Source organism: Rhipicephalus sanguineus, chromosome 6, assembly GCF_013339695.2.
Source record: "Rhipicephalus sanguineus isolate Rsan-2018 chromosome 6, BIME_Rsan_1.4, whole genome shotgun sequence".
NCBI lineage: Eukaryota > Metazoa > Arthropoda > Arachnida > Ixodida > Ixodidae > Rhipicephalus > Rhipicephalus sanguineus.
The window spans coordinates 173,848,943-173,993,121 of NC_051181.1; the positions used below are offsets into that span (position 1 = coordinate 173,848,943).

General features: G+C 46.6%; 1 protein-coding gene across 5 annotated transcripts; it reads right to left on the bottom strand.

Moving 5' to 3' along the window:
• Positions 1 to 17,560: 17,560 nt before the first annotated feature.
• On the bottom strand, positions 17,561 to 77,309 carry LOC119397070 (F-box only protein 9). Of its 5 annotated transcripts, none has more exons than XM_037664507.2 (13): positions 77,185 to 77,309; positions 76,066 to 76,149; positions 71,405 to 71,462; positions 71,267 to 71,347; positions 71,180 to 71,207; positions 58,931 to 59,042; positions 58,643 to 58,744; positions 58,530 to 58,600; positions 56,967 to 57,052; positions 46,425 to 46,541; positions 27,609 to 27,829; positions 18,457 to 18,533; positions 17,561 to 17,876 (listed from the first exon to the last, which is right to left on the bottom strand). In XM_037664507.2, exons 1-13 carry the CDS (start codon positions 77,185 to 77,187, stop codon positions 17,768 to 17,770), a joined length of 1,149 nt encoding a protein of 382 aa, XP_037520435.1. In that variant the 5' UTR covers positions 77,188 to 77,309; the 3' UTR covers positions 17,561 to 17,767. The 5 variants fall into 5 exon arrangements, with proteins under 5 accessions (XP_037520435.1, XP_037520434.1, XP_037520433.1 ...); XM_037664506.2 differs by lacking the exon at positions 77,185 to 77,309 and adding an exon at positions 76,325 to 76,375 and having other exon boundaries at positions 58,530 to 58,591; XM_037664505.2 differs by lacking the exon at positions 77,185 to 77,309 and adding an exon at positions 76,325 to 76,375.
• Between the last annotated feature and the right edge of the window lie 66,870 nt (positions 77,310 to 144,179).

A 144,179-nucleotide genomic window follows, 5' to 3' on the forward strand; every position in this document is an offset into this window, starting at 1 on the left:
CAGTTGTGTGCAGCGGCTTCGAGGCAGGCGCCGCCGTTCGAGGGTCGTACGCCTGTTCTCCGCCATGCACGCCATACCCAAAGGGGCCAATAAACGGCACAGAGAAGAAGGGTTTCCGCACCGACGGATGCATGAAGCCTCATGCGACAGGCAAACGAATCGACAACGGGGCACGGTGGCTCACATTTGCCGAAAGCGTCGCCAAGGCGCGCATGAGGAAAATGATCGTCGGCAAACGCGGCGACGGTGTCGCCTATGCGAGCTGGCTCGCGGACGACACTGTCAACCCTTTACGCTCGTGACAACGACGGGCCAGCGAGCGTGTGAACGCCAGCACCATGCGGCCTAGGAAGGGACGTTCCGGTGCGGCGGTTTGGTCACTCAGCTGCGCTGCTAACAAAGGAAGGCCAGCGAGCGGAGACGACGCATTGGAGGGGCCCGAAAGCACGCACTCCGCGTGTGTCTCGAACAACTGAGAAAACCCGAAACTGGCTAGGCTAGGACTGTAGTCCACATTCGAGCGGTCATCACCAAGGAAGGCCCCAAGACGGGATCTCTCCCGGTGGCCGAAAGCCGAGGGCCGCTAAGGCGAGCTTACCTCGTGCTGCCGGCGTCGTCCGCATCGAACGAGATCAAGTCCGTCGCCACGGGATCGAGCAGGAACGAGCGCCTCGAGAGGGACTGCTCCGCTGCCATGCCGAAACCAAGTTGGGCGCCAGTTATGTGGAGATAGGTTTGCGAGACGCTTACCCTACGAGGCGACCGGCAAGGGACGCGACGTTCTCCACTGCCGCAGCGAACAAAGACGCTACGGCCGGGTTCGTCGACTCCGGCACGGCGCAGAAAAGGCACTCGAAGCAGGATGTCAACAAACAACACGGGTTTATTAACCCAAGATGCAGCACAGTACGACAGTCACGGGCTTGCAGGCCGTAAAGGGAACTCCGCAAGACCGATCGAGTACGCTTGCCAGCGGCGCTACGACTATCACACAAAGGGCAGCAGTCGAGCACACGAACGAGAAGCCGCCTGCTAGAGCAGCGCGTCAACCTGTCGCGCCAGCCTGAGAGCATCTGACGCGGGCGAGCCCGCGCCAGACAGAAGCGAGCTCAAGGGGAAAGGGGGTTGTCACTGGCGGCCAATGAGGAACGGCGTTGCTCAGTGACGTAAGCTAGCTTGGAGGCGTGAGCATGTGAGCATGTCGAGGCATGCCCGGACGCGTGCCCGCGCGGGGCCAGCACACGCGCTAGCTGGGGAACGAGGCGCCAAAGGGAAGGGCGCGCTCGATTCCCACAACACCAACTCGCCCAACTTTCTATTCTGGTGCAGGAATGCGCTGCGGAAAAGATCCCAGGTCTGCAGTGAGGACTCCCGATTCTCAAACCAGGTTCTGGCCGCGTCTTCGAGGTAGAAGTACACGTGACGCAGCTTCTCTTCATTGGTCCAGTTGTTAAAGGCGGCGACACGGTCGTATGTTTCAAGCCAGGTTTCCGGGTCTTCAAACGACGATCCGCGGAAGGTTGGCGGCTCCTTGGGATGCCGAAGAAGGATCGGCGCAGGCTGCACGGGGTCGGTCATTGTCGCTGCGGTCGATGTTGGGATCTGCGGCTGTCTGTCTTTTTCGGGAAGGAGCCCGTGCTCTGGCGGCAGTCCCTTCTGCCTGCGGCTTGTTCGACGATCCGGGTTCTCCCGTCGACCTCGTCGCGGCTTGGGCTTGGGTCAGCGCTTCGCGGGGGCGTCCGGATCATGGAAGAAGAAGCACCTCCACCAGATGTCACGTGGTCGTGACGTCGACGAAGACAGCAGTCAGCGTTTGCAGGATGAAACTGTTTATTTGGCCGAACTTGTGGCCGGGAAAATGAGAACTAGAACTACAGCAATACACGCTGTACAATGATAGCGGCGAACAGGGCGTCGTCCGTCGATCAACTGACAAGCGGTCAAGCGCGTCGGCTTTTATACAGGCGCTATGGAACTTTCCAGCAATATCGCTGGTGGCGGCGTTATCTCTCGACAAAGCTGGAACATTCGCGTGCGGCGCGCAATCTTAACAAAACGATCTACCAAAATCGTGAAGCTTCTCGAACACTGCTTCGGGGCCAGCGTCGAGCGTTGATAACCGTCCTTGCTGGTCAAACTCGAACACATCAAAATAAAAGGAGCGGGCATGGCAATATGTTACAAAAAAAGGGCACGTGGTGCAATTTTCCTCGCCGAAACAAAACAAAACGTATCCCCTTAACAGATCATGAAGGAAGTTCGAAGAAAACCGGACTAAAGAAAATTCGAACTGCGTGGGGAGGGGGGGGAGGAGAGGGGAGAGAGGAGGGCAGACAAGTTTAATGCAGTGTGTTGATAAAATATGAATATTCTGTCTCTGTTATGGCGATAGAAGGGTGGCTGACGCATCTATCCCCGCATCTCTTTATGTGAAAAGCTTCAATTAGTTCGCGCGTGGTTTTATCTCGATGCCTAGATAGAACCATCGCGTCAACGAGAAAAGGTGAGCATCCGCACGTGGTGCAGTGCTGGGACAAGTGGGCACCCTCCCTTGACGCCACGGCTCTGTTGTGCTCCTGGAGGCGAATATTTAAGCAACGGCCAGTTTGGCCAACGTATACACGGCCACATGACAGTGGTATGAGGTACACGACACATGTTGAGCATTGAACAAAAGGCGAGGTGTGTTTAACCTGGCACTTCTTATTTTCTATGCACTTCGCTTTTGCTGCTATCCTTCTGTCTATTTTACCGCATACTTTATTGAGTTTATTTGGAGCCGAAAAAACAACTTGTACATCGAAACGATTAGCCACGTTTTTTTTAACTATGGGACATTTTATGAATGTACGGGATCACTGCGGGTTTCGACGTGCGCAGCTTTCCATTTGCTTTTTCTCGTGCCTCCCAACCTGATTTCACGCATTTTAATAGCTTCTGGGTCACTTTGCGTGTGACTGTCTGCGGGAAACCAGCTTCTTTTAGCCTTTGTAGTTGGTGGCCGAAACTTATCGTTATCTTGTCGGGACACGTTTTGGTTAGCGCTGCTCGCAAGCAGGACGCTGAAATTCCCATTTTTCACAATTTTCGAATGTCCTGAATTAAAGTTCAGTATCGGCTTCTTTGAACGGGGAATTCATATTTCATATATTCATATTTGATCAACACACTGCATTAAACTTGTCTGCCCTCCTCTCTCCCCTCTCCTCCCCCCCCCCTCCCCACGCAGTTTGAATTTTCTTTAGTCCGGTTTTCTTCGAACTTCCTTGACGCATGCGCCTTCATGATCTGTTAAGGGGATACCCATCTCGTTTTGTTTTGTTTCGGCGAGGAAAATTGCACCACGTGCCCTTTTTCTGTAACGTATTTATGTGTACTCTTTCAATATTCAGTTGCGAGTGTGCGCTTTGTGCCGTCGGTTCCTCCCTTTTGTCCTTGTTCCCATAGTGCGCCTATTTGCTTTAAGATATGAACCGTTACCAACTAGCCCAAATGGCTGTTTTGCTACAATATATTTCGATTACATCGGGCCCTTTTCTCTGTGCTAATTACTACAACGTTACTAATCCAAGTGTCCTCGCCTCCTTGATCGCTGGTTGCACCTGCCGAGCAAGAATCCTGTCGTGGCACGCAAGGTATGGTCTCTGCCCCAGCGACGTCCAGGTGCTTTGTGGCTTCATGGAACCTTCCGCGGAACACAGCAAGAGGATTTGCAAAATCCTACGAGATGAAAGCTGGAGACAAGAGCGCCACTTTAGAGACTGTCTGCGTACGACCTGCGCTTCTCAATACAAAGACGGTTCATACAGAAATGCGTATCTCGAATGGTGCAAGGTTTCAAAACAACTCACCGAGTGGTTGTGGAACAGTGTACGCCCCACGTTGCCTACACGGAAGAAAGCCAAGGCCACGGAGGCGAATGTGGTCTTCCTCGGAAACAATGTTCCTGCCCAACACGAGAAAATTCTTCAACTAGGACCGAAGTTCTGCTGTGAGCCCGTGCTCAGTCCACCGGAGAAATTAGCCATGTCCAGGTCTGTGTCATGGCGCGTGTCGGAGGAGGACCGCCCAAGGTTCATCACAAAAGCTGTGGGCGTAGTCGCAAGGTCACAGGATACCCGAAGACGAACCCTAAATGTCAAAGGCCTAGTCAGCTATGCCGTAAACAATGATTTGCATTTGATGACTTCCGATAAAGAAGGCTTCTTCGTCGTGGCCCCTGAGACCGCCTTCTCACAAAAAGCGATGCAAGCCGTCACAAAAAACTTCGTTCCTGTGGACGCCAAGCCTCAGAAGGTAAAAAAGCGAGCATTGGCCCTGTTGCAAGAGCACAATCTGGAAAAACTTGCTACAGCAGTAAAAAAGTCGGAGAACCTCAACCTGCAGATCTTCTTCGTGGCAAAGACTCACAAGCCCGGGATCCCTTTCCGTGCAATTGTGACAGAAAGAAACACCTGGCAGCGTGAAGTTTCCGTTTTTCTACAAATGCATCTACAGGACTTGTCGGTGTGTGACCCCTTCAACATCCCGAACTCAGATGAACTTGTAAGTTTTTTAAAACTGTCCAACCCAGGCGCATGCCAGTTCTTCAGCATAGACGTAGAAGATCTTTACTACTCAATGCCTTTCGACGACCTGTTAAAAAGTGTCTGGTTATGCATTACTAATGAAAATGACGAGATCAAGTTCCGTAACTCCTGTGGTCTGTCGGTGAGCACCTTTTTGGAAATATTGTCCGTTTACTTACAATCCACCTTTGTGGAATGGAAAGGCAAATTCTACCGACAAAAAACAGGTGTTTGCATCGGATCTAAAGTTGCCCCTGTCCTCAGTAGCATTTATCTGGGCGGAATCGACAAAAAAATTAATGAAAATTTGGGAGCGGCAGCAACAAAGATTGTTAGATATGTAGATGATTTTCTCGTGTTCGTCAATCCTGGGTGTTTGAAGGTTTCTGATGTTTTGAAACTGTTTAAAGAATACGGTCGCGGGTTAAGTTTCACTGTAGAACTACCGAAAGACAAACAATTACAGTTTTTAGATTTAAGGCTGACGGCTGGGGGTAACCATGTATGCTGGTCGTACTTCCCCCGTTCAAAGAAGCCGATACTGAACTTTAATTCAGGACATTCGAAAATTGTGAAAATGGGAATTGCAGCGTCCTGCTTGCGAGCAGCGCTAACCAAAACGTGTCCCGACAAGATAACGATAAGTTTCGGGCGCCACCAACTACAAAGGCTAAAAGAAGCTGGTTTCCCGCAGACAGTCACACGCAAAGTGACCCAGAAGCTATTAAAATGCGTGAAATCAGGTTGGGAGGCACGAGAAAAAGCAAATGGAAAGCTGCGCACGTCGAAACCCGCAGTGATCCCGTACATTCATAAAATGTCCCATAGTTTAAAAAACGTGGCTAATCGTTTCGATGTACAAGTTGTTTTTTCGGCTCCAAATAAACTCAATAAAGTATGCGGTAAAATAGACAGAAGGATAGCAGCAAAAGCGAAGTGCATAGAAAATAAGAAGTGCCAGGTTAAACACACCTCGCCTTTTGTTCAATGCGCAACATGTGTCGTGTACCTCATACCACTGTCATGTGGCCGTGTATACGTTGGCCAAACTGGCCGTTGCTTAAATATTCGCCTCCAGGAGCACAACAGAGCCGTGGCGTCAAGGGAGGGTGCCCATTTGTCCCAGCACTGCACCACGTGCGGATGCTCACCTTTTCTCGTTGACGCGATGGTTCTATCTAGGCATCGAGATAAAACCACGCGCGAACTAATTGAAGCTTGTCACATAAAGAGATGCGGGGATAGATGCGTCAGCCACCCTTCTATCGCCATAACAGGGATAGAATATTCATATTTGATCAACACACTGCATTAAACTTAATTGTCTGCCCTCCTCTCTCCCCTCTCCTCCCCCCCCCCTCCCCACGCAGTTTGAATTTTCTTTAGTCCGGTTTTCTTCGAACTTCCTTTGTGTATAGACGCATGCGCCTTCATCGTCTGTTAAGGGGATACCCATCTCGTTTTGTTTTGTTTCGGCGAGGAAAATTGCACCACGTGCCCTTTTTTTGTAACGTATTTATGTGTACTCTTTCAATAAACCTTCAGTTGCGAGTGTGCGCTTTGTGTCGTCGGTTCCTCCATTTTGTCCTTGTTCCCATAGTGCGCCTATTTGCTTTAAGATACCAACGTTCAGCTCCCTAAATCAAGGGGAGAGTAACGACGGCCCTTCGTCATGGCTGCTTCGAGTATGTTGAAGGCCGCATGTGGTGGTGCGCCCTACGTGTTTACGTTTTCAGGGGAGAAGGCTGTGTCTTTCGCTACGACGGCGGCCGCTCAGCTTTTCTTTTTGTGTGGAGTGCTCAGGGCGAGAGCGGTTTCGCACCAAGGGGCGAACCGCGAGCTCGCAGAATGCCGAGAGGGGTTGGATTTCGAAGCGGGGACCGGTGCCGGACACCTCCCGCTGTGTTTGAAGTGCATTGCGGTCTGTTGCGCCGGCTGCGATGGCGCCACGCGGGCAGCTGCGCGCCGCCTCCCCTCTGGTGCGCCACCGCCGCGGTCTTGTTTTTTAACTCCGGGAAGACGCCGCTTCCGGCCAGGAAACAGACCACACTGCGTAGATCTGAAGCGCAGGCGGCGCTGTTTGATGACATCGGTCGGCGACGGGAACACGCGACAGAGGCGAAAGAAACCCCAGTAGCCTAGTTAGCGCCAAGTTCGAGGCGACGCTCCTTTTGCTGGCCGACGATGCCGCTGAAGCGTGGAATGTGGGAGCAATAAATTCCACACATGTGGCATCGGCTCCTGAAACCGTGCGTGACCACGTGTCGATGAGAAAGAAGGTAAACCGTTGTTTTTCGTAATATCTTGGTTTTCCGTTTAGGCCCTGCCCGTTGGGCTGTGGCTTACGAGTACTTACGCCAGGCACGTAGCCAGGATTTTTTTTCGGGGGGGGGCCCAAGGTCTAATTGTTCGAAAGAAAGTATTTCCATGGCAAAAATAAAACAAAAGTTGCCCGGGAATATAGAAGGCTGGACGAATTTCGGGGGGGGCCCGGGCCCCCCCGGGCCCCCCCCTTGCCTACGTGCCTGACTTACGCTCTGGTTGGCCGCCGTGGTCAAGGGAGGGATAAAGGGATGCCACCGCCCTTTTTCTTTGTTTGTTGCAGTAGATATTGACCTGCACGTGAGTGGTACGGATTTTTGCGAAGTGTCATTTCTCGAAAGCCCTTCTCTAGCAACCTCTCTACTCACGGCTACAATGTGTACCCGCCACGGTGAAAAAAATAGCCCAACAGAACAGAAAAAAATTCACAGCATATCCACGGGTGAATTGAAGAGCTTGGGCGAAGCTCCTGAAGCAATCATGGTTACACCGTGAAATCTTCAGTGGTTTCGCCCAGCAGTAATCAAAGCGATAGCCCAGTACATCATCAAAGACGTGACAAACACTGTATATATTTATACAAGAAATTTTATTAATCGTAAGTGGTAGCTAGACGTGGTTTCCATTCCCCCTTCATTATAACGGCTTTATGGTCGGTGAAGTAATGGATCGGTGATGGATCGTAGTGGGATGTTTGCAAAGACGAAGTAGCGGGCAGTTTGCAAAGGTGGTTACGCCGGACAACGGAGACGTGACAAGGTTAGTCTAAGAGGAGCTTCGCCCCTAAAAGTGCCGCTCCGCTAGGGAATCTCGCAGCTTGCCTGCGCCAAAGTGAGCGCGCGTCCGTGAGCGTCGTGGAGCTGTTGTACAGTGCCACCGCAACGCGAAAATGGACATCAGAAGTTTCTTTAAAAGGAAAGCTGATACTGACGTTGCGCCATGTTTGATGAAGAAGATACAACTTTCCGAGCTGGACCACGATCCCGAATCCGAAGATATTTCTACCACTTCCTCCGAACTCGAGGAGTCTCCAACATCAAGGCACCCTCTTGACATCGGCTGCGCCCTCAAATCATCTCTCGCAGGTAAGCTACGTCACAGCAAATAGTACGGCTCCAGTCTTTGCCATACGAAACTTTTGGGCACACCGACAGTTCGGGGAAAAAAGTCATTCGAAGTTGATTCATTGCCGATTTCTTTTTTTTCTTACTCTTTGAAGACAAGCACCTTGTTCTGCGTGGTCCCGGCTTTAACATGTCCCAATATGGTGGCCCGTTAACCTGCAGCATGCATGCCTTTTGTGTTAATCATTTAGCGTGCTCCTTGTTTTGACCCTTCAGTTGGTAAACCAGATTTAGGCTAGCTTCATAAAAGCTGGCCTAATAATTTTAACATTGCCTAGATGGGCCTGTCGGGCATCATACCGGGAAGCCAGATGTTGTACTGATGAAGATGTTGTACTCATCACAAGGAAACTGCAGCATGCACCGTCTTAGTTTAAAATAAAAGTTCCGTAGGAGTATGGCGTCCTTGTTCATGTAGGAAGGCTCATTCGTCACATTGCAGAAAAGTACACCGTCATTGGATGATGAGTTAACCGGGAATTCAAAGGGGTGCGACAAGTACCGCTATACTTAGTTTCGAAAATATGCGGGCAGTTTCTCATAATTAGACGTCATCTAAGAACTTTCCAATTGACTCTGCTTTTTGTTCCGGTCGACAAAGGACACCTTTTTTCGGTAACCTTAAAATTACCGACAATATTATTGACCATCTTTGTGGCCAAAATATAACAACGGGTCTCAAATCAGGCCAAACGATCTCCGCCCGGTCTCTGTCAATCACCCAAGATCGTGTCCGAAGGCTAAGATGGATAGAAGTTGCTGCGCCAGTTCTCAAAAAAGGGGCGTACAATTTTGTAACTTTAACTTATTTGCAAATCTATTGACAGGCGTAATGCTAAAAAATTTGACTATCGGTTTCAACAAGGCATATCTAGCATTGAATTTTGTAGTGATGATCACATAGGAAAAGCTGATAAAATATTTCCACAACTTCGGTTGAATGACGTTCGCTAAATTTATGGATGGTCCTCGGCTAATTGCGACATATCATGTGGGGCGCCACTAGCCTAGCAGTAAACATTTACCAACCGTATGTGTTTAAATGACGCTTTAATAGCGGCGCCACGTACGGATGTAAGCAGTTTATGTATACAGTAACAATTTTAAGTAAAACGTAGTAAATATTCTTGGGAGAATGATACGGCGATTACATACCGAGGCCAGCTAATGTACCATTTATTGTTCCCGTTTTCCTTGTTGCAGACAATGACTTAAAACGGAAACTTCTGACTAGCCCTTGGACGCCTCCAGATACGTACAATTTTGTAGGGATCCTGTCGACTGCGCCAAATATAAAGTTCCAACAGGACTGATTCTCCAGGATTGATTTATGTAAGGGTTACTGGCAAGTACCACTGAAAGAAGAAACCAAGATGTTCACCGCTTTTATCACGCCTTTCGACGTCTACGAGTACAACCGGCTTCCATTTGGGTGGAAAAATTCTGGCGCATGGTTCCAGAAAATGATGAACATGGTTCTGAAAGATTTTCTTGGAAAATTCTGCAACGTGTATGTTGACGATATACTGGTCTATTCGAGATCAAGAGAAGACCACATTGCCCACCTGTCAATGGTTTTAGGAGCACTAAGTAAAGCACAACTTAAAATAAACATTAAGAAGAGCGAACTTTTTTGTCGGACGGTTGCGTTCTTAGGCAGGTCCTTTGATGGAAAGACTAAAAGCACCAAGGAAGAGAGCATTCAGCGGATAAAAACACTAGTCAAGCCATTCGATTTGCACTCTCTTCGCGTCTTCTTGGGCCTTGCCGGACACTTCCGGGGTTTTATAAAGGATTATGCCACAAAGACTAAGTGTTTGACAGCCCTTACGCAAAAGGATACCCCATTCGTGTGGTCGGAAGATTGCGAGCGTTGCTACAACGAACTCGTCGAAATTATTTCGGCAGATCCTGTACTTACGCTGCCGGATTTTAACTTGCCGTTTGAGTTGTGCACAGATGCCTCTCATTATGGTACTGGAGCCGTTCTTTATCAAAGAGACACCAATAAGCCCGTCGCACAAATGCTACAAGTGATTGGATATTTCTCCTATACCTTTACGAAGGCTCAAGTAAATTATTCTACCACAGAAAAAGAAGCCTTGGCAGTTGTTATGGCACTCAAATATTTTAGGAGCTATCTTGAGGGAAGAAACTTTATACTATACACAGATAACCAAGCATTGACTTATATATTGCAACTGACACAACCAAAAGGCCGGCTTGCCAGATGGGTCAGTGAGATTCAGCAGTACACGTTTGAAGTGGCCCATCGCGTAGGACAAAAGCACCAGGACGCAGACGCTCTATCAAGACTCCGTGTACCCAGGGACAATAATCTTGAAGAAGTCAACCTAATCAAGTTGTGGGAAGGCTCCCAAGACCTCAAGATAGAAGATGGCAAGGTACTTGTGCCCGAAACGGCAGTACCTACAATACTACGACTATACCATGACAGCCCTGAGTCTGGAGGTCACGATGGGTTCAAAAGAACGTACAGAAAATTAACCCAAAGATTTGCTTGGAAGGGCATGAAGGACGACGTGGCTAAATATGTAAAGACATGCCACAACTGTCAAATTTGCAAAGCAAAGTTTAAGCCACGTGGAAACAAAATGGTAACTCCACAGTATTCTGACACACCATTTAAAATACTCCACCTTGATTTTGCAGAACTGAAAAAGAAGGGTGAGGGCGTCAAGAAGACCCAAGCTTTTCTAGTCGCAGTGGACGAATGCACACGGTTTGTGGCTGCCAAAGCTGGAAGGGAGGATGCGAACTGCGTCATCTCTTTTCTAGAGAGGGACATGTTCTGCAACGTCAAGGTTATTGTTGCAGACAACGGACCGGCGTTCCGAAGCGAGAAACTTCAGCATTGGGCTACCGCAAGAGGTATCGAGCTGCGTTTTCCTGCACCATATCACCCGGAAGCGAACTCTCTAGCTGAGAGAATTATTCGTGATGTGAAGATGTTCATAGCCCTGTACCCTAACTTGAAAGGCGGGTGGAAGTGCGCGTTGGAAGCTGCTGTCAACCATCATAACCGGTCGCACACTGCTGCCTTAGGATGTAGCCCCTATTTCGCCGTTTTCAAGAAACCACCTTGGCTTCCTGCGGACAAAGAACTGCGTATATTTGAGAAAATCACGCTGAAGGAAAAGCCTTTGGATGTGCAACAGAAAGAGAAATATAGGAAAACGATGAAGACGAACTTTGACAAACGTCACCAGTCAGCCATGCCCAAAATTGAACCTGGAGACATGGTACTGGTTCGAAAGGGTCTGGACTCAAAGTGTCCATTTGTAGGTCCTTACCTGGTCGTGAAAACAGCGAGGCAACAAGGAATTCTCAAGACTATATATTATCAAGGACCACGAAGCAAAGTTGAAGAGGCGTCGGTTGGGAATACACTGCTATACCATCCACGGAGGGATGAGAATAAAAGCCCGGGAGGATGTAGGGATCCTGCGGCTGAAGAACCGACGGAGGAGAGAAGAGGAAGATGAAGTCTGCAATGGCTGAAAACTGTGTCTATTAAACAGTAAACGTTCCTTTCTCCTGTTGGAACTCTATAAATTTCAAAGCGGATGCTGCAGAGCTGAAGCAAGCCAGGGCGTTTCGACCAGCGTAGCTATCGTAGTATCCGTGGCTGGCGTATTCCAGTGTGCTTAAAGGTGCGCTCTGCCGCCAATATGTGTCGTTTTCAAGCCCGTGACCGGGAAAGGACGACAAGGAGCTTTTATCGTCACTGCTTTCACCAAGTACAAAAAGTTTCACGAGTCGCCAAGGAGCATGAAAAGTGCGAATGGCACAAGGACGCAACCGAAAGGAGAGATAACCTCCTTCACCTCCTCAACAAGGCAACCGATGTCGCACTGCAGCTCGACACAGCCGCAAAGGAAGAAGCGGAATGCAATAAGCAGAAACTTGTCTCGATTACAGCGGCTGTGCTTTTCTGCGGCATGCATGATTTGCCTCTGCGAGGGAAACAAGCACAAAGCGGGATTTTTCAGGACCTTCTCAGGTTTCGCGTCGACGCTGGGGACCACGCGCTATAAGCACATCTCGACAATAGCGCCAAAAACGCAAAGTACACATCAGCAAGTATTCAAAACGAGCTGATAAAAATCAGTGAGGACCTCCTTCGGAGAGACATTGTAAGTGCGTGCAACAAATCCAGGCAGTATTCGCTGCTAGCAGATGAATTTGCGGACACTTCAGGCACAGAACAGCTCACGATTGGTACCCTGTTTGTAGACACAGGTCTCAAGGCTGTACGAGAATTTGTTGGCATGATTCCGTTGGAAAGCATGAACGCAGAAACCATTTCTGCCACAATTCTCAAAGCTGTTGATGACTTTGGCCTCAATCCTGATAACATCGTAGGCCAAGGGTACGATGGCTGCTCTTCAATGGCGGGCAACATATCTGGCGTACAGGCTAGAATCAAAGAAAAACGCCCTCGAGCCATGTACTTTCACTGTGCTTCGCATCGGCTAAACTTGGTTGTGAACAAGGCAAGCACGGTGGCGGACATCAGAAATGCGGTGGCATCCATCAAAGCGACAATCATGGTTCTTTCGAGAAAGCCCCCTCAGGAGGAAGAATGCGCCTTCGCTGCCCTTGCTTTGTGAAACCAGGTGGAGCTTCAAATATAAAAGCATTCGTCTCTTCGCCAACACTTCGTTGAAGTTATGGAGGCCCTGACAACACTGTCATCGTCTGCGAACAGGCAAACGCAAGAAACTGCACACCAACTATCGTGCAGTCTATGCTCGCCTTCATTTTTGGTTTGCCTGACCATTATCGCAAGATATTCTGCTCTCCTTGAACCGGTGACAAACATGCTACAAAGCCCCCAGATGGACATTTTAAAGGTGCAGCAGCATACGCGGCTCCTGTCTGAAACAATTGGTGAGCACAGGGCAAAAGCGGAAGAAGTGTTTAGGGACCTTTATTCTGCGACCGAGGAGACCGCAGAACAGCTTGGTGCAGAAGCCAGTGTGCCGCAAATGGTTGCGTGCCAAATGCACAGGCCGAACGCTCTGGGAACTCTGGAAGAATACTACCGCCGTAACATCTTCATTCCTAAAGGTAAACATTCGGCAGAAGTCTGCCTGGTTGGGTGAAAGACTAAAGACAAAAAGAGAAATCTCCAACCAGAAGGTTCATTTTAAAAAACCCGACGTTTCAAAGCCTGACCGGCTTCTTCTTCAGGGGTGAGATGGCCCGAGGTGCACGGCGCTTATATGCGCTTTCTTGCCGACAGTTGCCGCAACCCTTGACAATAGAGGGGGGGGGGGGCAAGGTCCCCGTGGTGCGGTTGATGTTTTCCGCTGTATTCTGTATGTGCCACGACTCGAGGAGAAGCCGCCGGCGCCAACAGCTTTCCTGTTCCAGGATCACCGCATCGTCAGGACTAATGCGGTGGTCACATTTTTCGCAGTCCGCTACTGCACTCCTTTCGTTGTTCAGCTGACGCAGATCGTTCTTATGCTGCCGCATCCTTTCGCGGAAGTTCTTTGTTTCCCCGACGTACGCGGCGGGGCAGTCTGAACACGAGATCCTATTCGCAATGCCCACGAACTATAGGTGGCGCGCCGTGCTTTTCAAGATGGCGCCAGGAGGAGGGTCAACCCGTTTGTTAGCATAGGAACAGATAGGACGTGCGGACGTACGGTCCGTGCCACTTTCACCGGATGAAGTCATGAGCCGCGCTGAATTGGATATGAGACTAAAATACTTTCCCAAACTATAGAAAGTGCAAAGTACCCCCCACCTAATTATTTGCTGCAGTGTGAAAGGTTATATTTCAGCTCCGTTACCGTGCATAACGATGCTTTGCGAAATCCTGTGCGTGCTACATAAAACTGCATGAACTAAAATTGACGTATGAGCTGAACGGCACACCGAGGTAGTACGTACGGAGCCTGCCTGACGGATTTGCCGCAGTAGTAGGCCGCCAGCGCGTAGCGTCATCGCTGCAGCACGGGACCGCACGTTTAACGTGGTTATGGTTTGCAAACATAATACGCCGTCGTCATTACTTGCGCAGTCTGGAACGCGGTATTACGTCTTCAACGGAACACGAGCATTTAACATCCCATTCAGTAGCGCTTGTGTCACAGCCATGCTGAGACTCTAGCCGTGTGCAATTCACTTCACTCGCATGTTGCAGATTCGATCAGCCCGATCCAAACAAGAATATCGAAAAGAATGCACACGTATGCTTTTCGCGACGTCGAAGAAGTTAGCCGAGAGGCGTGGATTGTGGCCGTGACTGCACGTTCCATCGCTCTAACCATTTCGCTTCGCTGGTCGAGCTCAAGCGTGTTGGCGATGCGGCGCTCCATAATATGCACAATGATTGTGATACATGCAATGCACAAGAGGAACTATGATTTTATTCTGATCTCGCTCATGGATATTATACGTTAAATACAATCAAAGTGACTTACGAGCGTGAAAGAACATTAACGCACGAGGGGACGTGAAGTGCAACTCGCTCCTCGTGAGTTCAGCTGATCGTTCATCGTCGCTGCCACAGCTGTCATTCTCGGTGCTTTCACAGTCTTCAATGTCCAGTGAAAAATCCTCGTCGTCAAGATGGTTTCTTTCAACATCACTGCTGAAAGCAATCCGAAGAAATTCCTCCGCCGAACGACTGCGACCACTCCGCGTCACCACGTTTACAATTAGAGAGACGTCTGGCCGCGAAGAATATTATGCTCTCAGATCGGTCAACGAGCAAATCGCTTGCAGTGTGCTGCCACCTATCAACAAACGTACAAAAACAAACGGCGCAGCGCTCGCTATGAAACAAACACCAACACACTGGCGAAGGACGGTGTGGAACATGGTGTGGAAAGCGTTCGCTCCACGAAAGGCGTGGAGCAGACGCGTCCTCGAATGGTTGAAACGTCGCTCGCACGATTAGTAACAGTGCTTTGCTTGCAAAGGATAGAGGCCCTATTTTAATGTAGCGACAATTTGAGATCGCTGAGTTTTACAAGAGCACATCGCGAGCCCGCGCGACCTCCCGCGTACAGTGTTATGGGATTCATGCTCTACAAGAAACACTGACCAATGCTATATGCAAGTAAAACAGGGTGAGATTCAACTGAATATGTCAGACGATAACATTTAACTAACCTACGTGGCTACAGAAAGCCTCGCGAAGCTGATAGCATGCGTACGCTGTGGGCTATAGCATTGAAAGCGCGAGTTGCCACGTATTTTCACGAAAACTTCGCGACTCGCAAGAACGAATCAGATTTCTCATGTCACGGAGGGCCCGGTTTGTTCACTGATGCAGGGAACATGCAAAGTCATAGAGTTCCTTCCTTGCCAATGCGTTAACACTGAGGTTAGCACAGCCGAACAAGGGAGCGACTGCGTAGTGCTGCCATTTTATCGTCTACTAACCCTCCTCGAGAGGACGCTCCTGAATTCCGCTTGGTGGCGCGACAGTCTATGGGCATTGCGAATACACGACGCCCTGCGCTTTTTCCGCAGGCGCGCGATCTTTGGGCAGGGGAAAAAACGGCCGATGGTGGTGGTTGGCTTGTGTGCCACGCCGACCCCCGCCTTTCCCAGAATGCGCGCTAATGTTTCGCTGGTTCCCGCGATGTAGGGAATCGGCACACGGCGTCGCTGAGGCGGCGCCGCTGGCTCTCTACCCCCACCGCCCTTATTCCTGCGCAGGGCCTTGCGAATGAACGTCTTTGTATAGCCGTTGTCGCCGAGATCACGGATTATTTTTCCTTTTTCTTCCTTCTGCCGTCGTGGAGACGAGCAGATTCTTTCGGCCCTTTTCACGAGGCTTTGTACAACGGAGAACTTGTGGCAGGCGGGGTGATTTGAGCTGAAGTGGAGGTAGCGTCCTGTGTGTATTGGCTTCCTGAAGACAGAGAAAGAGAGGCTCTGACGTTGTCTTCTCACCAACACATCCAGGAACGGGAGGGTTGAATGGATCTCCATTTCCGCTGTGAACTGAATGTGGGGATCCACGGAGTTCAAACGGGCGAGCAGGTTGCTGGCCTCGCCGGATTTCACCACGCAGAAGCAATCATCTACGTAGCGAACAAACAACTTGGGCTTGGGGTCACACACGGCAAGCGCTCGCTTTTCGATGTCCTCCATTACGAGAGCTGCCACTGTTGCCGATATCGAGGCCCCCATGGCTGTCCCACTGGTCTGTCTGTAGAACACGTTGTTGAAAGAGAAATAAGTGCTTGAGAGGCAAAATTCCAACAGCTGGCATATCTGGTCTACCGAAAGTGGAGTTCGGTCGTTCAGGGTGGGGTCGTCTTCGAGGGCCCGGCGCGTCACAGTCAGTGCGAGGGGCACGGGCACGCTGGTGAAAAGGGAGTCCTGACGATGCGGTGATCCTGGAACAGGAAAGCTGTTGGCGCCGGCGGCTTCTCCTCGAGTTGTGGCACATACAGAATACAGCGGAAAACATCAACCGCACCACGGGGACCTTGCCCCTCCTCTATTGTCAAGGGGTGCGGCAACTGTCGGCAAGAAAGCGCATATAAGCGCCGTGCACCTCGGGCCATCTCACCCCTGAAGAAGAAGCCGGTCAGGCTTTGAAACGTCGGGATTTTAAAATAAACTTTCTGGTTGGAGATTTCTCTTTTTGTCTTTAATCTTCATTCCTTGCTTGGACTCTCTGCTCTCAGCGCTGGATGAAAAATTTGGAGAGCGTAATACTCCCGCATTTGCGCTACTCTTATTACACCCAAACGCGTTGAGGAAGCTTTCCAATGAAGGTTTTAAGAAGCAGCTCTGCGAGCCTGTTAATAAATACTTCGACTTCGACAACTTCGACTGCGAAGTGGAACTGTGGCGTCGGTCATGGATGAACACAGACTTCAACGGAGACCTGATCGATCTTCTTGCATTTGCTGAGGGGATCTATCAGTCGTGCTCTTCAAACGGCCATAACTTTCCCCTCGACAACGTGTTGTCCCGAACGTTCTTTCAGCACGATGCGGCGTGTGAAGACGTGGCTTCGTTCGACGATGTCGGATGACCGCCTGTCTGGACTCTGCATGCTTTCGCTGCATCGTGAAAAAATTGAAAAGGAGGGACAAAGAGCTTTCGCGGAGAAAGTTGTAGACCACTGGAAAAATTTCGGGGGGGGGGGGGCGCCCCCCCCCCCGAAATTTTTCCAGCCTTCTATATTCCCAGGCAACTTTTTTTGTTTTTGCCATGGAAAGACTTTCTTTCGAACAATTAGGCCTTGGGCCCCCTCCGAAAAAAAATCCTGGCTACGTGCCTGGGCATGCCCTATAGTAGGGGTCTCTGAATTAGTTGTGGCTTCCTGGGGTTTTGCAATGCTTGCCCATTGAAGCGTGGCTGTCATGACCAGCCACCTTATTAGGCACCTAGCTACCACAGCACATTCATTAGCTTTCAGGAGAAGCATAGACTGCAGGACAAGCACAATAATGTTGGATTTTATTATGTGTCTACAAAATTCTATCTAAACTTGGCAGTGTATCGAAGAGACTGCCCTTAGTAAGACACCACCAGACAAAGTTGAACAACATCTGACAATTAGAATTTTATTATAACATGCAACAATCATTTTCTAACACCAATATGGTTTGTTTCTTGTCACCTAGCCTTCTTAAATTACGGAAAGAAAAAAATATTGTAAAATGACTGAGATGAGCATACTTTGACAACATGATAAGAAGCCTATGCATCTCCCATAATGCTTCACCCCTGTCCAATGTGTGCCGATCACAGTGAGGATTCTGCGACTAAAGTAAAACTCTTGACTCTTGAAAACCACAGTGGTGGAAAAGCATTGGTTGTCAAGTCAAACGTAGCCACCGTCTCCTGGCCCAGCCTAGGTCGAAAGGAAAGGAACGACAATGAAATGCCACAATTGTAATCTTGTAGAAGCTACCTATAGATGAAGCAGATGTCACAAGCTGCTTGCTTCCAACAGTTGTCAAATGTAATGCTAAAGTTTTACATATAACTCTACTTCTTATGCAAGCTGAACGTTTTTGTACACTTGTATGACAAATTTAGCTTAATATGGCATGTCAAGCACAATAATGGGGATAAGGCCTGATTGCAAGTCTTAAGAACAGTTAGGTACTTTCAGTTCGTTCATAGCACGCAACTTCAGGGACAAAAAATGAACTATACTGGTACATTTCACCACCATGGCCAAATGCTTACAAGTCCCACTGGTTTATCAGCCCAGTTTCTTGGAAGCGACAACCAGGACCATGCATCTAGACAACATGCTCACTAGAATGTTAACTTGTGCCGAGGTTGAAGCCCTCTGCCTACCAATCAACTTCTGGGACATACGTATGCTTCGGCACATGGGGCCTCTGGCGAGTAATGTCCAACTTTAATTTTGAACACCATGTTTTGGGAAGCCACCTAGCAGAGTTATGAAAGGTATTACAAACCAGTAGCTGTGGATGGCATAGCTCGTCCACACCAGCTGTGCATTTGCACGGCCTCGCACGCTTCTCAGCTCCATCTCCTGCATCAAAATCAAATGATTAAGTCTGGTGGATAGTGCAACAGCAGAGTGCTACAGCTGCGTGGTAATATAGGCGTTATACAGCGCGTTCAATTACTTTAGTCTTGGAAGTAACACTAAAGCAGTTGGCCACATCTCAGCAATAAGTACAGTAAAACTTGGCTTACACGCAGTGGCGCACCAACGGGGGGGCGATTTCAGGGGTTGTAACCTCCTCCTGAGGCCAACCTACCCCCCCCCCCCCCCCCTGTAGCTTCCCCGCTGTCCTTCTCACCGGGAGTCCAAAGTTCATTTCATATCCGGAGGTGTCTTGAGGTCGACTTTTCCTGACTGGCTCTAGAAATGTGTTGTATTCACTCATCTGCTCCTAATTTGAAAGAATGCAAACCGCATGCGCTATGGCTCTGCGTTCACTTTCAGGAAAGCAGCTTTCCAAGAAAAAAGATGCTTTCACGAGTAGTCAGTCTGGCCCCTTTTTATTTTCTTTCCCCTTTGATTATTACAATAGAGCATGCCATGGCAAATATAACAATAGAACACATCGAGGGACGAGCTCTCAGTTCACTCCAGTCGCAACCAAAAATCTTTCTCAGATACGTCTAAATGACTGCTTTTCGATTGTCAAGAGATCCTACGTCATAATCTTTCTCTCTCATATAAATTTCATCGAACGAGAATTCAGTTCGCCCTTGAAACGTAAGACTCTCAGCTGTGTTTGGATGTTGTCATAGCCTGAAAATAAAACTCTGCAAAAACACCTACACAAATCGATATCTTCAGTTTTGCTCAGACCCCCTCAAAATCCGGAAGGTATTAATAAATGCGAAGAGCTGGAACACACTGTAACGCACAACGTGAAAAAAAGAAAAGAAAAAAATACAATATATTCAACAAACTAGCCAGGAACGGCTACGAAAAGTGTTTTATACAGAAAGCAGTTCACTTCCAAAAACACGATGGAAGCTGATAAGTCCACCAACAACCCCCCCCCCCCTTCCCAATCAACACGACCACAGAAATGCATCAGTCTCTATTATCTGAGGCGTGAGCGAAACCATCGCTCCCAACGACCGGCCGCCGAAAGAGAAAATTCAAGGCATTGTCTACAAAACTGCTTGTGCTGGCTGCAATGCCAGCTGAACTGAGAACCTGAAAGAAAGATGGGAACGACGTCCCCAATTTTGCAAGAGATCGCAACCCCATAGCCGAACACTCCAAGGACACAGACCGCCGAATCAATTTTCCTGAAACTACTGTCCTCGCAGTTGAAACCAACTACCGGAAATTAATCCTGGCATATGCAAACGACCCTCTTGAAAAGAAGAAAAGAAAAGAAGCCCTCTTCATTACTGTCCCTTCTTCAAACTCTGAAGAAGGAACCGTGTGGTTTCTGAAACGTCGGGACAATGCTCACTGAAATTTTAAAGATGAGAAGGCGTCGGCAGCATCTGATCCATCCGCCAAGCTTCGACACGCGTTTTCTATTTTCTTCGGGGCTGCTGGTGAATGGTACCGTCTGTCTGTTGCTTAATGGCTGCAACGGAGTGGTCACGCATTTTTTCTGAACCTCGTTGACAGCGGACGAACGAGACGTGTTAGTGTGGTGAGAAGAAAGGCCACCTCGCAAGCGGCTCATTCATCAAAGCGACCGCAAAACCATGGAGGCTGCATAGCACGAGCCCACGACGATATTAGTTTAAGCTAGAGCTGTGCGAATAGCAAAATTTTGGGTGCGAAGCGAATTCGAATAATAAAGATTGAGTGCGAATCGAATCGAATAATTTTCGAATATTTCTCAAACATTTTTCGAATAATTCGAAGTGAAATTACAGAAAAAGTTGCAGAGAATCCCTAAGTATGTTCTTGTGAGATAACGACATGAAAGTGTTTCTTTTCGCTAGGTTGATGAAGCACTGGTGGGGTCATATTTCATAGTTGTCTTTCTTATCAAGAATGAGGCAATGTAGAGGCCGAATTCTATTTATGTACGTGATTTGGTGCAATCAAAGTGTTGCCGACAACACTTTACACGTGATAGGCAAAGATGCCATTTCCTCAGCCTCTCCTCCTCTTTCAACTTCTGTGGAAGGCCAACTGATGTGGGAGACAAGGGTGTGCTCCCTTCAAGTCCGGAGTTCCAAATCTGCCTCGTAGACGTCGATATGTAAGAACATCTGAAATTTTGGATGCTAAAAAGCTTCGGCGTCCGATTTTTCGGACTTCCTGCCCAAATTTCAGGTCCAAAACAGCATTAATTGAGCCCCCAACTCTGCCACATCTTTCATCTCCATGTTGGAACCTGCATTTTCTTGAGTTCATAAATTTGCGACCGTAGCGGAGCTTGAAAGACAGCTTTGCCGCAATACGGGGGTGTGAGGAGGTGAAGCATAGTGAAAATCTAGGGACCACTTCCAATCTGACATTGACTGTCTCTTGCCTAAGTTCGACGGTAACGGAGCTTGAAAGGCAGCTTTGCTGCAGTACGGGGATGTGATGAGGTGAAGCATATTGTAAATCTAGGGACCACTTCCAATCGGACTTTCACAGTCTCTTGGCTAAGTTCGACCGTAACGGAGCTTGAAAGGCAGCTTTGTCGCAATACGAAAGTGTAATGAGGTGAAGCATATGGAAAATCTGAAGGGGTCACTTTCAACCGGACGTTGACTGCATTTGTCTTTGGGAAGTTCGAATAGTAAAATTTCAGTGCGAATCGAATCGAATAGCAAACACTATTCGAAAAATATTCGAAATTTCGAATATTCGCACACCCCTAGTTTAAGCACATTCAGTGGTTCCTGCGTTTCTGAGCGAGCCTTGGAGCAACTAGAGTGCGCGTCGCCAGCCATTGTCGCACTATCGCATGCACACAGTGAGCCCAAGCATGCCATGTGTAGTCCATACGTTACGAAGTTGGGAGGAGCAAGAAGCTGTGGCAGAATGAGTAAATGTTTTTAACGACATCTGGCAAGAAAGTGCGGAAGGTCTGTCGGGACGGCACGTCTCCTTTTCTTTTTTTTCAGTAAACATCTCTCGCTCTCTTTTTTTACAACTTCTTTTTTGCATGTACATCGTAAGGAAACTACAAAGTCTGATGTGCACATATGCGCACGTTCAGTTTGCTTGCTAGAACTTGTTGCTGTGTTTACTGTGTGAATCTGCGTCGACAATGACCTACCTTGCCGAAGCCCTCTCGCTGAAGCGCCAGTCGAACACGATCCTCACCCACTACCCAAAAAAGATTCCACGTTCATATTCAAGCGACGCAGCAACAACACCGGAATGTCCGATTACGGCCATAGAGGAACCGGTGACTCAGCAGATATATCGTCGTCTCATGCGTCCATTGACCAGTCCATTGACCTTTACTAAAGATGGTTCAGTCGCCGAACCTATATGCGCCCGAGTGACCTGGGAATCTACGCTGGAAAGTCAGTAAGTGTGGCTATAATGCAGTTTATCCGTGAGCTGAGAATTGTAGTGTATGTGTGCTGCATTGAAGTGTACATACTGTTTATAATCAATACCACGTAGTTTATTAGCAATATTTAAGGTGCACTTCAAAATTTATAGCTTGGTGAGACTCAAAGGAAGCATAGAAAATTATCAGCTGCAGTGTTTTGTAAGAGCTAATGTTGTCATGCATGCGGGCTTATTCTTATGGCATTTTCTTATTACAGTGGTAGCGCAAATACATGGGACACAAGAAATGCACACGAAAACAAACACACGATGCTGGATCTCTTCGTGTGCCTTTCTTGCGTCTCGTTTGTATGCGCTATCAGAGTAATAAAATTTTCAACATCATTTCTCGACCGCCAGCCAGCCGACATGTCAGCACCCTTATCACTACAAGAAATTGCAAAATTACCAAAAATAAGCACCTGCCAAAGAACTTCATTGGTAACTATGTTACGCATTGGTTTATTCAATATGTAGTTTATTTTCTACGTGCACTGCTCCACTGAACGGTTTTTTCGCCTTGTCAAGTTATTTCAAGACCTTTCTGTGAAACGCTGGATAATCAACATCATAATTGAATTGACGTTATTTTTATTATTATTATTATTACTTGGTATTTTATTTGTTGTCGCATTACTCTAGCTGAAGCAAGGAAATGGCATATTATGCAATGTGATTGCCCCCCTCTGCATCTTGTCAGAATTTCAAACCCCCCCCCCCCCCCCCCGTGAGTGAAATCCTGGGTGCGCTAAATGCTTACACATTCCCGATTTGTACAGCTTCCCAGCACTATCCACAATTGGGAACGCAGAAAATGACCTGAGCTTCATTTTTACCCGTTAATATACAGTCTTTTAGGAGTTCAGCACCAGCAATCGGTACATCATAAAATACTTTTTTTGGATGCTATATCCCATGTGAAACAAAGAAGTTGCCAGGCACATATGACTGAGAGCAGTAACTGCCCAGTGCGGCAGCTTTCCTGTAGTATACTACTAGCCCGGCCATGTCACAAAGAAGTGCTGAAACACTCTCTCACAGTGCAAGCAAATCACTGGGCCATGCATCCAGTTTTCTTGCAACCTGCCCTAGAGACAAGAAAGCCTTGGACAGGAAGCACTGCTGCACCTCCCTAGAAATTGGAAATAAAAAAACTCAGCTGGGCGGTTGCACACAGCACTCTATTAACCTTGCAGCTGAGTGCATTCTGTTTCGATGCATGCTGCCTGGAAATGTGTGTGCTGCCTTGCTCTCTCGTTTGTCACGCCTTCACTCTCACAAGTAACTCGTGTGCTCTGTGGGTAGCATGCATGCTCTCCTTTGTTGCTTGTGGCGCATGTGCTTCCTCTCACGCTCTGCATGTGTGCTTTATTATCACAAGCCTTTGGAAGTGCTTGCCCTAATAATTGTATGCAGCTGTTGCTCAGAAGAGTATTGTTTCTCATTCTTTTAGAGCGAAAGCCCTACTACACCACATCTCACAAGGTCATTCATAACGTCACAATGACCTTGAGTTGCCGGCACACATGCCATGTGACTAGGCGAAGGCAAACAAACCACCAACAGACGCTTGCGTGCCCCCCTATCCCCAGCTGCTGTTGTGACGTCACCAGTCCAACAGACACTGTTGAGTGGGTGACCTGTTTGTCTTCTAGCGTGCCCCCTTCCTCTTTTTCCTCGTACTGTGAGCAGGGAGGGCATTTCCCTCATCAGATACGTGCACAACTGCAATGCAACAAATAAATTCTGACTTGTGGGTGGTTTCACCCATAGAGTTTCCTATAAATACACTAGAGGGAACTCTGGCACTAGTGTCTATGGGAGCTGCAATGCATGGCACTTCAGCCAGCATGGGAATGATGAGTAGTACATGGATTTGTCTAAACTTTGTTCTTGCCGCTTCGTTTGGATCCGTATGGCATGGAGCCACTTTGTCGCATGACGAAGTTCAGTAAACGTTGAGCAGTTTGTGGGAATCGAGCGCGCCCTCCCCTTTGGCACCTCGTTCCCCAGCTAGCACGCGTGCTGGCCCCGCGCGGCTCGAGCGCCGGGAATCGCCGTTAATCGGCGACATGGCTACCGTGGCTACGCCGCCAGGCCTTTTTCCTCGGTGTGAGCCATGCGTTGGTCTTCCCCACACGAGCCACGCGTCCGAACTTGCCTGAGCATGCTCGCGCCACCACGTGACCACGCTAGCCTACGTCACTGCGCTGCGCCTGTCCTCATTGGCCGCCAGTGACAACCCCCTTCCCCCATGAGCTCGCTCCTGTCCGGCGCGGGCTTGCCCGCGGGAGATGCTCTCAGGCCAGCACGTGAGGTTGACGCGCTGCTCTAGCAGGTGGCTTCTCAATCGTGTGCTCGACTGCGCCCTTTGTGTGACTGTGTTTTCAATTTCCGCCAAAGACTGATACTTTCTATGAGCTGCGATTGCTAGCTGTTGCATCTTTTTTTTTATGATAGTCGTAGCGCCGCTGGCAAGCGTACTCGATCGGTCTTGCAGAGTTCCCCTTACGGCCTGCAAGCCAGTGACTGTCGTACTGTGCTGCATCTTGGGTTAATAAACCCGTGCTGTTTGTTGACATCCTGCCTCAAGTGCCTTTTCTACGCCGTGCTGGAGAGTCGACGAACCCGGCCGTAGTGTCTTTGTTCGCTGCAGCAGTGGAGAACGTCGCGTTCCTTCCCGGTCGCCTCGTAGGGCAAGCTTTGTGCTAAACCTATCTCCACAAGTTTCACTTCACCACGTTAACCTTTTTAGGCTCACCAATTCAAATTGGCACACGAAGTTCACAACGATCCATTCTTTTATCCGAAACAAAACCAAAACACAACAATAAACAAAGCCACAAGTGCGTTTGAAGCCCGCAAGCCCGAAGACTAGGCAAATCCATGTACTCGCAGTGCCAGAGTTTCCTCTAGTTAATTGTAGGAAACTCTATGGTTTCACCATCACGTCTGCAATAAAGCCGAACATTAATGAAACAATGTGTGCATAGTCTTTGCAAAACCAAGCCAAACATACCTTTCACCCGTGATAAATAGGTTTACAAGAGTTAAATCTCAACCAATTTTTACATACATTGTCCATCTACAAAGCAATGCTGAACATTCTGGACCTATGCAAAATGGGAGGTCGAGCTACTCAATACTTTCTTTTCAGAAGTGCAACGTCGTTATGCTCTCACAACATCAATTTCAGTGGTCCGTTTTTCAAGGCTGTTGTGATTGTGGCCTAGGGCACCGTGACAAACAAATGCCACAGAGATGGAGTTTGCACCCCTTTAAAGCTAATCTCTTCGTATGACAGATCGTGTTGTCATAGTTGCTGATGTTTGTTCTTACGCCGTGATAGCTTGGGGGATGGGGAAAAGCCAAATAGGTTGCTTATTCGTGGAAAGCTTTCTAAGCCCCTCAGGCATTGACATTTTCCTGGATTTCCCGTACGATGCCCTTCCTGTAGTGACCATCGACGCTGCTGACAGTTTTCACACATAATTTTTCATGCAGAGTTCTACCTGCTAGGAAAAAACAAACTTGATCCTTTCAAGGGTGGCCACATGAAGTGGCAATTGCACGATCGCACAATGTGATGTGCCTCGCAGCCTTGTATCAATCGGCAATCACCAATGACAGGAGACAACAGGGGTTCTAAGGCCGGATGATCCAAAACAACTTTGTCATGTTTGTTTTACTTTTCCGAATGTAAAAAGTATTACAAATACTATATTAAGTGTTCAAAAAAGGTCCTGAATGCACTCAGCACGCCAGGAATGTTGTTAGCTGCGTGCTTCGTATAGACGAGAAATAAGCAGTGTAATCATCTTTCTGTCACACAATTCTAAGCACTAGGGAGACCTCCAGCTGTTAGTACAGCTCTTTCATTAATCATTGTTTACTTATCTCACACTAACATCCGTAAGCATGCAATCTTTTATGTTTATACGGCACATCCCTTTAGCTGAGCGTTGTAAAACATCTCATCGTTTATAGGCAACACAAATTTAGTGCTAGTGTATGCGAGTTGCTTAATAACAGGCCGGGTAGGTTTATTTAAAAATATTTCCTCGCTTCTCTGGGTATTGCTGCCACCGAAACGGTGTTCTTTATCGGGCAATCTCTTGACAAAGGCACTGTATACACAGGTCCAATGAGCCCTTAGGGGCCCTGCAACACTTTTCAAAGTAGCCATGGAATGGCTTCACTAAAGGAGCTTATTTCCTCACAAACTGACCACTTGTGAAGGAAAAAACAGCGCTACAAATGGACGAGGACTAAGAAGAAAACACGACACAGGCGCTTCACAATGTTGAATCACCAACTAGCCCACGTTTCTCTTTTAGAACTGACCACTGCAAAATTTTTTAGAATTGGACCAGTACGAGCGGAGTTACAAAGATCTGTTGCACGCCGTAATTGCTTTCTCTCTTCTCTCGTCCTGATGAAAGTGGTGGAAGCTAAGCAGGAAGGGGTGGCAAGGGGGAAGAAGGTGCGTCACGCGTGCCTCGTGACCTTGAGCACTTTTTCTTTTTTTTTTCTTCGAACAGGCAACGTAATTTCAGTGTGATCGCATGCACGGGCAAGTGACGGCCTCCCGCGGCGGGCACAATAACTACCAAGCGTGCCATGTTCAAATCAGCCAATGACGTGGAACTTGTGTCAGTGAGGCAGTGATTTTGAGTCAATAGCATCATTTGTTGAGAGAAGAGGAAGCGATTTTTAGCTGTCTGAGAATTTATTGTAAATCCCAGGCCACGTGCTGCACTATGTTTGGCTCATGTGTTCTTGGGAGCCTCGACTACTGATCGGCAGCATTTTCTGACCATGCTGAAAAGTGTTGCAGGGCCCCTTTAAGCTGCAACGCCCTCGGCGGAATTAGTGCGTGTGGCCGGCCTGCATGATGTGTATTGAAGACCATGCGCGGCACACTTTGGGCAAGACAAGAAAAGTGGCAGCTTTAATGCATGCCCTGGAGTTTAAATATTGAAGCGTGGGACAGTATGCACACTTTTAGCTCCCGGCGCTGCACCAGCACTGCGATGGCTAGTGCTTGTGGCCAGTAAGTCAACACTGTTATGTCTTCTGGCACATCAAGCTTTTGTTAGTAGGCTGATGCACTTTACACAGTCCATAAAACCACGAGCTAAAAGCTTTTTACAATAGCATCTAAAATTTTCGCTTTTAAAGCAAAACTGCGCCTTATTTCAGTGACTTTGGATCTTACGTTCTCACGGATAGCACATTTCTTGCAGAGTTTTTTTTTCTCCTGAAAACTATGAACGAGGTTCTACTGTATTATAGTAGAAAGCTCCATAAGTAGAAAGTGACATGAATGTCATTGTTCGTGGGCACAACCTTCACAAAGTGAAGGTTGGAACGGGCTGCCACTAACTTATTGCAAGAACACTTCACCCAGATGCAGAGAGATGTCGAGTGTTAGCTTGAATTTATATTATGCATATTATCAGAATCTGCAGGTTGAATAATTTCTTGACAAAGAATTCTGTGGTTGAGACTCGCAGTTACAGCTGTAGCCGTGTTCCGAGAGTGCCTGCAACAGGTAGTGTACGAGTTGCAATAGATGATGCATCTTCGATGTTTGCAAAAGCTGCTAGGACCCACCAGATGAAAGACTTGGTCTGGCTCATTGTTGTGCCTGCCACCTCGTCGGCAGCCAGCATTTCGCAATGTCTTCATAGCAGGCTTTTTCAGCACTGCCTTCACCCGGGTTCCTTCCAGCCAGAAGCTTCCTCGTAGGACCGAGGCATAGGCTGGTCGACGAGAGCGCAGCTTCCCCAGGGAGACGTATGGGTTGTCGGGTGTGGTCAGCATTAGCACCACTCCTGCACAAGGCACACATTCTAAAACCACTTCTGAAGTGCTAGAAAAATGAGCAGCCTGGCTCTTCTATCAGCTTGAGCTCCACCTTGACCATTCACTTCATCATAACACAATGAAAAGCAGAATACTGTGAAAACCCACATGTAATGTGAGGTTTCTTTTATAAGTTTTATCATGTGAGATTTCTGCCTTGTATCACATGCGCATGCCAATGTTTTCAGCCCAAAATTTGCATTTGCAGTATCGTTGTTGCTCAGTTTTACCATCATCAAGACTCGTAGCAAAACGAGCGTCATCTTGCAGTGGTGTCACTAGGCCGCTTCTTGCATAGACCTAGAACAGACTCTAGAGGAAAAGTTTCCCATGGGGCCCAGCATAAGACCTCCAATTTCAAGAGCACCGCCGTTATGGTATGCTCTGATTAGAACTGATTACTTCTCTCAAGTATAGCAGGTGTCCAAGGCCCTGGCAACCAGCGTGTCGGAACGGAACGAAAAAAAAAACGATATTTTTTATAGGGACGAAAACATAACCGAAACGTTATCTATTATTTCGTTCCAGAGTCAAACCGAAATTTTTTAAACCGTTTTTTGGTTCACGAGAAAACTTGGCAATCCGGAACAACTGAGGTCATGCAACGTGAGCAAATTTGCATATCTCAGTGTACAGTATTAGCACGTACCTCAGGTAGGAATTCCAAAGCAAAAATATGTTGAAATTGTGCCAAAAACGAAAACAGTGGCAACCAGAGATGTTTATATTAACGCAAGTGGACTTTTGCACGCCTGTCACGCAGGCTAGCTTTGAGAGGGCATTGTCGGCGCTGAAGTTTGTTACAGTGAAAGCTGTTATGAGATCACAACAACCAACTTTGGCGCCATAGTTGTCCGTCACCGCCAGTGTCCGTAACTGCTATCGTGTGAAATAAGAAAAAAATTCGGCAGATCCCACGCCTTGTGGGAATCGGTTTCATGCGAGCAAATCAGTGAGTAGTTGTCTATGCTGCATTTTTTGGCTTTGATCCAAGCCTTCCAAGGTGTATCGACGTGCTTTTGTAAGCGTAGTAGTTGTGTGCACATTGTGGCCTTACCAGGCACGTCAACTACACTGGCGTTTAAAGGGTAACTTAAGGAACACAGACGTGAGTATCATCGAGACGAAGGGCACTTTACAGTGTGAGTATGTGAATATCATACTTAACTATTGTTAGTGTATCCCTCCGGGGTCGAGCAACGCTTGAATATAGCTTGCTGAATCATAGGAATGCAAATGTAATGTTTATTAGACGTCTATGAAAGCGGAGCCAACACTGGAACCACAGATGTTAACCTGACATGATGTCTGCATCGTAGCAGTGCATATGTAACGTTTATTGCTTTTTTTATAAAATTAGATAGCCAGCACTGCAATCAGAATTGACGCTGCTCTGACATTATGCATGCATAGGGTCTTTTTTCCAAAGCAGTTTCAAGACGTGGCGTGGCTCTGTGGTGAAATACCTGACTGCCACTCAAAATGCTTGGGTTCGATTCCTGCTGGGATCCTGATTTTTCTTCTTTGCATTCGTCAAGTGAACACTGCCGACGTCGGTTCTTTTTTTACGCTCTCGCATTTAAATTAACGATTTCTGTTCTCACTGTTCCTGGGAAAATATAAAGTGCCAATCACCTGTGGCGCATACCCGCTCACTGTTGCCCGTGGTATACGGGAATGTGCCACACGTGTCTGGAAGAAAGGATTTGATGACGTACGCGACAGGATTTTTACGTTATTCATGTCATGACCAGGCAGTCATATTCGCCAAACCCTCTTTCTCTCCCATGCTAATTTTGGTCTGCACCAAGCTAAGAAGGTGATCACGATCGAGAGCAGCCAGACGTAGGTGGCTAGATATATAGATAGATAGATACGTAGATGGAAACGCTCAAACTGCCTTGGGTTCGCTAAGAAATGCTCTGCAGTTAAAATGAATTAGAAATAAATTTCTAGGATCGGATGGGATTTTAACCCGTGCCCTCCGCGTGGCAGTTGAGTATTCCACCACAGTGCCACGGTGGTGCTTGTAACTCCTTCGCAAAAATAGTCTATACAGGCGTCATGTGGGGAAAGGAATCGTGTTAACATATGTAATATAGTGTGGCAGAAGAGTAACATGACAACCTGGCGTCACACAATGTGAATTGCGCAACGAATCGGTCGCTGAATGCTTCCAACCCGTTACAAAGGGCTCAGCCATAATTCATCGTCATCAGCCACAGCACAAAGTGCACATCATGCCTTACAGATGTGTAGCAATTCTCCGAAGAATGACGAAAAATGGCATAGCGGATGCTTCGCTACTTCAGAAAAGTTACGGTGATTTAGGGCGTAGTGGGTACCTTGAATATGTACTAGCATTGGCCTCGAGATCTTTGAGTGGCACCCTCTCGCGTGTGACATCAGAGAGGGGACTCGGGTGCCGCTCTTCGTGCGCGCGCTCGCTGCGTGAAGGCTACCCGATGCTACCGGCCAGTCTGTCCTGCTCGAGTTATTGAAACATGAATGGGCAAGTTCATAAAGCAATTTGTACTGAATGTTCAAGCAAAATGCCCAGCGAACTCGAGCGGAGCTGCTGTCAGGAGCACGTTCAGTGTCGATTGCTCCTGGTGTCGTCTGCTAGCCATCAATGTGTACATCTGCATGTATGGTGACGATTTCTTTTCGCTACTGTTCTATGGCCGTGGCGCACTCAAAATGACTTTCCGGCCCGTTTTCAATCACTAATTTTAGCGTTCGGGCTTCGGCTACCGTGTCTGCATTAAAGTGCAGTATATGTATACCGCGTGCTGCACGTGTGTTCGGTTGCCAAGCCTGCTCCTTCGATTCAATTCTTTTGTTCAGAGTTTTAAACGCGCGACAAGCGATGTGTGATGTCATTCAAATCAAATAAATGGTCGTTACAGGCAACAACTTCTGATTAAATCCAAGTTTTCAGCAGCTTCCGTGTAAGCGTGTAGTAAGTAGTTGAAGTTTAAACAAGAAATAAAAAGGGTGAGAGCACGTGTCAAAAGGGGATGCACGACGGTGATATAAAATATATCGTAGGTTGTGCGGAGTTGTCTTTTCTTTATTTTTGCAGCATATTTTATTCACTACGTTAATAAATCAACGTTTCCTGACTCGTTCCCGGCCGTTTGAAAGCATGCTGAACAGAATTAGTGTAGTCATACTAACGTAGATAAATACAAAGCTTTTGCATCGAAAATTCTAGTAAGATGTACTTGCTATAAAATAGTGTAATTCACTCTCAACAGTCGACTCCTGATAGGGCGTGATGCAGTCACTCTACCAAAAAGACTCGCAGGGTCCCTTATGCATTTGCCTAAGACGATTGGAAGGCGAAAGCCATCTTCTTGTTTTTGTTCAGTCGATGTATTCTTCCTTCCCCGCCTCCTTCCGAATGCCTTTTGGATTTAACGTGATTTCGCACTGCCTCCAGGATCGGAGGCATTGCAAGCTTTCTATACATCACCTGGTTTTGCATTGCCTCCGTGTTCGACACACCGATCACGGAGGCAATGCAAACCGAAGATGTCATGTGATGACGTAATCATGTGACGGGACGTTATGACGTCACAAATTTTGGCGGTCTGTGATGTCATGAGGACGTCATAAGGTAACGTCATCGTGTGAGGATTTTTGCATCACTCGTGTTGACGCTTCCGACTAGGGTCGCCGACGGTGCATTTTCGCGTTTGTTCAGGAATCCAAAGCTTCCATCGTAAAATATTTAACCTTGTTACGCGCGGTAAAGAATAGCAATAACCAGCCGAAGGGGCCAAAAGAATGACTGCCAGTTGGGCGTGTTGGTATAGGTTCATGATGAAACGAAGCGCTCCGTCCTGTGTCCTTTCTGAGTCTTCGTATATTTTGCGCTTGTTTCATCATGAGCCAAAAGAATGATGAGAAAGAGCTCCCTTGCTCCTCTTCCTAGACATATTCGCCAATTTTTCGTACTGTTTATCAAGCTGTATTGGTGGCAAATGAAACACGAACAGCGGAGCGCGTTCCCGAAGCATCAGGAACTGTATAATGCGCGCCGTCCTGTCATCACCATTTACAGGCACGCACACCCGATTAGGCAGCACTGTGCAATCGAAAGCATGAATCTGGCTCACGAGCGGCAAACCGCATGAGTGTATCTATATCTAGTCATAAGGGTGCGAACTGTACCACACGCACCACTGCTGGCGTTTTATTCGGGCGCGATAGTACGTGTAACAAGTTTTAATGTGCATCCAACTCGCCCAATCTATGCTAGTTGTCCGCAATAACCCGCTGATTGATGAAGTTATCAATTTTATTTTGTCGGCAAACGTTTTGTGTACTTACTGCAATTGGGAGTGGAGCATGAACTTTCGTTAAAGTCTGTTTACGTAACGTTAACTTTTGCGAATAAGCCGTGAAGTTGATCATGCTTCGCTCCAAAGCAGGGTAGACTCTCTTTAACTCGATTGGCGGGACGTTCGCGCTTTCACGTAAGCTATTTCAACGCCATCCAGCGCAGTGAGTGACGCTAAGAACTCGGTGGCATGATCCTGACCGCGATGGCTCTGTGTATATAGAAGATATGTTAAATGTTAACGTTTCTTAACCTCCAGTAATGCTAGCAGCCATCCAACGAACTATCATTACACGAAAATACAGATAGTAGTCGAGGAACGCCGTGCGACGCGAGTGAAAATGCTGCTGTTCTAGCCTCAGCCTAGCAGACGACAAAAGCTGAATCCTCGCCTTTGTGTCACCGGAGCGCCGTTCGCAGCGCCGCAATCGGTGGCCCACCAGGCCAATAGACCTTATGCAAAATCTGCTGCCGTCTAGCGGCTGCCGTGCGCGTTTCCGCCATGTTGAAGGCTAAGCGTGCTCTGCATGTGCACACACGGAGCGTCTGAACACACGTGTGGCGGCTGATAGGAACGGCAATGCCGACATATTTTCGTGTGCTGTGTTGCTCAGACTGAGGAAATGGGGGTGCTGAAAAAAGGTTTACAGGAAACTAACCTCCATGTTAAGAAAGGGAAAATAGACATGTTAACCTCCATGTTATCAGATTTCCTCGCCACCATCGAGAAGCGCCAGATCGTTCGGTTGCTACTTCTACTGCTCACGACTAACGCCGTGTTTACGTTCGCCGTTCTTAATAGATGAGGTATGTGACAGCATCGGCACTCATCAGAGAACACTCTTTCGTGTCAACCAGACAGTTTTCGTGCCGTGTGCTTGCAGGCACAAACTAACCAGCTTCGAAGCTCGTAGCCACGAGCTTCAATGCTGCATCGTGGCGACTCGCGCATGCTTGGGCTGCTGTTGACACTATTACTTTGTTTATTACATTGCAATAACAATTACATGCTAGACAGGTAGCTCGCGCGTGTGCTTCACTATGCATATTTTAGAAACATTTCATGTGCTATCACTGCCAAACTCAGAGGGGCAGCCCGGATGGCCTGACCACCCTGCTTACTTCTTTTTTTAATTTATACCTCAAGAAGAGCACATATCAGGCTCTCCCAGAAGCTGCTCCCCCTTCGGAAAAATCCTGTATCCACCCCTGTGCTATGAAATATTAACATATCGATGCTTGTGTGTGGCACTTTTCATATGAAATTAAAAAAAATGCTGTTCTGGCAAATGTGTTGTGTTGTTACACTTGACCGTGGCTGCGCTACCGTTGGTTACGGGCTGAGGTGGTTTCGCAAGCGTTCAGTCGGCGGCGCGAAATTGCCTTGTGGAAACGGGTTGAAATAGTAAGGCGCCATATAGGCCCCGAGAGCGACGATGTGAACGCGAATATTTTTGGCGTATTGTGTTATTTACTGGCACATGGCGGGAGGGTATTCAATAAAATACCAGCTAACCGGCACCTACATTTTGGAGCAACTAACACTTTTTATGTTCACTTTTCACGTGCATGCGAAGCTGAAATTCTTTTACATTTGAATCACGCGTTAATTCTATACATAACATACGTCGGTGACTACAGCAGCGAAATATTTTTTGCTTCAAAAATAAAACGAGGACAACGTTTTATTTAAAATTAAATGCACAATACGTCTGGTCGACGTAGGCTGTCCATTATGAAATAAGTTTTGAAATGGGTCAACAGCAATTTCCTACCGTCATCGCTGTGCCGTGACACGCACTGAAGCTAACGCTTTATTCACTACACTGAAAACAGACAAAATTTATAACCTAGCGCAAAACTTCATTCTCAACGATGACAGGCTTATATGTGACTCGGTGACAAACTTGTACCTTCTTCTCGTTGTGAGGCAGTTCTGTACACATACTAATTGTCAACCTAATAACTGGGAAATGCCGGTAACGTGTACAGGCCCTTAGACACTCGTATGACGTTTTTATGCCTCGAATGCTTACTATCAAAGCAGATACAAGCAAGAAGAAATAGCAGCGACAGCAATACGCTTCAGACACAAGCCTCCAACATGGCGCCGAATGGGTAGCTTCGTTACACCTCCGACAGATGGCCGCAATTTTGCATAAGGTCTATTAGTTGCCCCAATAGAGTCTACAACGGGCTCTGAAAGTCTGCTCTTCCAGCTTTCACTGTGATTCTGCTGCGTGTTCTGCACAGGCCTGGCGATTTTTTTATCAGAACAACGGTCTCACACATCAGAGAGTACACTCAATGACGTGCTGCTTCTTAGATCGTGCTCACTCGATCCATTGACACAAAGCATTGAGCCTGCTAAAAAAGATCGTATCTGACTTTTGAGAAAATAAATACTATGACTTTGAAGGGTATACTGGTTTGTGCTAGTTGGTAGGAATTCGTGGTACAGTTACTTCCGTTCCTCTGAAGAACGTGGGAAGAACATGTTTTACCCCTGCCCCACTTTCTTAGGAGGAGGACAAGTAACTACATCGCAAATCAAATGTTTTTTTTTATGATTGCCTTAACTTCAAATTTTTGCATAGAAAGAACCGCTCCGAACCGTTACGGAACATTTTCTTTTCAATCCGGAACAAAAACGGAACGGAACTTTTCACGGTGGAACGAAACTAAAACTGAAACGAAAAACATTTCGTTCTGACACCCTGCTGGCAACACTCCTGAGACGCCTGCTACACTTGACAGCAGCATTCTGTTTTAATTTGCCAACCTAAGCCATCTAGTTGTGTCAATAGCTGTATCTGTGTGGTGGTGGTTGCAGTGTGTCTTTTGATGAAAGCAGCAGTGTTCGTGTAGTGTTATCGCTGCAGCTGGCCCATTGAAATTTCCAACAGTTTGTGCATGGTTTTCAGCTATAATGTACAGCTGATAGGGCTTTGTAGAAGCGTAACTCAGTGAAGTCAGAGCTCGAAGTAAAGAGCGCAGGCTGGGACTCACAAGAACAAGACATTTTTCTGGCCTTTTGACTCGATGCAGAGAGTGCATGAGCCAAGGGGGTACCCAGAGCAGTGGCGAATGTGGCATGTGGATTAGCAATGCAGTAGAGTTGATATTCACCGTACGTGTAATGGCGGTGCGACAGGACATAAAGGACACTGTGCACTTCCCGGCCTTGTGTTCCTTGCTGAGCTGTTCTCACACTGATTGATCTTAGTTAAAGGGGTCATGAACCACTTTTCCAAGTAATGATCTAATGACCTCAGTATCGGAGTTTACTGCCTCCCGAATCGATTGCCGCAAAAATTTCTCGAATCCGTCAAGAATGAACGGAGTTACGGGGGTTGGCGCACGCTCGCAGCGCTTTCTCTCTTTTCTCATGCCGACGAGCGCACTGGAAGCTACATAGGGAGGGATGGCACGGGGGAAAGAAGTTATGTCAGCGCGCGTCATGAAATGCGATCGCTCTCACGCTGTGATTCGCGTGCGCGAGTGCGGCTACCATGTACTGAGGAGTGCGGCGCCAGCAAGTGGCGGCACCCCATGGCAAGAAGCGCATCTGATCCGAACGCCACTCTCGATTTACATCAGCTATCGGCCAATAAGCATGCTATGTCTCTTGTGACGTAAACTGGCAGATCCGCGACGTCAACGTGCAGACGCCCCGCCCACCGACGAGAGTGAGAACCGGCCTCTGTTTGAAAAGAGGGTGCCAGGGGAAACGGCAACTTCGTGCTCCGCTTGTGGCCTTTACGCGGCGTGCACGACTGTAATATTTGGCAGAGCAGTTCATAGCCGTGTCAGATTTCCACAGGATGTGTTTTTTCAACAAGCCCAAGGGGTGCTTCATGACCACTTTAAAATGCTCTATTTAGTTAGCATTTTCATAATATTGTATTCCTCATGTCATTTGTTGCTCCAGTGCGAAATGCAGCAACTCACACTCATTAAATATCCTACAAGCAAGATGCACACTGAGAAGTAACCAGATTACTTCTATCTAGACAGCACTCTGTCAAATTTTGAAATTAAGTGATTCAATTGAAAACATTGTTTCTTGCAATTACCTAGAGAGAAAACTGGTACTGCGACTCTGTTGTATGCATGGGAACGCTGGGATGTGTTGGATTCGGATTGGCATTGTTCACGAAGAGCCCGGACACCTTGAAGACGCATCTGGCTAGAAGCATTCCTTACGTCAAAATGGTTAATTTCATACTGAAGCAGCACATAGTCAACTAGTGCTTTCTTAGCATTACACAGAAAGGCATGTGCAAATATTCGACCGCTTCAAATATTCGAACGAATTTAAGTTATGCAAAATTTCGAAGTATTTGAAATGAACAAATGGGCATATATTAGACAGCATGAAACTCCCTGTCAAGGCAGTTTCACTGCAGCGTAGGGGTGCTTTACTGTGAAAACACCTATCCAGGGAAAATCCGTATGCTGCGAAGCCCCACTGCAAGGTTAAATGAACATTTACCCCCGCATTGAATAACTATATGTTAGGTTTAAAAGCTTGTTATATGGGCTTATATGCACTAACTGTAGTAAATGTTAAAACAACGTATTTTACCAGTAATCACTTGCATCCTACTGAAATTCAAATCCTGCTAATATTCAAAATTCCTTCCACTTTACTATGAACCCAAGAAGTGACATGCGCACATGCCTTGTTCCGATCTTTAAAAATGTTGTGCAGGTTAGCTGGGTCATAACAAATATGTTCATTTTTCTTTATAACCTGTAGGCTTGTGTGAATATTCGAGCAGTTTGAATATTCAAACGAATATTACAGTATTCGAATTCGCTTCGAGACGAATTCGCACTGCAATGAAACCACCGAAAGGTGGTTTCACTGCAGTGCAGGGGTGCTATGTCGTGACTACCAGGGGTGCAACAGCTGAAATAGAATTTGGAGCAATTTTGGAGCAGCAGAATGTTGCTTTTGGAGCACAAAAATCCAAATTTGGAGCAGGTTACAAAGAAAACAACAATTTTTTAGCAAGAAATCTCAAATTTGGAGTAGTATAACGAAGAGGACTTACTTTTAGAAAAGAAAACCAAAATACGCACAAACCATTCAACATCAGTTAACTCGTGCACAGTGCCCGTGAACACTGCTATTTCAATAAAAGCGGTGTGTTGAGAAACCACACAATGCTAACCATGACTAAGTCCACATTAGCATTTGCAGGGCCTGTCAAATAATTCGACAGGCACTGCAAATGTTAATGTGTAGCTGTGAACCTGGCAACCTCAAAATTCAGGAGATTCATAAAGCAGGAGCAAGTGGGGGTGGAGAAAAAAGAAAACTGGCGAACGCTTTTGTATATTTGTTTCTCAAGGCCGCAGAAACGCCATACACAGCAGCTCAAAATGATTGCCAATAATTTTTTAGACCTCAGCGATCATACTAGTACTCGTAATCACATGGCGCGTGCACGAATAAGTAATTAAGGAACAAAATGTACTGTGTCCCTGACAGTTAGTACTAATAGCCCCTTCTAAATCTCAGTACGCTTTTCTGCAGGACACCAGTGTACTGCGGCAAAAGTGGCTTAAGTATTCTGGACGCGATAAAACAAGCATCAGGAAATTTGAGAACCACTGTCCTTTTTTATGGTGATAGCAATTATATGTACACTCTCTATGGGTTTTTGCCGTCATGTCCCATATAAAATCCAAATTGATAACATCGCCCCACGCATGGTATGTTCTACCGCTGGTAAAAGCGCGCGAGTGCGGGCAACGAACGCGGCTGAAGCAGAGATCAAACGAGCCGGCCCATCTCTGTCGCTCGGAGGGCGCATGCGATAACACCACTCCGCTCGGGAGGCCTGCCGTCAAAGCAGAGAGGAAACACCCCGCCCGTCTTGAACGAGCATGAAAAGATGTGAGGGAGAAGTACGAGCATGAAAAGATGCGAGATCGGATACAAAAGAGTTTGCTGCCAGCCTCACTTCGTATAACATTAGAATTTGTTGCTATCACATTCATTGCTTCGTCCTTGCGGTGAAACTGTGAGTTTTATCTTTTCTTTCGCTGGGGGTTTAGGGTTAGGGTACATCCGTCTGTATTGAATGATGATGCCCACACTGCAGATGACCAACGCAACCTCCATTTCTCGCTAAAATTTGCGCAAATGAGAAAATTTTGAAGCTGGTCGGGCATTTTGGCGCAGCGTGGCGCAATTTCACGGTTTTGGCTCAGCTTGGCGCAAAAATAAGGAATTATATCAAATTGGCGCAGCTGTTGCGCCCCTGTGAATACACCTTTCCAGGGGAAATCCGTACTGCTGCGAAGCCTCACTTCAAGGTTAATGAACAAATCACCCTCACATCGACTCATCACTTTTTAAGTTTAAAAGCTCATATAAAAGCTTGTATGCTCTAAGCAAAGTAAATTTTAAAACGTAACGTATTTTACAGGTTATCACTAGCATTCTACCGAAAGTCAAATCCTGCTACTAGTCAAAGATGCACTTCCCTTTGAACCAAAAAGAATGATGTTTGCACATGCCTTGTTTCAATTAAAAGATATTGTGCAGGTTAGTTGGGTCATGACAAATATGCTCATTTTTCTTTATAATATGTGATATATACTATTTGAATTCGATTTGAAATAATTTGACCAAATCCCGATTTGCTTCGAACCTAAATTTTACTATTTGCACAAGCCTATTATTGTTATATAATTCTTTGTTATATATTTGTATATCATCGTTCTTTTTCTTCGTCTAAGAAAGCTTGTTTTTTTATGTTGGTAATGTCCGTTGAAACTAGTGCTCTTGATCGTGCTTTATACTCTACCGCTGTTCATTGTAATGCATTGTGTATTGCAGGGTACCTTAGGTTGTTCACATTGCTCTGTGTAATCCCCCCACTGTAATGCCTCAATGGCACAGAGAGTAAATAAATAAAAAACGTCCTCAGTGAGCACAGTAAATTACACAAATAGCCATAAGGTCTTTCCTAAAAATATTCTAAATAAAAATCAAACACTGTCCACACGTTTGTAATCCACGTAAATGGTTCTTATTTACCTTGCAAGTATTGCTAGCCTTGAATAATGCTAACATTAGCCTTTCTGTAAATAACTGAAAAGGCAGCACTTGTTCGGCCCAGCTTTTCCTCTACAGTCTATACAAACTCTTATGGCTTGTTGCTTCAACCAGTCCCATTTTGGCCGTGCCAACTTCAAGGAGCGAAACAGAAAGGCGAGCTAGTTGCTAGTGCTTCATGTTAAAAGTGCTAACACGACGTTTGCTGGGGCGGAAACTGTGCAAACACTGAGGTTGCACAACACGTGACCTTGCGGAACCTTTCCATATTAACACTAGGGCGTTCTGCATCAGTCACCCATCTCTGGCCATATAGTATCTGCCAAAGAAGTGACACTGCTCGAGAAGAGGAGATACTAGTTGGAGCGCATGCTCATGTTTCTTCTGCATTGGCTTTAACTAATGGTGCACATGTGCGGATAATACGCGAGGATTGGGTTTGCGTATATATTTTCTTTTGAGTAAAAAAGCCTTCAGTTGTACCCTTTCTTGTCCCTGTCGTGTTAGCACTCTTAATAGTATGTTCCAGGAGCGCTTGCATGAGGAATTTGCACATTCACTGAAAGTGTACCTCGCTTAACGTTGGGAACATGAAAGTAATATCTAGCTGCCTTTACAAGTATTTAGGTACCGAGACCACCGAGACTTGCACCACGGGGCAGTGGCAGGGCTTCACCAATGGCAGCATTCGCATCCGGAGAAAGCAAAAGCAGGCAATTTTTTTGTGCAGCAGCCTGAGAAGAGGGGCCAAAGGATGGAGTCTTTCCCAAGATTTAACAGGAGCTGATTGCCTTTGTGTAATGCCAATGAGCTACACATATGTTGTTAATAGCATAATCTGTTCAAGCAAAGGCAAAAAAAGTTGCCCGGGAGAAAGGCATTCTGTGGAATGACTTCCAAGGCCAGCCAGCAACAACTGGGATTTTCTTTACATCAGCAGACATGAATATCGCAGAAACTCCGTGAAGGCTATGAAGAACTGAAGCTTAGAATAACAGAGAGCTGAGCTAGTTGGTAAGTATTCATTCTGAAAAGAAAGGGTGTGCAAACACGGACACAAGAAGGAGTCAGGACACCACAAACGCCGACTAACAACTGAAGAGACGCACAATGGCGGAAAAGAACGAAGGCACGAAAACAGGCGAACCTATCAATCCAGCACGCGTGGGAGTCTACGTGGAAGGCATTTGATTTCATCTTTATGCAAGTTAATCTACGGTTGGCTCACGTATGCGCTACCACTATTCTCGATATGCCATGCTTCAATCATCAGGTGCGTTTCTTCATTTCTATGTCGGTACAACGCTGCGCATTCATCGAATTTTGGCGTGCACTTACAATCTCGACAATGTAGATAGATTAGAAGGTGAGCCTCCTGTTAGCGATCTCTTACGTTCCAATAATCTCTGGTTCATGCATCGGCTCGTCTGTCCTACGTAGAAGCGGCCGCAGCTGAAAGGGACCTTATACACCACACTTGTACGGCAATCAGTGTTTTACGAAACAAATATCGGTTCGCTTCTTGTCTTTTACTCGCTCATTCTTCCTCTGCACAGCGGCACAAATCTTACCTAGCTTATTGGCAGCCATGAAAACAACATTAACGCCATATCTACTTGCTACTTTCTTTAGTCTGTGAGATACGCAATGAATGTACAGTATACCTACGACACGTTTCTTCCTATCGCTTTCTGCAACCATGCTCGGACGTAACATAATGGACTTCTTTTAACGTTCAGCGACAGTGGCCACTGCATCACGAGGATACCCTACATCTAAAAGACGCGTAACCTGTGCGTTAAAGCTACCACTCATTTTGTGCTCACACGACTTGGTGAGGGCTGACTTAAGGCAAGATATGGCAATGCCGTTTTTTACAACCTTCGAGTGTTCCTACGAAAACTTTAACAGCGGTTTCGAAGATCTAGGAGAATACTGCCAGCACACGTGGTTCTTATGAAACGTTAAGGAAATGTCTAGAAATTGATTTCCATTATTCTGAGGCGCCTTTTTAGTACAGCTGAGCCCTCCTCCATTTAATTCAAATTTTTTGCGCACTGAGGTTACCGCCGTTTCAAAGTCCTCACCACTACGAAAAATGTTGCGTGCTAGGACATTTTCATGGTTTTCTGAGAATAGAGTTTGCCCAGTTGAAGTTAACCTTTTGTGCGGCTTTCTGCAACCATCTACCGGACATGCCAGGAGGATATGTGCCATATTGACCGCGGAATCATGGTGTCAAGTGAGATTTTACCAGGAATGCCTCAAGGTCTGTTGCTCGACTTCGCGTGACGATCGCCGCCGGAAGCAGATGTATGCCGACTGGATGAGGGTAGCTAACCAGCATGCAGAATTCACATGGAGGGTAAAACTTCGAGAACTTCAACCATGTAAGAGGAAGATTATTTCTACTGTTTCACCGCAAAATAACTTGCTAGTCCTTGGAGGAGCTGCCTTAGATGATAGTCGCTGGAAAATCCTAGCCTTAGGTCCCAAGTGCTGTTTTAAGTCGAACCTGAAACCAATAGACGTTTTAAGTTTGCCGCGTACAACTCGTTCCTGAAGAAGAATGCTCCCACTGCATTTCAGACTGCGTTGCTAGTATCAAGGGTTCTAATGTGCATCTGCCAAACTAAAGCGTAATTATATTCTAAGTGATCGTCAACCCGTGAACACAGAACGAGCGAATGCGTCACTAAGTAGCGCAATTGTCGACAACCGTGACCTCATGACGCGCAAGCAGCAGACGACGCTCTCCCGGAGCGAGCACCGGACCAATGGCGAGGCGTGCTGGAGCAACATCGCGGACACAGCCGATGAAAGGCCCCCAAACGAACTTTAAACATTTGCTTTTTGTACGCCTGCTTCTGAATGAAGAACCCAGCTGAGGCAGGAAATTTGAAGACTGAGAAATGCCCTTTCCGACGAGCCCAAAATGGCGGCGCCCGGTTGCACCACTGCGGAGCTTTAATGTTTCTAGAATGTAATTTAGAATATGCTTAGGAATCCTCTGCAACTTTTTTTCTGTAATTTCGCTTCGAACTATTAGAAAATTATTCGATTCGATTCACACTCAAACTTTATTATTCGAATTTGCTTCGCACTCAAAATATTGCTATCCGCACAGCTCTACTTGTAATGTCAAGAAGGCTAAATCGCTTAAAGGGGTCGTGAAACGTTTTCCGAAAATTTTAAACTACGTGTATATTTGGAATCCTGGCCGTCCATTCTATACTATACCTCGACTGGTTTCATCGTCCGGGTTCATTTATAACTGTAAAAGCACAATTACGATTCCCTTCTCACGTTCCCCTCAACTATACAGCTGACGTCACTTTAAGTCAGCCAATGAAAAGTCTCTGTCGACGACAAAACATGGCGACGCAGCGATGTTTGCTGAGCCATAGTTGGCCGAGGTTCGTAGCATCATACTGTAGCATCATACGCAGTAAAGTCGTCATCATAACGCCTTTAAGATTTTAAGACGTGCACGGTTGGCATAGCGTGAACTAAGCCACCCAAAACACGCGGTAAAAGACAACTTAACGCAACCAGAAAGAAGAAACTGGGACGCTGCACCAAGCGAGCGAAGGCAAGAATACACACGCGACGTAGCCCGGATGTACTACTTGAAAGCGGAAGCAAGCAGATCACTTGCTGTATGTGCAGTGTGCACAGTATATAACTCAGAGCGTAAAAGTTGCTCTGTTATTTGTTTCTTTTCTAGGTTTCTATAAATCTATTATTTTAGAGCAAATCAAAGCTAACGCAGTGTTTATAGCTTCCCTTACCGTGACGTCACGATAAGAGAAGTTAGTGCCTAAGGCGGCCGGTAGTTCTGCACAGTCGTTTGGGAACTCAATTAACCTGCGATTTCAAACGGGCGTAATTAATTACAGACAGAATATTGCGCCGAAATATTTCGGAATCGGCATGTCTAATCCTTGTTGAAGCAGGGAAAATTACAACCGGGCAGCTTCATTTTCTTTTCACGACCCCTTTAAGTTAGAATTATTTTTTTCAGCCAAGACACATAAGAACGAGATTCCGTTTCGAGCAATCATTTCAGAGCAAGGCACCTGGCAAGTCGCTGTATCTAGCTATTTGCTGAACTGCTTAACCTTTTTGAGTTTTTCAGACCCTTTTCGTATGCGTAATTCTCAGGCGCTAGTTCAGTTCTTCTTAGAGGAGAACCCCGGTTGTTGTAAAGCTTTTAGTAAGGATATTGAAGACCTTTATTACTCTTTGCCGCATGAGGACTTGTTAAAATGTGTTAATGAATGTATTAACAAACAAGTGCACGAGACAGTTTTCACCAATAAATGTGGTGTTTTTACCGGGGCTTTTCTAGAAATTCTTTCCATGTATTTAAAGTCGATGCTGGTAGGTTGGAAGGAAGGCGTTTATGTGCAGAAATCAGGGATATGTATTGGTTCTAAGGTTGCTCCGGTTCTTAGTGATTTATACCTTAGCAAGATCGACAAACTTTTGGAAGCCGCCTTAGGTAATTTGGTTATTAAGGTTTTTTCGTTATGTGGACGATTACTTGATTTTTCGTAGTGGTGAGGACATTGAAACGGCGGTAACCTCAGTGCGCAAAAAATTTGAATTAAATGGAGGAGGGCTCAGCTCTACTAAAAAGGTGCCTCGGAATAATGGAATACAATTTCTAGACATTTCCTTAACGTTTCAGAAGAACCACGTGTGCTGGCAGTATTCTCCTAGATCTTCGAAACCGCTGTTAAAGTTTTTGTAGAAACACTCGAAGGTTGTAAAAAACAGCATCGCCATGTCTTGCCTTAAGTCAGCCCTCACCAAGTAGTGTGAGCACAAAATGAGTGATAGCTTTAACGCACAGGCTTTAACGCACAGTCTTTTAGATGTAGGGTATCCTCGTGATGCAGTGGCCACTGTCGCTGAACGTTTTAAGAAGTCCATTTTGTTAAGTCCGAGCATGGTTGCAGAAAGTGATAGGAAGAAATGTGTCGTAGGTATACCGCACATTCATCGCGTATCTCACAGACTAAAGAAAGTAGCAAGTAGATACGGCGTTCATGTTGTTTTCACGGCTCCCAATAAGCTAGGTAAGATTTGTGCCACTGTGCAGAGGAAGAATGAGCGTGTAAAAGACAAGAAGTGGACCGATATTTGTTTCGTAAAACACACCAACAAATTCACTGATTGCCGTACAAGTGCGGTGTATAAGGTCCCTTTCAGCTGTGGCCGCTTCTACGTAGGTCAGCCGGGCCGATGCATTAACCAGAGATTGTTGGAACATAAGAGGAGGCTCACAGGAGGCTCACCTTCTAATCTATCTTTACATTGTCGAGATTGTAAGTGCACGCCAAAAATTTGATGAATGCGCAGTGTTGTACCGGCATAGAAATGAAGAAATGCACCTGATGATTGAAGCATGGCATATCGAGAATAGTGGTAGCGCATGTGTGAGCCAACCGTCGATTAACTTGCATAAAGATGAAATCCAGGGGCGTAGCCAGGTGGGGGGTTGGGGGGGTTCAACCCCCCCCTGAAATTTTTCAGTTTTGCTTGCGTATATATACACGTGCACATACAAACGCATGCACGAACATACATAAAGTATGGTTGAACCCCCCCCCCCCCCTTGAAAAAAATTTCTGGCTACGCCCTTGATGAAATCAAATGCCTTAACAGTTACCTTCCACGTAGACCGCCACGCGTGTCGGATTGATAGGTTGGCCTGTTGCGTGGGCATGCGCAGATAAGTTTTCGTGCCTTCCTTCTTTTCAGCCGTTGTGCGTCTCATGAGTTGTTAGTCAGCATTTGTGGTGTCCTGACTTCTTTCTTGTGTCCGTGTTTGCACGCCCTGTCTTTTTAGAATGAAGAACTGCTTTTCAGTGGCATGTGATGAAGCTGTTGGAGAATGACAATTTATCAGTAACTTTATCTGTAATATTTATTAGGGTCATGAGCGCCAGCACCTCTTAAATGCGAAGCATTTCTTAGCGAACCTTTGGCACTTTGAGTGTTTCTTTTTCTTTCTGTCTGTCTATCTATCTCTAGCTGCCTACGTCTGGGTGCTCTAATGATCGTTACGTTGGTGTAGACCAAAATTGGCATGGGGGGGTAAGAGGATTTGACGAATGTGAATGTGGGGTCATGACATGAATAACATAAAATTTCCATCGCGTACGCCATCAAACCCTTTCCTCCAGACACGTGTGGCACATACCCGTTTACCACAGGCCGTGGTGTACGAGTATGCGCTGCAGGTGATTGACAGTTTATATCTGCACAGGAACGGCGAGAACAGACGTTGGTAATTTAAATGCGAGAGTGTTAAGAAAAACCGACATTGGCAGAGTTGACCCGACGAATAGCAAGAATAAAGATTAGGATCCCAGCAGGAATCGAACCCAAGCATTCTGCGTGGCAATCAGGTATTCTATAGCAGGGCCATGCCAGGTCTATAAACTGGTTTGGAAAAAACAGCCTATGCAGGCGTAATGTCGGTGCAATGTCAATTGTGGTTGTGGTGCTGGCCATCTAATTTTACAAGAAAGCAATAAACACTACATATGTACTTCTACGATACAAGCGTCATATCAGATTAACGTCTGTGGTTCCAGGGTTGGCTCCGCTTTCATAGCAGTCTAATAGACAATACATTGGTATTCCTATGGTTCAGCAAGTTATATTGAACCATTGCTCGACCCCGGAGGAATACATTAACGAAAGTTACGTATGATATTCACATGACTGCACCATAAAGTGCACTTAGTTTCCATAATACTGACATATGTACTCTAACGTGAGGGCTGACGTTAAGTCGCACTATAAGTTACCCTTTGAACGCCCTTGTTGTCGACGTGCCTAGTAGGCCCACGATGTGCACACAGCTACTGCACTTACAAAAACACGTCGATCCACCTTGTAACGCTTAGCTCAAAGCCATAAAATAAAGCATAAAAGTACTCGCTGACTGCTTCGCATGCAACCGATTCCCAGAACGCGTGGGATCTGCCGAATTTTCTTTATGCAAAAAATTTTGAATTTGATTTTACATGATGCAGGTAAACTACTTCACAAATAAGGACATGCAGACTGCGTAATCACTTGTGACCAACAGATGTGGCTCGCACTGAGTGAGCTGGTCACTCACCATCCGTAAAGAAGCGCAGGTACCTAAAGTACTCCACTAGAAAGCAGGGACGATAGCTTGAGTCTTGGAACGATGACTCGCCATGCCTCACATAGGTGGTTCGGTTGATGTAGACGCCTGAAGAAGGTTGATCAAAAGCCACTATTATTATTTCTAAAGGACTCCTTCATGTGATGCTCAGCACAAACAACCAAGTGAATGAACAATTTTACAGATGGCTCTGTTAATTGAGATGCCTTTGTACTGCTGTTGCACACCTCATAGAGCTAATTTGTACATAAGGACACCTGAAATTGTGAACACTGAGACCCAATTTTTTTTTTACTTTATGCCACGTTTAAAGGTATTCATCACAGCCACTACCACTACCATATTACCCCACCGATCCAGTTGCAGCTATAGCAGTTCCCGAAGGTAACCTGCTATACAGAGATGTTACTGCCAAGCATACGCAACATACTGAGGTGAAGAATACCAAGAATGGAAAGAATCCACTGTCATCATGTGTTTCTTAAAGGACCCCTGACAGCAAAATTTTTGTTGGTGACTTTTTTACTGTAATTTGTAGCTTTGGGTCTGGTAATCCCTAAGTTAAATCGTAAATGCTCTAGCGTATCGTATAACTAATTCTAGCGTAGTTAATTGTGACCATTTTAGCGTCACTTCAAAACGCCCGCCTAAAAACCACAAGAAACTAGCGACCCATGCGGGGAGCATCAAAGACCACGTGCACTCAAGCTGTGGTGACGTAGAAAGCGCGGTTTTCAAATCGGGGCCCCGCGCGCGGTAGAGATTGAAAGTATGTGGGTGCCTCGGTATGGGTTAAACCTGTTAAGCGCGTGACCCCTCACGAAAACTACCTCGAGAGCAGCCCGACAACAAAGCGAGAGGGGTGCGGAACAATAGGCCTCGCCGGGTGCCAGTCGTCGTATTGTGCATGTGCGCCCCGCAAACGCACGCCGCACGCTTCGACACAGCAAAGAGAGTGAAAGCATGGCTGGCAGTCGGCTCCAAACACACTCAGAGATCGTCGACGTCATTGTTACTAGCGTATCGTCACTCAGGGTGATTTTTGTGCAATGTATCACACCGAACACGTAGCACTAGTGTCGATGTTGCAGGGCAGCCGATTTTTTGTTTTTTCTCCTACGCTGTTTGACATCGAATTAAAATAACTTCCACGCGACGGATGCCGTTCAAATTTGGCCAAGAAGACCTATGCATACCAAGCGATCGAATGATGGGCACATCTCGATCTTGAAATTTGATGTCAGTGCTCCTTTAAGGTGGTAGCCCACATTCAAAATTCAATTTTCTTACATAAGATCGATTTTTTGTTTTTTTTACTTCTTATGTATGCCCAAACATCCAAAACACGTTGCAAAAGGAATTATATCTCTACCATCAGTAGTTTGGAAGTTACAGCACTTTTGGCAACCCCATAGCCTTGAAATGCGAAACCGAAACCACACTGCATTTGTTCCAAAAATAGGTGATTTTTCCGTTATATGAATATTATTCAATGTACTTTTTTATTTTACGTTGACTGTAACGTTAGCGAGTATTTTTACTAATATAATTCCTGGCGTTTTACACCCCAAATGCATGATATCATTGAGATGTACGCCATATTGGAGGGCTCTGGAAATTTCGACCACGTGGGGTTCTTTAACATGCGTCTAAATCTAAGCACATGTGCCTATAGGATTTCGCCTCCATTGAAATTTAGCGGGTCTTCTTGTACTTAGTCAACGGATCTGTTTACAACAGACATTCGGATATGCCGACCTCTGTATTTTCTCCATTGATTCAGCTTCGTTTACAACGGATTCTGGTACAATGGACATTCGGATATAATTGACTAAAATGTCAGGCCAGCAAGGTGGTCAGGTCTCCTTTAGAGCGGACTTTTCAACCACGGTCATACCAAATTCAATAACTTCCAACTTCAAACATCGCTAGCATACTTTCGGGACGGTAACAGCGCACCGCGGATATCGACGTACTGATTTAAGAACGAAGGCCGCCGATCTGTCAATGATCAACTATGCCTAGCTGTAGCGACAAAAAATCGGCGCGCAGCGTGCTTGGTGTTGCGTTTTGGGACGCTGACGCGCGAAACTGCCACCGCTTCTCCGAGCGGTTGTTGCGCGGCGAGCTTGGCCGGGGGGTCCGCTGCCGATGCGCAAAATGCCCATCCGTGGTTCTGAAGAGCCAGCGGGCGATGCGATTCGTTGCTTGCGACGAAGGACATTGCGGCTTCTTCGCTTTCGCATGTCCGTTAGCGCGATGTTCTTGGCCGCAAACTTTGGATTTGTCTCGTACATCGACACCGTGATAGGCCTAACCACGACATTCGGTTGCGATGTGCGTGGCCACCATAGGCATCAGGTGCGGAGCGAGTTTGGACTGGTGGCGCCTCTTTCGGTGGAGGCGCGGAACTAATGGCATGTGAGTGCCAGAAAGGAGCAGGTGCTTGCTGCGGGGACGCGGTGCTGGATGTTGGCTGCGCTTCATTGTGCTCTCGTTGCTTGTGTCCTGCGCTGCCGAAATGCCTCGGGGAACCAAGCCCGAGCGGACAGGTTGCGCTGTAGGCTGCACAAACAGCTATACAAACATGGATAAAGCTGGGGAGTACATCCAGTTCCATCGGTTCCTGTCTGCAGTCGCCGTCGACCACGGCCTTGCTCGCACACCGGCCGCCAACGACGGCCCTCGTTGCGTCAAGCTACATGAAATACATAGACTGAAGATAGCTGTTGAAATATTAGAATCGGCGACGCATCGAAAAGAAAAGGAAAGCAAAACGGGAACAGGAGTTTGCACGATGTACCCCGGAGGAACAACATGTGCGATCGGCCAAGCATTGCGTAAAGAAAGCCGAAAATCGAATAGGAGACGTAGGGTATCCTTTTCAAATGTTGGGAGACAATGTTAACGTGTTGACAGAATAACAAGGTATTAAATATTCGGCAGATCCCACGCCTTGTGGGAATCGGTTTCATGCGAAGCAGTCAGCGAGTAGTTCTATGCTGCATTTTTTTTTTTGTTGAGCCAAGCGTTACGAGGTGGATCGACGTGTTTTTGTAAGTGCAGTAGTTGTGCACACATCGTGGTCTTACCAAGCACGTCGACTACACTGGCGTTCAAAGGGTAACTTATGGTCTGACGTAACGTCAGCACCCACGTTACAGCACATACGTCAGTATTTTCGCAGTGAAGTGCACTTTACGGGGCGATTATGTGACCATCATACGTAACTTTCGTTTGCGTATTCCTCCGGGGTCGAGAAACGCTTGAACTTAGCTTGCTGAATCATATAGGAATACAAATGTACCGTTTATTACACTGCTATAAAAGCAGAGCAAACACTGGAACCACAGACGTTAACCTGACATGACGCCTGTGTCATAGGAGTACATATGTAGTGTTTGTTGCTTTGTTATAAAATTGGATAGCCAGCACCACAACCACAACTGACGCTGCACCGACATTACGCCTGCATAGGGTGTTTTTCCAAAGCAGGTTCTAGACCTGGCGTGGCTCTGTGGTAGAATACCTGACTGCCACGCAGAACCATTGGGTTCGATTCCTGCTGGGATCCTAATTTTTAAATGCGAAGCATTTCTTAGCGAACCTCAGGCACTTTGAGCGTTTCTGTCTGTCTGTCTGTCTGTCTGGCTGTCTGGCTGTCTGTCTGTCTGTCTGTCTGTTTATCTATCTATCTATCTATCTATCTATCTATCTATCTATCTATCTATCTATCTATCTATCTATCTATCTATCTATCTATCTATCTATCTAGCCGCCTACGTCTGGGTGCTCTCATGATCGCCTCCTTAACTTGGTGTAGACCAAAATTTGCATGGGAGGGTAAGAGGATTTGACGAATATGAGTGCCGGGTCATGACATGAATAACGTTAAAATCCTGTCGTGTACGTCGTCAAACCCTTTCCACTAGACACGTGTGGCACATACCCGTTTACCAAGGGCCGCTGTGTACGGGTATGCGCCACAGGTGATTGACAGTTTATATCTACCCAAGAACGGCGAGAACAGACATTGGTAACTTAAATTCTTGAGCATTAGGGAAAACCAACATCGGCAGCGTTGACTGAACGAATGGAAAGAATGAAAAACGGGATCCCACCAGGAATCGAACCCAAGCATTCTGCGTGGCAATCGGTTATTCTACCACTGAGCCACGCCAGGTGCATAAACTGGTTTGGAAAAACAGCCTACGCAGGCGTAATATCGGTGCAACGTCAATTGTGGTTGTGGTGCTGGCTATCTAATTTTACAAGAAAGCAATAAACACTACATGATATTCTTACGATGTGTACTCCTACGATACAGGCGTCATATCAGATTAGCGTCTGTAGTTCCAATGTTGGCTCCGCTTTTATAGCAGTCTAATAAACATTACGTTTGTATTTCTATGATTCAGCAAGCTATATTAAAGCATTGCTCGACCCCGGAGGAATACATTAACGAAAGTTAAATATGATATCCACATCACCGCACCGTAAAGTGCACTTCGTCCACCAGAACGACGCAGTGTCCTATTCATTTCTTACGAGGCTGGGCGATGGCCCCATGCTGACCGCGGATGATGCCAGATTGATTTACAGCCGCTTTGTAGACCAGGCTACGTAGGCCACATACGCCCAGGTAGTGTACGAATACGACAAACACCATCCACTTTTGTTGGTCTACGTAGCACTATCCAGGCCTACCAGCCTCGACGGCCTATACCTCACCAACACGAAGGGTGGCTTCAGGTTCCGACGTGTCGCCGGCTCTGTCGACAGACAATTTGTCAACGAAATGACCAAGGCATCCACGAATCCCAACAGCTCTACTAAACCACATACTTCACTACACATAGGCCCCTCGTCACCATGATCACGACCAGATCCTATAACAAGTCATGAACAGCTGCTGGTGCTCACTGATCACGGTGATGATGCCCTTGTTCAAGAACTGTCAAGAACTTCTTCCACACATGCACACGGGTTCGTGAAACGTGCGTGCGTTCTCGGGACACGTATTGGCACTACATATCAGCTTACCGCTTCTGGTGTTGGTAATAACCACGTTGCGATTGGCAACTTTACCTAACCGTAAGCAACTGGTTATATAACACATATGCGGCTCTTCAACATGTATGTGTGCGCATAAAATTTATACAAATATTTAGCGTCATTTTGTAACGTGTCGCTCAGTAAAAAAAGCTACGCCACAGTCACCTTCCCGCTGCCTGCTTCGCATAACATCGACTCCCACGGTACGTGAGATCTGCCGAATTTTTTTATTCTCTGCATTCGTCGGATCAACGCTGACGTTGTCGGTTTTTCTTAACGCTCTCGCATTTTAATTACCAATGTCTGTTCTCGCCGCTCCTGGGTAGATGTAAACTGTCAATCACCTGTGGCGCATACCCGTACACCGATGCCCGTGGTAAACGGGTATGTGCCACACGTGTCTGGAGGAAAGGGTTTGACGACGTATGCTACAGGATTTTCACTTTATTCATGTCATGAGCAGACAGTCATATTCGTCAAATCCGCTTACCCTCCCATGCCAATTTTGGTCTACACCAAGTTAAGGAGGCGATCACGAGAGCACCCAGACGTAGGCGGCTAGATAAACAGATACCTAGATAGAAACGCTCAAAGTGCCTAGGTTTCGCTAAGAAATGCTTCACATTTAAAAATAGAAATGGTGCTACTTACATCTAGCATCTAGCTCCACATCGTAGCTTATCGCGTTAAGCTTCGTCTGCGGGGCGCACTTGCATCGCTATTTGCACTCGTTGTCGCCTTTATATTCCGTGATGTCGTGCACCTGACCTGCTTCGTGCAAGCGGAGAACCTTCTCTAGAGGAGACGCACGAAAACGCGTATGCCAGCTGGTCATGTCTTTGAAACTGCAGCGCAAAATCTGGCAGCGCCATGGGTGCACTTGCGCTGTCAGGACTCGCCTTCGCGCCAGGGGCCCTCCAGACAATAATGAGGAACAGCGAGTTCGGCAGTTAAAATGCAAAGATGCTTATTTTACATCGTGTCGCCAATCAGGCCTGCCTCATTTGCAGTCCCGAAAGGGAGGAGGCATCGTGCCCCCTCTGGTCTGTCTCTGAACGAAAACAAACGCCTACAAGCACAGCACCACGCAAAGAAGCTCACTCGTTTGATGTTCCGACAGCGCTCATCGGTGTGGACATGAAAGGGACACCGCGTCATTCTTTTTAGATGACTTGGCGGCCATTAAACGCGTCCACGACCGCAAATGACTGCGCGGGAGTCTGCCTGAAGCCCGACGACGGGCCCCGTTGTCTGAACACATGTCCGAGAGTCGACCGTTTCGTGCATTGTTCAAAAGAACACTGTTGCTGCCGCTTCTCTTTGCCTCTCGGCAACAAACGCGACAGCATACAGCTTCGAATTGCTCAAAAAGAAACGCCGCGCTTCTCTTTGAATACGTGCCGAAAGTAGCAGAGCCTGCTACGCGTCGTCTCCTTCACATGCCAGTGCTGTCCCTGCCGCCGCTTGGGGCGCTTTTCGGGAGAGGCGTAGCTGGCGCCTTACGACGGCCGCCCGGTGCCTATAGGCGTGCGCAGGGTTCCCCATGGGGGGGGGCGAAGGTTCATCGCAGCGCCCCCCCCCCCCCCCCTCCTACTAAGCCAATGTACGAGGCAGATTTCGCGCCCACCACCCCGCTTAGGTGACCAGGGGGGGGGGTCAATGTATGGGGCAGATTTTGCGCTCCCCCCCTCTTAGGTGACTAGGGGGGGCAGCCGCCTCCCCCCTGCCCCCCCCCCCCCCCCCAGTGTGCACGCCTATGGTGGCCGCGGTGTCCGATGTTTCAAAGCACGTCATGCTCGACTGTGAGTACAAGAGTTGTCCCGCCGTGGTCTTCATCATAAGCTCCGAAGTGCTGATAAGAAGCACCTCTAACAGCGGGTCCAATGAGTCAACGCTATTACAGTCGCACGACTGCGATGTTCTACGCACTAGGGTGGCGATGCGGGCTTGTTGGTTCATCATACGTGAAAGAGATAGCGCAAAAAAGACACAGACAAAAGAAAGAAACAAACGTACACACACAGGCGCTTGTGCCAGTGTGTGTACGTTTGTTTCTTTCTTTTGTCCGTGTCTTTTTTGCGCTAGTTCTACGCACGTCTGTGATGTTCGCGACGAGTGTGGCGCGCTATCGTAATCTGATGATTGAGCTTCTGCTTGCAGCTGCCAAACTAAAGCGTTCGAAATTATCGTCGACCCGTGAACACTGAACGAGTGCGAATGTGTCACTAAGTAGCGCAATTTTCGACATCCACTACCTCGCGACGCACAAGCAGAAGACGATGATCCCGAAGCGAGCATCACTGCAGAAGCAGCCAATTGGAGGCCTTGAATTGAACTTCAAGCATGTGCTTTTTGTACGCTCGTTACTGAATGGAGGAGCTAGCTGAAACGGAGAACTTGAACACGGAGAAATGCTCTTTACAACGAGCCCAAAATGTTGGCGCCCGGTTGCGCCATTGCCGAGCTATAATTTTGAAAAAAGCTGTTTTTTTTTTTGCAATTTTCGCCAAGTCGGCAGACGCAAACAAAATTTTTATAGCACTTCTACGTAGTTTTCAGTGAAGATATTTTGGAATCAGATAGAAAATGGGCTACAGAAACTGAAAATGCGAATTTCCAAAAATCACATTTTTTTTAAATTTTGGTCCCCCGTTAAAAATAAGACCATGTTTATGACTCGTAATTCTCTCCGGTTATAACAGACCCATTCAGTGTTTATATAAAAGTCTGTTGTAACAGTACTTGGATTTTACATACTCCCTTTACAACAGACCAAAATCCTCTTCACTATGAAGGCCTGTTGTAATGAGGTTATACTGTATTTTAAAATCTCTAGAAACAGCCACAATGGGGATGCCCGATGCTCGAAGCACATTTGTTATTTTCCTTGGTTGTTGGGCTTTGTTCTGCAACTTCTGCAGGTGCTGACGCAGTCAGGGAACAACATTTAGACCATTTAGAGCGCATTCTGTTTAGTATGGCTAAGGTCAGGGCGCGGACAAGACGGAAACAAAAATTTGCTGATAATTGACACACAACGATGTGGCTGTCTTGTGAATCAGTAGACGCAGGTATTTCGCCTACTGCTAAGAAGCTTAGGGGCATCATAAGAACTTATGCAGTTCTGCCACCAGATTCTGTACTCCTAGGGGACAGGAGTGTAGGCATTGATGTTATTGCTGGCATGTCCTGAATGCATGAATACCTCATTGAAGCTTGAGGAATGCTTTCACCGAGGGATATGCTGTACTTATGCAGTTGTGAGTGCCAATTGTGGGTTCGAGCACATCGAAAAATGTCAGAATAATGTCTGACTGGTGTATGCAATGCACCAGTAAGGAAACGTTCATGGAGGTTACTCTACGCAAATCAACTGACAGGACACGGCGGGCGGGCTAGAAAAAGATGATGCATCTCACGACGGCCCCAGCTATGAATCTGTTGAATTTTAGGCCTCTATACGGTGTTTTCGACATCTCCTACCTGGTTGAAAATCTGTTTACATTTTTCTCAAAACAAGATTTTGTTCCACCTCATGTTACACATTGATAACATTTTTTTAATGCATATTTTGAAATTAAATTTCCCACACTCTTTTCTCATATATAGATGTGGTCAATGAACTACTAGAATAAAATAAATTGACGCAATATTTCTGAATTCATAGCTCATTTTAGAAAAAAAGAATTGATCCAAATGGGCAATTTTTTTGCTTTGCACAGTATTTTAAACACTACTTTCTTATTATTTATTTGACTACATTTACCCTAGTTCATTTCAAAGATCCCACACTTAGCTACATAAATGCCAAATCTTTATTTAATTGAGCAATTAATTTGTTACTTATCAATGCTGGCATGACTAGCACTTTTAAGTTTTAACATGACAAAAAGTACCTGACAAAAAAAATAACAAACAACTTTTTGCACTTTACATAGTTGGGTAAGTTAAATAAGACATGCTTTGTCAGGGAAAAAAAAAGTTTTCAATCCTGCCTTTTCATTTGAACATTTTTTGTGTGAGTGTAGCCTACCACCTTAACTGTACACACTTGTCACAGAACAAGCATTCAGACTAAGTGTAGTGGCAAGCCTTCAGATCTACTACCTACTGGGCTGCAGTGATTTGAGCGCAGAGAGTGGAAATGCATGAACTTGTTTTTTCCTGGCAATTCCATAGTCCCCAGGGAGTCTGACAAGTGGGCGTTGAGTGAGTACGTAAGAATTTTCACTCGCACCAGTTCATGCCTGAATTTCCAAAGTCAAGTTTTATAACTGTCCCACTAATTTCATCATTTCGAATGACGTTCTGCCAGGATGGTAGCAAAAGCTGCTGTCATTCAGCCCTCAGTAATGTCAAAGATTGGGTTAGTCAGTTCATAGCCAGTTCCACAAGATTCAATGTACAACAGTGTAATTGAGAAAACTAATATAACCGAGAAAAACAGACTATGACAGCAACTGCCCACAATGTCGTGAGCAATAATTGCATATGTTATCTTTCAACTCGATGGTTACTAAACGACCAGCCTTTGTTGACATTTTCTGATAATAGAGGCTAAGAGAGTGAAAAGCCACACATGCTCACGACATCTGTGCACAGGCACTCTTGCTCAATTTATCGGAAGCTGTCAAATGCCACTGGCTTCAGTTATTGCCACAAAGAATTTATGCTACAGTCTGCAGTATATGAGCCATTGTCATCATCATTATATGCATTGCCATGCTACTGTGCCATGATACTACCATTATCATTATCAGACTACTCTACTTGTTATTTTCAACTTTGCTGCTGTTGCTAAAAGAATGTTGTCAAGAAAAAAAATTGGATTCTTTCAGAACTGTACCTTAGCTAAGTTCATGGTAAGATATTGACTATTACAACAAAAAAGCAACAGGAAAAGTTCAGCTTCTTTTTTTTTCTCATACCAGAATGAAGTTATGGATATGTGGTCTATTTTGGCACAGTAAAGGGTGCATCCATCCTGCTTTGGGTCCTTTCTTGCAGGCCAAGCTAATCATAAGAGAAGCCTTTTTTTTTTTTGTACAAAATAACGACAATGTACTCATTCGGCTTAAAAACGCGCGAACACAAACCACCCTTGAAATGTTGGTACATATTGGTTATTTAAGGAGAAAATAAAATCACCTGTGTCCTCAAAAATGCCAAACTGAGGCCAGTTCAATGCATACGCGTATTCGAGTCAATATAATCAAATAATATGCCGAAAATATACACTCTAAACATATATAATAAGAATACCAAAAATTTTACTCTATCAGACGTTTCCCCAGTGGGGAATGCTGCTGTAACTTTTTTTTTTGTGTTTCATCACCATTACTGAGTGCTTGCAGAGGCTGCAGCTTCAACAGACTGATGTGCATACTGAACACACTACTAGTTGCGCTACTGCACTTTCCGATGCCAAAATGATGTCGTAAAGCAGTGGCTACTGACCATTGTAACAGATCCGAGGTCGGCAAATGTACATTTCTCTCCAAGAGTCGTACTGGTTCAATTGACCGCAATCTTCACCCCATGTCCTGCATTGAAAGACATAGATTCACTGTGAGATCAACTAAGCATACCATTTCTTGATGAACTTTGATGCAATAGCATTTTTTTTCCTACCTTATCAGTAAAACAATCTTCTAAAAACACAGTGAAAAGGAGTTAAAGTTAAAGTGACTCTGTCAATTAAAGCTCTGTTGACATGAGCTAAACATGTAATGGCAAAAAAATTTATATTTTGCAATTTTGCAAGGTGACTGCAAGAATGACTACCTTTCACAACCGGCTGTTCAGAATGTCTCAGCTATGAGTCAAAATAAACTGTGAGCCTGTCAGGCAAATGAAATCAATTGCATGGCAACCTGAAGAAGAGTGCAGCATTTTTTAAATGAAACTGTGATGATTACCTAGCTTTTTAGCTTATACACTGTATTTAAACCAGATATCTATACATTACTTGTTAGGGCTCCTCAATAAACATCTATTTCAATTGCTTGCAATTTGCTGTATTTTTGCGGTTTTTTTATTATGTGTTATACAAAGCCAACAAAAAATAAAAAAATATACTATGTGACAATGTACGTACATGCAGTGATGACAGCATTCTTTAATGAGCTCATAGTGAAAGTGAACATCTTGCCTCTAGCACATAATCCTGCACAAGGCACTGCACTTGGGCTGGTTGCTGTGTGAAATGTGTGATTTCAAAGCTGCTTTAACATCAGAAACGTTGATGTATATGCAGCTAATTAAGTAATTAATTAGTCAGAAAGCAATACTACTAGATGCTTTTCAGGCAAGAAACGTTTAGAAATTTAAACTATATTATACTATTTGCGATGACCAGATAAAGTCACACTTTTACAGAGAAATTACCATGCTAGTGGCGTCTGGTGGCCGATAAGGAAAATGCCACTGTTTTAGTTGCCACGGAAACTGGCCTTGCTCCCATTTGGCCACACATCGTGGTGGGAAGCGGCCATCCGCATTTATTTAACTTTTTTCGCTGCAGATACTGCAAGGCACGCCACTGCATGCACCTTCATCAGTGCTACCATTTTTACTATTTTTGTGATGTTAAATGGTCACCTGCACTGACTGGAGCTTCACCTTCTGTATATTCTTGCTCTGTGGTAGCTAACAGCTGCTCTGTTGCTATCAATTATATGGTGGCATTAAATGAGATTAAACCAGATGATGCTCCTCCGATTACATAGGTGCATATATCTCATGCGAACGTAATTGAAATATGGAATGAATTGCCAATGTGTGTTGTCGAACAGAACGATTTGTCCAAATTTGAACAGACCTTGGAAGACTATCTGTGCGAGTGTACCGCTTGACCTTGATGTCTATTTGTGTATTTGAGAATGATGTTCTTTTCTGTTTTTATTACGTTCCACTCTCTGTAAGGACTCTCGCAAGAGAGTTGACAGCATTGTGAAATAAATAAATTAATTAAATAAAAAGGCAAGCTGTGTACAGAATCAATAGTGGGATGCCACCCACCTGACACAAGCGGTGTGCCAAAGCTCAGGGTCCCTTGCACAGAGGTAGAAGCCACGGCAGACCTGCATAGACTAAGACATGGGCCTCCAGCCTGAGGCAATTATGGCACGTACCTTTGACACCGCTTCAAGTGACAGAATGTCCAAGTCCGAAGAGACCACCCATCGCAGTATAAACATGAATACTTCCCGAGGAAGGTCAGAGATGTGTGTAGCCTGCAGTGCACATAAAGATCCTTAATTATTATGCACAAATACATAAACACAGTCATATCTGATAACTCCATTCAATACAACCTGTTTTACTCAACAAGACGTTGGGAATAGTGCACCTTGCAATACATTTGCACTAATATTTAATATAAGAAAACTGCCATCACTGCATAAAAGCAAATTCAATACTTTTTGTTCCAAGGCCACAGAGCAGACATTAGCCGATGAAGTTCTCATTTTGATGCGCTGATGAAGGGGCACACTGTTGTCATTGTCACAGGATGAGTCATTATCATCACACCTGCAAACAAAGTTGTGCATAATTAATCACATACAGCCCACTTTATGCACACTGTCCCATGGCTAGCGAATATTGGTGTAACAGTTCCATTTGTCAAATATAATTCATTCAAACTTGCCAGACCAGACCTATTCAAGGGCTCTTTGAAAACGCTCTTCATGGATGCTAACCAACTAGCCCGCCAACGTGTTTTGGCCAAGTTCTTTGAAAACGGTTTTACGTGTCTATCCCCAGGGTGCAAGTGATGTGTTTTCTAATGTTTTCCTCATATACACCTCCTCTGCATAGCACACACGCAATAGACAGAGTCATACAAGGTTGATGAGAGGTAGTGCCAGTGCTGCACACATACTCGGGCATCTCACTACTTCATCTTTGGTTTGGGGGCAGTGTCACATGTGGACTGACCACATGCTTGTTGGGGCACTTTGTGGGACTGTCTTGTGGAAAGCTTCGAAGCAGCATAATATACAAGCAAACACAACTGCTCAAAGATGTCTCTGTTCAAGAGATATCACATGCAAATGACGTCTGTGTTCAGTGTGGCCAAACATCATCCAGTCAGTATCCATGTGGGGCACGTTCAACCCCCTTGATTCTTGACATGTCCCACTTCTTTTATATATGCCATTTTTGCATGAAAGTGTGATGCCCTTTTATATTTGTACAGCAGCATGTGTCGCTTTTTCTACAGAGCACGTCAGGACACGTAATAGTGAAAGTTTAAGAAATGCACCGACAGGTGTTATGCTGTAAATGATGCAGTTGTAATGAGCTAATATAACAAGCGTTATGCTACCATTACTTCATTCTCTTCTTTTTCAGGATGTTTCACCCTTGATATCTCTTAGGATGGAGTTTAAACACATTTGCTATGATTACTCAGTGCCACTAGCGCCAACCTACCAGCAAGTTTTAAGTTCTCATGCTCACTGGTGGTTTTCATGACATGATATGGTCCTCTAAACACATAGCCAGTTTTTGACTATCCCCTCGTGACAAGAACAAAGTCTCCTACCTCTAGCATCAGTAGTGTTGTATTTTGGCTTTTGGTAATGTTTCTTTTCGCGGTAGTTGTCTGCAGTCCTCTTTGTGAGCTTTACTACTTTATTGTTGACTCCCAAAGACAGTTCATCAGGCATGTCAGATCTCTCATTGCAACTAGGAGTGATGCACAGCCTAGGCTCACTGTGTGCGAGCTGTTGTGACCACTGCTAAGACGGCACTTTCTTGGGAACATGCCGATGTATTGTTTTGTGTCTTGCCGGTTGGTACTGGCACTGAACGATGAACTTAAGCCCATTTCTGCAGTTTGTGGCCTCGAAAGGCTGGACCATAGTTCAAAACCAAATCATTCCCAAACATTTTGCGGATGTACAACAGTCACACTATTGGAGTCTCCTCTTCCTGGCTTCACTGCCACCATCCACACACAGCAGAAATTGGTGTGGAAGTGGCAATCATTGCACAACTCCAGGAGTTACGCACTAATTGACCTTTTCAAAGTGAGCCAGATGCAGAAACTGAAAGTGGGCTAAATTTGACATTAAAGGCCCCTGACCGCAAAATTTTTGTTTGTGACTTTTTTACTGTAAATTGTAGCTTTGTGTCTGGTAATCCCAAAATTGAATTGTAAATGCTCTAACATATCATATAATTAATGCTAGTGTCATTAATTATGATCAATTTTAGTGTCACTTCAAAATGCCCGCCTAAAATCACACGAAACTATAGTGCTCCACAGTGGGGGAGCGCCAAAGATCACATGCGCTCAAGCTTTTGTGACGTTTACAGCGCAGTTTTCAAATCGGGGCCCCGCGCCCGATAAAGAATGAAACGATGTGGGTGCATTGGTATGAGCTCAGCCTGTTAAGAGCGTGTCCACTCAGGAAAACCACCTTGAGAGCAGCCCAACAAAAGAGCGAGGGCGGCCGAGGAACAATATCCCCCGTCGGGCACCAGTCGTGGTATTGTGTGCGCCGACCAAATCTCCTGAGTTGACAATACTCACTTTACTTGTGAAACATCACACAGGGTCTCGACCTATATCACACCAGTGCTGATGTGGTGACGTGCTACCAGCTCCAGGTGAGCATTCACGCTTACTTTAAAACCAAATTAAGATACCTTAAAGGTAACGTTCAATACTAATAATTGGTCAGAACTGTCCATGTATAAAGTACAATCAAACAACACAAACATCTCGAGATTTCAATTTTGATGTCACGGATTCTTTAACTGAAAGTACATCTGAGTTTCTTTCAAACACTTCTAATCAAAATCGGTCAATGACCGACTGAAATGTCTCCTCAAACAACTAGTTTCAAATAAAAGTGAGTCATATCTGAAACCTGGTTGAATTCAAGTGAGCCAGATCTACTTTCAGTCGATGGGGGCTCTCCATGAATACCTCATGACCAAAACAACTAACATGGCCACCTCCAGTTCATTTTACATTTAACTAGCCACCTTGCTATCATGCTTTTGTTCCCAAGCAGTGTATGTACGATGATAAAGGGGATGAGGTCCGTACTAATATTCGCCACATAACCCCAACAAAGAACAAACATTCTTATAAGTGCATGCAGCACAAAAGATCTATAATGTGCTCTGAATGAAAGAAGGGGGGAATGTTGAGGGCCCGTTTCTTTGAAACAACCTTAATGAAAACCAGCACATAATGAAGCCAAGGAAGGGGACGTTAATTGTACTGCTTTGAGTGCATCATTGTAGTAATCATGATATAGATGTGAACAAAGAAGTGGACAAAAAGACAACTTGCCACCGGCAGGGACCGAACCTGCAACCTTAGGATAACGCGCCCAATGCTCTACCAATTGAACTAAGGCAGCAGTCGTCCTCTCATCCACTTTATCAGGTATTTATGAGCACGAAAACCTGGGAGTGTTGGCGGCGTTCATAGCCATGACGGCGAGTGTGGAACACTGTTTGACATTTTGACCGCACAAAAAAGACGAGGACAGAGGGAGGTACGACGACACGGGCGGTAATACCGCCCGTGTCGTCGTACCTCCCTCTGTCCTCGTCTTTTTTGTGCGGTCAAAATGTCAAACAACAAGCACCAACTAGGCCAAACGCAAGTTCTCCTAGAGTGTGGGACACTTTCTTTGCCAGCTGGCATCACGTAGCACATGATCCTGTAACACCGCCCGTGTCGTCGTACCTCCCTCTGTCCTCGTCTTTTTTGTGCGGTCAAAATGTCAAACAACGAGCACCAACTAGGCCAAACGCAAGTTCTCCTAGAGTGTGGAACACTTTCTTTGCCAGCTGGCATCACGTAGCACATGATCCTGTAACGAGCTGACAGCTGGCCAATGAGCTGAAGCAACTACCTGAAGGCATCAAGTCTGCGGAACAAGACCCTCACTATGAATGAATGAAAGAAGGGGGCAATTTTGACGGCTCATTTCTTTATTTGACACAACCTTAATGAAGACCAGCAGATAATGCAGCCAAGGAAGGTACAGGGGACGTAATTGTAATGTTTTAAGCTCAATTGGTCGAGCATCGGGTGCATTATCCAAAGGCTGCAGGTTCGCTCCCTGCCGATGGCAAGTTGTCTTTTAGTCGACTTTATTTTCTTCACGTCTATGTTACAATTACTACAATACACTCAAAACAGTACGATTAGCGTCCCCTCTACCTTCCTTACAGTAGCGTAGCAAGAAATGTTTTTCGGGGGGGTTCAACCATACTTCGTTTGTGCGTGTGTTTGTATGTGTGCATCTATATATACACATGCAAAATTAAAAATTTTCGGGGGGTTTTGAACCAACCGACCCCCCCCCCCCTTCCCCGCCGGCTATGCCAGTGCTTCCTTGGCTTCATTGTCTCCTGGTTTTTATTAAGGTTGAGTCAAATAATGTGCTCCTGTGATTTAAGAATAAAGAGCATCACAGAGCTGAAAGAATCATGTCCAAAACGATCTTAGCAAAGGAATGCAAACACAAAAAAAGAGACACACAGACAGAACAGGAATAGCGCCCGTCCTATCTGTGCGACTTTCTGTGTTTACATTCCTTTGCACTTATCAAGATATCCAAGGTCAGTTATTACCAAACAGCCAAATTACTGTGTCGAATGTCCAAAAAGCACAGCATAGTGTTTGCATTTTGATGTTTCTGTATGCCAGACCCTGTCAAGCCATGAAGGTCTACAGAAAACTTATGTTCCCACCACAGACTATTACAGTCGAACCCGGGTATATCGAACTCGCCAAAAAACGTTTATTAGTTCGATATATGGCATAATTCGATATAGGCCCGCTATAGGATTTTGACACAAAGGCACATAACAATAAGAAAAGTACTTTATTAATATGGTGGCTTACTTGCGTGCCCTACTTTGGAACAAAATAGTCCTGGATTTTCTTCTGTGTCAACGACTTCGCTGCCTGCGACAGCACACACGCCTCCACGTTGTCCAACGAGTCGGAGCAGCTGAGGCTGCAACCTTCCACATTCACGCAATAGCGCCGGACCAACGCAAGTGCACTAATCACTTCGGAGGAAGTAGGCAATGGGCCATCGTCAATTTCCTTATTGTTGTCGCTTTGGCTCGTGGTCGGCACGACGTCTGCAACGTAGTCCTCATCTTGTAGCTCACCCATGATGGCGACATCATCGTCCGCACTGACGAACTCGTCGAATGTCGATCCGTCGATAGCTCCCGGGAACTCTGCCAGCTCGCTCCAAACTTCGGCGGAAACACCTGCGGTGTTTTCAGTGCTGTCATCGGAATTTGGGGTGTCATCACCAGGCATGCGGAAGCCGGCACGCCTAAAGCAGTTCTGGATCGTCTCCTTCGTGACATCTGCCCACGATCTACTCAACATAGACAGAGCTCCGAGCAAGTCGATCTTAAGCTCCCTGCCGACACGAAGGTTCACAGAGCACCAACAGGCAACACCACCAGCACGGACCACGCTGAATGAGGACTCGAGGAAAACAGGCAGCAGCAGGCACACAAGCATAAAGAAAGAAAAAATGGCGCTCACTTCTACCGCCTCTGTGTACCTCGGAGAAAGCACAACGGCCTCTGATTGGCTGTAAGCGCTGCGAGCGGGCCAGGATCATTTCTTGCAGGGGGGTGTTCGCCCGTGCACAACCGGGTCTAAACCACTTTTTCTAGGGTGGCGCCGGCAGTTTTCCCCGCCACCGCGAGGGAAAGCCAACTTGCTGGGGCACTTTTGAGGCACATGGAGTTTGATATATCGGTTGTCGTTGCTATTTTCGTTCGATGTAACAGTAACTTTTGCTATATATTCTCAATGTAAATTTACCGTGTTTAGAAATTGTTCGATATACGGGATAATTTGATATAAACGGGTTCAATACAGTCGGGCTCGACTGTAGTGACTTTTCGTATCTTACAACGGACAGCATCACGAAAAAGTCACAGTTTCGCCGCAACGGCAAAGTAATGGATGCGTAGCTACAAATTGGAATGTAACGCGAAGAACAGAAAGCAGCTTGAAATTTCCAGCGCTTCGCTCAAGCACAAAGGACGCACGAAAAGAACACGCACAGGACGAGCGCGAGCTATTACGTGTCACAGCTCGACACTTAAAGCGCACTGCTCAAACATAAAGGATGCATGAAACAAACGCACAGGTATACACAGGACGAGCGCGAACTAAAAACTGCCACAGCTGTTACTCATTTCTGTTTGAACAACGCGCTCGTTTCGCAAATGCGGCCGCTGCAGCGAGCGAAGGGACCTTCGTACGCTCTGTAATTTCAGCGCGGACATCGCGGTGAAAGCACGAGACATACAAACAGACCCTTCCCCCACCCCAACTCCACGAGAAAAGCGTGTGCGCAGGCGACCATTACCTGTAGGGCAAAGTGCACGGAGGCGTGAGAGCATTACTACGAGCGTGGCGATGACCTTTAAAGCACGCCCCTCACGCACTTCGCGCCATCTCGCTGGCGAGTAAGAAAGCACGCTGAAGTAAATGGTAATGTCACGTGATTTATTCACGTACAAACTGCGAGAACGCCGTGGAACGTCAAGGGCCAAGATCCAGGCAAGCACAAGCTCGGGGCGCGTGGCTGTCGCTTGCACTGTGGCTTGCTTTCTTCGCTCTTCGTCGTCATCACGTACTCTTCACTACATTGGCCCCTGGTGAATAGCGGAGCCATCCTGGCGACCTAAGACGTTGTCAGTATAGCGGGGTCGTAATAGGGCTTCAGGCGGCTGACATGGACGATTTCCCGACCACGACGACGTAAATCGTGGGATGCTGTCAGAGGCTCAATCTCATAATTGACAGGAGACGTGCGAGAAAGAATGCGGTAGGGCCCCTGATATCGGGCACGTAATTTCGAGGAAAGGCCAGGAGTGCTCGATGGGATCCAGAGCCAAACGAGGTCACCAGTCGTGAAAGTAGAGAGAGGTCGGTCGGTGTCGTGCCGTAGCTTCTGGTGGCCTTGGTCCTCGGTGGTCAGCGAACGGGCTAATTGTCTGCAATCTTCAGCGTATCTGGCAACGTCAGAAATCGCAGTATATTCAGACGAGTCCGGCGTATAGGGAAGCATAGTGTCCAGCGTGCAGGACGGGTCGCGTCCGTATAAAAGAAAGAAAGGTGAGAAACTGGTGGTCGCGTGCGTTGCGGTGTTGTACGCGTACGTGACGAATGGCAGGACGGTGTCCCAGTTGGTCTAGTCTGATGCCATGTACATTGTCAACATATCGCTGAGTGTGCGATTAAATCGTTCCGTGAGGCCATTCGTCTGCGGATGATATGCGGTGGTCATTCGATGAACGATGTTGCACTGGACGAGCAAGGCCTGAATAGCGTCAGACAGGAAAACACGCCCTCTGTCGCTCAAAAGTTCACGGGGAGCACCGTGGCGAAGGACAAAGTTGCGTAAGATAAAAAACGCAACCTCTCTTGCGGTAGCCGTTGGAAGTGCTGCAGTCTCTGCGTAACGGGTGAGGTGGTCCATGCCAACAATGATCCACCGATTCCCAGAGGAAGTCGGGGGAAGCGGGCCATATAAGTCGATGCCGACGCGGTCGAATGGACGTCCCGGACAAGGTAGAGGCTGAAGTGGACCGGCTGGGCGTTGAGGTGGAGCTTTACGCTGCTGACAAGCAGTACAAGCACGTACATACTTGCGCACGAACGTGTACATGCCGCGCCAGTAGTATCGCTGACGCAAGCAGTTGTAAGTCTTCAGAGCGCCAGCGTGAGCGCTTTGCAGGTCGTTGTGAAAAGCAGTGCAGACTTCTGTGCGCATGTGGCGCGGGATCACTAGCAACCACCTCCGACCGTCAGGTGCGTAATTACGCCGATAGAGGAGGCCGTCGCGGAGTGCGAAATGCGTGGCTTGACGATGGAGAGTTCTTGACGCTGGATGAACCAATGAACCAGTCAGAAAGTCGACGAGTTCGGAGATCCACGCATCCTTGCGTTGCTCCGACGGCATGTCTGCGAAGTCAAGGGGCGTCAAGACAGCTGACGTGGCTGACGGCGAAGCTGTGTCAGACGGTAACGGTGAGCAGGATAGCGCATCAGCGTCCGAGTGCTTGCGGCCGGATCTGTACACAACACGAATGTCGTATTCCTGCAGCCGAAGCGCCCAACGACCGAGGCGGCCTGAAGGATCTTTCAGAGATGAGAGCCAACAGAGCGCGTGATGGTCTGTGACTACTTCGAAAGGGCGGCCATAAAGGTACGGACGGAACTTGGTCAAAGCCCAGATTATGGCGAGGCACTCTTTTTCAGTGACTGAGTAGTTGCACTCCGCTTTCTTCAGGGTTCGACTCGCATAAGCAACAACGTACTCGTCGTATCCTGGTTTCCGTTGAGCCAGTACAGCACCAAGACCGACACCGCTGGCGTCAGTATGGACCTCCGTAGGCGCATTAGGGTCAAAGTGACGGAGTATCGGAGGTGACGTTAATAAGCGCCGTAGCGTCGTGAAAGCTTCATCGCACTCTGGTGACCAAGCCGACAGGCCGTTAGAGGCTGTCAGTAGGTTGGTAAGAGGTGCGATGATAGAAGCGAAGTCGCGCACAAATCGACGAAAACACGAGCACAGCCCAATAAAGCTTCGGAGCGTCTTTATGGAATTGGGCTTGGGGTACTCGGCCACGGCACGAAGTTTAGCGGGATCCGTAAGAATGCCTTCCTTGCAGACGACGTGAGCTAGTATGGTGAGTTGGCGCGCAGCAAAATGGCACTTCTTGATGTTAAGTTGAAGGCCAGCAGAGGCGAGGCACGTGAGAATAGCGCGAAGACGAACAAGATGAGTCGGAAAATCGCGGGAAAATACAACAATGTCGTCAAGGTAGCACACGCAGGTATTCCACTTGTGGCCACGAAGGATGTTATCCATCATTCGTTCGAAGGTAGCTGGGGCGTTGCAGAGTCCGAAGGGCATCACCTTGAACTCATAAAGCCCATCGGGAGTAACGAACGCAGTCTTCGGGCGGTCAGGGTCAGCCAGTGGAACTTGCCAATAGCCCGATCGTAAATCCAAGGACGAGAAATATTCTGCTCCTTGCAAGCAATCGAGGGCATCGTCGATGCGTGGCAACGGGTATACATCCTTCCGAGTTATCTTATTCAGGCGGCGGTAGTCGACGCAGAATCTGATAGAGCCATCCTTTTTGCGCACAAGCACGACAGGGGACGACCAGGAGCTCTCAGATGGCTGAATGATTCCGCGCGTGAGCATATCATCGACTTGTTCATTGATAACACGGCGCTCTTCCGCCGAAACGCGATATGGTCGTTGGCGTAAAGGGGCATGACCACCGGTGTCGATGTGGTGCGTGACGCTCGTTGTGCGACCCAGAGATGGCTGACCGCAGTCGAAGGATGAGCGGAACTCTTCTAGAAGGGCTAACAGTTCGCGTCGATGATCCAATGATAGATCCGGGGACACAGAAGGGTGAAAAATGTCTGACTTCGGAGGTGCCGCAACAGGGGCTGTCATGGCATTCAGCTGGTGGTGAAGTGGGGCTTCAGCGAACTCCAGAAAGCGAAGCACGTCAACGGCATGTATGCTTCCCAAACATTCCCCGCGAAGTAGACGGACGGGCGAGGTGCGCAAGTTGGCAATCGGCATGATGGTAGCGCCGGATTCGACGGTGAGTACGGCAAACGGCAGTCGTAGGGCGTGGCGGCGGAGAAACAGCTCTGACGGGGCGAACAGGACAGCGCCGTCAGGAGCGCCGTCAGGAGCGGCCGGACAAGTCAAGGCGACAAGGGTGGACGTGTTTGGGGCTACAAGTTTGCATGCGTCAGATATGGTAGGCCCCGAAACAGAAGATTGCAGCGGTGTAAGGGCGACTTCTGCTCGGGCGCAATCTATGATGGCGCGATGACGTGAAAGGAAGTCCCAGCCGAGGATAACGTCGTGAGAGCAGGACGGCAGCATGAAAAACTCAATGACGTAAAGTTCTCCTTGAATATTAACGCGCGTGGTGCACACGGCTGAAGGTGCTATGAACTGCGAGTTCGCAGTGCGGAGCATGAGTCCTGAGAGCGACGTGGTCACTTTTTTTAACTGGCGGCAGAGGCTCTCGCAGATTACGGAAACGGCGGCCCCGGTATCAATTAGCGCTTGGGCCGTGGTCCCTTCAACATTGACGTCGATAACGTTTTGCGGCGAAAAAGACGGAGGCCTTGGGCAGTTCGCTTCGCATGCAGTTCTTGCCTCCGGAACTTCAGCGATCAGTTTCCCTCTTGCGCAGCAGGTCGGCGACGCATAGGTGACAGGGAGCGTCGTCGAGGGGACGGTGACCGGTGGGTGTCGTTGGGTCGTTGATCACGGGCATACTCCGGTGGCGACCGGGACGACGACGCGACCGGCCTGCCGTCGGCGTCGAAGTGAGGAGGGGCGTAGTTTGGGGGCGACCTGGACGACGACGCAACTGGCATGCCCACGGCATCGAATGTTGAAGGAACCAGGTGACAATGGCGAGCGACGTGGCCGGCGAGGCCACAGGAGAAACAGATGGGCCGATTGTCCGGGGTTCGTCACGCGTCGGAAAGACGGAGCCGAGGGGGTTGGGATGGGCGGCGACGAAGCATACGCGAATGTTGGCGAGACACGGGGCGGCGTAAGTGGCCGAGGTGGAGCGTAAGGCATAGATTGGTGATACGCGGTGGTCGCCAAGGCATGGGACGGCATCAGTGGTCGAGGTGGAGCAGAGGGCATATGCTGTTGAGGGGGCCGAGCAGCAACGGCGGCATAGGTAAGCGGCGCAGTGACAGGCGGTTGTTGGAACATGGGTGGGAGAGCCTCAGCAACTTGCGTCCGAATGGCTTGTTGAATGCCCGGAGCCAGAGGATGCGCCGGCTCGTGAGTGAGCGGCAGTAAGGACAGCTGGCGCGCGACTTCTTCACGGATGAAGTCTTTGATCGTGGGCTGGAGAGTCGGCTGAGCGGCCGGAGGGACAGCTAGCTGCAAGCTGGAGAGCGTGTCGGGGGTCGGGAAGGCCTGACGGGCGATCGCGCGCTGCCTGCGCAATTCGTCGAAACTCTGACAGAATGAAACTAGCGCAGCGACTTGGTGGGATTCCGCGCGAGCAGCAGCGGGAAGGCGCCGTCCTCGATGCCCTTCAAGATGTGGTTGATTTTGGCCTCCTCAGGCATAGCGGGGTCGACGCAGGTGCACAGATGGAGGACATCCTCGATGTAACCCGTGTAGGTCTCACCCGGTTGTTGTGCACGCTGACACAAGCGCTGCTCGGCGAGAAGCTTGCGAGCCGCAGGCCGTCCAAAGACGTCCTTGATAGCAGTCTTGAAAGCTGACCAAGATGGAAGCTCAGCCTCGTGGTTGTGATACCACAGTTGGGCTATGTCAGCAAGGTAGAATTGCACATACCCAAGCTTCATTGGATCGTCCCATCTGTTGCTGGCGCTGACTTTGTCATACCTCGACAGCCACTCGTCCACGTCCAATTCACCGGAGCCTGAGAAGATGGAGGGGTCTCGCTGAGGATACACGGCGCCACAAGTGACGTGGACAGCCGAAGGGCCAGGCTGGGAAGGAGTCTCGGTGGCCATGTTGGTATCACGAAGGGGGGGAAGCTTACGGAAGCGAAGATCCAGGGTCGTAGGGGAAACCCACGTACCTCCACCAAATGTCACGTGATTTATTCACGTACAAACTGCGAGAACGCCGTGGAACGTCAAGGGCCAAGATCCAGGCAAGCGCAAGCTCGGGGCGCGTGGCTGTCGCTTGCACTGTGGCTTGCTTTCTTCGCTCTTCGTCGTCGTCACGTACTCTTCACTACAGTATATATAAATAGCTCGCCGTTAGCACGCTGAAAGACGGTACTCTTCGTGGCCTAGCTGTTTAGCGCCACGCACTGTGGAGCGAGAGGTCGCCCGTTCGATTCCGCCCGTCGGAACGTATTTCTGAATTATTTTTCTTTGTGGCTTTTGTATATATATATATATATATATATATATACACATATACATATACAGGTCTGGACAGCGACGCTGACGGCAAAAACCAGCCGAGAGTGTCCATATAATTGCTATCGCAATAAAAGAACAGTTGTGGTTAGCACTGTCTCAAAGCATTGTGAAATCGTTTGCGTGCTGCCCAAAATAAAATTGTTTGAATCAGAATGTGCCAAATAACATATATGTACAAGTGCGAAACCTGACATTTACTCTTGAATATTGACTATAGTAGGTTATCCACATTTTAACTGCAATGCAGTTTGGAGGTGCTTCGATATGACTAGAAAAAAAGAAAAAAAAATTGTTGGCACAGGCTCAACCGTACAGTTAGTAGCAAACAATTGTGACTCTTCTAGAAAATATTCCTCAAGTATTGGGAGACTATAGTATTGCAAACCCTCATTTCCTAACATAACTAAATTCAGTCGGCGACACAAGAAGGCAACACTTCTGTACGACAGCAAAAGGGTTCATGCTAGAGCTACAGTTAGCTAACAGTGACTGAGTCATAATACCTGTCTGAATGTCACCACGAGAGCTGTGCAATTGAAAAAAGAGAGACAGTTTGGCTCCACTGGGAGAATGAAGCTTCAATATACCAGTAATGGTGCCGACATTAAGTGTGTCACTTTCACTTGTCGCTTGTAAAATAAGCAGCTGACAATTTGTGGATAGTACTTACTCTGTTTCTGAGCCCCTGCTTTCCTCATCTGTAAGCATGAGTCCGTTGTGAGTGGAGGTTACAAATTCATTTATAGTTGACACTCACCTACTGACCATTCGCTGTCGCTGGCAAAACGGAATTCAATGTCTGGGACAATTTGTAAAGCTCTCCTGTAGTGTGAGATGGCTAAAGAAATGAGAAGGAGTTGTCACCTCAGAAGACACAGAAAGAAAAGGCGCTCACCATCATGCATTCGTCCAGCTCTCTCGGCAGACACCCCTTTCAGGTAAATCTGCTTGGCCTGTAACACATAGTGTAACACAGAACAAAGCTTTGAACTGCTTGAAGCAAAGTAATGACCCTTTGCAGTAAACATAGTTAGTCAAACCACTCATATGTGGAGCTCTGGCATGCATGCAATGTGCATGACTCATCTTTCAGAGGATGATGCCAACATTTCCATGAATTATTTTTAGCTCTTAACAGTTTGCTTCTTTGCAATCACTTGCGATAGACAGATGAGAGAAATTTCAATAATTAACTTTAGTCTCAATTGAAGCCAAGCAACAGCAAAGTCCTCATAGGAATCCTAAAACTAGCACCACAATCTGCTACTTTAAAGTTGAAATTGTTTTTAACTGCTAGAGGAAGCCTGCTGAGAAACTGCAAAATTCAAAGCATTTTGTAACATATTTTAAGAATGGGTACATAGAAAGTGGTTTAAAGATTTTTGCTGAGCAGTCATGATTCTCAGCTTCAATTTCACAACTTGAACATTTGTGCTAAATAAAATAAAAAATTCAATGTGTGAAATTTTATAAAAGACTCATCTGGACACTAACAAACTAAGGGTAATGAATCAGGGGCTCATTTCTTTGTTAGACACATCCTAATGCAGCCAAGGAAGGCATAGGGGTGATTATTTGTAGTTTTTAACTGTAATGTGGTAGCTCCGACAGTAAAGGAAATGAATTAAAGTGGACGGAAAAACAGGCTGGATCCACAACCTTTGAATTACACACCCGATGTTTGTTGCTGAAGTAATGTCCACCTAAGTCATGCTTTTTTTTTGTTTGTTACACCCCAAGGGCCAAAGCCATAAGAGAAAAGGGTGTGGAAAAAAGTTGAACATAAGACACAACTTAGTACTCACAATGATACTATGATAATGGCAAAACAAAGGTGCATATATGTTAGCTAGCTCTGTCGTATTCTTTATAACAGCTAGTTTTTACATATGGAGAAAAACATGATACGTTCTGATACAGACACAGGAGTTGTCGAAGTATGCATAAGCATTCGGGTGCCGTCGTGTCGCAGCCACGTGGGTGACAGCATCTATGGTGCAATGCATGTGGCGTGACGCAAGGTATCACAAGTGGTGTAATATCTCGTGTAATACTGCAGCATTTAAATCCCAAATGCATAAGGAGAATAATTCTGCGCCCCACTTTTCAACGTGACTGAATGATAGAACTGCAACAGACCTTTATTGAACGCCATAGGATTAGATTGAACACGATTGGACACTCATTCCCGATTTGTGTCTAATTGAACCTGATGAGAAGCATCCTAACCTTTTTAGTAATTATCAGGTTCACTGCAACCACTATCAGATCTCATGTAAATTACTGAACTTGATTTGACCAAACATGTGCCCATATCTGTTTTTAACACCTTTCTATCTCCTGCGATCCACTATTGATCATAACTTGACCCATATAACCCTTTAGCAGTTCTTATTCTCAATTCTTCGCTACACATCAGTTTGATACCACTGAAGTCAAGGGCTTGATACCCTATGCCCTTGTAAGGTTTGGGTCTTGTGTCATATACTTCAGAGATCGAGGGTTTGAGTCCCAATACACTTGGCTAGTCATGGGTTTGCATTGTTATTCACTCTATCCTTTTCACTACTGAAAAAATGTAGGCAAGGAAAAGAGATGGAGCTAAAAAATTTTATTTAAAATGGTTCTAAAAGTGCAAAGCAAAACACTGCGACAAAAATTTCATTTTCAAAGGGTAAAAATGGATGTCCACAAACAGTCTCACTATTTGCGAACATACGAAAAACATCCCCGATAAGTGCAAATTCTGGCTTTCAGTGCTTTAAATATTTTTTATATAATTCCTAAAGACCAATAGCATAACTTTTGTTTGCACTACTTTGTATGAAAAAAAAACATTGATTAAAAACTGTGAGGCGTAAGCAGCCGTGTGCTGCAGCAGCACTTTCTTTTGGTTGTACACTCGCTGCTGAAGTAGACTTCTACTGCTAACTCTAGGAGCGTGTGTAAAGGACACTCTGGGCGACAAAGACATGAGTTTTTGATGACAGTTTGCTGAGGACACAGGTAGCAAAGAGGATATACCACCACACATTTCCCGTGTAACTTCAAAGGAGTCCTGTGTATTACTATGGTATTTCTAGGAAGTATTTGTTTTACTGTTTATTTTTAAAGAACTACCACCAAGTTGCCAATTTCCTTGCATCTTCATTTATGCCAAAGGCAAGAATCAGGCACTTAAAAATATCATGCAAGACTTTATTTCGGTCGGCACCATAGAACATATATTATGTAGAAAAAAGAATGTAAATTACCACAGGCCAGCACCTTCGAACACTGAGAAATGGTGAGACTAACAACAGCAAGTGCACAGTGATGCATGCAGCCCCGATATATCATGTAGCTGAACAGGTGCACTGCAAGTAAGACGTGCCATCAAAGGAACTGGACTAAAAGAGTTTAAGAATCGCAAGTTATCGAAATGTGTGAGGTAATGTTTGTTAAGTAACCTCAGTGGTAATAATTGCAGGGAATGTGCAATTTTATATCGTTTTATTTTCTGTTGAAATAAGTAGCTAACGACCCCCTTATCATGGCTGGAAACCTCGTTCGCTCGACTCACAACAGTTAATCATTCGGAGACGTTCAATAATGCTCAGTTGCAGTTTTGTTTTCCGAGTGCTGAGACAACGGGACACAGCACGGTTTGTTTTGTAAACAGGGCTGGCTACATGAACATGTGAAACTATCTGCACAGATTCTATCTGCAGTAATCTGTGTGACCACCCTGTATATATTGGACTCTGTCATTAGGTATCCTTTATACACCAGAAGTTTTATATGCACATAGTGCTTCTCACATTTTTTTTTCTTATTCTAGCCGTTGTTTTTTTTTGGTGTCTGTATCAATATTAAGATCATGATGATGGGATAGCCAGTTCTAACATATCCTACCTTCTCGTTATCCATATGTAAAAAAAAACACTGGCATGCTCACCACATGCGGTATGGCATGTAAGGGAGCACCACATTGACAACTGCGGGAGTGAGCACATGCAGGCAGCAGTGCAGCCTACACAGATGTAGGTGGCTGTTTACATTCAAACCAAGTTGATGTCGACGCTGCAAGGTGCTCAGTTTCGCATGCAGTAGTGCAAAACAAACTTTAATAATGATTTTAAATATGTTCTAGGCCATATTAGCTGTTGATATTTTGTAGATGATCTGCATGTATCCACACAAATTCATCTCACAACTTATCTCACCTTCCAAATTTTGTGTCAGTATTCTTTTGAAGGAAAAAAATCACAGCATATCCACGGAGTGAATGATGATGAGTGGGCGAAGCTGCGGAGGTTCATCGGTAAACTGTGAATCTTCCGTGAATTCTACCCAGTACATCATCACCAACGTGAGATCGGGCGCGTTTATACTAAAGGTTCGATGAGTTATGACGACTTGCAGCTCACTTTAATTTTACATGTACGCTGTGAATTTTCATTGTTTAGAAAACCATTGCTTTAGAAAACATCTGGCGTCTTTCGTTAAGCAGCTGGCGTCTTTTCGTTTTGCTTTAGAAACATCTGGCGTTCTTTCGTTTTGCTTTTAGAAAACATCTGGCGCCTTTCGTTGGTTTATTTCATCAATCAACGGCATTTTGAACAAAATTTTTATTGTTTAATCACGCACAGGAGAAATCTCACCAGGCACTACCTTGGAGGTAAACAATGGCTGCTAATGGGAATGAGAGACAGAAGAAGTCGGCTTTTAGCTAACACTTACACTTCTACTAACGTTTCCTACTGGAACATGCCAATGGCTGCTAATGGGGAATGAGAGACAGAAGAATTCGGCTTTTAGTTAACGCGCATGCTGCGAATTTTTTATTGTTCAACAACGCACAGGAAAAATCTCCCACCGGCACCACCTTGGAGGTCAAGATCTGGTACTAGCATTACGACTGGTTACGCACCACTACGACTACGAGGGACGAACGGGTGCCGCCTTAAGGAGCTTCGCCCCTAAAAGTGCGACCGACAATGTTTGCACTGAAGAAGCATGTGCGCATGCCACATTTCACTGTTTTAAGGCACTGACATATTCTGTCAACCCTTGCCTGATATTGCTTAACATCTGGCCTCTCACATGCTGCCATTTTCAGTGGCACCTGTTGGTACTCATTTTTGGAAGGGTAGCGCTAGTAGACACTGACTAGAGGAAGACACACGGACACACAGACGGAAGCGCTTCCGTCTGTGTGTCTTCCTCTAGTCCGTGTCTACTAGCGCTACCCTTCCAAGTATGAATTTCCAACTCGCCCAAGAAACAGCACTCCTAAAGTACTCATTTTGTCACCCTCTATCCGTTTGTCTATCCATTAAGTGGCCTGACCAGGTCCATATTTTTTTGCTTAATGCCAAATGGAATATAGGCTACCCTAGTTTGTTCCCTGACCCATTCTACTACCTTCTGATATCACTTAACATGTGGTCGTTTGAACCCTATCACAATCCTGAACTGCCATGTAAAACAGATAATTCTGTTTGTTAAATTTTTATTTCTTGTGTTTTATGCATACACATCAAGTTTAGCTGTTGTAGTTAATGTCACACGCACTTTCTCAATCAGGTGCCGTTCCTCGTCGTCCTCTTCTGCTGCCCCATCATCCGCACCACCTTGCATAGGAGGCTGCTGATTGTCCTGTGTTGTGTATGTCGAAGAAAAGATTTGTGATTCGCACAAAACTTGAAATATCATCACCACCACCATTACCAGCTTATTTTATGTTCACTAAGGACAAAGGCCTCTCTTAATAATCTCCAATTTACCCAATCTTGAGATATCGCTGTGAAATGCTGAATTTCGTCACTCTTACATGCTGCCATTCTCGGTGGCATCTCTTGGTATACATCCCGTCGCTTTCCACCAGTTGTCTATGCATAAAGCTGCCTGTCCATATATTCTGCTTAATGCCAACTGGAATATCGGCTACCCTCTCCTTGGTGTTACAGGCATTTTTCCATGCTTTCTGCAGATTCACTTATTACAGCAATTCAATCCTGGATAGATTCGCTAGGTGGAGGATGATTCCATACACCCAACAGCAGCACATACGAAAATCGTAGTTTTCTGAGGAAAAAAAAATTATTTGCCCCAGAAAAACTTATTCTGGTAGTTAGTCCAGTAGGCAGCTGGGCTGGCTTTTCAAAGCCTGACAGGAATCTCATCGCTTTGAGCGACTCGGTCAGAACATGCGCAGCTTCATTTGGTTGCTCAAAAAACGGGGAGGTGCGCCACGCATTTACGCGAACCAAACGGATGTGCGACCGAACAAACGCAAAGCAGCGCTAAGCGAAATTTTTGAGACGCATCACTCGGACGAGAAATGTGAACAGCAAGCCTGTTTGCCGGACACTGTTTTTTCGAGAAAATAATCACGTTGGTGTCCACGGCACGTCGCTGTCGACCCCGGCGTAGTGATGCCGGCGAAGTAGTGCGAACGGTGAGAAGCGGCACGGCGTATGTTACTGACGCCCTAGTGACACGGGCCTACAACTGGCGCTGGCAAAATAGTGATAGTTAAGCAACACCAGGAAGAAACATGACGACGTCGGCGCAGATGTCGACTTCTGAAATCATCTAAGTGCGCGCATCCAGGGCATGTGATTGCTGCAAATATTGTAGTGGTGGGAGGGCAAAGCGCGACCCCCCTTCGGGAATAAGTGGTATGCTTACCATATTTGATAATATCAGATGCAACTACTCAAGCGCTACACTCGCGGTCGGAATTATAGCGAAGCACGCAATTCCGGTATCGCCGTGCCTTCACAACAGCCGCCATGCTTTTAGAAATGCCCACCAGGGGGACCAGGGCCCGTATTCTCAAACATGTTCTCAAACGATCGCAAAAGGCGATAGCCTCTGGCGATAGTATTATAATAGTATCATCGCGTTTGGTGACGTAGAATCTGATGCGTCCAATAACCATAGAGTTAATATACTGACTCTAGAGGAAAAGCTCCCCATAGGGCCCATGCAGTGAAACCTGCAAAAATGTTCCAAAAGCCGGGAGAGTTCATGATTAAATAGATACTCCGACTCCGAGTATCTATTTAATCAAGCATTGAAACCTATCCGCGGCCTCTCGGAGATGCTTGCGGCCGTGGCGCTGCGGGCAATCGGAGTTCCTCGAGCAGACGCCCCTCCCGCGACTCGGGCGGGCTGGCGGAGCCGTTCACAACCGCGCTATCCCGTTTGCTTACCTTTTCACGTCGAAAGTCTGCGGTGTTTGCTTACAATGATTTATAGCGTAGTGGGTTCCCCGCAAGTGCACTTGTATTGGTTGCCAAGGAAGCCCATAAGCGCATGATCCATTTCCTCGGGGTCTCAGTAAAGTTCTTCGCCCCCCTCCCCCCCCCCCCCCCCCGTCTCTCTCCCGCGCTTTTACAATCCCGACCAACTCCAGACGGCGACTGCAACGCCGCGGCGCGTACCGGCACGAACTATTATGAGCAGCGCAGGGCTAGGGGCTTTTTTGACGACCGCGCGTGGCCTAGGCACTAAAATGCGCGAACGTCCCTAGCCATTTTAGTCCCTAGCAGTGGCTGGAGCGGGGAGCGATTGTTAACGCCATGGTTGCGCTGTGTGTGTTGTGCGCCAGTTTGTATTTTTGTAATATTGGCGCGTCCTGCGAATGTGATGATACGTGAGTGTTGGCTGTTTCGTGCAAGTGGTAGTGTTGAATGCGCACTGACGACGGGTACTTGCTGCTGTGTGGTCGCTTTTAAGTGCGATCAGGACTGATTGCAGTATGGTTGCAATTTGAGTGGCGGTATTTGTTACGGATTACTTTGGACCGTGCAGCAGGGACAGGTGTCACACGAGCACTTTTGAATCGCTGGCGGCGTGAGGAGCGCTGCTGGCCGGCGTCCCCACCGGTCGCGTTGGTCACCGCCGGTCTTCGCGTGCCGCTGCGCCGGGACTACCAGCCCGCAACACAGCACTCGTGTTTCCCGACGTATTGCCAGATGGTGTCCATATCTCACGCAGCGCCTCTTCTATCGTCTTTAGACGACATTTGCAGCGAAGCACGCAGATACGCGGCCAATTTTTTTTCTCAAAGGTTGCATTAGTAAAAGGACCGAGGCAGTTGCGCGGCCTTGGCACTTCTATCTTCTTGCTCTGGAATATTGCAACTTTGCACAGCCACATTAATGCTTGCCTAAAAGCCCTAAATTATTCCGGCGCAGTACTAGTACTTCGTTTACGGTGCTTCAAAGCAAGTTATTTACAAATAGATAATTTTATTGAAATGTGCTGGCGTTCTATTTTACCGTGTGCTGGAGCCTTCCGTAGTGGTTATAACTCATCTAAGTGCAATATTTACAATATTTAGCACCGATGTACTACTTCGTTACACATACACCCAGACTAACCATATTTATCCATTTTTGTGTGTCTGGGCATTCTGTTGGTTTAACCACGGTGGAGGTTTGAATAAGGACGTGCCATTGCAGCATCTAGTGCAGGATGCAATACAAACACTGAGCAAGACTGTGGCAATCGTGTTATTTTAGTCTGCCTTTGTGTTGTGTCCTGTGCTAGATTCTGAAGCATTAATAGGTCATGCTCCCAAATGCAATGTTTGTGAACTGTTGCTGAAGACAGAATGACCCGCATTAGGATTGACCAGTCCAACATTTTTGCATTTCTTACTTGATAATGGGATACAATGCCAATGGTAACATTTACACATTTTTCTCCAGGGTCTTTAAGGGCTATTGGATGAGAGATTAGCTGCTTTTTAAGCACTCCTCTCGCAGACGCACAGGAAAGTGCATGTCAGGTGGCCATGTAATATAATACACAGGAAAAGCTTTTGGGAATGCCATAGTGCACCATATTTCATCTAATGTCACTTCCTGTATCAAATATGTTTGTTTGCAACAGGCATTGTGGACTGACTGCATTTTCTTTATCAAGTAGCCATATTCTGAGATGTGTACTTCAGTATGCCAGCTATACTGCATTGAATTTGCTTTCAGACTTTGAGAAAATCATTTCCTAGGTGACTTAATTGTCATATTTCACTGGACTCCCCCTTTTTCCCTAACCATTAAATAAGCTAAGCCACGACAGTTTTGTATTGTGGCACTGCCTGGTGCTGTATGCGGGCGTATTGTTGATGCACTTTTATATCGCAACTGCATGACTCATGCTCAAGTGACAGGGTAAATTTGTATGTAGTGGGTGAGGTGCGAAATTTCAATGAATGCTACGTTCTGGTGCGGTAATAATTCGCTCTGTGAGACTTGATAACTTTCCACAAGGCATGTGGCAAAATGGTCTGCAATGCACTTACTTTGTGGGCAACTGAACTCTTGTCCATTTATTGATATACTAGTTGTAGGAACACTGACTCTATGCATAGACATGTAACCATTGAAACACACAATGGTGTCCAAGTGTGCGTAAACATTCACTTCTCAATGCTAGTACTGAACACAGGCTTAAATAAATGGCACACAGTGCAGCAGCTCCTGGAAGTACATACAGGTATACACAGAAAGCATATTTATTTACCAAAGTAATTCATGAAGCAAGAGTGCATATAGGACTGCTATTATGTTTGTATAACTTTATCTGCCTCCAAGAGATCCCTGTGACAATGGACAACATTCTGTTAGAATCACTATACTAACACATGGTTCAAAATTTCAGGGACACTGCATTTAGATAAAAAAAAAAAAACAAATCTTATTTATCTATCGCTCATTCAACACAATTGTTTCTTTACAACACCTGTCATACAGAGTGGTGCTACATGGAAATTGTACATGCAATTACGTAGTGGGTGCCAATTGCATAGCAACTCTCTCAGATGAGTTGGTGCTCTGTACTCGGGCAGCAACTACCAACTTCACCTACCCCTGTACAGTAGGTGAAGTTTCATCTGTTTTTAGCTCACAAGTACTTGGGTTGCATTTTACCCATGAACTTCGATGACGTTCGGTTTTACGGTTTTTAGACCTTAAGATATTCTGCGAAGGACATGCTTGCTGGGGCTACTACCCGAGGGCTAAGAAGGGATTGCTTCCCTTTGATTCAGCACATTTTAAGACAAATTAGAGAGCTACAGCTTTGATGTGCCTGGAATCTGCTCTAAAAAAATCGTGCCCACATCAAATGGTGCCCAATTTTGAGAACCACATATGCAGTCTTTCGGCTGCAGGGTTCCCCAACTCAGTCTTGACTGCTCTTCCTGAAACCCTCCGCTAAAAATTGAAACGTGGAACAGGATGCGCAACCACGAAGCATCACCGGAAGACCCTTAGGCCAGAGGTTGTACAATATGTTCATATAGTTTCCCACTATCTTAAGAAGATGGGAAGTAGGCACGGTGTCACCATTTGTTTGTCTACTCCCAATAAGGTGGGAAAGCTGTGGCCATGCATTTGCAACACCAGTAAATGTGGATGCTGGAAGAACCACAAAACGCTGTTGGTCAAGTGTTCCACAGGAGTGCCGTATTGCATTCCCATGTCATGTGGGATGTTCTACGTTGGCGGAACTGGGCGCTTTGTCAATCACCATTTGGGGGAACACGCACAAAAATTGCAAAAGGTAGATTACAAGTACGCACGTTTAGTTGCTCATGTCAGCAAAATGTGTGGCCCGGTTTAAAGGGTCGACGGTTTGCGATAGGAGTGAAGGCAGCACTGCACGTATCAGTTTAGAAGCCTATCATATTAAGGCATTTGATAAGTGCACTAGCCCCATCTCTTGCCCTCTTTAATGCTGAGTTTCATCTTCTGGATGCGGCTGTTACATCTTGGATCTCAAAGGAAAATAAAAATAATGTTTTTGTGTGTTAAACCTTGTTTTGTATCCCTCTTTTTTTTCCCATGCTTCACTCTGGCATATATAAGGTGTGTCATTCTGCCATCAAAGGGGCCCTGCGACACAAATTAAGCGTGTAGTTTTCATTGCTTCTTCTCGAACTATGGAATGCACTGATTTCGATCATTCTTTTTGCATTCACCTCAGTATTCAGCATTACACGCACTACAGCGCTGCAGTTCGCAGATGAAAAGGCGTTCCAGGGCTCCTTTAATCCAGTTGTTGGTCAGCACTAGTGTGTCCGTGTCGTCTCTAGTGCAGTGGTTCTCAGCTGTGGATGATCTGGGAACCCCTTGCAGTGAGAGACAAAGGGTCAGAGTAATAAATTAACACAACATGCAGCTGAAACAGGTGGCTTTTATTTCTCCCTGGCAAAGCATGGTCAGAGTAATGTGCCACGCCGATTCGATGTCAACAGCTTGTTAACAAGCTGTGCTGTCTGCAGCCACCTTCAACCTCTTTTTTAACAATGTTTGTTCTTCAAATATTGAAAGCTAGAGAAAGTGTGCTCGCGCACATATGCCGAAGACAACTGCAACAGAAGCTTTGAAGCCATCTCATAGAGAAGTGGAATTATAGGTTAGCTTTGCCGCAGTGCAGGAGTTTTACGCGGCGAAGCATACCACAAATGAAAAGGGGCCGCTGTCGCAGGGAGTAGTCAGCCTCCAAAAAGTTTTTTTAAGTGCGAATGCACTTTATAAGCGACCCTGAATCCGCCGTCCCATAGCAACGGCGCGAGGAAAGGAGAGGAGCGTCTGTAGCAACGGCGCAGCGACGTCACACCTCACGTGACTGCGCGCGCTCCGCCTCCTCATCGCGGTTTGCGCGGGCGCGCGCCGGCTCCGCACCGCTCTTCTAGGTGGCATTGGGTGCAGTTAGGGGTGTGCGAATATTCGAAACTTTCGAATAACGAATCGAATAGCATACTATTCGATTCGGTACTCGAATCGAATAGTACATACTCGAAATACCGAATATTTTTCGAATAGTTTTCGAATAATTAGCGCCGACGGGAGGATCCCAAAACAATGAAATTTTGGAACAGTTAAAGGCCATTTTTCTTCTTTTAATCGCTAAATTACGAGTATGCATGCAGCCCAAGCTTTTAGGAAACTACCGACGCTATATTGAATACCAGATGAAGGCGTTTTTTTTTTTTATTGAAAGCTCCACACTCACTCAGTTTTTACTATGCTGCAGCTGCATCGTATTAATCAGTTCCTGACTTCATCTTGTAATAACTGAAGGTGCACCTGCATTCAGCTTTATGAATAGCAATAGATGCAAGGGTTGTGTTTGCGTAAATTGTTCTTGCAGATACAGCTTTCAACACCGATATCTACATGCCTTCAGTGCCGAGGACCATGTTGCGATGGCAGGTTCATGTTTCATTACCGCCTTAGCTGTATGGATGGCGTTCGGTTCAAAATTGTTTAGATATTATGTCTCAGTTTTATTTAAAAGCAGGCGACAAAGTATCTGCCGTCACTGCTATATTTCAACCTGCAGTTACAAAATATTTCGAAGGCTGGGTCGCTGCTGCGTACGAGCTTACCTCAGTTTTCATAACTGTGGTATTTTGAGTCTGTTAAAAGTAAGCGTAATGCTCCTTGGTGAAAGTTTGTGAATATTTCTTTAAAAAAAAATGTTGTGTAGTTCTAGTACCGTTTTGAGAATGGTTGTCTTACTATTCGAAAACTATTCGAAGAGTATTCGATTAGTATTCGTATTCGATTCGGTGTCATCACTATTCGATTCGTATTCGATTCGGTTCCGAAATTCACTATTCGCACAGCCCTAGGTGCAGTGCTTCGCCGCTCCTTCTCTCGCCGTTCGCTCTCTCTCCTCCCTGCGCCCCACTCTCCCGTCCGCTGGCTGGGCGTCTCTCGAAATGTGTGCTCGAGACGCCGCTGTGAAACGCCAACGGCGACCACAAGGCTGAGATTATGGCCGTCAGGTACAATGACAACACAAACAGGTGCTGATGAATGTGTAAATAAATGGTTAAGGTACAAATCCTCGTCTCGTCATTAATTTACGCCATTAAAATTACTGCGCCTTGTACTCTCGGCGCAAGAAATGCATTCGCATTTCCTCACGATTCCCTTCGGGGAGGTGGGGGCATTTTTTTTGATGAGTGTCGCGGACCCGTTGGGGTCCGTGGACACCCAGTTCAGAACCACTGCCCTAGTGGGTGTGTTCGCGCGGTTACTCGTCAACAATGAACCAACCTGCCCAAAAGGAAGTATTGACGATGTCTCGTTCTGTCTTGGCGATTTGAACATTGCGCGCGTTCTTGCTGTTAAATGGGAAAGAGAAAACGATGAAAACAAGAATCTACACGGTGATCAAGGTACATACCAGTTTGCTTTTAATGATGGGAGTTCAACAAAACAGCGCACAATGCATTCGCACTGGCTTTCCAGGCGAAATTAACCGACCAAGCACAAATGATTGGAAGCAGCGACGCAATAACCCGTCTGCGGCTACAGCCTGTTGCCACACTACAGTCTGCTGAACGGCAAGGAAACGATTGCGGATCGTGTTTGCCGCAGAACACTCTAACATAATTTACTTACATAATTGGCATGTATGTACAGTACATTACTCGTCCGTAAACAACTGGAAGCTGCCGATGCAGTCGCTTGCCGTTTGCAGTCGTTTGCACGCTGCAAAAAGAAGCCTCAATACAGGGCATAACGACACCGACTGGTTATCTCATAGCAACGAAAGTTCACAAAACAAGAAGCATACCGGCTTTGTCATCGAAATGACCGCATGCTCGTGTGCATGGCAGATGGACGCGTAACAAATGGCGAACACCTCCTCACACGAAACAACATCGAATGATGACGGGCCCGACAGCGACCGAGCTCTTTTCCGACGTTCGTATGTTCCACGGAGAAAGGAATGTTGATATCCGAGGATTTCTCTTCCACACAACACGGGACAACATCTACCTATGATTACTATGATCTACCGCGTGCTTTCGGTTTTCGCCCTGACTTGTCTCGCCTTCAAACGGGCTTCAGATGGAAAAACAAAAACAGAAAAAAAAGCTGCCGTGACGTGTATAGTGACTTTAGGGACTAAAACGGCTAGGGACGTTCGTGCATTTTGGTGCCTAGGCCGCGTGCGGTCGTCAGAAAAAGCACCTAGCTTGCGCTCTTGTGATAGTTCACGCCGTGACCGCGCCGCGGCGCTGCAGTCGCCGGCTGGAGTTGGTCGGGATTGTAAAAGCGCCTCTCTCCCACGTCAACGTATGTTGCACAGCATGACGGGAGAGGGAAATAGCGACCGGGCGTCACCCAATGCAATTTACATAACTGGTGGACCGTTTAAAGCTTCCAACCCATTACAAAGGGCTGAGCCATAATTCTTCATCGTCATCAGTCGTCGCGTCAACAAAGTGCACATAATGCCTTACAGACGTGTAGCTGGTGCCTCGCTTCTCCGCAGAATGACGAATAATGGCTTAGTAGGTGCTTACCAACTTCACAAAAATTGTGATTTATGGCGTAGTGGGTGCCTTGCTAATGTACTTGTATTAGTAGCTCCCAAGAGAGCTTACAACGGGCTCTAGAAATGCCGCTCTTCGAGCTTTCGCTGTGACTGTGCTGCGGTTTCAGCGCAGGCCTGGCGTTTTTAATATTTATTCGTTCCTTGACATGGGTTTCGTCAGCGTCATTTAATTGCATCTTCTCAACTTTAGCAGCTTCATTCTTTGCCGCTTTACTTCTCTTTCGCTGTTCAGTGATTTCGTGAAGAAGCGGAATCTAAGTAAAATGTGGAATTTCATGAGGCTTTTTGTGATGAAATTTGAATGTTCTTCACATCCCAGATGAGGCAAATCTGTTTTTTTTTTTCAAGAAAGCGCTGAAATCCACAATGGTCTTTTCACGCTGCTTACTCACGCTGAAATAAGTGGTAATACTATTTCAAGTTTTGCAATAGCTGCTTTGAGAGGTCCGGAAGGGTATATCAGGCCTCCGTTATCAAAGTGCGCTGTGAATAGGGAGGCCTGATCGTTGCTGTGTTTCTGTTTGATGTGAGACATGTTGCGCAAGTCTCGCACTGCGTCTTCTTTAGTGTCTTACGCGCCACATAACCAGGCAATATAGTAAGTCAGCATATCGTTGCTTTTTTTCCCACATATGCACTGTGGTCTGTGCCTGACGCTAGTGCAGTCTCCGCGCCACTGAAATCTCCACCATTAATGAGGCTGTCAACGACGTCAATTGTGGCAGGCGTGTGTGACTTTATGTCATTCCCAGATAAAAGCGAGCTGATTACTTGCGGCTAATAGTTCCCAGACTTTGGTGGTCTTGCGAGGTTATAAAATGTAAGGGCGCATTTATAGTAATAAAAGATTGAGCAGCAGTGGTATGATCAATTGTGCCAGAGGAATTCCAAATATATTTTCCAGCTTGTCCTGGCTTAAATTTGAGCTCATTAAATATCTAAAACCTTCAGACCTGAGGAATTCGAGCAGTTGCATTGTGCTCTCAATTGTGACACGGAGCCCTTCTGCTGTGCTCGATGAAAGGAAACCGCCAGTTGTGTTCGTGGCATGCGTCTCCCTTTCTTTTAAATAACCCGGAATTTTTTTCAGAAACGCACAGTTAGGCGAATTTGGGTAGAGGGCTTTTTTGGCGTTCGGGAGGTCATCATTCTAATCAACCTGTTCATATTTTAGGGGCGAAGCTCCTTAAGGCGGCACCCGTTCGTCCCTCGTAGTCGTAGTCGTAGTCCGTAACCAGTCTTACGCTTTGACCTCCAAGGTGGTGCCGGTGGGAGATTTTTCCTGTGCGTTGTTGAACAATAAAAAATTCGCAGCGGTAGCTAAAAGCCGACTTCTTCTGTCTCTCATTCCCATTAGCAGCCATTCTTTACCTCCAAGGTAGTGCCTGGTGAGATTTCTCCTGTGCGTGATTAAACAATAAAAATTTTGTTCAAAACGCCGTTGATTGATGAAATAAACCAACGAAAGACGCCAGATGTTTTGTAAAAGCAAAACGGAAGAACGCCAGATGTTTCTAAAGCAAAAGGAAAAGACGCCAGCTGCTTAACGAAAGACGCCAGATGTTTTCTAAAGCAATGGTTTTCTAAACAATGAAAATTCGCAGCGTACATGTAAAATTAAAGTGAGCTGCAAGTCGTCATAACTCATCGAACCTTTAGTATAAACGCGCCCTATCTCACGTCGGTGATGATGTACTGGGCAGAATTCACGGAAGATTCACGGTTTACCGATGAACCTCCGCAGCTTCGCCCACTCATCATCATTCACTCCGTGGATATGCTGTGATTTTTTTAATAAAGCTTTGAGTTGGCTCCACGGGGCCACAAGCTTTCTCGATCTTGCTCGTCGGCTTACAGCCTGGAAGGAGTGAAACCATCTGCTTCTGCTTTCTTACGTGAAGCCATTGTACAGTGACGAATCCTCGTCGCTTGTTTGAGGGACGCTTTATAGGTTCTTTTTCGGTGGTCTAAAGCGCATAAAAAATAGTATATTTCTATTTTTTATACTTTAATGAGGACATGTGTGCTCGCTACCCGCTTGCGAAAGGGAGACGCATACCGAAGTGCAACCTAAACGTGAAAAGCCGAAAGGCGGAAAGCAGCGCGAGTCTGTCATGTGTGTTCTCTGTTTTGGAAATGTAACCGATTTCGAATACCTTGTACTACGATGCGAGATAACGGTCAGCTATCCCTATACGTAAAAAAAAAAGCAAACGAAAGAAATAAGCGCGAGACATGTGCGGTGGGCGAGCAGTCGACAAATTGACACTGCATGAACGACACATCTGGTGTAGTATTTCTTGTGCCGCGAATGTGTTCTTGTGCCGATCTGATCGCGCCTATTTCCCACTCATTCCGGCATGCAACAGTGCAATTAAAGAACGAACCTATAGTTTCAATGGAGGAGCCAACAACCAAATACAGCGCACATTATGAAAGCGTAACACCCCTTTCATTTTATAATTTCGAACCTTGTGGCAAGATACTCGTGAAAAAGATCCCATATGTCTGTTCTTCGGCTGATACACATGGTTCTGATCTGCCAAGCTTCTGCTGCAGTGTCCAGACAAGAGACGACGTTGAGTGCATGGGCGTCCGGAGGGGGGTGCAAGGGGGGGCAGCTGCCCCTCCCTGGAATTTCGGATAATATTAGGGGCGAAGCTCCTTAAGGCGGCACCCGTTCGTCCCTCGTAGTCGTAGTCGTAGTCCGTAACCATTCTTACGCTTTGACCTCCAAGGTGGTGCCGGTGGGAGATTTTTCCTGTGCGTTGTTGAACAATAAAAAATTCGCAGCGGTAGCTAAAAGCCGACTTCTTCTGTCTCTCATTCCCATTAGCAGCCATTCTTTACCTCCAAGGTAGTGCCTGGTGAGATTTCTCCTGTGCGTGATTAATCAATAACAATTTTGTTCAAAACGCTGTTGATTGATGAAATAAACCAACGAAAGACGCCAGATGTTTTGTAAAAGCAAAACGGAAGAACGCCAGATGTTTCTAAAGCAAGAGGAAAAGACGCCAGCTGCTTAACGAAAGACGCCAGATGTTTTCTAAAGCAATGGTTTTCTAAACAATGAAAATTCACAGCGTACATGTAAAATTAAAGTGAGCTGCAAGTCGTCATAACTCATCGAACCTTTAGTATAAACGCGCCCTATCTCACGTCGGTGATGATGTACTGGGCAGAATTCACGGAAGATTCACGGTTTACCGATGAACCTCCGCAGCTTCGCCCACTCATCATCATTCACTCCGTGGATATGCTGTGATTTTTTTTTTCTATGTGGTAGCAATGAGCTACACAGCTTGATTAGCACACTCAGGTCCCGGCCTTCTCTATTTCCAACCAATTTCGTGCGTTGCACACTATTGATTAATCTTGCCGGTGATTTCATGGCAGTGAAAGCTGTCAATGCTGGATCCCCTCCCCCCCCCCCCCCCTTGCACCCCCCTGCAATAAGTTCTGCGGACGCCCTTGGTTGAGTGCAATGTTTGGTCGGTTCAAGACGTTACAGTCTGCCCACACGAACAGAACGAAAACGTGTAGTTCATGCGGGAGCACAAAATAAACGGCAAGGCGCGATACTCCACCGATTCCTCCTGCGCGACATGCAGCGTGCAGGTGCTCCGATGGATCGCAGCGCCCCCTGCGCAGGCATCCGCGGCGCGGACGCGGCCTTCCATGGGGACGGCGCGGAGACAGCAGACTAGCCAGCTACGCGCTGTTCATGGAACATCAGCTGTGTTTTGATGCGTGAAGCCGCGCGTCTGTGCAGCTGGCCCGGTTGATAGCTCCGTACAGTGAACAGGCGGCGCTGCTGAGCAGGAGCGGCTAGAGTCACTGGAAAATCAGAGTACCGCAAAGGTAGGCTGCACGCGGGCAACATTGGGTGGCGGCGGCCATGTCCCTTCCAGACTGTCCGGCGCGTTGCTAGCGTGTGGTAAGAAGTGACCGATCTTTTAGCCTCAGTGCCGTGTTACGCTCGGCAGAACGGCATTATGTGTGTGTGTTTCTTCAAGAGGATATTAGAAGTGATTTCGAGTCATCGACAGGTATGGGTCGACTGCGCGGTTAGCGGTGTAACTAATGAAACGTACGGCGAATGTTGCCATGTGCTCGCGAACTCTCTTCATGGCTTCATCGGTCTCTTTTCGTGTCACGCCCGGGCGTGTTCGCTAGGTCCGGAGCTGTAAACATAGTTGCATAAGCGCAGTGACATCGTGCGAGATGCCATTTACTTCGACATCTGGTGAATCTTGACTCCTTGCGCTAGCTTTGCAGTCGGTGTTCAGGTTCACTGCACTCGAGAACGTTATCGAACAACATCGAGAACATTCAACATTGCGTCCTTCGACTGATCGCTGACGCATAGCTTGCTTGCGCACCGTGCTTGCTGTTCAACTGGTTGATATGTGTAATGGAAGTTGTGTGTGTACGGTAATTGGAAGTTGTGCGCGACGTCTTGATTCGGAACGCCAGCAGCCGAACGCACGGGCGAATCGGCGTGCGGTAGGTAAGGTGCATCTTATCTTGCGATACGTAGAAAATAGGCCATCAAAAATGATTGACATCACTACTTGTTTCGTTTCCTATTTCTTGTCTCTTTAATATTCCGAACGTTGCAATGAATTTGCAAATATTTTGCTGTGTTCCGAAAAACAGTTCTTTTTTTGGCGTTGCCAGCGCGTAAACAGCTGGGGTTCGGTTTCTGCACTGATGCACTTTTTTTCATTATGCACTCTTATCAAAACTCCCTCGGCACGGTGCTTTATGTTCTTTTGATCAGAAATAGCACATCCCGAAATTTTTAAAGCGCATGCTACTGCAACACAGTATGTATATTGACCTAGGGCTTGCATAAAATTGACTCCCTCAATGCGTGAGATCTGCTTTTTTTTTTTTGCTGTGCCCATTTCTCACCAACTATACAGTATTTTAAGGGTACGCTCGGCGCAATGCAGCATTGGCAGTATTTTTTTGTGCAACAAATTTAAACATACGCTTGATAACATTGCCTTATACCAAGTTTATCAACAGAGTTCCACGCTTCTGTTTTGTGCAATGACAAATGATCATGCCAAAATTGCCTTCAAGGTATACCAGTAAACAGTTATTATTTTATTAAATCTTCGATTTCGCTCTCGTGCGTGACATGCAACTCGGATAGCATGCGTAATCTGTTCAACAGATCGAGATATAAACAGCCGAGCAAATAGAAAGGTATGTAGTTTTCAATATCGCTGACCATAGCGAACCGAAAAGGTGAAGTATCCTGTCGCATAAGATCTTTTCCAGCAAAGTTAGTGTAGTTCACTGCAGCAAGGAGTGTTATTCGAGGGGGGCGAATTCGTTCAGGCAAAATATGCAGCCACGTAGAACGGCGCTGTTTGACATTAATTTTTCCCACACGGAAAGCGAGATTCCCAGAGTAGCTCACCAGTAACGTTCGATTGATGGTGAGCTACTCTCTTCTGGTATCTGCATGCAGTGGCGTAGCCAGGGGGTGGCACACCGGGCCCGTGCCCCCCCCCCCCAATTTTTTTCCCGTGGCATACATAGCACGAAATGACACTCGATCACATCTGCCTGCCAGGCCCCCACTTCAGATCAAGAAGGTGCCCCCCCCCTCCGAAAAAAATGTCTGCTTACGCCTCTGTCTGCATAAGGCGTCTAAAAAAGCGACGAAGTACTTCTGGGGACCATGGTACTGCTAAATGTCCGGCCACGCTCTGCATTGAACGCGCCTGCACCCAAAGCGCCTGGAAGGGATATGGCGGCGAAAGGTCACGTGATGCGAGTAAGCCAATTGCGTCGGCGGCGGCGCGCGGAAAACAGATGCGATACTCTGAAATTTTTCCAGTGACTCTAGGAGCGGCGCCGCGGCGCTCAGCGCCGCCCGTGGCGAGCGGCGTACCAACGGGGCGGTGGGAAAACGAAACCACGCGGATGTCCGCGTGCGTGCCCGCTATCCGACGTTTTGTGCGCGCGAAGTTGCAAGGCTGCCTTGGCGATGTCCCAAGTACTTTTTGCGGGGTTTAGGCCCATTAAAGGACTTCGCGATTACTTTCATGGTGCCGCGTTAACCAGCGGAGAGAAGCTATACATGCTGCTTCACACGTCCGCGACGTGAAAGAAGTGGACGGTGTGGACGTTCACGCGAAGTGCCGCTCGCAGCAAGGAAAACAGCTGTATGAAGTCATTCTTCACGTGAGTAAAACCTATCGTTACATTAAAGCTGAAGTGACTGAACTGCCACCTTTAAAATGTTGTTTTGAATAGTTTGACCATGTTTTATTCGACGCCTCTCTGGGGGCAATGCGTGTCTCATTTCACTGTGGCGCATTGTACGCCACGGCCTATATTATTCCATTCCCCCTTGTCGCACTCTCATTTCAGCTAGATAAACACTTCGATGTGAAGCGGGTACAACATGGTTGCTTTGAATTGTGACTTTGCTCGATCTGTTTTCAATCGATTGCGATCCGCGTATCGAGCTGGAGCTTCACGATCGCAGGCGAGTTGGTGTCTCTCCTATCGTATATCAATGCATTGCGAAAAGTGTGGCGGAAGTGACGTCAGATTTATGGGGCAAACAAACCGGTATGGGGCAAACAAAACAGCAGACGCCCTGCGGCGTGCTCTCCGCGGTGGTAGCTTCTGCGCAGATTTGTAGTCCCGGCGTAAACTTAGAGCGTATTGTGCGGTTCGCACGCAGTAAAATGATGCAAGCAGACGTTTACCAGGCTGTTTGTGCGTGGCAGGCCCGAGCGCTGCGTGCTGAAATTCTTCGTGGAGCGTTTTTGTGCAACAGTGCAGAATACCGGTACGTGCCGTGATCAAAAACGTTGAGCCCCTGCATCATCGTATTCGAACTCACCTAGCAGTGACTTACGCGTTCTGCTGGGCGTTAGGCCTTCCCTTTCTCGTGGTATCGTCTCACAACACACACACCGCATTTTGAACACTGCATTCCACACACCACATAGGTTCCGACTTGTCTGGACCCCTGGGCACGCCTCTCTCCCCGGTCATGACTGCGCACATGCAGCTACCCGAGCGCTCACTAACCAGGAACCGGAGGAAGAGCTGTCCAACCCAGATGAGCGGGACGCGAACACGGAACTTCTAGGATATCGAGACACTCTGGATTACTATAGGCGAGAACGCCTACGGTACCCTCCACCACACCATACGCTGACCCGAGAAGATGCGACCGCGATGCGGCAACTCTCGTAGCCCGATTTCCCGATCTGTTGCCGAATTAGCGGTTCTTTGTTCGTGTATATGGAGTGAGCGTAGTAGCTATTCGGCGCAACGCCAACCTATAGTTGACGTAACTTCACGTCGAAAAGAGGACACCGCTGTACTGTATACGCGATCGTGCACGTAAAGTTTGTAATTCCAGTACGCACACAACAACAAGCACGCAGCGAGCGCACACCGCACAATACACACATCACGTAGTCCGATAACAACAACATAAGTTTATTGCCCTTTCGTTGAACGACACAGCCTCTAAAAACGTACGATGCCTTCGGCGCATGTTATGTACGGCGCGTTAGACGCCAAAAACAAAAGTTCACGTGCGTTCTGAGTTGACACAATGAGTAAGAAGCAACAGAGCGCACATCCGAGAGCTTCGCATGCAAATATCATGCATTAGTGATCAGCAATGAAGCGAACGTGTACGTACGCATGAAAAGTGACATCCGGTAATTTCCGCAGTGCACGCGATTTGCACCGGGTATACGCAATCATACGCAACAGCTGGGCATTGCGTAGCTTTCCTAAAGAACACACACAAGGAGCAACATGCGTGAATCGACGGCGCCGCGGCGCCGCTTGCACGGCGAAAAAAAAAAAAAAAGGCTCGAATCGCGCATGCGCTTGCAAACGACACGGCGGAAATCGCGAAATGTTTCGAGGCTCCTTCGCTAGGAGGCGATGCGGGTGTTTGCGATGTCGAGGCCATGTGTGGAGGCTTCACGAATGTGACGTCAGGGCCTGATGATGAACGAACTTTATTTAATTGGCAGAAAGATCCCCCTCCCCCTTTCAGAAGGGGGGACCCAACCTAGACGTCGGCCATGATCCCGTGGGCCCTGGCAGCGTCTGCGGCCTGCCGCACTAAGCGTGCTTGTAATTGTGAGTTGGAGCTGAGGAGCGCGGCCTTCCACCCACGCCCGTCTGGGAATTCGGCCCTCATGGGAGCCTCTGGGCACGCCCAGAGCATGTGGCTCAAGTCCGCCCTATTATTGCAAAGTTTACACTTGTCCGAATAAAGTTCCGGCGCGCAGCGGTTCATCGTTACCGGACTAGGGAACGTATGTGTCTGAAGTAGGCGCCACGCCACCGCCTGTCCTTTGTTCAATGACGCGTGTGCTGGAGGATAAATTTTCCTGCTGAGCCGATAATGCTGCGTGATTTCTCTGTAACTGGTCATCCTTTCAAATCGCTCATCTTCCTCCCAGCTCGAACACGGCAATCCAGAGGCTCGGTCTGTGAGTCCTCGAGCTGTCTGGTGTGCAGCCTCATTGCCGGGCAAGGAGGAGTGAGCTGGCGCCCTGATAATATCGATTGTTCGCTGGTCTTTGTGTTCAGCCAATATTCTTAGTGCGATTTTTGATATCCGCCCTCGTGCAAAGTTTCTCACTGCCGTCTGCGAATCGCTGATGACTACTGTAGTTGAGGTGGCTGCTATGGCCATTGCAATGACTGCTTCCTCCGCCTCTTCTGCGAAGCTCGTTCTTACCGAACCGCTGACCTTATGATGTCCTTTGTAGTCCACTACTGCTATATTCATGTTGTCATTTCTTTTGTATTTGGCCGCGTCGACGTACGTTGTTTCCGGGAAATCTAAATAATATGATAAGACTGGTACAGGCTTTTGTCATCAGTCGTATTGCATATGTGATTCCGTACCTCAGACTGCAAGTGGCCGAGAGAGAAAAGATCGAAAGAATCATTAGACGAGTTTTCAAACAGGCGATTGGACTTCCGATAACTACCTCTAATGAGAAATTACTTGAATTAGGGCTCCACAACACGTCAGAAGAGCTTATAGAAGCTCAGAGAATCGCACAATACGAAAGACTAACTCAAAGTAAAACAGGCAGAAATATACTAGAGGAACTGGGCATAAACTACACAAATCAATTTGGCTTCAAAGAGGATATCCCTTACGAGATAAGGAAATGCTTAGTAATCTTACCACTACCAAAAAACATGCATCCCGATCATCATCAGGCAAGGAGAGCAGAAAGAGCGAAAAAATATACGTCAGGGCCTCTTCTTATTTTTCCTTCCTCCATGGTGTCAGCATAGTCATGACCAGTGCAGTAAAACAGCTCGACTCTGATAGTTTGCCCGTGTAGCGCCTACCATGGTTGATCGAAATTAAGATATTCGATCCGGATCGGGTGCGATCTTGATTGATGGTAGCTGTGCGCCACTGTGGAGCTCTAACGCTGCGCGCGCGTCGGCGTAGTCTGGCGCGCTACACAGGGACCTACTTTGCGACCTAATCTGCACAACTACGCGTTGCCTCGCGTGACAAGCGAGACAAATGAGCTCTAATTTATTCGGTATTTTAAACATAAGCACAACATATCGAGTTTAGTGTCGAGTTGGTTGCTTTTAAACCACTGGGCGTTCCAGGGGCGTTTTTTCACGCCTCCACCACTTCCTCCCGAGGCACAAGCCATTGCACCGTCCCAAAGTGGTCCCAACACGTGTCACAAAATGCCCCCACCTCCCCGAAGGGAATCGTGAGGAAATGCGAATGCACTTCTTGCGCCGAGAGTACACGGCGCAGTAATTTTAATGGCGTAAATTAATGACGAGACGTGGATTTGTACCGTAACCATTTATTTACACATTCATCAGCACCTGTTTGTGTTGTCATTGTACCTGACGGCCATAATCTCAGCCTTGTGGTCGCCGTTGGCGTTTCGCAGCGGCGTCTCGAGCACACATTTCGAGAGGCGCCCAGCCAGCGGACGGGAGAGTGGGGCGCAGGGAGGAGAGAGAGCGAACGGCGAGAGAAGGAGCGGCGAAGCACTGCACCACCTAGAAGAGCGGTGCGGAGCCGGCGCGCGCCCGCGGAAACCGCGGAACCGCGGTGAGGAGGCGGAGCGCGCGCAGTCACGTGGGGTGTGACGTCGCTGCGCCGTTGCTACAGACGCTCCTCTCCTTTCCTCGCGCCGTTGCTATGGGACGGCGGATTCAGGGTCGCTTATAAAGTGCATTCGCACTTAAAAGGAGAAACAAACGGAAATGGCCCCGAACGTGGACGATGCTACGCACAATGCGTGGGAAACGAATGCGCTTCAGTCTGCTTAGCCGCAGCACACCGCCACGGCCGGGCTAGACCGCACGCGCGCTTCTTTCCTTACGGCCTTCTCACCCGTCGCGAAAGCAATGGGAGAGTTTCTCAGTATGTTTCGCCGCCCGTCGGCGGTAGGGGCGCTGCGACCCTGACCATGCATCTCCTGCGCCGCGCACACGGCACAAGAGTGTTGCTCGATGTGAAACCGCGGAATGGGGGTTCTCGACGGAGAAAGGGGAGGGGGATTATTCAAGAAGTCGGGGGTAGAGGGAGGATCGTCTCCTTTAAAAAAAAACTAATGTTATCAGACGGCTCGCCGCATAATGTAGGTATGCATGTGCTCGTGGATAATACGTACAAGCTTAAACTCAGAAAAACTGCGGAAGAATCGGCTAACGAGGCATAATGCAGAATTTGGGCGAGTTGGAAAATGCTCACGATGGTTAGCGCAAACGCAACACGGACGAAAAGAAGGAAAAACGACGACACAACCGCTATCTAACAACTGAATTTTTATTGGAAAAGTCACAAATATATATGTATAAGAAAGAGAAAAAAACAACAAACCCGCACATGCGACAAAGATAACTGACAGATAAAAACGTGTATGCTAACAAAACTACGCCCTTTCCAGGAAAGACACTTCCTCATAAATCAAAGCGATGGAAGGGCAGCTCACGCTGTTCTCTTTCTTAGACATATATATTTGTGATTTTTCCATTAAACATTCAGTTGTTAGATAGCGCTTGTGTCGTCGTTTTTTCTTCTTTTCGTCCGTGTTGCGTTTGCGCTAACCATCATGAGGCATAATGCAGGAGGCATGAAGCACTGGCAACGATCAGAAAGAGAGATAAACAACGCCGCACCTGTTCTGCAAGCAGAGAGCACCAAATACCTTTGGCCCTTGGTCTCGTTGGACAATGAGGCCGCAATTAAGAGAGGTCACCTTCCCTTTGCTAGCTATTTTCTATTTCCTTATTTTTTCAAATACATTTGGAGTGGTGAAAAAAAGCTGCGGTCTGCAGCTTGACAGCTCTTCGAAACACGTACGTCAGTTGTATCTCTAATGGTTGAAAATAACTGCGTACAGGGAGAAAGAAAGTAAAAAAACAAGAGAGGACTCTTGCTGCTGAATAACCCCTTCGGACGACACTCCCCGAGAGTGGTACCTGGCGTTAACACCACCTGGAAACATTAATTCCGGGGACCCCGAGCTCTTTTGCGTTCCTTTTGTTAGCGTCAGGATGGCTGGGCCGTAAAATAAGACACAATAGAAAACGAAACGGACGACACACAGTTAAAAGGGAAAAAGAAGTTTACATTTAATTATCAACAACTTGGTTACAACGCAAAACTCATAACACAAAGTCGCACACGCATATTCGCTCAAATCGCACAGCTAACAACGCACAACCGCTCTAATCGCACCGTTAAAACACACAACCGCTCAAATCGCTCGCACTTTTCAGACTCTCCTCGTCGCTTATTATTATTACAGACCTCGGATTTCACTCTTGCGCTGCGCTGCTGACGACCAACAACAGGCAGCATCAGCTGTACAAGCTACTGCAAGCACAAGACAGGAACGAACTACACAACCCGAGGCCTAAGTTTCTATAGCTCTTTTGGTCAAGATAGTGGTCTTTTTCGATAAGGCCTCTGAACACCTGCCACGCAGGAATGTACTAGAAGTTTTGGAAACAGCAGTCCAGCCCTACTTGCAACGCGCTCCCATCTTAAGCTGCCCTGAAGGCGTTGACGACAGCCACTCCCGACGATCCGCAGATCTCATAGCCGAAAAATTCCCAAGAATTCTCCTCGTCAATCACTTAAACCAACTGACTGACGCAAACGACAAGCCATCCACCTACGAACACAAGCTGACTAGGAAGCATTTTAGGTTGTGAACGAGACATTTGTGAAGTCTGGCAAAGTTTTCACTTGAAAGCGTTCAACTATTTGCGAGTGCTTACGAGCAATAAATATTTATTTCCAGACCTCAGAATGTCTACACGTTTGATGGCGGAGAGCTGTACTCCCGGCTCTTGCATTTATACGTTTTTCGATAAGCTTAAACTCGATGCACATTGCGCATATAAGAAGTCAGAATAAACCATTTGTGCGTCTTCAACGATTAGGCAACTTGTTTTTCAGCGCGCGGTGAGTGAAGAAGCGCGCCCGAACTCATGTGCCGGCGTTGCGCGCGCTGCACGGAGCGGCGGAGGAGGGTCAGGGTCGCAGCGCCCCCCTCAAAGCAGCGGTGAGAGGCATGTACTACACCCGATGCGAAGGCCGTAAGAAGCGAGCGCGCGCGTGCGGTCTAGCCCGGCCGTGACACCGCCCCGTTGCTTTCGCGTCGCTACGGCAGGTGGCGCCAGGGTCGCCGCAAACTCCACTGTACTAAGGTGGCTAGAATGGGGAAGTGTGAAAAGCGGCCGCGCAAACCGGTCCCCAAATCGCGCCGATGCCGCAAGGGGCGCTGTACGCAGAGGCGCGGGGAGTCGAGCAGACGACGTGCCGCGTAGCGCTGCTCATGTCCGGCAAACCTGTCTCGCGCTATTTATCTTGCAACAGTTTGCTGCGTTAATCGTCTTTTTCCTTTTCCCTTTCAGCGGGTGCAGTAAAAAAGAACACACTGTAACATCTTTCTCTCTTAGTAAAAAACAGCGCGAAAACTACGAAGACGAGACAGATGAAACAGGACTAGCGCTGTCTCGTCCTTGTAGTAGTTTTCTCGCAGTTTTTTACTATGAATGTGTACCAACAAGCTCAAGTTCGTACGCTTCTCATTTTCCTCTCCTTCTTTACTGATTTTCGTGAAGGAATGCACGCGAGAAAGAATATATCGGAGTGAGATGCGGTGCGCACCAACCAGCAAATGTCGATTGGTGTTACTTCCTCGAAAGAAAAAAAATTCGTTACACACAATATGGATAATTTAAGAAAACACAAATGAAGCCAAGGGTAACTAGAAAGTTAGATTAAAAAGTAAACATCGAGTAAATGAAAATGATAAATGAGCAAGCGGTCATACTGTCAGATGGAATTTATGAAAGAGATAAGCCTCGCGGTAGTAAATATCTAGATGTGAAGTAATGCAAAGGATCGATCTAGACAAAATGGATTTGGAACAAAGAAAAGGGAAAGAAAAATAAACCATCGCGGTAATCTTTTCGTCATATTTATATAACCGAATACAGCATAACAGACGTCCCTCTGAATATAAAAACAGTAACTTATTGTTAATCATATCTTCTGAAGTGGAGCTACGAGGTACCTTTTTTTTCTAATTGTAATATCGGCGACAGAATAAAAGGAAGCGGTCTGTTGTTTCAATTGATTCCAAATTTGCACAACGGCTGGGGACACCATAAGACCAGCATTATATAAATAAAAATTCACTTGTGGAATTCGACAGCGTAATCTGCTGTAAGAAACTTCTAATTGTCAAGATGCACACCGCTGTTTATTCCAGCAATACTAAGCTTACATGTGCGAAGTTTTTAAAGTTATCCAGCGATAATTTGCCAGTGTCGCTTTGCAAACAAGCATTTCTATACATTAAAGCTGTCGCATAAGCCGTATTGGGTAAATTAGGAATCAGAGGTCCACATAGAGATACTGAGGCTCATAAATCCAGCATTTCATTTAGATACAATCCGCGGTGGCCCGGTACCCCCAGCAACCAAATTTTTTGTAAGTTTGCAGGTATTAGATAACGAAACATGCTCAGGAGTGTTGAATTCATTGCTGTATATAGGAAGTGCTGAACATACCGAAAGATAATCTGTAACTGTAACTGTTGTTGATTCATTTGACGGGAGCTTGCGAAAACAACAGCCAATATTTCTGGAATTAATATAGGTGTATATATACGATGATAAGAGGAAGATAGAAAATTTAGCGCTAATATCTTTATTTATTTATTTATTTATTTATTTATTTATTTATTTATTTATTTATTTATTTATTTATTAGTGAAACCTACATCGCCCAAGTGGGCATTATTGTAGGGGGGTTAGAAAGGAAAAACACAGTTTTACAGTAAAAAAATGGCACACATTTGCACAGAAATGCCTGCGTATTCACGAAAAGCACACATCTTGTAGTGATGAACAAAAAGCATCGGCTGGAAGATCAACAACACACGCATCCAACTTATTCCATTCACGAGTAGTGAAAGGAAAAAAAGAATTAGCGAAGACACCGGTACGACAGCTGATCTCGCGGATTTTTTTGAATGATCATTTCTATGTGACACGTAGTATGGTCTCATCATGTATAAACTCTTGTTGATGCGAATTTCATTACAAAAGAAATGCAAGGCGCTTAGCCGTGCAACCCAATAGGGAGCACGGCTAAGCGCCTTAGGTGTATGATTGGGAAGCCGAATTGAAAAGGACCACTGAAAAGAGCGAGAGAAGATGCCTAACCCAACGTTACTAGACTGGGTTAGTAACCTAGTATAGTGACGTTGGCCTAACCTTGCCCTCTACCGATGCACAGATCGCGGTTTTTTTATTTACATAATGAGTTGTATTGCTAATTGTCATGTGAGCAAGGTAATCGTGGTCATTTAAATACAGAAATGGCATTTGTTTAGCATTATGAGAAAACAAATGTCATGACATTGTGTGCGAAGGATCGAACTAAGCTTACTTGAAGAGTCAATATGTTATGTTTTTACATCGAGTAGTTATAGCAGCGCTTATGCGAATATAATCTGAGGGGTGTGCACTCACGACCAATGTGCTTCAAAGAATAAACTAGGTTTTATATGAAAACATATATTGATTGTCTCTCATGCGAACTGTATATCTAAAAATGTGCGTTTTAACTGTGGGTATCTTTGATCTAATTACAGACCATGGTAATCGCGCTTCCATATCTAGTACGTTGTTCGCAACGAACATTAGAAGTCCAAGGCACAAGCGCAAATCATTCCTTTCTAATAGTATTAGAGGTTTCATTTTTTAAGCTGCGTTGCCAGAGAAAAAAACAACAACAAGAAAACGACGCCTTATACCATGATAGGGCGAACATACATTTTGTTAATCATTATCATTGTATTTCTTCGCAATTCATTTCTTTGGTTTCAGAGTTTTCGTAGCAGCCAGGAACGAAGCACCAGCGTTCAGTTCTCTTCGTTTTATACAGTATTATCACCACAGCTCACTAATGCATGACCCGTGTACAATAAAGAACACGTAAATGGTGAAAAAAAATCGCGCCGCCTTTCCTTGTGGTAGCCTTCCAACGGGCAATCTGCGACAGCGGCGGCTGTACCCGCGCCCCCTGCAGCAGCGCCCCTGGCGGCATCGGCGCGCAGAGGGACCCTGTCTGGCAAGGGAAACGCGCTGCGCTCAGCACACCTCCCTGGTCGATTCCACGAAAGGTCGAAAAAGGGTGTATATTTGATGTTTCCGATTTTCCTGATAATTTTGTATGTTGTGCACATATGATTGCACAGCACGAAATCGCAGTTCGTTTTCAAATAAAAATTTTTTTCAACACAGCAAAATTCGACAAGTGTCGCCGGTTGACGACGACCATTTTACGAAGAATGCGTTTTTGTAACTTCGGAACCATGCTGGCAGCTACTCAAGCTATATATTACAAATATCTTTCTTTTTAGCGGAAGTAGAAGTAAAGAGGAAATAGCTCTTATCATTTCATATACTTCTGAGCAAATTATGTATTTTTAAAAATTCACGAAAAACGCTGCGTTTTTGAAAATTAGTCAAATTTGGGACGCTATGGCTACTTATGTGAACATCTTAGCTTGCTCATATTTGCAGTATGAATAGGCCTTTATGTGAATAATGAACCTCTGCATTTGTATTTCTCTAATAATTTTCAAAGTAGTAAATTTTTATGCTCGAAACACCAAAAAGAGAAAAGTGCTCCTCCATTCAAAAATCTATAATAAAAAAAAACCCAATCTCAATTTTGTTCAAAGTCCCCCAAAATGTTCTCAAAGGACTGCAGAATGATATTATGAAAAAAACATGTTGCATCATTTTTATTAGAACAAAAGCAGAAAATGTCCAACATTGTGTTTCCAGAGCGTGGTGTCCACTGCGTAAAGGACATCTCTAGTAACAAGAAAATACAGTAACACGTCTTTTTTCTTCTCTGAGCTTCGCTAAACAGCAGTAATGATCTATTGTTGGAAAGTGGGAACTGTTTTGTAAAGAAAAAAAAGATCGTTCCAATTAAATGCATTTGCGACACCACTTACATTCCTCGTCGACGGGCAGCACGGACATTTTCATTCCTCTGGATATTTTTTTTTAGTAAATGCGCTTATATAAAAGTAGCGAAGCTAAACGCGAAATATGTGTAGCTGAGTCGATCATGCATTGTAAGAATGTGAGAAATCGCAAATGGCGGCAGTGGTGAACGGCGAGTACCGCAGTGCAACCTAAGCACAGCAGCCACACATTGTTTGCCAGGCTTTGTCGCTGTGCACGAGAAAAAGCTGGGGTGTCGATTGCGTTGGTTACACGATACATGTTTCACCGCTCGTCGCTCTCCCGCCCGGTCTCTGTATCCGCACCGTGCGGATAGTGTGGCGGATCGAGTGGCCCGCGCTACAAGCACTCGTGTAAACGGAGTAGCATGCGTTAGGCGGACAGGTGCAAAGGGCGGCGCGATGGACGCCCGCCTGAGCAGACGACAGCAACGAGTACGGCTGTGCCAGTCAGCCAAACACCACCTGAGATAGAAGTTAAGCATCCAAATTGTGCTTCACCCTGATGCGATCGCTGTCCTACGCTCTGAAGGTGGCTATGGGTAGGCGTTATAGCCATGGCCGAGATTTTGTACGGACTGCCTCATGGTGCACAAAAAAAAAAAAATTCCGCTGCAGCGGAATTTTCGTTACGTAGAAGATATCGGATCGAGACTCTTTTGCGGAGGGTCATGAAGCAGGATGCGCGCTCAATTCAAGAGGGAAACCAGATCTGCCAGCACTGCTTCAAGAGAAAGAAGGATATGCAAAACAAAGCAGATGCAATGCAAACAAAACGTGTTTTGTCCGTGGCCAGAACGGCTGCCACCAATCTTCACGTAATCGATTCTTTTTAAACTCTGCATTGATCACATAAGGTTTGACAACGTACACATTTGGGCGAACAAAAACCACACCTCTTGGCGACCGCTCTCCAGAAATTCATTCCCATTCATGAAGAGACCTTGGCTTTTATACCAATCTCTCAATTATGGCACAGTGAGTGCATCGTCATAAGAGACGCGTGGAGGGAATGCGTTCTTTAGCACTCAAGATATGAATTATACTCAACTGAAATAGATGAAAGAAAAGGAGGCTACAACTGAAAGTGCGTACTGTGGACTGAGGGATGTCTAACACTGGCGTGAAGTCGCAATGCATTTAATTGGAACGGTCTTTTTCTTTACAAAACAGTTCCCAATTTCCGACCATAGATCATTACTGTTGTTTAGCGAAGCTCAGAAAAGAAAAAAAGACGTGTTACTGTATTTTCTTGTTACTAGAGATGTCCTTTGCGCAGTAGCCACCGCGCTCTGGAAACACAATGTTTGACATTTTCTGCTTTTGTTGTAATAAAAATGATGCAACATGTTTTTTCATAATATCATTCTGCAGTCCTTTGAGAACATTTTGGGGGACTTTGAACAAAATTGAGATTGGGTTTTTTTTATTATAAATTTTCGAATTGAGGAGCACTTTTCTCTTTTTGGTGTTTCGAGCATAAAAATTTATTACTTTGAAAATTATTAGAGAAATACAAATGCAGAGGTTCATTATTCACATAAAGGCCTATTTATACTGCAAATATGAACAAGCTAAGATGTTCACAGAAGTAGCCATAGCGTCCCAAATTTGACTGATTTTCAAAAACGCAGCGTTTTTCGTGAATTTTTAAAAATACATAATTTACTGAGAATTCCATGAAATGATAAGAGCTATTTCCTCTTTACTTCTACTTCCGCCAAAAAGAAATATATTTGTAATATATAGCTTCAGTAGCTGCCAGCATGGTTGCGAATTTACGAAAACGCACTCTTCGTAAAATGGTCGTCGTCAACCGGCGACACTTGTCGAATTTTCCTGTGTTGAAAAAATTTTTTATTTGAAAACGAACTGCGATTTCGTGCTGTGCAGTCATATGTGGACAACATACAAAATTATCAGGAAAATCGGAAGCATCAAATATACACCCTTTTTCGATCTTTCGTGGAATCAACCCCCTATTCTAGCCACCTTAATGGCGCGTTCACACTTGGCCTCGATGGGGGCGAAAGCGGCAAAACTCACCGGAAATTCACTCGCTTCGCCGCCTAAGCGGCCGGAAAACCACGCCGCGAGGCGGACGCGAAAAAATCGGTCCGAGACCGATTTTTCCGCCACGCGAAAGCGGATCGCCTTTCCGCTTCACGGGAAGCCGTACTTTGGCTGCGCTAGCTCAAATCACGTGACGTAAACAACAGACCGCAAATTCAACATGGCGGCCAAGGCGTCGGCGGTGGCTCACATCGGCGCATTTGCAAACTACCCGTCCAGCACGACAGGACTCACAGCCTCGACAAGGACGCGTTCCTCGAGAACCTGGTTTGGATTACGATTGACAAGAACACTGGAAGTAGAAAAAGGTGTAGCAGTAGCGAGTCGGCGTGCCCCAACGTGTCTCGCTTCTTGCAAAGCCGGGTGAATCCGCCGCCGCAGCCACTGCTGCCGTGTCCGCTTATGTAGTTTCTGCTGGTGTATCTCCCGAAACGGCGGTTTGAAAAGGTGAAAGCTATTTATTTTCCGTGTTTTGCATGCTCAATTTGAATTCGGTACGAAATTAAATGCTCAGGAAACGGGGAAAAGAGAATGAATTCTCGAAGTGGCGAAGGCGGCGGCGGCGGCGACAGCATGCTGGAGAGGCAGAACAAATGTGAACATTTCCGACGCGCGCGAAAACGGTTTTCCGGCCGCTCTGGCGCTTTCGCTTTCTCTTCGCTTCTCAAGTGTGAATGCGCCTTAACTGTACGGAGTGGGAGAGTATTTCGGCCGCGCGTTAAAAAAGTCACGTGGTACACAGAGCTGCTCCGCGCGCGGCGGTCGCGGTTGCCTAGACGACGAAGACGCGGCCGCGGCGGCACTCCGACCGTAGTTGGGTTCTGCGGCAGTGCCATGTTTCCTTTGGTATACATGGCTTGCACCTGCGTCACTCGACGTCACTGCTCGGAGCGAGTCGGCCATATTGACGAACAGCGGTTGCAGCGGTCAGACCTTGTTCAGCGCTGTGTCGTCGCACCTGCGAGTTTCTTCCACCGCTATGGTTATCTGCGCAATTGTAGGCTGCTCTAATCGTAGCGACAGCTGCGGAAAAAAGAAGCAGCCCACTTGTACGAGCTTCTTTCGAATTCCGAAGATTATTGAAGGCCAGTGCGAGCGCACGAAAATGATCAGCGCGAACCGTCGGAGGACCTGGCTGGCGCGCATAAACCGTGCGAATTTCGATGGTGAAAACCCCAACGTTCGCGTGTGTGGAGCTCACTTCGTACAAGGTAAGCGACTAAGAGAGGAAGTATAAAGACAACAATTAACGTGGATGCTCTTGTGTTCGTAGGAAAGCCGTCCGCGTTGTTCGACGAGACGAACCCAGATTGGGCGCCGTCTCTACGACTCGGCTACAGCTGCAAGCGTACAGGTGCTGCGCGGCACGAGCACGCGGAAAAATGGCGTCATGAAAAGCGGCAAGCGGAGTTCGAACGGCACCGAGGACAAGCCGAGGCGGCGATCGTGGACACAGCAGCTGAGGCGGCGTCGCTGATGTATGCTGCAGCCGATGCCCCCTCGTCGCCGCAGCCCGTCGAAGACACTGACGAAACTGAAGCAGGTCAGCTAGCATTTTGCCCCAGCATTAACACGGCTAATTGGGCTAGTTGGTACTTGCTCATTTTCACAGGAGAAGGCGCGCACACCAACAAAGAGACACCGCCTGTGTCAAGGGCGTCCGCAGAACTTATTGCAGGGAGGTGCAGGGGGGGGGGGGGAGAGATCCAGCACTGACAGCTTTCACTGCCGCGACATGACCTGCAAGATTAGTCAGTAGTGTGCAACGTGCGAAATTGGTTGGAAATAGAGAAGGCCGGGACCTGAGTGTGCTAATCAAGCTGTGTAGCTCATTGCTACTGCATAGAAAAATATTATCCGCAATTCCAGGGAGGGGCAGCTGCCCCCCTTGCACCCCCCTCCGGACGCCCATGGCCTGTGTTGTTTTGCGTCTTTCTTCTAGTGTTCGTGTGTGCGCCTTATCCTGTCAAAGTTTCCGACTAGAGATGACTGAGGAAATGCTGAGGAAATGTCAACCAAAAGTCATCTATTATACAGGGTTGCCGAGTTACAACACTCTGCAGGCAGTTTTTAAGCTCTTGGAACGCTATGTTCCGCATGGCGTCAACAACAGCTTGACGAAATTTCAAGAATTTGTCATTTTCATGATGAAAATGAAACTGTGTCTTCACAACGCTGACTTAGCCTTTAGATTTAATGTATCAGAATCAACTGTGTCAAGAATTTTTGACAGGTGGCTTCACGTGGCCTACAGTCGCCTCAGACCAACCATAACATGGCCCGAGCGAGCTGCACTGCAGCGTACGATGCCACAGGCCTTCTTTGATGCCTTCGAGTCAAACGTCGCAGTCATTATTGACTGTTTTGAAATTAAAGTAGAAAGACCTTCGTCATTCCTGGCAAGGAGCGAAACATGGTCTACGTACAAAGGGAGCAATACTGCAAAGTTCCTGATCGGGATTGCCCCACAAGGGGTAGTGACGTTCATCTCTGAAGGCTGGGGGGGCCGAACTAGCGATAAACATGTCACTGAACACTGTGGACTGTTAGATAATCTGCTTCCTGGTGACGTTGTACTTGCAGACAGGGGGTTTAATATAGCTGAAAGTGTTGGCTTCTACTGTGCTCGCCTACACATACCAGCATTCACCCGAGGGAAGAAGCAGTTATCGGCTGCAGATGTCGACAGCACAAGGAAACTTGCAAATGTAAGAATTCACGTAGAGAGGGTTATTGGACTTATCAGGAACAAATTTGTATTCTTGAAGTCAATCGTGCCGATCGATTACCTTACTTGCAGGCAGGGTGATAAGGTAACGCCACTGGACAAAGTAGTGACTGTCTGCTGTGCATTGTGTAACCTGTGTCCTTCGATTGTAGCAGCACTCAAGGAAACTGACATGCAGCGAGGTTAATCATTTTGCAACTTGCTCCAAACCTGATCTATGACAAGCCGCAGCCATCATGATTTACAGCTTCCACCTACACAACACAAGTACTGTCAGAGCAGCCGTGGAGCCTCTGCGCTCCTTTTATTGCGATAGCAATTATATGGACAGTCTCGGCTGGATTTTGCCGTCGCCGTCGCCGTCGCCGCCGTCATGCACCGTATATGTATAAGTATGTATATATATATAAAGGCCCCAAAGAAAAATAACTCAGAAAAATGCTTCCGAAGCGCGGAATCGAACCAGGGACCTCTTGCTCCGCAGCGAGCGGCGCTATCCACTACGCCACGAAACGCAGATCCTCCACGTAGCTAACGGCGAGCGTTATATACACACCATTTAGCGCGGGACGGACTCAGAGACAGCAGGCGATAATAAGCGTTTCTTCATTACCAGCGAGGTGGCGCTAGGAACCCGACGGGCGCATTTAAAAGTCGTCGGCGAGCTCGCTCGCTTCTTCTTATGAGAAGCTTGCCCTTCCGCTGTCTGCTCGCGCGGTTTTCTCGTGGCGAGGGGTAGAGGAATGTTTCACGCTTTCACCGTGATGTCCGCGCTCATGTTACGGCGCGTACGAATGCCACTCGAGCTCAGGGACGCCGCCAAACGAACAAACAGAAGATGAGCGCGAACTATCAAGTGTCACAGCTCGACACTTGAAGCACGCTAGTTTCCTTCGCTGCTTCGGCCGCCTTTGCAACAGAAGCGCTGTTCAAACTGAGAGTATCCATTGGCGAGCCTCACTTCGTATAGCATTAGTTCCTTGCTATCGCATTCATTGCTTCGCCCTTGCGGCGAAACTGTGACTTTTTTGTTCACAGTGCCAGCCTACTGTCCATGTCTGTACATGTGCTGGCCCAACGTGCAGCACTTGTCGTGAATGTGATGTGCAGACGTATTCACCTGACGCAATACTTGACGTGTAAACATACAGACTACAGGTGAAGTGTGCAATGACATTCACCATGAGTGGTTCGTGATGTCTGCAGCTGGTCAGAGGCATTGCTTTTTTTGTATGTGTGTTTCATATTGCATTTTATATATACAGTGATACTACTTCACTCAAAGCAAATATATAGTGGATTATGGAGCATTGGCTTTCTGGTGAAATAAGTCAGATAAGCTGTGCAGTACTGGAGATAGCTCATAGCATTGTTTTATGTTGAAGGCATGCATTACTGATTTGTCATATTTCGGACAACATTGCGCAAACTCATGTATTCCGGACAACGTGCCTTTGTTCCTTTCCTATTTATTTCTACACTGTGTACCTTATGAACATGCACAAGATAATCGTGCTTCATTTTTCCCGTGCACAATCATGCAGGAGTGGGATGTCTTGCCTTCATAAAATCAGGTTTTGTTTGAGCTTTAACTCTATTGCCTGTAAAAAATCCTATCTGCTTGGTCTTATGTAAGACTGCAGTATACCTGTAAAAATACATGCATAGCAAACAAAAGGCACTTTGCACAGCAAGTGTATTCTTGCTTGTTCTGTAAAATAAAGACTTGCAAACACTGTGACTGCACTTTAATGTTTTCTTTGGTGTGATGTTGTTTACAAAATAATGTCCAGCACTAGTGCTTGTGAACCTAGTTCTCCTTTTCTTTCCGACAAGTTGGGCAGTACCATTGCTTCGTTTTAGGTGCACATTTCAACGACACACAAGCAAAGTGAAACCACTTATGCTGGCATGCACTGTTATCGCATGCTATCATCTTTCCTGACTCGGGGCCCTTGCAAAAGCAGTACACAGCATTGTCCACTTGCTCTTTTAAATGCGAAGCATTTCTTAGCGAACTTCTGCGACTTTGAGCGTATCTATCTATCTATCTATCTATCTAGCCGCCTACGACTTTGTGCTCTCCTGGCCGTTTCGTTAATCGGATGCATACCAAAATTTGTGTGTCATAACATGGCCTTATTACGAACATAAATGACAGGTCATATCATGAAAATCATGACACGCATGTCATGAACAGCATGATTTACATTCCACGGCCTTCGGGCTCCCTGGCCGTTTCGTTAATCGGATGTATACCAAAGTTGGTGTGTCATAACATGGCCTTATTACGAACATAAATGACAGGTCATATCATGAAAATCATGACACGCATGTCATGAACAGCATGATTTACATTCCACGGCCTTTGGGCTCCCTGGCCGTTTCGTTTATCGGATGTATACCAAAATTGGTGTGTCATAACATAGCCTTATTACGAACATAAATGACAGGTCATATCATGAAAATCATGACACGCATGTCATGAACATCATAATTTACATTCCACGGCCTTTGGGCTCTTGCGGCCTTTCCGTTAATTTCATATATACCAAAATTGGTACGACATGACAAGGGTTCATGAAGAACATAATGACAGGTCCTAACATGCAAATCATGACGCGCATGTCATGTGCAGCATGATTTACATGACATGGTCTCGGGGCGCTCGCGGCCGTTTAAATGAAGGGATACATGCGAAAACTGGCATGACGAGACATTTCTGTAGGACGAACATAACTGACACGTGGTAACATGAATGATATGCATGTCATGTATGACATGATTTACATGCCACGCTCATGGCGCACTCGCGGCCCTTTCGTTAATTTGATATACACTAAAATTGGTATTATGCGACGTGACTGTATGAAGAACATGAATAACAGGTGGTAGCATGAAAACCATGACATCCATGACATGTATGTCATGATTTACATGCCACGCTCATGGTGCATTCGCGTCTGTTTCGCTTGCATGATATACACCAAAATTGGTATTGCGCGACACGACTGTGTGACGAACGTAAGTGAGACGTGGTAACATGAAAACCATGACATGCAAGTCATGTACGACCTGATTTACATGCCACGCTCATGATGCGCTAGCGGCCGTTTCAGTAGATTGATATACACCAAAATTGGTATTGCGCGACGTGACTGTATGAAGAACATGAAGAACAGTTGGTAAGATGAAAACCATGACATGCATGTCATGTATGTCATGATTTATTTGTTACGCTCATGATGCATTCGCTGCCGTTTCGCTGGCTTGATACACACCAAAATTGGCATTGCGCGACGCGACTGTATGACGAACGTAAATGAAAGGTGGTAACATGAAATTCATGACATGCATGAAATGTACGACATGGTTTACATGCCACGCTCATGGCGCATCGTGGCCGTTTCGCTCGATTGATATGCACCAAAATTGGTATTGCGCGATGTGTCTGTATGAAGAACATGAATAACAGGTGGTAACATGAAAACCATGACATGCATGCCATGTATGTCATGACTTACATGCCACGCTCATGGTGCATTCGCGGCCGTTTCGATAGCTTGATATACACCAAAACTGGTATTGCGCAATGTGACTGTATGATGAACATTAGTGACAGGTGGTAACATGAAAAACCATAGTACGCATGTCGTGTATGGCATGATTTACATGCTCTACTCATGGTGCACTCGCGGCCATTTCGTTCCTTTGATATACACCAAAATTGGTATTGCGCGATGTGACTGTATGACGAACATAAATGAGAGGTCTTAACATGCGAATCATGTTACGTATGTCATGTACGGTATGATTTACATGCCACTGTCATGGTGCGCTTCCGGCCGTTTTGTTAACGTGATATATACCAAAATTGGTATGGCATGACACGAGTGCGTGATGAATATAAACGACAGGTGATGCATTTAATACCATAATATTCGTTTCATTGGCATGGTGTACACTACATTGTGCATGCATGCGTGCATGGCAAACATGTGATATATGGTGAACTAGATGTCATGGCATGAATGATTTCATTTGGCTCAAAGACAAACAAGGCGATGTGTGCAGCTCTTTGCTGGCTGCTTCGCATTACATCGATTCCCACAGTGCGTGGGATCTGCCGAATTTTTTCATCTTGCACCCTCCTTGTGAAGTAGTGGCCAAAGAGCTCGGGCAGGATGGCTCTTCTAAAGAACTCTCTAGCCGTATCAAACATATTCATGCAAAAGTTTTCGTCCCGTACAATGCGCTCCACATGATACAGGCCTGGAGCCCACACAACAAAGTCACAAAAGTCTACTTCAGAAATGCACATTTGGGTCTGAATTTGGTAAAAGTATGCGTGGTCTTTCTGCAGCTTCTTAACACCGTTTGATTCAGTCAGGCATGTCTTTATACCTGTGAACTCCGTAGCATCACGCAGAACGTAAGGACATTTCAGTTCCACAACACCTTTGCCGCAGCATGAACATGACACCATAGCGTTGGGTGTTGCTCCGATGAAAGGGTACTTGGAGCTCAGGTGAAGGCCTGACCTCCTACACTCGAAGTCTTGGTGTTTACTTCCTTCGTTGGAATTGTACGCTTTCAAGGCATCTGCCTCATGTGCCAGGCCCCATCTGGTTGCTGCTGTTTGCACAGACTGCTTCTCAGGGTAGCATATTGACTTCAACAGTGACACACTCGGCTTCTCAGTTTTAGTGTGGCAGACACTTTTCATGACTGAAGCAGTTACTCTTCCGGCCCTGTGTCGAAACCATTCTTGAGAGCTTGACTGGTGCCTGGTTGATGCCTCCACTGCACGAACAACATCTGCACTTATGTTGTAACTTGCTAGAAATTCGTCAGCCTTTTCGACCAGTGTTTCTAGACTGTCTGCTAACATGCCTTCACTGTACAGACCTCTCAAATGAGAAGGCTTTGTTTGTTCTGGTTCCTTAAAGCTGTCACAGTACTCAGGCAAAAGAGAAAATAGCGCTGGAATGGTTGAAGTGTCTTTAAGGGATTCATAAAATTCACTGAGATCAGATGAAGATGGTGCAGGGATCTCTATTCGCTTTTTCTCTTGTGTTCCCACTGGGCTGTTGGCAATTTCTTGTTCCAACCGCTGCATTTTGCCCCTTGATGACGTAAAGTCGATGTCTCTCAATCGCTTGTACTGAACACGTTCAACATATGCGGGCAGCCACACATTCTCCCTTTGAGTGCAGCTTGTCGCATTTTTCATGCGGATGCCAGTCTCAACTGCGAAGAGGCAAGCACCGATGTGGGAGCAAGCTTCACCTACTCCGGCCATGCAGGAGCAGTGCGCTGCAAGAACAGCACCATCTCTTCTACAGAGTGTCCACACTTGAAGAGGATGATCCCTTAGCCTTTGAGAATGGTTCACCTGTCAACGAAAAAGCAAACAATGCTGCATTGCAAACCCTTCTGCCACGAACGAATCCTCCTTGACCTATGTGACTGACTGCATCCCCACTTCCATCCTTATTTTTCCGCTCTGCCACTTTGAAATTTCATCACGCATTTCGGCTGTTGAACGAGAACAAGGCATCCGTTCGTGTAGATGAAGCCGAATGCGGCTCCCTCACGACGATGGTCCACATGCAGTGACTAAACGCTCAGTACTATGTTCACACACACGTACATATCCCTCTATGTTTATGAGAAAACAAACGGCAAAGGGGAGGCGCAATCGAAAAACGCGCCGCCGCGCGAGCACCTCACTGCACTTGCATGAGAACTAAGCGCAAACATCAGCATTTGTTGATTAAGCAGCGTTCGTGCATCGCTATTTGATAACTCGGGGCTGGCGAATGGGTCAATTTGATGAAACATTCAACTTACCTCTGCAAGGACGATCACTTTATGGTCGCGAAGCTCCTTTGCAGACAGGCTCTTCACCCAGCCGCTAGTGAAGTAGTTATGTGCTTCCATTGATTTGAAGGCCTTCATTTCGCCCAGAGTAACAAAATTGGTGCTAAAAACCAAATAGTTCACGATGTCGCCGTGCGACACTTCTGGAAAGGAGGAGGTGTTCGACGTCGTGTCCGTTCCGGGTCGAAGCGTGTAAGGATCTACTCCGTCGCACAACCGTACCTTCTCCTCGTAGCGAGAACGCGCTTCCCCTATCAATTGTGAATAGTACGCCGCATTAAACGGCTGCCTTGTGCTCCCCGGCGGCATGATGCGAAAGAAATAGACAGTGGCAGTGCGGTTCCGTCGCACTGAACGCTGTAATCACACGGCTCGTATACGCACGGTCAGCCGGCTAGTCTGTGCGGCTGTTCGTCAATATGGCCGCCGCAGTAGGACCGCAGCAATGGTGACGTCACATGCAAGCCATGTATTACAACGTATTCAATGGGCATTGCGATGAAGCAGTGACTGCATGAGCTGCACGTCACAGCGCACAAATGCAACATTCAAGGGTAAAATTTAGCACAGCTTCACTGACTTGGCGTCGCGAAGACTGATGAAACTGCGGAGCTGGTGCCTTTTCCTTGGCTTTGGGGTGCGTTTTTGACTAAGTACTATTTTAGCTGTCGATACAGCGATGATAATATGACGCCGCTAAACGGTCCGTGAGCTCCTGCTTTGGCCACTCGCAAGTCAGGATCGGATTCCCTTCGTTGCTGGGCGGCCGACGTCTCTCTTCCCGACGAGTTTTGTCGTGCAGTTGCGGCGACACGCCTCTCTCACTCGAAACTCGGGGTCGGCCCGTCATCGTTGGGCCCATATGCTCTAGCGAATTCCCATCATATTTCCCGCCGCGCCGCTTCTTCTCCCGAAGACAGAACCTTGTTCGTACTCGCCATACTCGTCGCCGAACGTCGTAATGCTCTGCGCCGACAGTGCACGCTTTTGTACTGCTTTGTTCACTCAGAATTTATACTTGCAGCAACAACGAAATGAAACAATGTTAGTGCTGTTAAATCAAGGTGTGCGGCCTAGAGGTAGGGGACCTCTTGTAAGCTCAGTGCGAGCAGTCCGGCCGCATTAGAATTAACACCACAATTAAAGCACGATATGCAACACGTACGAACTGACGGTCGGATGTCAACAACAAGCATGCACGCTAGCAATAAACAAAGATAATGATGTGCGTCTATCCTGGCCTCTCCTAACTCCATCGCACAGTAGTCAGGGAACACCAAGCCCAGCTTTTTACTCTGCCGAAATAACATAACACTACCGCAGAAGGGGAGCGCATACTATCGATACGATGGCCGGAGCCACCGCGTCTACGCGTCTCCGTCTCGCCGGTCTCGCTCGCCTGGCAACGGCCAGACCCCCGCCAGAGGGCCGCACTGGCCGCACCGGCCGCACTTTTTTAACGCGCGGCCGAAATACTCTCCCGTACGGAGTATAGTGTACTAAACGTGTATTGACGCCCTCACCATGGTTGCTTGTGTAGCGCTGTCACCATGGCTCTATCCATGCTCTAATTTAATTTATAACCTAGTTAATTCCATTTTTGACATTCCATGTGTTCCGGAGCCTTATTGAAAGCACTTTCAACACGTCTTATATTTCAAGTAGCCACAGCCAAGCCTGGCCATTGCGTAGAAGCAGCAGCACACGCTCGAAAACGCCGCACTCGGGTTGCTCTGCGCTCGTACTGGTGCGCTCACTCCTGTGTTGTGAGACATTCGTACCGTTCGTACCACCAACGGCCAGTTGCAACAATGGCGTCACAGGCAAGTGTTTTTTTTTTACTTATTGAACGCATCAAATTCTACGTCACCAAACGCGATACTATCGCCTTTGCGATCGTTTGAGAATACGGGCCCAGCTAACATTTCCACTTGTTTGTGCATGGTTTTTACTAGGCACGCCTTAATTTACCACCAATGCATAACGAATAAAGTTTCTCCGTTCGCTGGAACAAGGGTCACTCCACAGATTCGCAGCTCGAAGCAAAATGCGTAGCCCGTGGTCGCGTGGTGCTTCGACTTGCAATGACGAGAAACGTGTACCCACGTTCTTTTTCAGCTCATTGCTGCCGTACTTCAGCGCAGAGAGCCATAAAGCAGAAAAATGTCGATTGCAGCATGCAGCGGCGAATATGAGTGAGGCGTCACCCGAAAGCTTCAATCAAAACGAAAGATACAAGGCACACGAAATTTTATCGCCGTTAAAAAGACTAAAAAAACTTCGGTTACGCCTAGTCAGTACATAACTTTCAGTGCTTGTCTCATCTCTTCTTTGCCGTCCGTCCTGGTTTGCACTGAAGTTTTCAGCTTGAAAGAAAAAAGGGCTGTCACATGAAGGCGAGTGGCACGTGGCAACGGAAAACGCAAACACGGGACACTATGACAACTACGAGATACACGACGTAAACGAAGTTTCAGGGGCTTTAGCACGACGCGCAAACCGGCGCAATCGGCCGCGAGCGCACTCTCGAGTGTTGGCGTTGATATCGTGGCGCCATCTAGTAAATCAGACTGCAAACGCTCATTTCCGCGCACACCAAATTGCATTAATAGCCGTCGTATTCTTTCGTAAAAGCATTCAAAATAAACAAAACGATATCCGCGCGTTTTTAATTGTGCAAATGCCTCTTTAGGATTGATATGTGATGGCAAGAATGACAACGTTCCAAAATGTCAGCGTTCTTGTGGTTAGCGGTCTCGCGGCCCAGCTTTTCCTCTAGAGTCAGTATATTAACTCTATGCCAATAACTGAAGAAACCATAGAGTTTCATACAATAACCTAAACTGGCGCTGCGATCGTTCAACCACCATGGTACCATGGGAATGAGGAGAAGTACAGGCTTCGGATTGAATTTCGTTAGCTAGCGAACTTTCTACGGATATTTTACTACAGTTTCAGTTTCGTTCTTTGCGAGGCGGGGGCAGTGGGGTGCGTTGCAAAGCACTCAAGCTGTGCCTTTGTGGCTGAAGACCGCTAGATCTCTTGGTTTTCTGCGACGTTGCAGCTTTACAGGTTGTATTTGACAGTTTTAGCAAAGCGTCGTGCACTCACCGCTGCGCATAGATGTAGCGTCCCATGCCAGTGCAGGAAATTGCATAGAGTTCACGTTTTGTGATGAGCGCTACTTGTCAAAATTCGTTCAAATCGACTGCAGAACGACGACGAAGCTAAGTAGACGCACCGTCACGCTCCTCTGACTTCACAACAAAACGAGAGATGCGTTGGGGGCAGACCACTTGGACAGACGCACCTGGCATCGCAGCAGATATATGATACGTTAATATACGGCACCGTTATTTCCATAAATAGATAATGCGTACTTTCCAGGGAAAGACAAGCGCGTTTGTTTTAAGTGTTGTAAAGAAAAAAATTCGGCAGATCCCACGTACCATGGGAATCGATGTTATGCGAAGCATGCGCGGGATGGTGATTGCATGTGGCGTAATTTTTCACAATGAGCGAAAAGTTACGGAATGACGCTAGAGAAATATGGAAGTGGTATACGCACACCCCTATCTTGAAGAGTCGCATATATATTATACAGTTGTTTACAGTTCCGTAACGATGGCAACAGCAACATGGGCTTTACCAACACCAGACGCGATGAGCTGATATGTAGTGCTTGTATTCTTCAATATTGGATAGCGCGAGTCCGAACAGGACAAAGAAGGAACACAGATGCACAGGACAGGCGTTAATCGCAACTAAACTTCATTCAGGAAAGTTCCTCTAGATATATACACAGCCGAGTGGCACGCGCAGGCGCACTGCGCGTACGTTACAGTCAGTCACAGTTGTTATGCTTTGGTTGTCCGTTATGACGGAGAACGTATGCACGTTTCACGAACCCGTGTGTATGTGCAGAAAAGGTTCTTGACAGTTCTTGAATAAGGTCATCATCACTGTGATCAGTGAGCACCAGCAGTTGCGTCAGACTTGTGTATCGGATCCGTTCGTGATCACGGCTATGAAGAGTCTAAGCGTAGTGAATGGCGGCGAGGACATACCGTGGCCAGAGAATATCTACCACTTTAGAGAACGGAAACTGTACCTTTGACTGTAGTACGGAAATAAGGGTAGCGGCGGCGTACTGAACTGCAATAGAGCGAGGCGAGATGGCGCTGCAAGTACTATCATCATCATTAGAAAAACGCGTTTTTGCGGTTGGTTCGCCCTGGTCGCGCTACTGCGCTTTTTGTTCCCTGTGGTATTTTGTTCTTTGTCGTTGCTAAATCGCTGCTCGCGTGTGTAATATTTATCGCCAGGTGACCAAACTGGCCTCGACTGGCAAAAACAACGTCAATCAAGTAAGCTTTGCATCATTTATTGTGAGTGCCCAAGCTGGTACAAGCAATGTATACAGTCAGGTCCAAGCAAAACAAGTCACTCATACACGTCGAAAGCTTTCAACCCGTACGTGTGTAATCAGTCTGAAAGCTGACAAATATGTGCATATAACTGAACACCGACATCGCTGAAAGAACGTTGCTCTCGTTGTGTAGCAGCGTCCGAGTTTTAACAGCATAGCTTTAGGACAGGGGTCTTATCCTTCCGTTAGTTATGCGGCGCTTGCCAGGTTGTGTTGATCTTTGAGCGCATGGTGTGGAGTCAGAAACGAAACGTGCGCTACGCCGACAGATAGTTGGTTGCAGTGAGAGCAATGTAGTTTTGATTAATCTTTTACGTAAACAATCGCGGATGCGTGCAGTTCTGCATCCTTCTCGCTCTGCGATGTCACCTTGAACGCGTTACAAATAAAGAATATCGCGTTGTGTCTACAGGGCAGGCACAAATTTCTCGGCTAAATTCTCGGCCGTGAAGCCATACCATAGGTATTACGTATTCAGGTAATAGGTGGAAGAAAATATTTCAGGCTCGTTTTGTTCCTCGATATAGTTCAGTTACACAGTTTCTACAGCTAGAATTTCTTGGCGCTAGTAGTAATCGGACTGCTGAGTATGCAGCATAGATGAATGCTAAAGAAACAGAGATATAAGGCGAGTGCTTACAGATTCTAGAAGCACAATTCTAAGAAAATAAGCTTTAGGCATGCAGTGTACATCTTTGTTGGTGTTCGCACAGAACACTAAACAACTGCTCAGCCGTAAGCACAATCTCTGTAACACATAGACATGTCGATAGAACTTGAGCACTCTATTGCAAGCAGACTCACGAAATCAAGCTGTGGGGCATGATGTGAACCTGTGTCAATGCTGGATAAATAAAGGTCATATATATATTGTATACTTGTTATTGTGTTATTTACTTTTTCAATATATTTGGGCTTGGGAGCTCAAGTATGTATTCTCCCTGCTACTTTCAGAAGCTCCGGTTTGAAATACTGCCACATGCGCACCTTTCTTTCTATGTTTTATGTTATTGGCCAATTGCACGTGTAGTTACTGCGTTGCGCAAACCGTGCCAGAATGTCTGGGAACATTCCAGATTATTTTAGGATCTTCTGTTAGGCTGGAGCATGCAACTGCAAACAGCTCAGTTTATTGTCGAACTAACGTAGCCACCAGTGATAATGCTCGAATGTTCGATGCCGCAGGTATAAATGCCGACGCGCTTTGCCACAGATCAGTTTATCGACGGCCGACGCCTGTTCGCCGCTATCAGTGTGCAGTGTGTATTGCTGTAGTTTGACTTTTCGTTTCCCGGCCACAAGTTCGGCCGAATAAAAAGTTTCATCTTGGACACATCGACTGCTGCTTTCGTCGACGTCACGACCCCGTGACAATACGTAAAATCTTGTAGTGTGGCTGTGGATAAGTCCAAGTTCATGTATGTTTACCTCTTCGATTTCCTAGGTTTTTTTCGTGACAGTAGTTCACAGACTTTCACTTCATAGTGGTAGGTGCTACAACTGTGACATGTTAATTTAATCAAACAGCAGAAGTAGGTGTGTTCAAACAAATTTGGGACGTTTCTCTGATATGTAAAAAAGAAAACACTACCATACTCACTGAACAACATCTCACTCATCACGACAACGTAAACGTGCTTGGTGAAGCTGTGCTGGAAGAAGTGCTCGTCACACTTATAATTTGTTTATTAGCTGTAAGTAATTTGAAGGAGCCCATTGAACATATGTGCAAAGGCTAATGTAACTGAGCGCAGCCTTCTAAAGCTATGTCGTATCTTTTTGTAAACTTCTATGATCTAAACACAGTTAATTAAGGCAAAACAGTTTTGAGCATAGTTTGTAAACTGTCTCATAATGCACAACTAAATGTTCCATTTATGTTGCGCAGTGGCTGCATTTTCGATGGAGGCGAAAATGTTTGAAGCCCGTGTACTTAGATCCCAGGTGGTCGAAATTTCCTGAGCCCTCCACTACGGCGTCCCTCATAATCATATCGTCGTTTTGGGACGTTAAACCCCAGATATTATTAGATGTTGGAAAGACTGTTAATTCCCCTCACTGCTGTGATGTTCGTTTTGTAATGTGATTTATATTTAAAAAAAAACTGACCCTACATTTCAAGACCCGTTCGGTCTCTTAGTTTTTTTAAATTAAGAAGACTAATGATTAAATGTGGCTGGAGTCTTTCTATTCTTATCATCTTGCCCAGCCAGACAGACTTCTATATATTTACCCTTAAATTTATAATTTCTGATGATTCACGTGCAAACCATGATATGATTATGAGTCGTACAGTAGTGGGCAACTCTAGATTGATTCTAACTGACTGGAGTTTAACAAACGCAGTTGTAGCCTTGAAGAAGACAAGACTGCTTGTCGAAACATTTGCTCCAGCGACACCTCTTGTTCACAAATATTTCGTCTCTTCAAGCTTCCGTCTTTCCCTGAACTTCAGACGCAGATCTAAGCACACGAGTGTCTTTGCATTTCGCCCCCAATGAAACGTGACCACCGTGGCTGGGTATAAAACCTGCGTCGTTGAGCTCAGCAGTGCCAGGTAACGTAACTAATGCACGGAGCTAGTGCTCAATTTCAACGCTATTGCGGTGTAGATTGCATGACACAGTAGACAGCTAATACTTGTAGACGATTGTAGGCACAGCTCCATGAGATGCCTGGTAAACCATTCACAAATACAGCATTGCAAGCGTGAGGTTCAAGATGACCTGTTGTAGCAGCAGACGTTCACATGTTTCGCCGCACTTGCAGAGTGGACATTCGGGGGTAGTCACCCTGTCGTTGCCTGGCAATCCTGGAAAAACAAGTAATGACATCACCAGATATTGATAAGCATAATCAATGAAATATTAAATTTTGCAAAAGTAAACATATGAACATAGTGAACAAAAACAGCGGTTTGTTATACATATATGTAAACGTACCTCATAATGCATGTTGTATCACTCGGGCTAGCTTCTTTACAAGGCGTGTCTTGTAACAGGTGCCTTGCTCATTGCACACAGCTGTTTCCTTGTCAGGCCAGGAGGCTACAGCAGAAAAAAAAATATTTCTTATTATAGTGACGGTTTTTTATCACACTAAAGTGAAAGTACACTCATAATTATGTGAAGCTTTTGTTACACTAAACGTGTAGTAAAGGTAACCTAAACTAACAGCAGGAGAAATGTGACCTCTAAACCTGGCTTCTCAAATGCGATCCGGCAAACTATAACTCATATGTCTTTTGCACTGATATACGGGCTAGTTACGAAGATACATGCGAGGCGTTGGTGATGCAATTGCCTCCCTTTATTTATTGCAGTGGCCTGGTTAATGTTAACCGAACGATAAAACTCAGCAACCCGCTCCCACGTGAAGCCACGCCGCAAGGAACGCACGTTTTCTCAACGACAGAGTATGACGTTGAAAAATTGAATATTGCAGTGCGTCGCCTCCGTGTGACACCCACACAAAGCCATTGGTTAAAAAAAAAACTGAAGCAATGGGTTTTTACTCACCGGTCCGTGTATTCTCGGGCTTGAAACGAGTGTCATCCGGTGAAAGCTTCAACGGTCCCTTCGTTCCCCTGAAGTCAGCTGAATGCACTTCGCGAAGGGATTTTAACGAGTCAAAACGAACAGAACAAAAGCGAGTGTGTCGGCCGGCAGTGGCTCGAAACATTTACAGCGAAACGAAACAGCGCGAGACCCATCCCAATGCACCGCGAACCGTTACCTGTCGTTGCGCCGCGGTATATTTTGAAATGAAGATAATGATGCCGATAGGCTGCTGACAACTACGAGTTTGTTGGAGCAAAAACTATTACAAAAGATTGATGACGTGGTACCTGGCAAGGCAAGGCCACTTCGTATAAACAGCAATTTGTTTATTGAAGTGTAACAGTAAGCAAACAACTAAACTTCCTTATTTCAAGAATATTTTAATTTGAAGTTTGGGCCCGACGAGGGCGCCCCTACATAAAAAGTCAAATAGCGCGAATGGCGGCCACCACAACGTCGCCATGTTATCCTAACGCAGAGGTTAGTAGATCCACTCCCGGTGTTTGAAGCTGGAACTCGCCGCGGTCGATTTTTTCGCCCTCTGCGGCGATCGCTGGAACTTGAGACTTTCCGGGGCCTGCCGTGGCGCCATCTGCCGGAATCTCTCCGTGACGTATAAAACGGCATCACGTGGTACCGAGTGCGCGGAGTGTTCGACGTCGCCAGTGTTCAGCCGCGGTTTTTCTCGTTTTGCAAGCGTTGAATGCAATTGTTCTAAAAAGATGGCGCGCAAAGACGGACACAAGAAAGAAGTCAGGACACCACAAACGCCGACTAACAACTGATGAGACGCACAACGGCTGAAAAGAAAGAAGGCACGAAAACTTATCTGCTCATGCCCATGCAACAGGCGCGCCGTCACGATGTACAACCGTGTACAATCACTAGACCTGTTCCTGAAGAAGAGCGTTCCCACTGCATTTCAGACTGCGTTGCTAGCATCAAGGGTTCTAATATGCATCTCAAGTGTTCTGATCCTATCCGGCCTTTGGTTAATTACTGTGTGGAGAAGAAACTCAGGCCAGTAATTTCAGATAAGGAAGGGTATTTTGTAATTATGCCGGACAGTTTGTTCTCAGAAAAAGCATTAACAGCCATAGAAAAGAATTTTAGGACGGTAAAACTTAAGCCATCGTGCTGTCGACCTTTTGTTAAGACATTATCTTGAGAGAATAGCTTGTAATGTCCAGAAGGCTAAAGCACTTACTTTAGAATTGTTTTTTTCAGCCAAAACACATAAGAACGAGATCCCATTTCGAGCAATCGTTTCAGAGCAAGGCACCTGGCAAGTCGCTGTATCTAGTTATTTGCCGAACTGCTTAACCTCTTTGAGTTTTTCAGACCCTTTTCGTATGCGTAATTCTCAGGCGCTAGTTCAGTTCCTCTCAGAGGAGAACCTCGGCTGTTGTAAAGCTTTTAGTATGGATATTGAAGACCTGTATTATTCTTTGCCGCATGAGGACTTGTTAAATTGTGTTAATGAATGTATTAACGATCAAGCGCACCAGACGGTTTTCACCGATAAATGTGGTATTTCTACCGGGGTATTTCTAGAAATCCTTTCCATGTATTTAAAGTCGACGCTTGTAGGTTGGAAGGAAGGCGTTTATGTGCAGAAATCAGGGATATGTATTGGTTCTAAGGTTGCTCCGGTTCTTAGTGATTTATACCTTAGCAAGATTGACAATCTTTTGGAAGGCGCCTTAGGTAATTCGGTTATTAAGGTTTTTCGTTATGTGGACGATTACTTGATCTTTTGTAGCGGTGAGGACTTTGAAAAGGTGGTAACTTCCGTGAGCGAAAAATTTGAATTAAATGGCGGTGGGCTGAGCTTTACTAAAGAGGTGCCTCAGAATAATGGAATACAATTTCTAGACATTTCTTTAACATTCTAGAAGAACCACGTGTGCTGGCAGTATTCTCCTAGATCTTCGAAACCGTTGTTAAATATTTTGTCGAAACACTAAGGCTGTAAAAAACGGCACAGCCATGTCTTGCCTTAAATCAGCCTTCACCAAGTCGTCTGAGCACAAAATGACTGATAGCTTTAACGCACAGGTTACGCGTCTTTTAGATGTAGGGTATCCTCGTGATGCAGTGGCCACGGTCGCTGAACGTTAAAAGAAGTCCATTATGTTAAGTCCGAGCATGGTTGCAGAAAGCGATAGGAAGAAATGTGTCGTAGTTATACCGTACCAGCGCCTCCTCTATTTTGCTGTGCCTGGGCGAAGGAGCGGAGAGCAATGGGAAGCGGCCGTCGGTGTTAGTGCGGCTTTTAGCCGCCACGCGCCGCCACCGAAGTAGAGCTGCGGTCGCACCGTCGCTCACGGAAACGCAGGTTCGCAGCTGTTACGTTGTTGAGTTTTCGGCTGCATTCGCGGTGTTTGAAGTGTATTCAAAACGTTTGTAAACAGAAATGGTGAAGCACTTGTCACTCTTGGCAACAAGAATTTTTTTGAAGGCAAGTGTCTTTTGCGGCTGTTGCTGATCAAGCCGCTCGCGCGTCGTCTGCTGAGCCGACATGAGCGCGGGCAAGTGATGCGCGGAAAATTTTTCTTTCACCATTATGTTCGCTTGTCTGCAAGCCAGTTTTTCAGTGTCTGAGAGTCGAGTTTTGAAAGCGGTGTTTGCCAGTAGCTAATACTGAAAGCTTCGGCGCCTCAAGAGCCCCGATGTATGCTAACGTCTACTGGTGTAGCAGACTACACGCAAGCCTTGAGTGCATGCGCTAACTAGCACGAAATGTTGCTAGACTGCTTCCAAGGAGGTCCGTAATCTCACGTTCCCTTCGTAAATCTTTTGACAGGTACATTGTTGCCACTGAGAGGAAGCAAGAGCTGGTGCCAAAAAATGAGGAAGTATGTCGAGTGATTCCATCATTTCAGATCTTAAAGCAGTTTTATCGTGATAGTACGAAAAAAAAAAAACAGCTCCTTCATCCACGCGCTTCTTGCAACACTGCCCAATGTTTGTGAACAGACGGTGTTCAAGTCTAAAGTCGTAGTGTTGACTTTTAACTTGAGCTGTGGCAATTTGCAGAGCAATTGTCCATTGTTTCACCGGCAGCACCTGTAGTGTCCATTGGCTCCCATTGCTTAGCTTCGGGACCTAATGTCAGCGTTGCACATGGCGGCGGCCGCGAGGCAGGGTTGCTACTGGTGCATGTTGACTGTTCGGTCACAGCGCGGCCACGTTTAGTGATACTTGCCATGCTTCGTCCAGTCGTTACCTTGGGCTGCAAATGTGAGGGGTAGTCTGCAAAGACTGATGGTACTGCATCCTTCTTGAGCCAATGTCTTTTTCCTTCCATGAAGTCCCCTGGTTGAAAATGGCGGCTACATACTCTTGTGTAGTTCGAAGTTGTATTAGGCGACCAATTATCTCGCCTAATCGCTGCAAGCCACCGCTGCCGTACACCAGCGGCAGCTGGTATTTCAGGGAACGAAAGCCCACCAGTGTTTTTCTTTCCGCTCGATTTGCCCAATGATACGCGACAATACGACATACCGAGACATGCGGAGCACGTGGTTGCAAAAACCTGAAGTATAAAATAAAACACGAATACAATCAAATTCGAATACAATTTTCGCACCGGCATCACGGCCACACAGACTGCATGCGGCATACGTACCAGGGAAAGCCTGTGAGACGTGCGAATTCAATTAAACTCGAATGTAAACACGCATTCGGGAGCTTCGTAATACACGCGGCCGTTCAGCGCCAGCTTCCTGTGGATGGATGGATGGATGCTATGAGCGTCCCCTTTGTAACGGGGCGGTGACATGTCTGCCACCGGGCTCGGAGAAAAAAAAAAAAAAAAAAAAAAACCTTCCTTGTTTTATGTTGGCCTAATACCTTATTTACATTGATTAAATCTATGTTATTATACCAAAAATATAAATTCACGGTCTATCTCTCTGCCTCTTAAGGCAGAATGACCTTATTTTTCCCCCCATTATTTATTTTTGTTCTTTATCTCTACTTTTCTGCCACCAATACTCTAACCGTCTCTTACTTATTTCTATCGCGGACGTGTTCAGCTTTCCATTGTTGTCCCTAAAACCCAAGGCTTCATGTAGACTCGTGCCCACACGTATACCTGGGTGAATATCGCCACATTCAATCAGTACATGTTCCATCGTTTCCTTAGTTCCCCTGCAGCATGTACATTGTTCTTCTTCGTTACTGAATCTCGCTTTATAACTACGCGTTCTAAGGCAGCCCGACCTTGCTTCAAACAGTAAAGCGCTTCCCCTTGAATTATCATAAAACCTTTCCCTCTTTATTTCGTTTTTTCCCTTTCGGTAGTTACTCAGAGCCGGCTTCTTTTCCATCGCTGCCATCCAATAAGTCCTCTCCGCCTCTCTGACCTTCCGCTTAATGCTCCTTGTTGCCATATCGCCCGCACTGCTAGCCGTATATTTACTGGTGAGCCTCCTAGTTCTTTTTCTCCACTGCGTGTCAACGCTTTTTCTATACAAATACCTGAAAACCTTCTCTGCCCATCTACTCTTCTTCATTTTCCTCAGCCTCTCTTCGAATCTCATTTTGCTCTGAGCTTCCCGCACTTCAAAGCCTGTCCATCCCATATCACCCTTTACAGCCTCATTTGTCGTCTTCCCGTGAGCGCCCAACGCGAGGCGGCCCACCGTCCTTTGATTTACATCCATTCCTGATTGTACCTCTGACTTCATGCACCACTGAGTTCCCAAATGTAAGCCCCGGGACCATCACACCCTTCCACAGCCCTCGAAGCACCTCGTACCTATTGTACCCCATAAAGCTCTGTGCTTCATAATTGCAGCATTCCTCTTTCCCTTTGCTACCGATGCTTTCTCTTGTACCTCCATATATCTATCCCCCTCATTTACCCATACTCCGAGGTACTTGTACTCGCTTACCCTCGGTATTTTTTGGCCCTGTATAAAGACCGCATGGTCTTCGTGATCATTGAATACCATCAATCCACATTTTGTTGCACTAAATCCTAGTCCTAAAGCCTCACATTCCCTTCCGCATATATCTGCCAGTCGCTGTATATCATCTTGACTGTCCGCAAATAAGACAATATCATCAGCATAAAATAGACCTGGAAGCTTCTGCACAACCATCGTGCCGACCTGTTTGTGTGACAAATTAAATCCAATGTTGCTACCTTCTAGCGCTTTTTCCATCCTCACCATGTACAGCATGAATAACAGCGGGGACAAAGGACATCCCTGTCTCAGCCCCTTGCTGATTTCAACGCTGTCCTTGCTACTTATTCCTTCCCATTCTATACAAACTGTATTTTCTCGGTATATTTCCCTCAAAAGCTGTATACAGTCGTCACCTATGCCCACTTCTTTCAGTATATCCCACAAAATTTCCTGATTAACGTTGTCATACGCCCCGGTAATATCTAGATAAGCTACGTATAAGGGCCTGTTTTCTATTTTCGATATTTCTATACACTGGGTAAGAACAAACACATTATCGTCTAACCGCCTGTCGATTCGAAATCCATTCTGAAGTTCTCCCAAAATATCATTTTGTTCTACCCACGCTTCTATTTTTAATTTTACTGCCTGCATCGCCAACCTGTATAGCACCGATGTAATGGTTAGCGGTCTATACGAGCGAATGTTATCCTTTTCTCCCCTGCCTTTATAGATTAAGTTCATTCTACTTTTTCGCCAACTGTCTGGTATTTCCCTCTCCTGTAAGCACTTTTCTACGGCTTTCAGCAGTGCTTCTTTAGTGTTATGTCCGAGTTCGTTAATGAGGCTGACGGGAACCCCATCTAAGCCCGGTGTAGTGCGCTTAGGAATTTTTCCTTCGGCTTTCTTCCAATTGAAATTCTCTAGTACTACATCTTCGTCGGTTGCACTCCTTTGCGCACTTTTACTCACCGGGGGAATCCCCTGGGCGACCTTTTTAAATGAATCGGCTGTTATCTTTCGGATGTAACCTAGCGCTTCATACCCTTCCAATTGATTTCCTCCTTCATCTACCATATGTTGTTGCATTGTGACAGACTTCCTACCCAGCGCTTTTAGGTGGCTCCAAAATATCCTAGGCGCGGCCTTCTTCTTTTCGCGAATCTCTGTCATCCAGCGTTCACTTTCACCTTTAATTTTTGCCTCGACTAATTTCTGCACAATGAATTTTTGCTCTAAATATATTTCCCATATTTGGTTGACTTCGTCCTGTGGCCGCTTCTCCTTTTTTGCTTGTCTGTGCTCCCGTGATGCCTCACGACGCTTCTCGATCGCCTCCCGGATTTCTTTGTTCCACCAACTTTTTGGCTTTCTCTTTCCTTTCCAATAAATAGTTTTCTTCTCTTTTTCCATTTCTTTTGTGATTATATGTAGCAGCTCACTATACTTCCAGTCTTTACCTGGTAGTTCGTCTACTTTTTCCTCGACTCTTGCGGCTATATTTCTTATTTGTTTGTCATTTAGATACAAGCTGCCAAACTTTGATTCTATGTTCTTATTATCAGTTTTATATCCCATTTGTAATATTATGCGTTTATGATCACTACCCAAGCTGTTAATGCCTTCCTCGTCTATTCTCATCTCTCTAAGTTTGTCATATATTCCTTCTGTCATGAGACAATAATCAATGCTCGATTGCCGGTTTCCGACTTCCCACGTGATCTGCCCCTCACACTTAGGCCCCACGTTAACTATCTCAAGACTATGTTGCTCGCAGAGATCTAGCAATAACTTGCCATTGGTGTCTGAATATCCGTCAAGGTCATGAATGTGAGCGTTCATGTCCCCTAGAAGGATTATTTCGGCATCAGGACCAAATTCTTTAATATCGGTGCTTATGCATTTCACTATCTCCAGATTCTTTTCTCTGCAGTTATTCCCCGTCCACAAGTAAGCTACACCTAGCCACGTTTTCTTTCCACCTACTGTGCCCGAAACCCACATGTGCTCTGAACACGTTTGTTTCACTCTATCCAATTTTGTTCTGCTATGGATTAGCATTCCAACACCCCCACCTCTCCTTTCTGATGTGATCCTGTTACATCCTTCCCAAATATAATTGTCAATATGTGGTGGCTCTTCCAAGTCTCTAAGGTGTGTTTCTGTAACCGCATAAACACCTATCTGTTCCTTGCTTAACTGCTCCTCAATCTCTAACCATTTTGCCTTTTTTCTGCCACCCTGCATGTTTATGTAACTAATTGCAACACGCGCCTTCTCCCTTCTTTTACCTTTTCTCTGGTTTTTCGCTATACTGCCTGTCAAAGAGTCCCCCTGGTTGTTTTCCTCATTACAAGCTACCCTGGGCACCGAAGGGCCCGCATGCCCCCCAAAAAAGCTACTGCGCGACCTGCCAGTCGCCAACCCACCTCATGACCAAGCCTCTTATCGAAGTGAATTCTGTCTCTTTGGAAACCGCCCCACCTGTGCACCTCCCTGTTTATATCCACTACCTCGAAGCCCTTCTCACGACTAATTCGCCATATCTCTTTGTTTGCGTCGACAACCGCTCTTTGCAAGTTGATATTCCTCACTGGTACTTCCGGTATTGTGCATACCACTATCTGCACCTGAGGGGAAATGGCGCGCATGTCATCGACCCCTTTCGCCAATGTGGGCGCTAGTTCGGCTGATTCTTCATTCAAGACGTCGTTTAGACCTCCCGCGATTATCACGAGGTTACGTCCATTAGCCTTAGTTGCGAGTTTTGCGCTAGCTCGTCTCATCACTGATCCCAGCCTATGTCCCGGGAACTTCCCTATTAAAACTCGTTTGTCGCCTCTCACCCTTTCCTTGACTGCTTCTTCGCATCTAACTAAATTCGAGTCCCCGGCGATTATCACGTGCTCCGACTCTTCTGCTGGACCGTCCCGCACCTGGCCACTGCCTCGGTTATTAGCCCGTGTCACTGCTGCTTTGTCCCCTCCCCTTCCCAAAACTACTTCGCGGAAGCTGGGTCCTGTGACCCTTGCACCTGTCTTTTCCAAACCTGTTTCCCCCTTCGCGTCTACCACTGTGGGGGTCGATGCCCCCCTGTCGCTTGCTTCTTTGTTCACCATTACTACCTTTGCTAACTTCTCCTCGGCTGACTTAAGCCTTTCCCCCATGGCCATCGTTTTTTCCCGCTCTGTCGCCAACGCAAACTCCAGCTCGGCGATTCTTACCATGAGCTCATTCTGGGCAGCCATCATTATTTCCATTTTCGCCTCTAACTCGCATTGCTTACACTTGGCGTCAGCTCCCTCTGTCTTCTCATCTGTACAAACCTCTATTTTCCATCCCATTCCGCACCCTGTACACTTTACGGTCTTTTTGACCATGGCTAGATCGTTCACACGGCGGATTAGTTACACTTAAAGTCAAATGGTATCACAAAACTCCGCAAGTATGCTATACTTCAAAGCACACGTGTGCCTTTCAGCCACGTGGTGACCGAAAAAAAAAAAAGGACCCAGGCGACTGTCACACAGGAAACAGTACAAAATTGTAAGCCCTATTAAGCTTCAATCTAGTGGCTTATGTACTCATATAACTAAAAAAACAAGCTCGAATCATGCAAAAAAAAACTTATCTGACGCTGTCATTCCGGAGCCCACGAAAAACAAGACGTCCGTCCTCTCCCAAGTCCCAGCGCGAAAAAAAGTAGTCTACTTGCACAGCGCCGCCACGCGGCAGCGGCGAGCGGCGGCGGAGCGCGCGCTCGACGGCCTGAGGAGAGCGTTCGCCCAGGCACTGAAAAATACGGCAGGCGCTGACCGTACATTCATTGCGTATCTCACAGACTAAAGAAAGTAGCAAGTAGATACGGCGTTAATGTTGTTTTCATGGCTGCCAATAAGCTAGGTAAGATTTGTGCCGCTGTGCAGAGGAAGAATGAGCGAGTAAAAGACAAGAAGCGAACCGATATTTGTTTCGTAAAACACTGTTTGCCGTACAAGTGTGGTGTATAAGGTCCCTTTCAGCTGCGGCCGCTTCTACGTAGGACAGACGAGCCGATGCATTAACCAGAGATTGTTGGAACGTAAGAGATCGCTAACAGGAGGCTCACCTTCTAATCTATCTACATTGTCGAGATTGTAAGTGCACGCCAAAATTCGATGAATGCACAGTGTTGTACCGTCATAGAAATGAAGAAACGCGCCTGATGATTGAAGCATATCGAGAATAGTGGTAGGGCATGCGTGAGCCAACCGTCAATTAACTTGCATAAAGATGAAAGCAAATGCCTTAACAGTTATCTTCCACGTAGACCGCCACGCGTGCCGGATTGATAGGTTCGCCGGTTGCATGGGCATGCGCAGATAAGTTTTCGTACCTTCTTTCTTTTCAGCCGTTGTGCGTCTCATCAGTTGTTAGTCGGCATTTGTGGTGTCCTGACTTCTTTCTTGTGTCCGTGTTTGCACGCCCTGTCTCTTTAGAATGAATACTTACCAACTAGCTCAGCTCTCTGTTATTCGAATGCACTTGTATTAGCTGTGAAGCAATCAGTGTGTTTGCCAGCAAAGGTTTTTCGTGAGCCAACGCGCTGTAATCGTCGCGTCGTGCACTCTCGACGGAGCGAGTGCGCGCACCGCTCCGTACGTGACACCGAACGTGAAGAGGCCACTCTTGTAAAAGGTGAGTTATGTAATTTACCTAATAATCTGTAACTCGAAGCATCCTCGCATCTCGTGTACATTTATCTTTACTGAGGCAAGCGGGACATCGCGCACCTATCTCTTGCTTTTGCGCGGATGTTGCGCGGCCGCGCACAAGGCGTTGCCGCGCACAATTCACGGCAACGCCTTGCCCTAGTTTTCAGCGCGTAATCAAATGGCCGAGTGCAAACGATGCTTCGACATTGGTTATTACGTTCGCGAGATCTATCGTAAAGGTAGCCATACGTTATTTTGCCGCAATAACAGTGATGTCCACAACGCTCGTGGTGAGTGCGGCTTACCCCTTTAGCCAGAACTGTTGCCGGACGATGGTTTATAACAGATATATTACAGCGAAAGCTGTTATGAGATCATTTCACCGGCCGTTTTTGGCGCCGTAGTTGTCCGCCGCCGCCGCCGCCGCCGCCGGTGTCCGTAACCACTATCGCTCGAAATAAGAAAAAAAAAACGAAATAAGAAAAAAATTCCAGGATGGAACGAGGTTCGAACCTGGGCCCTCCGCGTGGGAGCCCAGTATTCAACCTCTGAGCCATGCCGGTGCTTGAAACTGCCTTGCAAAAAGACCCTATACAGTCTTCATGTCGGGAAGGAACCACATTAACATATGTAATGTAGCGTGCTATAAGAGTAATATAACAACCAAGTGTCAGACAATGCGAATTCTGTAACCAGGCGTCACACAATGCGAATTGCGCAACGAGTGAGTTGTTGAATGCTTCCAACCCATTACAAAGGGGTCTGCCATAATTCTTCATAGTCATTAGCCACAGCATCAACAAAGTGTACATAATGCCTTACAGGTGTTTAGCAGATACCACGGTTCTGCGCAGAATGACGAAAAATTGCGTAGTGGCTGCTTCCTTCGTTCACAAAAATTACGTTTTATAGCGTAGTGGTTTCCGCGCAAGTGCACTTCTATTGGTTGCCAAGGAAGCCCATAAGGCTCCCATGATCCATTTCCTCAGGGTCTCCATAAAGTTAATTCCCTTTCTCTATCTCTTTCTCACGTTAGCGTATGTTATAAAGTGTGGTGGGAGAATGTAATAACGAGCTGGCGTCACACAATGAGAAGTACGTAACTAGTGGGTCATTTAAAGCTTCCAACCGATTACAAAAGGCGCTGTCATAATTCTTCATCGTCATCAGTCGTCGCATCAAGAAACTGCACATAATGCCTTAAAGGTGGTACCTCGCTTCTCCGCAGAATGACGAGTAATGTCGTGGTGGGTGCTTCCAACTTCACAAAAATTATCGTTTGTGGCGTAGTGGGTACGTTGCTAGTGTAGTTGTATTAGTATCCACAAGAGAGTTTATAACGGGCTCTAGAAATGCCGCTCTTCGAGCTTTCGCTGTGACTGTGCTGCGCTTTCCGCGCAGGCCTGGCGTTTTTTTTTTTAATAAGTGGAAGTTCAACCGCATATATTTTTACCTTCTTTATCCACGCTTCCGCTTCCTGTGCTTCACTGCGAGGGGTACATTGACTGATGTGATATCATGCCAGCACGTCAAAATCGCTTGTTCGACTACTAATTACAATTACCGTATCTCGTTTTCAGTGACTCTGCCGGTATCTGTTACCAACGAGTTCATCGACCAGCAGTTCAGCACATCGCGGCTGCTAACGGCAGGAGGGCAGTCTATGAGGCCGACCACGTCCGAATATGCAGCGTAAATTTAGAACAACACCGAGACAAAGTCACTCTCGCCGCCGTTGTGCCGAGCGTCGCCGCCTTGTTTTGCACGGTCCAAGGGCCGGACAGGAAGGTTTTGCGACGGCACTGCTTCGGGAAGCAGGCACCGTCTTTTCCAGCCTGGCGTGAATAAACGTCGTAAATTCCTATGTGTACAGCCACAGAAAGTCTCACGTAGTACTTACTGAACATTTTAGCTCCCACGCAGTACACAAAATCATCTTCGCGAAAGTGCTTGCTACACACGCGATAATGGGTGCTGGGTTGCTTCCCCATTCGAAGCTTTATCAACCACGCATCTCGCTGCTTCTTGGTTTTGGGATACGCGTGGCACGGGCGCTTTTTATCCAGCGGCCGTGCGCGTGGAAACACACACCGGGCTCGGTCGAATACGTTCGGCACTGCGGCACAGAGCAATAGACCATGCTGAAGAAAAACAAAGCTTAAACCTCGGGCATGAGATGCAGCGAGCAGCGTTGGCAAAGCTTTCGGCGGCAAAGGAGAGTCACGTGATGGCGTTTACCACGTCATAGCGATAGCAGCGCCGGTCTCTCCCGTGGTGGCCCTCGAGGCCAATAGTGCAGCTGGTGCAAATCCTGGATGCCTGTTACGATGACATGATCTATGATGCCTCCTGTCCTGGGCGCGGCAGCGAGGTCTTTTGATGCCCTTTCTGCATCCAATCCGTCTTTCACGCAGCATAAGGACCAAGCGCTGTTTGGTCTCGATAAATCAATGTTGAAGTCACCGGTAATGATGAGAGGGCTGGTTCTCTCAGCTGATTTATTGTAGGAAGCATTGATGCCGGTTTCTGCGTAATCCACGTGGTCCACGTTGCGGACCACGTGGACGATTGGATGGTAGTTGAGCGTCTTCCAGGGGTGTTCTATCTTCGGTTTCCTCACTTTCCTTACATCCGCCGTGGTGGTGTAGCGGTTAAGTGCTCGGCTGCTGACCCAAAGGTCGCGGGTTCGATCCCGGCCGCGGCGGTCGCATTTTGATGGAGGCAAAACGCTAGTGTTCTGTGCGATCTCGGCACACGTTAAAGGAGCACTGACATCAAATTTACGGATGTCAAGATTTTTGCATCCACGAGTACTTATCTACCCCCTAGTAGCGATTCGCGACCGAAAATGCAACTGAGGGACGAATAACTATCTGTTTTATTGATTTATATCACCGGTATCTAGCACGATTCAAAACGGCCGGCAAGCCCGCAATTTCTTAGCGCTGGCAGCGCTCCCTCGCGGTCAATTCCAGACCGCGCCCAGTTTACCACTTGTCCACAGAAAGGAGTGACGTGAGAATCAGCTGCTCAGCTAACATTTCGTCTGCTAGGCGCGCACGTTCAGTCATGCCTTGTCACCAGCATCGCCGTCGTCGCCGTCAAAAGTATTGACTAGTGTTGAAGACGGCATTCTGGAACTTAGAATCACCGAGATACGCGACGTCGCGAATAATTTTCTCTTCGACCCTTTGCAAAACAGCGATTCAAAAATGGACGCTGTTCCAAGCAGCAACGAGGAGGTGCCCGGGGACGCACGCTTGGGCCATACTCGCTGATGTGTCTCAATTAGATATATCAGAGAATTTTAGCGTGCACAGTATTCCGTTATACGCAAAGGGGTCTATGGAATATCGGCATAGCGAATGCACACCAGCGGAGAAATAGAATACGATAGGTTTCTACAATAACAATTCTGCGCCGCCAGATGGCCCTACCTATCCGGCCTCTCACGGTTACGGCTGCAGTAACCCGGTATTACGCTAGCGCAAGGAAGTCCACGGACGAACTAACATTCACTAATAACGCCACGTACGTGTTACTTGTACGGAGGAAGGAACGGCAGAAACTGATACGCAAGAAGCCGATTAATGAACTAGCTCTGCGAGGGAAAGTACAGGAATTCAGAGTTTCACTTCAGAATAGGTACGCGGCTTTAACCGAGGAAACCGACCTTAGCGTTGACGCAATGAATGATAATCTGACTAGTATCATTAAGGAGTGTGCAGTGGAAGTCGGGGGTACAGTCGTTAGACAGGACACTGGTAAGCTATCCCAAGAGACGAAAAACCTCATTAAGAAACGTCAAGCTATGAAAGCCTCAAATGCAACAGACAAAATAGAGCTGGCGGAGCTTTCGAAGTTGATCAATAGGCGTAAAGTAGCCGACATAAGAAAGTATAGTATGGAGAGAATTGAGCATGCCCTAAAGAACGGAAGAAGCCTCAAAGCTACGAAGACAAAACTGTGCATAGGCAAAAATCAGATGTACGCATTAAGGGACAAGGATGGCAAGGTCACAACCAATATGGATAGAATAGTTGAGGTAGCGGAAGAGTTCTACAGAGATCTGTACAGCAGCCGAGACAGTCAGGATGATAACGTAAGAAGCAGTAATATCCCAGAGGAATCTGACATCCCACCAGTATTAACAGGAGAAGTAAAGAAAGCCCTAAAGGGAATGCAAAGAGGCAAAGCCGCTGGTGAGGATCAGGTAACATCAGACCTGTTGAAAGACGGTGGAGAGATTATGTTAGAGAAACTGGCCACCCTGTATACGAAGTGTCTCTCGACAGGGAGGATACCAGAATCTTGGAAGAATGCCAACGTCATCTTGATCCATAAGAAAGGGGACGTCAAGGACCTGAAAAATTACAGGCCCATCAGCTTACTGTCCGTTGTCTACAAGCTATTCACAAAAGTAATTGCTAACAGAATTAATACGACATTAGAGTTTAATCAACCAAGGGACCAGGCAGGATTGCGTACAGGCTTCTCAACAATAGACCATATTCATACTATCAATCAGGTTATAGAGAAATTCGCGGAATACAACCAACCCCTATACATAGCCTTCATAGATTACGAGAAGGCATTTGATTCGGTGGAGACATCAGCAGTCATGCAAGCACTGCGGAATCAAAGCATCGACGAAGCCTATATAAACATAATGGAAGAAATCTACAGCGCATCCACAGCCACTATAGTCCTTCATAAAGAAAGCGACAGAATCCCAATAAAGAAGGGCGTATGACAGGGAGACACGATCTCTCCAATGATATTCACCGCGTGTTTACAGGAGGTTTTCAGGGCCCTAGATTGGGAAGAATTAGGGATAAGAGTTAATGGAGAGTATCTCAGTAACCTGCGATTCGCTGATGACATTGCATTGATGAGTAACGCGGGAGACGAATTACAGCTCATGATTACTGAACTGGATACGGAAAGTAGAAGAGTAGGTCTGAAAATTAATATGCATAAAACTAAAGTAATGTGGAACAATCTTGGCAGAGAACAGCGCTTTGCGATAGGTGGCGAGACGCTGGAAGTTGTAAAGGAGTACGTCTACTTAGGACAGGTAGTAACCGCGGAGCCGAACCATGAGAGTGAAATAACTAGAAGAATAAGGATGGGATGGGGCTCATTCGGCAAGCATTATCAAATCATGAATGGTAGTCCACCACATCTCTCAAGAGGAAGGTATATAACAGCTGCATCTTACCGGTACTTACCTACGGAGCAGAAACCTGGAGACTTACAAAGAGGGTTCAACTTAAATTGAGGACGACGCAGCGAGCGATGGAAACGAAAATGATAGGTGTAACCTTAAGAGACAGGAAGAGAGCAGAGTGGGTCAGGGAACAAACGGGGGTTAAGGATATCATAGTTGAAATTAAGAAGAAGAAATGGATATGGGCCGGGCACGTAGCACGTCGGCAGGATAACCGGTGGTCATTAAGGGTAACTGACTGGATTCCAAGAGAGGGCAAACGCGTGAGGGGAAGACAGAAAATTAGGTGGGTAGATGAGATTAAGAAGTTTGTAGGTATAACGTGGCAACAGGACCGGGTTGATTGGCGGAACATGGGAGAGGCCTTTGCCCTGCAGTGGGCTGATGATGACGTGTTACTTGTTAGCGATGATATTTATCTATAGGCTGCTCCACTTCGATAACTTGTGGTCATGTTGGCGTGTACCGTACGTGTAATGAAACACCACGCACTTTCCGCGCCTCGACAAGCAGGTCCGTACTACGCAGCGGTTCCCCGACATGCTGGCACGTAGTCACTCCGATTGATCGCACTCGCGCTGAGGATCACACGACAAATCAGTCGATACGACACGATGAATCGCAGGCGCGGATGGGGACAGCGAGGAGAGCCACTGGCTGGGAGTGAGAGACTGAGAGCCGGTGAGAGCGTCGCCTGGCGTCGGCGGCACAATAAATAGACTCACATCGTCGACGTCATTGTTACTAGCGTATCGTCACTCAGGATGGTATGGTAGGAATGTATGACACCTGTTACGTAGCACTAGTGTCGATGTCGCAGCGTGATAAATCTTCCGTTGAGCTTTCGTACGCTGTTTGCCCTCGAAATAAAATTACTTCCACGCGACGGACGCCATCCAAATTTGGCCAAGGAGACCTATGCATACCGAGCAATCGAATGAAGGGCACATCTCGACTTTGAAATTTGATGTCAGTGCTCCTTTAAAGAATACCCGTTGGTCAAAACTTCCGGAGCCCTTCGCTAAGGCATCTCTCATAACCATATCGTGGTTTTGGGACATAAAACCACAATGATAATTATTATCACTTTCCTTGCGTGTCAGTGTGTGTGTTCGCGGTTACTGTGTTCGTTGAGACTGTATCGCTTGTGGCACATACGCATAACATTAGCTCTGGTTTATGGGTATGTGCCAGACGTGACTGAGAGAAAGGGTTTTATGACGTACGCGACAAGTATTTTGCGTTATTCATGTCATGACCAGTGAATCGTGGTCGTCATACACTAATCCCCTGCTATGCCAATTTTGGTATGTTACTAGTTATGGAGACGACCAGGAGAGCGCCCAGACGTAGGCGGCTAGATAGATAGATAGATAGATAGATAGATAGATAGATAGATAGATAGATAGATAGATAGATAGATAGATAGAAACGGCCAAAGTGCCTGAGGTTCCCTAAGAAATGCTTCGCATTTAATTAGGGATGGGCGAATATTCCAGTGTTTCGAATATTCGAACGAATATTAAAGTATTCGAATTCGCTTCGATACGAATTTATATTATTCGAAATTTCGAAGTATTCGAAATGAACGAATATATGCATGTTTCAACGCCGCCAATGTGTTGTTTTAAATGGCATTAAATCGGGTTTTCTTGAAGTCACATCCGGCGTCCCCCAGGGGTCTGTGCTGGGGCCTCTATTATTTATCATTTTTATTAATGACATTAATGTGGGCATAGGCTCCAATATTCGGCTATTTGCAGATTGCGTTATTTACAGAAAAATTCGAAATGAACATGATGTCAGTGAATTACAGGCTGACCTTGAACGTATTTATCAATGGTGTCTTAAGTGGCAAATGAATTTAAACGTGTTTATATGTGTTTAAATGTGTTTAAATGTGTTTATATGTGTTTTTCAAAGAAGAAAAAATCGGCAGATCTCACGTACCGTGGGAGTCGATATTATGCGAAGCATGCGGCGGGTAGGTGACTGTGGCGTAAGTTTTTGACATAGCGACACGTTATAAAATGACACTAAAGATATGTATAAATTTTATACGCACACACATATATATGTTGAAGAGCCTCATATGTGTTATATAACCAGTTGTTTACGGTTGGGTAACGCTGCCAATGGCAACGTGCGTATTACGAACACCAGAAGCGGTAAGCTGATATGTAGTGCTTATACGTGTGCCGAAAACGCACGCATGTTTCACGAACCCGTGTGCATGTGTGCAAGAAGTTCTTGACAGTTCTTGAACTAGGGCATCACCGTGATCAGTGAGCACCAGCAGCTGGTCATGAATTGTTATAGGATCCGGTCGTGATCGTGGTGACGAGGGGTCCATGTGTAGTGAAGTATGTGGTAGAGTAGAGCTGTTGGAATTCGTGGATGCCTCGGTCATTGTGTCGACAAATTGTCTGTCGACAGAGCCGGCGACGTGTCGGAACCTGAAGCCACCCTTCGTGTTGGTGAGGTATAGGCCGTCGAGGCTGGTAGGCCTGGATAGTGGTACGTAGACCAACACCAGTGGATGGTGTTTGTCGTATTCGTAGACTATACCTGGGCGTAAGTGGCCTACGTAGCCTAGTCTACCAAGCGGCTGTCAGTCAGTCTGGTATCGTCCTCGGTCAGCATGAGGCCATCGCACAGCCTCGTAAGAAATAAAGATCGTAAGAAATGCTGTGTCGTTCTGGAGGTCTAAGTGCACTTTACGGTGCGATGATGTGAATATCATACGTAACTTTCGTTGATGTATTCCTCCGGGGTCGAGGAATGCTTCAATATAGCTTGCTGAATAATAGAAATACAAACATATAGTTTATTAGACTGCTATAAAAGCGGAGCCAACACTCGAACTACAGACATTAATCTGATATGACGCCTGTATCGTAGGAGTACACATCGTAGGAGTATCATGCAGTGTTTATTGCTTTCTTGTAAAATTAGATAGCCAGCACCACAGCCACAATTGACGTTGCACCGTTATTACGCCTGCGTAGGCTGTTTTTCCAAACCACTTTACAGACCTGGCGTGGCTCAGTGGTAGAATACCTGATTGCCACGCTGAATGCTTGGGTTCGATTCCTGCTGGGATCCTAATTTTCATTCTTTCCATTCGTTGAGTCAACGCTGCCGATGTTGGTTTTCCTCACCGCTCTAGCATTTAAGTTACCAATGTCTGTTCTCACCCTTCCTGGGTAGATATAAACTGTCAATCACCTGTGGCGCATACCCGTACACCGCGGTCCGTGGTAAACGGGTATGTGCCACACGTGTCTAGTGGAAAGGGTTTGACGACGTACGCGGCAGGATTTTGACGTTATTCATGTCATGACCCAGCAGTCATATTCGTCAAATCCTCTTACCCTCCCATGCAAATTTTGGTCTACACCATGTTAAAGGAGGCGATCATGAGAGCACCCAGACGTAGGCGGCTAGATAGATAGATAGATAGATAGATAGATAGATAGATAGATAGATACGTAGATAGAAACGCCCAAAGTGCCAGAGGTTCGCTAAGAAATGCTTCGCATTTAAAAAATAATTAATGCCAACTATTATTTAAGGGGAAACATTTTAGATAGAAAATGTAGGTACAAATATTTGGGTGTATTATTGTCGCACGATTGTTCCTGGAATGCACATGTGGATTATGTGGTTGCTAAGGCTGCGGTGGCTTTGAACTATATCCAAAGGAACTTGAGATGTGCTGATTATCAGCTTAGGAACACGGCTTACCTCACCTGTATTCGACCAATTTTAGAATATGCTTGTACTCTTTGGGACCCGTCACAAGTAGGCTTGATTAATAAATTAGAAAAAATTCAAAACAGCAGCCAGGTTTGTCCTGAGTCGGTATGGAAGAAATCACAGTTGCACCGAAATGAAAAAAATAATTAAACTGGGAGTCACTTTCATCACGACGTAAAAAACTACGTTTGAAGTTGTTATATCAGATATTTCATAATAAAACAGGAATTGAGAGAGACACTTACCTAAAACAGCCAGAGTACATATCTGAACGTATGGATCATATACACAAAATAAGGCCATACCGGGCCAGGACGAACCTGTACGCGAATTCATTTTTTGTGAAAACCATTAATGAGTGGAATGGTTTGATGTCTGAGCAAGTGTGCAGTAAAAATGAAGATGTGTTTTTTCATGTTTGTAACCCCCCTGCTGTAACGCCGGGGTTATGTATGAATAAAAATAAATAAAGATGTTTCCGCACATACCCCCCTGACAAAGCGTCGGGTTGCTGTGCCGTGAAACCACCCATCCGGGGTTGCCCGCAAAGCGCACAATGTATGAATAAAGTTTAAAATAGCGTGTTGCTATAAATTCTCGTTCATTTCGCTTCAAGAATGTTTGACCGTATTCTTACCCACCACATAACCCCTTGATATTATTGTTTCCTCCTTCATTTAAAGGTGACATTCACTCATACCTAGTTCGAATTCTTAAAATATTGTGCAAGGGTCATGACGAAAAATGCTAATTTTTCTTAATAATATGTGTTAAATACTATTCGAACTATTCGATTCGAAATTATTCGACCAAATCACTGTTCGCTTTGGATACGCTTCGAACCTCAAATTTACTATTCGCCCATCCCTACATTTAATAATTCATTATATTGTGATGCCAAATCTGGAACACAATTGCAGAGCAATGCATACTGTCCGCGGTTGGTTTCCATGATGACACGATCGTTGATGGAAAACAAACAGATTTAGTAACGATTTAAATAGATTACATAACGGCTCTCTAGCGAGCGCGTCTTTCCGCTCCAAACGGCAGACGTCACGTGATCTTCTTTTCCCGCGAGCCAGGCGCACTTGTTCCTTCTCCGATTCGACGACAGGTGTCGCCAGTCTCTCAGCTCGCGCAGAGCCGTCGATGGGGAGAGTCTGGCGAATGGGCGGGGCAGTGACGTCGCAGCGCGGCGATGACGCTGTTCACGTCACCGACACGCCTCCGCTCCGGCGGCGTCCGCCATATATAGTCTTTCCGCGCGACGGGCGCACGGATGAGGCTATGTACGCGCTGTTTATTCGTGAAATCTAGCGCTCCTAAACAAATTGCGAAAGCGAAATTGTGCAAGAACGTTGTTATACAAATTTAATTAAGAATATGGTGTGAATTAGACGTGTCCAAATAATCGTGAAACTGAGTTGTGCACGCCGATTCGAGTCCACGACGTTCTACGATACGCGCTGTGCTTTTAGAGCGCAGCTCTTAGGCGTCTGTTCCTGCGTTGTTCGGCATCGCCGTTGGCGTAGTCGGCGTAACCGATAGAGCGAACGAGGACGAAGACAGCGAACGTGGATTCTGTCGATATCACGAGCCACTGCATCGCTTTCTTCCTCTGTCATGCGTGCTCGCCCTTCGGTCGGAGCTCGTGCGCACGCAGGGCTGGTGGGTGCGCTGCTACTGTCTCGCTTGTCGTGACGGGGATGTCGATGACGCCTGCAATGCACAGAGTGGCGTGCGTAGCACTCGAGCACTGGCAGTTTCTGTGGCAATATGTAACGAATGTTCCAATGCGGATAGCCAGAAATTCAAACACAGTTCGCGTTGCCTCAACACAAAGCTGCGCTCAGAATTCGCATGACGGATTATCGTGATCATCGGTGACTTTTCGAGCTATGAAGATCTGTGGGTTTGCGTCTATGTTTTTTTTTTAAATGCGAAGCATTTCTTAGCGAACTTCTGCGACTTTGAGCGTATCTATCTGTCTATCTACCTATCTAGCCGGCTACGAATTTGTGCTCTCCTGGCCGTTTCGTTCATGGGGTGTACACCAAAATTGATACGGCATAATGTGACTGTATGACAAACATAAATCACTGGTCATAACATGAAAATCATGACATGCATGTCATGTACAGCATGATTTACATGCCACAGTCTTGGTGCTCTTGCGGCCGTTTCGTTAATTTGATATTTACCAAAATTGGTATGGCTTGACAAGAGTGTATGGCGAACATAAATAACAGGAGTTATTATGAAAATCATGACACGCGTGTCATGTACAGCATGACTTACGTGCCACGCTCATGGAGCGCGCTGGTGGCCGTTTCGCTTGCTTGATATACACCGAAATTGGTAGTGCGCGACATGACTGTGTGACGAACATAAATAACGGGAGTTAATGTGAATGTCATGACACGCGTGACATGTACAGCATGACTTACGTGCCACGCTCATGGTGCGATGGCGGCGGCCGTTCTGCCAGATTGATATACACCAAAATTGGTATTGCGTGATGTGACTCTGTGACGAGCATATACAACAGTCACGTGACAAGTGTCACGTGACTGTTGTATACTTGTCACGTGAACATGTCACGTGACAAGTGTTACGTGAGAATCATTGCATACCACGCCGAAAAAATCTGTGCACGCGTTCTGGCAGCAAAGAAGATAAAGAAGAGGACGGATTGCGTGCCGGTTCATGATGATGACAATTTTTATTCGCCACTAACGGGGATTCTCCAAGCTTAAACAGCTCTGCTTTTAAAAGAAACAGAGATACCAGCGCACGTAATTGTATTAAGGCCACAAAACCGCAAAAGCGGGCGTACACAAGCGGCTTGGGGATCTCGAGCCCTAAAATTCCCTCTTAAAGAATTTTAGTGCCGGGACCTCAAAGTGCCTTGCGTAGGTAAGCCCCTTACGTTTCTTTGTATAGTCATGGGTGCGGCTGAGAGTACAAGGGAACGTAAGAGGGTGAATAAGGAAGCGGCTTGAAGTCCCCGGCACTAAAACTCTCTAATAAGAAAGAAAAAAGAAACTCACATGGTCCCTTATGCATTCGCCCAAGACCACTCGAAGGCGAAAGCCGTCTTCCTTTTCTTCAGTTGATGTATTGTTCCTCACGCCACCCCCTCCCCCCTCGAAAGCTTTGTGACCTAACATTGTTTTGCACTGCCTCCAAGATCGGAGGCACTGCCATCTTTCTACACCACATCTGGTCATGTGCTGACTTCATCGCGTGAAGTCGCGTTATTCGACGTCATGGTGACATCACAATCTTTGGTTGTATGGTCACGTCATTACGCGATGATTTTTGACATACCTCGTGTTGACGCTGCCGACGCGGGACGCCGACGCCGCGGACGCCGGCAGTCAATTTTCGCGTTTGCGGAGGCATTTCAGGTTTCGTCAGACCAGGTGCAGGGCCCCAGTAGGCGCGTGTTAAATGAAAACAATACCTCGTTCGGCTAGTCTGATAGCGGACATCCTGTTGGTTTACTTTACAAAATATTTTTTCTGCTCAACTTCTTCGCGCTCTATACTTCCTAATCACGAAATTTCATTGAAGAGCTTCCTGCACGAGCACAGCCATCGTGCACTATACGTGCATGACTAAAAAGCGCAAGGCACATTCGCTTAGCACAGAGGCTCAGATTAATTTACATGCGCGAATTAAACGTGAAACTGGTAGCATGTACACAAGCGGCAACCACAGCGGTAAATGACATCATAGGCTGACAGCCACAGAAACGCAGACCACGTACATAACGTACAACACATGCCAGGTAACCACCGCAGCTGACGCGCGGCTGCATTAACCTGCGATATCGAAATAAGTCTTCCCCTCACAACATCACGGTAACATCCAAGCTCGTGCTTACGTAATTACGTAAACGCAACACATCACGCTTGACACTTACAGCGCGATCGCTGCAAAAATTTCAGTCTGCCCAAGCGATCGAAACGCGAACCATAAAACTCCTTTTTTTCAGCGTGACAAAATTATTTTTGAAGTTTGTGCGCCTGAAAGGGCTCCATTGCACAACAAATAATAAGTGTATGTTAATGGTACGTTGTTTATGATACCAGCAATATTCAAGCTAAATACTCAAGTACGTATCTCTCATAGCACGGAGCAGTCGGTCGGGGTCCATTTGCTGCGTCTGATGTTTCTGATCCAAAGGCGTCGTCGCTTCTTTTCCTTGGGAAGCCTAAAAGGCGGAAACCCTGCGCGCTGCTGTTGAACAGCCAACCGCAACAGCAGCCCATCGCACGCAATAAATTCACGCTTGAATGCGAGGAGCAGTAGCCACGAGTACGCGCGGCTTCGTACAAAGCTTCGTAACCTACGCGCGCTCCTCAGCGATCGTGTAAGCAGTGTAAGTGTGGCGCGCCGGCGTCTCTCCGTCGCGGCAGCGCCGGACTCCGCGCCGCGCTGTCTCCGATTCGACGACAGGTGTCGCCAGTCTCTCAGCTCGCGTAGGGTCCCTATAGGGAGCTTTCACAAGCGGCGGAGGCGCTGCGCATTGTGGGTAGTCCGCCATTTTGAAGTCATAGTCAACTAGGGTAAGTCAACCAAGCCGGGAAGCGCGCGCGTGCGGCAGCTCCGAGTAAACAAACAGACGTGCCGGCGCGATCGCGCATGTTCTTATTGTGAGGAGCACCGACAATTAACTACGAAGTCAGCGAAGACCAGAATGTACGCATCCACGCTCTCCCTTAAACACCGCGAGTGATACAACGAGAAAATCCAACTATCCGGAGTGGACCCGTTCACGCTGCAGGCAGCCGACTGTGAACTTGTGACCACTCGTCGATGCCTCGTACATTCGTGAATTTGTGGTTTGCGGACGTGTTTTGTTACGCGGCGGCAGCTCATTAGCGGCCACAACTTCGTGACAAGCGGCTGGGTAAGCGAGCCGCGAATGAAGCAAGTTGCTGCCGATAGCGGGATCATCATGACACAGGTAAGCTTGTAAGAACGTTTTAGATATTTATCTTTTGCATTCTTTTGTAAGGTGACAAGCCTCAAGTCGAAGAGTGGTTCCTGGGGAAGGGTGAGGGAGAAATCCTTGCCGCGCACGGCCTGAAACGGCGAGGCGTGTTCCCACATCGCAGCGCTCCTCTTTTACGTGGAGTACGGCCTGCGAGCGCGTGAAGAGCGCTCGTGCACAGACGGCTCCAAGAGCTGGTTCCCTCCTGCCATGAAAAAACTTGAGGTGCGGCCCGTTGCCGAAATGGGCTTGTCGTCATCGGCGATGAAGAAGTGGTGCATCGACACTGCAACAAGCCAACTTGGCACCGCAGCCTTGACCGCGACCAGTTTCTCGACGTACTGATTGCAGCTGAGTATCGACCTGCAGTAGCGAGCACTCGTGTGTCGTTGGTGAGAAGCAGCAAAGGTGCCGATTAGCATCAGCTCTTCGAGAAAAGTGCAATAAGTTTA

Excerpts from the sequence above, each read along its gene's own strand:
- LOC119397070 (XM_037664505.2), bottom strand. The coding sequence starts at position 76,360 with ATGTATACCAAGAGATGCCACCGAGAATGGCAGCAT. Across the intron at positions 76,150-76,324 it reads GCCACCGAGAATGGCAGCAT|GACAATCAGCAGCCTCCTAT; the intron begins GTAAGAGTGACG and ends TACACAACACAG. Across the intron at positions 46,542-56,966 it reads ACCTCGGATCTGTTACAATG|GCGTCTACATCAACCGAACC; the intron begins GTCAGTAGCCAC and ends AACCTTCTTCAG.